Source organism: Varroa destructor, unplaced genomic scaffold (assembly GCF_002443255.2).
Source record: "Varroa destructor unplaced genomic scaffold, Vdes_3.0 BEIS01000005.1, whole genome shotgun sequence".
Classification (NCBI taxonomy): domain Eukaryota; kingdom Metazoa; phylum Arthropoda; class Arachnida; order Mesostigmata; family Varroidae; genus Varroa; species Varroa destructor.
This window is the reverse complement of record NW_019211458.1, coordinates 8,307,913-8,452,091: the sequence shown is the minus strand read 5'-3', so window position 1 is coordinate 8,452,091 and position 144,179 is coordinate 8,307,913. Positions and strand designations below refer to the sequence as shown.

The 144,179-nt window shown below is 40.4% G+C and overlaps 7 protein-coding genes and 3 long non-coding RNA genes across 41 annotated transcripts in view; 5 read left to right on the top strand and 5 right to left on the bottom strand.

Annotated features, from left to right (window-relative positions):
• nompC (no mechanoreceptor potential C) overlaps positions 1-34,068 on the bottom strand; it is a 104,808-nt gene extending 70,740 nt beyond the window's left edge. For 2 of the 12 annotated variants that reach the window (XM_022809677.2, XM_086990213.1), the window contains exons 1-4: positions 33,771-34,068; positions 19,461-24,147; positions 512-629; positions 114-281 (exon numbers count right to left, since the gene is read on the bottom strand). In XM_022809677.2, coding sequence (XP_022665412.1) covers positions 114-281; positions 512-629; positions 19,461-20,672 — 1,498 coding nt within the window. In that variant the 5' untranslated portion in view covers positions 20,673-24,147; positions 33,771-34,068. The other 10 variants (XM_086990212.1, XM_022809675.2, XM_086990220.1 and 7 more) reach the window with 10 other exon arrangements.
• A 6,242-nt stretch (positions 34,069-40,310) lies between these two features.
• Positions 40,311-47,337, top strand: LOC111250620 (phytanoyl-CoA dioxygenase, peroxisomal-like). 4 transcript variants are annotated; one of them, XM_022806042.2, is made up of 9 exons: positions 40,311-40,461; positions 40,958-41,083; positions 41,845-41,980; positions 42,190-42,298; positions 45,290-45,419; positions 45,612-45,827; positions 46,285-46,466; positions 46,757-46,876; positions 47,156-47,337. In XM_022806042.2, the coding sequence occupies exons 2-8, from the start codon at positions 40,969-40,971 to the stop codon at positions 46,874-46,876; spliced, it is 1,008 nt and encodes a 335-aa protein (XP_022661777.1). In that variant the 5' UTR covers positions 40,311-40,461; positions 40,958-40,968; the 3' UTR covers positions 47,156-47,337. The 4 variants fall into 4 exon arrangements, with proteins under 4 accessions (XP_022661777.1, XP_022661778.1, XP_022661776.1 ...); XM_022806043.2 differs by having other exon boundaries at positions 40,316-40,461; positions 40,969-41,083; XM_022806041.2 differs by having other exon boundaries at positions 40,329-40,631; positions 40,969-41,083.
• Positions 47,338-51,194: 3,857 nt separating this feature from the next.
• Tsp26A (Tetraspanin 26A) lies at positions 51,195-67,196 on the bottom strand. Of its 3 annotated transcripts, XM_022806047.2 has the most exons (9): positions 66,856-67,196; positions 63,498-63,618; positions 60,399-60,472; positions 56,106-56,180; positions 55,789-55,909; positions 55,494-55,651; positions 54,260-54,376; positions 54,055-54,174; positions 51,195-53,530 (listed from the first exon to the last, which is right to left on the bottom strand). In XM_022806047.2, the coding sequence occupies exons 1-9, from the start codon at positions 66,982-66,984 to the stop codon at positions 53,462-53,464; spliced, it is 984 nt and encodes a 327-aa protein (XP_022661782.1). In that variant the 5' UTR covers positions 66,985-67,196; the 3' UTR covers positions 51,195-53,461. The 3 variants fall into 3 exon arrangements, with proteins under 3 accessions (XP_022661782.1, XP_022661781.1, XP_022661779.1); XM_022806046.2 differs by lacking the exon at positions 54,055-54,174; XM_022806044.2 differs by lacking the exon at positions 54,260-54,376.
• Positions 67,197-68,403: 1,207 nt separating this feature from the next.
• LOC111250624 (uncharacterized) lies at positions 68,404-78,772 on the top strand. 3 transcript variants are annotated; one of them, XR_015328432.1, is made up of 4 exons: positions 68,404-68,722; positions 74,510-74,720; positions 75,413-75,870; positions 78,658-78,772. XR_015328432.1 is itself a non-coding variant. In XM_086990231.1 (3 exons), exons 1-3 carry the CDS (start codon positions 68,404-68,406, stop codon positions 75,633-75,635), a joined length of 753 nt encoding a protein of 250 aa, XP_086846357.1. In that variant the 3' UTR covers positions 75,636-78,772. The 3 variants fall into 3 exon arrangements, 1 of the variants encoding a protein (XP_086846357.1); XR_015328431.1 differs by having other exon boundaries at positions 77,028-78,772; XM_086990231.1 differs by having other exon boundaries at positions 75,413-78,772.
• LOC147755242 (uncharacterized) lies at positions 74,241-75,531 on the bottom strand. Its single transcript, XR_015328436.1, has 2 exons — positions 75,391-75,531; positions 74,241-74,656 (listed from the first exon to the last, which is right to left on the bottom strand). It is a non-coding gene; the product is annotated as an uncharacterized LOC147755242 (long non-coding RNA).
• Positions 78,575-80,279, bottom strand: LOC147755241 (uncharacterized). Its single transcript, XR_015328433.1, has 3 exons — positions 80,076-80,279; positions 79,290-79,435; positions 78,575-78,710 (listed from the first exon to the last, which is right to left on the bottom strand). It is a non-coding gene; the product is annotated as an uncharacterized LOC147755241 (long non-coding RNA).
• Positions 80,280-80,335: 56 nt separating this feature from the next.
• Positions 80,336-95,183, top strand: LOC111250622 (uncharacterized). 5 transcript variants are annotated; one of them, XM_022806048.2, is made up of 4 exons: positions 80,336-80,483; positions 90,235-90,875; positions 93,230-93,499; positions 93,640-95,183. In XM_022806048.2, the coding sequence occupies exons 2-4, from the start codon at positions 90,671-90,673 to the stop codon at positions 93,738-93,740; spliced, it is 576 nt and encodes a 191-aa protein (XP_022661783.1). In that variant the 5' UTR covers positions 80,336-80,483; positions 90,235-90,670; the 3' UTR covers positions 93,741-95,183. The 5 variants fall into 5 exon arrangements, with proteins under 5 accessions (XP_022661783.1, XP_086846358.1, XP_022661784.1 ...); XM_086990232.1 differs by lacking the exon at positions 80,336-80,483 and adding an exon at positions 83,935-84,061; XM_022806049.2 differs by lacking the exon at positions 80,336-80,483 and adding an exon at positions 87,192-87,210.
• Positions 95,184-95,339: 156 nt separating this feature from the next.
• Msh6 (DNA mismatch repair protein Msh6) lies at positions 95,340-107,723 on the top strand. Of its 3 annotated transcripts, none has more exons than XM_022806034.2 (22): positions 95,340-98,211; positions 98,849-99,087; positions 99,518-99,748; positions 99,927-100,017; positions 100,239-100,378; positions 100,581-100,715; positions 100,943-101,078; positions 101,238-101,839; positions 102,117-102,228; positions 102,501-102,688; positions 102,961-103,086; positions 103,386-103,484; positions 103,837-103,992; positions 104,204-104,297; positions 104,749-104,903; positions 105,284-105,397; positions 105,583-105,684; positions 105,808-105,882; positions 106,104-106,221; positions 106,336-106,560; positions 106,862-106,983; positions 107,178-107,723. In XM_022806034.2, the coding sequence occupies exons 1-22, from the start codon at positions 98,148-98,150 to the stop codon at positions 107,274-107,276; spliced, it is 3,423 nt and encodes a 1,140-aa protein (XP_022661769.1). In that variant the 5' UTR covers positions 95,340-98,147; the 3' UTR covers positions 107,277-107,723. The 3 variants fall into 3 exon arrangements, with proteins under 3 accessions (XP_022661769.1, XP_022661768.1, XP_022661767.1); XM_022806033.2 differs by having other exon boundaries at positions 98,846-99,087; XM_022806032.2 differs by having other exon boundaries at positions 98,819-99,087.
• A 397-nt stretch (positions 107,724-108,120) lies between these two features.
• On the bottom strand, positions 108,121-132,118 carry LOC111250619 (WD repeat-containing protein 26-like). 7 transcript variants are annotated; one of them, XM_086990226.1, is made up of 13 exons: positions 130,181-132,118; positions 128,602-130,013; positions 121,225-121,315; positions 119,334-119,536; positions 118,749-118,899; positions 118,375-118,551; positions 117,317-117,568; positions 116,759-116,893; positions 116,433-116,563; positions 113,150-113,358; positions 112,615-112,908; positions 109,347-109,434; positions 108,212-108,374 (listed from the first exon to the last, which is right to left on the bottom strand). In XM_086990226.1, exons 2-12 carry the CDS (start codon positions 128,886-128,888, stop codon positions 109,385-109,387), a joined length of 1,980 nt encoding a protein of 659 aa, XP_086846352.1. In that variant the 5' UTR covers positions 128,889-130,013; positions 130,181-132,118; the 3' UTR covers positions 108,212-108,374; positions 109,347-109,384. The 7 variants fall into 7 exon arrangements, with proteins under 7 accessions (XP_022661772.1, XP_086846352.1, XP_086846351.1 ...); XM_086990225.1 differs by lacking the exons at positions 108,212-108,374; positions 109,347-109,434 and adding an exon at positions 109,546-111,103 and having other exon boundaries at positions 130,181-130,445; positions 130,663-132,117; XM_022806037.2 differs by lacking the exon at positions 109,347-109,434 and having other exon boundaries at positions 108,121-108,374; positions 130,181-132,116.
• Positions 130,975-142,791, top strand: LOC147755240 (uncharacterized). 2 transcript variants are annotated; one of them, XR_015328434.1, is made up of 4 exons: positions 130,975-131,114; positions 133,305-139,497; positions 139,844-140,028; positions 140,193-142,791. It is a non-coding gene; the product is annotated as an uncharacterized LOC147755240 (long non-coding RNA). The 2 variants fall into 2 exon arrangements; XR_015328435.1 differs by having other exon boundaries at positions 130,977-131,114; positions 133,311-139,497.
• The last annotated feature ends 1,388 nt before the right edge of the window (positions 142,792-144,179 follow it).

Below are 144,179 nucleotides of genomic sequence, written 5' to 3'. Positions count from 1 at the left end.
AGGAACGAACAGAGTGGTAACTCTTCGTATGTTGTTATCTCTATTCTCAAAGTGACGTACTAGAATCTACATAAACGACACCTTGCAAAGCTGCCGATAAAAAAGACACCGACCTTTCTGCGACATTTTGGCCAGTTCTTTTTCCTTCTTTTCGCGTTCTTCAGGGGACAAGTTGGCGAATGGATCCTCCTCAGGTTCGTCTTCGTTTTCATCTTTCTTCTTTCGTTTCTTACGACGTTTCTTAACCGGGCCATCTGGTCCGGGTTCACTCTCTTCGCCTTCTGCAAGGTCAAAAAATAGGCCAGCATCGCTAAACAAATATCCGCTGACCATATATTGTCATTTTTACACTGAATTTTCGTATCAACGTCATTTTTTCTATTTTTGCTTTTGTGCCTGCTTTCATCCGTTCGAAATATAAAGCGGACGTTGCCGTAACTGTCATATTACTGGTTGTTAAAGACAAGAAGGTCTTGTGCTACCTTTCTATGCTATGGATTCTGTCTCTTACCGTCGTCTTCGTCGTCAGTTTCGTCGTCATCGGATGATTCTGTTTCCTCCTCGTCCTTCTTATCTATTTCAGCTCGTGCCATTTGGTATTCGTGATTCTCCACTATCTCGCTAACAATCTGCAACAAACCCAATGGAAAGAGTCGTAATATCTCATTTAACTTTCTCAGCTGATATCCATCTCGCTTCCATTGACGCATCAATTACTATTTAGTAATAACCATAGCTTCGTGAACTATATTAACTAGCTCACACTGCCATGGTTTAAGTGATAAACATTTTGCAAAAACATGTGACACAGGTATGGTTTTAAATAAGTCAGTGGGCCAATATTGGCAGTATACGGAGGCAGGAAGGCAGGTAGAAATGCTCAGGCAGAATCGAATTGAAACATCGGTTGTCTGCGATGGCTCCGGGTGAGAGATGCAGGTGGGCTTTGTTTTATTTCCGATGTACCATAGGGAAGCTGCGAAGTCAAACCCTCTAAAATGTATTGTTTTAAGACACCCGATTTCTGAGCTGTTTTATAGCAACTTTGTCGCTTATGGCAGAGATACCGATCGATCTTTGTAACCAACCGCTGTTATAAGTACAATTTATTTTATAAGTGCAAGTTAAAGAACGCAAGTGCCATATCTTACCCAAAGTGTGTTTATTGGCGTTTATACAAACCATCCCAGAACCGACCCAAATCAACAAAGGTCGAAGCTCGATTCTGGTACCTGAGTGTTGCTGATGCTTGTTTTTCGGGCCAGAACGTACGTCCGAAGTTAGTTAGATTTATAAACTCAACATGCGATATGTAATCAAAAACGGCTCCAGACATTAAACGCACTTCAGAAGACATTCTTTGGCTAAACAGAGGACACGTAAATAATCGGCTTCAGATGGCAGTGTTCTCCCAGCGAGCGTCTATATTTGTGTCGGTGCTTATTGGTGCGCCAATACTTAAATAAATATTTCATAAGTTATGTTCGGTACTGCTGCTAAGCATTGCTTCATCGAATGGATTCCACGACGAGACTAAGTGTATTCATGCCATACTTCAAGCCTAAATCACTTCACCCATCCCTAACAAACACCATACATTGATGTCCACATGTATTCCATCCAACACTTTCCCCAATCCTTTCGGCTTAATAGTAAACATTCTCTTAGTTTTTATCGTAGTCGAGTATGCTGTATTTTTTGTTTCTTTTATTGCGCAATACATGTACAGAGGCAAGTCATAAAGGTCTCACGAGCTATTGAGGCTACAGCAAGTCTGTTCTCTTCCTTTGGCCTATGATTATGCTATGTAGTCATAGCACGGTACTGCCTGCTACATCGAGCCTGAATTTCTTTGTGCCCGTTTTTTTTCTCAGACGAACTGTAGCCCCAACTATTAGATTGCTTTATATTTCTCCTCCAGAGTCCTAGGAGATTCGCGCTTCAAAATTTGACCCATCACGCGCCCGTTATGAAAAAGTTGTATAGATGATTCTACAGAACAGTCTATTTGGTAAATAAGATACCGTTCAATTGCCTAATACTGAATCATTTGTATATTCGGGGAATTTTTTTCTAAGTAGCTTGTTTTATATCGAGTCTTATTATGTGGGTGTGGACAGTATGATTGCGGCTGTCGGTTCAACATGACTGATGGGATATAATATACAAGAAGGTTTTTTTATCGTTTTTAAATCAAAATTAACGCAAGTGACAATGACTCTGCACTGACGGTGAATACTGAGGACTTACTCACTTTTTTAATGCACGAAAAAGGAAGCGCCAAAATTAAACCAATTATTTAATAATCAGCGGTCATTTTAACCCACCTTACTTATGAAGTCAATCTTCATTTCTTGGCGATCCATCGCTATGGTTCCACTAATAGCTGTAAATGTGTTTGGCTGAAGACTGAGGCTTTAAACCACTAAATATCGTTGATAGCTCGGTTGCGTTCTTCTCTTTCGTTCACGGAAGCGGTCTTGGAACAGTGCTTATAAGATGAACTTCGAACAACTAACTGAACATTCAATTTTCGCGGCTTAAACCCACAAATAATCGGGGCAGGTGACCTATTCATAAACTTCGTAGCCGATGTGCTCGAGCGAAGATTTGTTCGTTGGCTATCTGCTTTCAACGTAACTCTTAACGTCGAAGTGTCTCAAGGTAAAACAGTGCTAGCAGGAAAAGCAGACAACTCACGAGATGGACGCTTGGTTTTAGCCGAGAACGCCGACTGTGTAGTAGACGCCGTTGGTTACTAAAGCTGCATTTGCTAGATGAGACCGCACGCATGGCTAGCCACAGGTTCAGCGCTCGCCATTGGAGCTCAGCCACCGTGAAGCCATCGCTTGGAGCGCGCAGGCTACCCGACGTGTTCTTGTTAATAGGTGATCCAACACGAAGAAGCACCGTGTAACAACGTTTATTTTTTTTTTTTTTGAATGCACCCATCTAAACCTAGGTTTAGCGACTGCACAATACAACACAGCGACAAACAGGAGAGGAAAACGGACTCACCCTTGAAACGTTCGTCGATCATGTTTGCTGTTGGTAGGTACAGTAGAGTCTACGAATTCGCCGATAATGGAATCGCCTACGCCTAATTATTTGCAGGAAGCGCAGCAGTTGGCAGAAATTTTGTGGTACCTTAAAGGGATTCACGATCCCGGTTACCTACGATGATGATGATGACGACGACAGTCACCACAAAAATAATGCGCGGCCAAGGGAACAACTGTCATTATAGTGGGTACGATTATATTGGACTCAAACACAGACCGTAACAAACACGCTTATAAAACCTATACAGTCGCTGCCAGGTTCTTTGGTCGAGGTATCAAAATTACGACAGCCCTAGTATTGCGGTCCTCCCTATCCGGTAGCCTTCGATAGATAAAAAAAAACAACTGCGTTGCAATTGCTTTGTGTCCCGTCTGATGTGCCCACTACTCAGTAGCCTTTTGAGCGTCGTTTCGGGATATGACGTGTGCTAAGACTGACTGGTCTTTCGAAAGTAGACGTGACCACCGAGGATGAATCATCCTTGCTTTAGCCAGTTTCGCGCAAAAATGACCTATTAAAGGACCGAATATATCGAAGTAGCTCTGAATATGAAAATTTGTCTGTGCTAAAATAAGCAAAACATCGAATTACATTAGAGGAAATAATTCCTAAAAACTAATTGGCTCGTAGCTCGTTCACAGGAAGCAATTATAAAGCCATAACTTGTAACCGATTAGGTTCCCCAGTTCTCTACATCAGCCCTTACGCACTTTAACCCCCTTAGAAATTTTGCAGCGCTACTACTGTTAGAAATGAAGAATTGTATAAGTAATTTCTTTTAAATAAACTTTTAAGCGTTCATTTCAATAACAGACGACGTGAACAGCTAAATATAATCCATGATGGTGAACGCAAACGATTAGACAAATTGTCAATCACTCGTTGCCGATAATTGACGAATAATAAATGAAAAAAAGGACTCAATTCGACCTTCAGTAGCCAATACAGGTTACTACTAAATTTCGGTAGCGCTTGTATGCTTTTGAATACCATGCGTACTAACGTAGAAATTACCTGATTGAGTGAGATTGGTAAGAGCTTTACCTAATTTGAGCACCATTGTTATTTACGCTTACGATGGCCTGCCTCTGTTTCGGTAATAGTAAACAGACTATAACCTAAACCATTTTGTAGCGTTTTCAAGTGACCTGCGATCATAACGGTATGGCGGTTTCGCTGGCTCTAGGAAGGTAGGCGATAGTTCTGAGGTAATTTCGAGCACTTGAATATTACATGTGTGATTGGTTTCCTGATCTGTATCAGATGTCTGATAAAATAGTTGTGAGTTTTCTAGCTTGTTCGAGGTCGAACAAGGGTATGAGTTTTAGTTGTAAGAGGTTGGCATAGTTCGAACCTACCATTTTTCATGTCTGTGCGTGGGGATGCTGTTATGGCTTCGATTACTCATTCCACACTAGCGTAGGTGCTTGAAAGTTATCTGCGTTACTATTCGCGACTACTACCTGCATTCTAACGTAGCGGCACGCGTCCCGGTTGCAGCTAGGAACACCGCAGTGAACACGGTCTCTTGCTTGCCCGCTTAGCTTCTAGTACAAACTCATTAACACTCATATATTTGTTGGTGTCGAAGCGGCCGTAAATCGTTGCCTAGACAACATTCAGTACTTTTATGATTTATTCAACAGATCTATGAGCCCGTCGGACCCGTATTTGATTGGTCGGCCTAGTACTACTCATATTGAGTTAAGGTTAAGGTTAAGCTAACCAAGCAATCACCTTAGTCCACCACGGGATCAGACGATGGAGCTTCCATACAACTCAATACACCTGTACGGAGCCGATTAGGTACTCCGAGAAATAATCGAATTCGGCTACGAAATATATTTATTTCAGATGAAAATCATATCGACACTCGATACGAGCCGTCCAACGGGGATGCTATGGACTATAGAGTTTGGTCTAGTCAATTTCACAACTGGATATATCCTTCATGGCCTGTCGTGACAGATTCGGAGAAGTCATTCGAGAACCTGCCTACAGGCCTAACGCGGTTGTTCAGCGTTAACAATTTTACCTGCTGTGGTGGACTTGATCTCCTTCACAAAAACTAGGGCCGTACCTGTTTGGAAGGGCGACGCACATCGACGAAGGTCACGTGAACACTAACGGTGCACTTCACATCAGTGTCCTGAGGACTTTAGGACAACTGGTGAATTACCTGCAGTCTTCGATGTTTCCATGCATTGATAGTCCCGAATAAGCGTCCACAAACGAGCCTGCTATCTCGTTGAGTGCTTTTAGCACCATCATTCCCGAAGTTAAGGGAAATCTGGGTTGCGCTAGATACATCACAGGCACACATCCTAGCGGCAATCAAGTTAGTGGCCGTCCAGCAACCGATCTCAATGGTGAGGCCTTTACACAGCGCATCAAACGAATGCTCACCTTGTTTGTGTCAGTGGGCAGATATGCGAGCTTCTTATGTAAAAGACGCATATGCTACTGGCATAATACATAGATGGTCAAAAAAAAAAATGCCAGGCAGTATTCATTTCCGCCAAGTTCATTGCGTTTTTATTAGAAGCCTCAACGTTGGTCGCTGCAGTCACCATTACCCTTCGACAGCTAACTAGGCTAATCATTTTTTTCATCTAAGTGGGATAGGACTTGAAAAACGTACAACAACATATGCCGCTACACGCGTGCCAGACCCACACAAGTCACGAGTTCCACACAGCGATGCATATCCGCGAGCTAACCTAACCTAACCCAGTCTACTATTGCTCAGCTTCGCAAACGATAGCACCCAGTCCCATTGGTTCACTGCCCGAATGTAGGTTCATAGCAGTCGCGGTCAATATGGAGCCAATGGTGATAAGCGTATTTTGGTACGAGTGCTCTTGGATATGCCCTGTATCGGACGTCTCAGTGTTGCTTATTGGAATCGATCAGTGCCATGAGAACGTATCCGGCTGACTGATATGTGGTGAAAGTCATCGATTTCCGTTTGTGTGGCACTTCGGCATGGTCTTAAACTTGCGCGCTACGTCTACGATGGCAAGTTGTCCAATATAGTCACTACAAAACACCCGTCAAGCTCCGCTCTATCAAGAAACATGCATCTAACTTCGGTCGACTTAGCACGAAACTAGTCGCATCTGAATGTCAGATCACAGTCGCGCCCATCGTAAACGCGTTTCCTGTCTGTGCTATAGAACGTTTCGAAAAAACCGTATCGTAAACAATGGCTTCAACCTCATGCGACCAATTGAACTGAACAGCGCTAAACTTTGGTTAGCTGCCAACAAAAAACTGAACGGCAGGATGCAGCGGCAACTCCATGTGGACGAAATGAGAATTGGAAGTCGACAGCATAAGTCGTCTCTAGCCTGCTTTATACTTTCTGTCGATGACAGTAACGAAGAGTTACGTGCGTGCGTGCGTGCGTGCGTGAGGCTGGGGCCTTATTTAAGCTATGGCGCGAAAAGTCTCTTCGTTCGTTCTGGTGACCCATGTCTAGCCAAGCGACGGTAAGTGTCGTTCCAATTGGCGCCCTTAGCCGCGATCGGAGCACCCGAGGCAAGCAACTCATCACGGCAATACTTCATCGCTGAGTTCGACCCGCTGTTAACACACACACACATACACACCAGTGAAATTTGTCTAAGGCCGCCCAACAGGACAAGCGTTCACTTTACTGACACCGCTGAATACGCTGAAGCGTACTACTAACAACTTATCTGTTGTGTCACCATTGTAGACACTGTCCTAAGCTAACCAGCTAATATGTTTCAGGACATCGTTTGTCAGATAACGCTTTAAATACTCGCTGCAGACACGATCAACCAGTATGAACGCGAATAGAAAGCTGCGGCCTATTACTGCTGAAGACGTCTATTTATCAAGTTAAATACGACAATTCGCCTTATATTCTCTCCCTGCAATCTAACGCACGTATGTCACTGAAGTATGCGCGTTATTTTTACGAGCGGTGATGCATCACAAAAGCCCGTTCAACTGTTGCACCTTTGAAGGCCGCACAACTCAATTTCGTAAGTTTGGACCAGTTAAGGCCGGCGTGATATGCTTCTTGTGTACCCTATATTACAATGGTTTTACAATCTTACAATGGTTTTACATCTACAAAATGATTGCGCGACGTAGCGAGATTATATAATACGACTCTATTTATAATCTTACTCATATTCTAACCAGATCAACGCAGTCGCTAATCACCTTAGCGTCTGATAATGCCACTGACTTGTCACTAAAATAAGATAAAGGTACTAAACAGTTGTTACGCATCATCCGCGCTAAACGGAGATAGTTTTGTTTAAATAAGGATAACCGCCAGTTAGGCTAGAGCAGCTTTCGATTCTGCTATTTTTCAATGTCCGCCTATAGCTGGTGGTGGATTCAGGGTGTGCCTATGACCTCTGGATTCGTTCGCGGTCTGAAGATCATAAACACATCCCACAAAGGCTTATGATGGAAAAAATAACTCCAATAGGTTTTTGGTTGGTTTCTATTTAACGTTTACTCAGTGCAGTAAGGGTAGACAGAGCGCTGCCCATAAATAGTTTAAACACCCCCGTTCCAATTCATACCTACAAAGTCATGCACTATGCCCCTGAACAATTTTCAATGGAGACATAACATGTACACATTTATTGTAGTTATGTGGCTTTTAGCATATTCATAATGACATATTCAGTCTTAGCCATAAAATCGTAGCAGTATACCTATGTCACCGTTTATAATAAATTTATTGACCCTACGAACCGACTACGTCTCGTGCATTGGCCGTTAGCGAAGCAACTTACCAAAACTATCCCGAGAACGCTTCACAAAGCCGCCATTATCATACGAGTTATCTCCTTGCCGTATCTTCGTCTAGCAACATTATGCTACTGCAGTGGCGGAGTTATTACTAAAAAGTGTCGTACAAATTCGTGTTTGCTTTGATTCTGTTTAAAAGGGAAATCCTGCAATAGCCATTAGCGTTAGGGCATTAGGCCTAATGTGATACGCGCCTAGTACTAACAAAAAAAAGAACAGCTCAGACTAGCATCAGTTTGATTTTCCTACGAACGTTACCCTGTCTTCGCTCCCCAAGTGCCTTCAAGGCCATTTACGATAGCCATATGAACCTTTCTTCTGTCCGACCGAGCTTGTGCGTTACGTTTCGTCTCGTTTGATTCACAGTTGCACAATGACGTTTAGCTCCTAATCTCATGTTTGTAGGCCCTCACTCGGCCTCAGCTTTCCCACGTCCCTAAGATTCTTATCACCACGCTTTAATGAAATGGGGCCATCAGCCTTTGCCACCATTCGCTACTTTCCCGCCACGCGACTAGGTCGTCATCAGCCGTCTTTTAAGTGGGAAGCGATGGCGGGTACTTACACGAGAGAACGGGGGTAGCGGCAATACCCAGTCGTTTTTAGCTGCTTCAAATTTCCCATACCGAGGTTAAGAGATTAATACAGTCACCTGTGCCTTTTTCACTCGCTTCTTTGCCCTTTGCCGACTGCCACTAGACAAGGTTCAAAGTAACAGGAGAGGATAAGCTGACAAGGAATAGAATTTGTTTTTAATCTTTAGTACCATCATTGACAGCGTTCTACTGTGTGACAGTTGTTGAGTATGTACGTTAATCACATAAAATAAACCTAATCCACTAGCGTTAGGCGGAGCTGTTTTCTTGGGATGACTGAAGCTACTCTGCGCAAATATGTTACAATAGACGTACTTCCTGTGTCGTGATGTACGTAAGTTTGTATATGTTCATAAGAGAGAGCGCAATAACATATTTAGAGAGGGGCTGTATGGGTCAAAATTTGCTCAACGCTATCACTAAAAATCAACGGTGACACGGGAGAGGGAGCATATTCGTCGAGGACTCTCCTATGATGTAGCTTAAATGGGTCATTTCCAGATAGGCTTCGTTGCACTTCATCCATCTTTAAAAAAAGTATCCATTGAAAATGCCCTTGCCGTTGGCTCACATAGCCCCAGGGCATAAGGTCATAACGTACATTAGCGATTTCGTACGAAAGAGTCAATCATCCAGCAAAGCAAAAAAGAAAAAAAAACCTACGATTATGGCTAAAAGAGACGACTGTAATCGCGTGGCGCCAAATTAGGTAGGTTAAAGGTCGTCTACTATGGGCTCAAATGCAGTTCTGCAGCCTAGTGTGAACCCTGTATAAGCCTGTATCATTTTTATGTATGATTCTGGAATAAACAGTTAAGAATGGATCTATGATATTGATTTTACTCAACGTGATCTATATTTCGACAGCTTTGACAGGATCGATGCGTTGTGCTAACAAAATCATCGAAATTTCTTTTAAAAACAACGTCATTTGGCAACACGTGGGCAGATGCAATGTCTTAATTTAGTTCACCATATACACACGTTCCCACTAAGCTAGGTTGCCCTCTGAGGCTGCTAAGTTCTTTACATTTCTCTGTAAACAACATCGGGTTCCGTATAAGCTCGATATCCAGTTGTCCATATAACCCGACTTGACCCTGACTCGTCTAGCCCACAAAACGGTAATGTAATAGCACGCCCTAAAGCGGTAATGCAATGACCTTTGAATAACATAATTTGCTTTCAGTTTGCCATTGAAGATATACCTTGCGATAAACGAAAACTCGGTAAAAGAAAATGCGCTGGTTATCGTGTTTTTCGATGGATCAATACGATGCAAAAGTCGACATAACAATTTACACAATGAAAAAATAGCGTGACACGAACCGTTCTAATTGACCCGCGCGGTTTTCGAAAATTTTGAAATTCTGATAGCATTAAAAGCTAAATTCAACGTTTTCCTTGCTTAGGGCCGGGGTGGCTCGTATAGCCTTCGCGTAAACTTTCGGTAAACGTTTCCTTTCAAACGACGATACCCGAAAATAACACACAGCTATTCGAAATATAATAATGTTCCATTTATAAGTCGATGATGATATCAAAATTTCTACTGATCTCACCACTGAATGATTACTGGGATTGAAAGCTTGAATTCTTGAAGAATTGAAGAATTTTAGCTGTAAGTTTAATGAAACAGAGTGACGCTGGTAAAAATCGGCTTATAAGCCTATAACTGGATAAAAATGTCTCATAAATACATCATAGCATTATTAATGACAAAATTGCTATTTAATATCGCGTTATATGCGAATATTACACAGAATGAGCTTTAGTGATATACAATTTCTCTATGAAGTAATTTTTAAACTGATTTTGCATGAAAGTAAAAAAAAAAACTGAATTAAGCAGAACATTTAAATTCATTATTTTGAAAAAAAAACGGCATCAAAAAAACAGTCGTAACGATAGCTTAATAAACATATTATTAATAAAATTTATTTGACTTACCAAAACTGGTCATTATAGTGTATATTTATTTTAATTAGGAATGTTGGGACATGGTTGTCGATCAACCTGCCATCTTTGAAACGGTTCTTCCAGTGAAGCTAAAGCAGGAACGTATATTGCGCTACAATTAAGTGCCTATTATACTATGTAAATTAGAGTCCACGTACGACGACGCCGATTGATACAGGATCTTCTTATACGCGAACACATGTGTTTCTTCCAATGCACTTTGTTAAAATCACTCTTAAAATACATTTCCGATTGTGGTCTTAGGAAAAAGCTACTGAATCAGATACCGACAGCTTTATACAGCTTATACAACAGATTATATTGATTTACGAAACATTTAATAGCAAATGTACAAATTATAGACTTCTCGTATATACGTGTACGTATATATACGTTGCTACGCCTGTACTGACTACGCTAGGCGCTTCTGTAGCTACACACAGATGAAGTGTTGCTTGAATAAATAGCATTTGTGCCATACTAATGCCCAGCTATTACCAGAAAGTATATAAATATCAGAGAAATCATGTAATTTTTAGCCTTAACCGACATTGACGTTGCTAGAATTTTCTCATCCATATGAACCTAACGATGAGTAGTAAATGGACATCCTTTGCTTTCTGGACAAATATTTGCGAGTGATTCGTCGACGTAGACGATCACTAGTAGTCGGGTATTACCACCCACCGTTTTGTTGAGGGAAATCAGGCGCTACATGATAAAATCCGGCGTTATCTAATCTACGTTTGCCGGCCTTTGAGGTGTTTGTTTTTCAGCCTTCCCTAATTGTGGGAAGGGATGCGCTCGGGTATATTCTGCTAACTCGTAAATACAAATGTATAAGACCGAGTAAACATTGTTGACCATTCCAGTTACGACTGGCTTGAACTAATTAAAACAGCGGATGTTTTAATTTTTTACCAATATAGTTTGATCATATTTGTGCTTATAAAGTAGAGCGGTTTTCGATTAAGGGTTCGGATGTGTTTGTTTGTACCCAACAGCGGAACTGCTACCTTCAAAATACCTTTCTAAGCATGCCCGCTCAAAAGCTGCGAGCGACTACAATATAAAAAATCAAATATTCGATACTGAGCAAAATAGTTATAAACTGCAAAAGCTACTGTCTTATTATGATTCCTGAAGAACAACTGACCCTCCCTATCTACTTATTACTAGTGATTTTCTGATAAAAAAAAAATGATTTACGAGTAGTAAATGTGTAAACTCCCCAAGTGGAAAGTTTGAAAACAGCTAGTAACAACGCAAAGCTCGTGTATCGGTTAAATTTGTATCGCGTACTTTTCCGTCGTATGTATCGCGTACAGATTTGTTAGCTTCCTATGTATTTGCGGCAAACAAATGCACACACAACCCAGGTGCCAAATCATAGGAACACGTAGACTTTGTCTCTGCAGAAGGAACCCATCGGTTCTATTCGGTGTGACAATACCCTGTAATAAAATCACGTTCGAGGATCGCTGGCGTTTTCAGTCGTAATGCCACGTAGTCAAAGCAAACATGTCTGGCTGGGCTAAAAGGGTCGCGGGGTCACGTGGACTTAGTAATACCGCCTTTCTTAGTTGTCGTCTTAATTGTAACTGCTGTAAAAGTAAACTGTCGCCTATAAATGATCAATTGAATGTCACTCATTCATTTTTGCTGGTAGCAGTCAAACGTATCATACGTAAGGATTACCTATGAATGATTACAAAATGTGCCACAAAGCTATCTAACGATACCATCTTCACAAGCGGGATATCATGTAGTCCAACTATATTTGCCGCTACACGGTACGCAGCTGGAGATGGGCTCAAATGAGCTTTTGGTCAATAGTATGTAGTCTAACAATCGTTCTCACATTAGAACTTCGCTTGTTTGTTTTAGCACGATAGATGCGTGTAGCAGCATATATTCGCCCTGTAGGACGTTTGATCTGTTCGATATCGTTTCAGATACAAGATCAAATTGAAAAGAACGTTCCCATTATTTTTAGTCAGTTTAAGTCATTGTAGCTTTGTGCTTTCTACGATCTGCTCATATCTGTTTCGCAGGTGACGCGTTCTGCCAACCAAATTTCGGCCGTGGAAACGATTCATTCGTCAACCCACTTGTGGATTTCAGCTTCTGTTCTCATGTTCTGACGCTACTCTGGCTATGTGGCATTAACTGAAAGAAGCGATAATCAGATGGGGCGATGCCCGGACTGTATGTTGGTTTGGGCAAAGTTTCCTAGGGAAGACCCGTTAGCGCTCTGTAGGGTGTAGAAGCATTTCGCCGTGTAGCGCTGCTGTCGAGCGATATCACCTTCTATCGCCCTTTTCCTATCCGAGGCCCTTCTCCGTCAATTTCGTGGCCTAGATAGAAGATTAAATTGATTTTCGCAATGGTCTCTTCCCTGGAGTTTAAGTAGTCCATAGTATAATACTCCCTTCTCATCCTGCCATATACAGAAGTCTAGCTTCGACCATGAATATTTGTTTGTGGAGTCAAACTTAAGGATTTCGTGGCAGTTCGGTCTGCGCTTAAGAATTTAGCAATTGCGCTTAAAAATTGCGCAAAGGATTTATATTTTGATCCAGCATACACCAGCCCCCACGATCCAGCAGAGAAACGATTTCCTTTACTGTCACGCAAGTAATAGAAAGCATATTCTTAGACGATTAGCAATGTTCTTTCTGCTGAGTTCACTTTTCATAAAAGTTCGCCCACTTTTTTTTCCGTTTCAGTATTTCCTACCGTACGCAAACGATCGACGATAGCTATCTAGGCCGCTCCTACGTGTTTAGAAAGCTGTTGCTTCGACTAGATTTTGTCATTGTTCGCTTCCTTCAAGCAAGTCCTGTTCGCAAGTTGAAGCCTTGAGCTCTGAAATCCAGATCCGGCAACTTACTGTACGTTCGTCTGCAGCTTTATAAACAAGCATCTTTGCTCCGACAACATCACCCCGAGCACAAAAATTATAAACAAAATAGTGTTCAATTTGCATATTTTCGAAGTCCATGACTGAATGGACCGAATCAGCGCTTCTAACTACAATAGCTCCATAAATCTGTTGAGAACACATCCGACAGCCAAAACGATTATTCCGAAAAGTTTCAGCGAGGTACGATCGATTTATCCGACGTTGGCACCATCTCGACGGGAACTTTCCTTTCTAGGTCTAACAGTCGCACCCCAATTGATGCGCCGTCCATTTATAGAATAAAAACAAACATTGTTTGTTGTAATCAAGCGTATATAATAGACGGAATTCCAAATACGAATAGATTCAACAGCTTTACATAGTGACGACTGACGGACACGGCTTTCTTTTACTAACCGGTCATACGTACGTGTTATTAGAATTATCTAAGCGCGAGGGACGATCTGTCATGAAGGTAGAGCGTCCGAAGTCATTGCTGGCGTATTATCACGGCTCGCATAGTTTCAGGTGGGCTTCTTTTGGCAATAGTTAAAAATTGCACACAAGTATATTTGTCTGTTTAATAGAGCTATCTACTGGCAGCTTTGGTATTGAATTTAGTAATATTTTAAATTCGTTCTTAGCTTTTTTAAGTGTAAAAAACAAACCTTTTTAGCGCCAGTACACGAAATACGGTGGCAACCAATATCGAATATGTCACGATAACGTTCACCCTCTATTGAACATAACTGAATTGAAAGAGCAGTAAGTCTTAATCCAAGACCTAATAGTGACGTTATATCAGACCTAACCGGGGCACTATTTATTTTATCAGTTAGGCAGGTAAATGCATATCTTCATCACCGACACAAGCGACAGTTCAACATTGCTACGTCATCCGTCCATTCTGGGAAACAAAATATTAGTTATGACGGAATATAAAATTACCAACCCATAATTAGTAGGTGACCACACACATGGATAGTATCCACAGCTACACCATGGTAACATTCTGTCGAGCCTAAATGTAGCAGCGCACATGCATAAGCATAGGATGAATTGAATCGTCATGGTCGTATTGAAAAGTCTTTCGAAACAGACTATAGCATTATTTCGAATAATGTTTGCCGTAAGCCATGTTTGTTCTACTTTTTGATAGATGTGTTCAGATAGTTTGCATTCGAAATTATGCCTGTCGTACGGCAGTATCAATTCCGAAGGAATAATATCCTCCAGTGTCCATGGTTGAATACCTTGGTGATTAAATCTACTTCCATTTGAGCTAGATATTGTTCCGCTTATTACAGAGAGAGAGAGAGAGAGAGAGAGAGAGAGAGAGAGAGAGAGATCTAAAAATATGTTCGATTCTCCAACCATCTCTATGATGAGCCATATCGTATTGGCCGTCAGGTTATTGTTGGTCCACGCATAATTTGCCTATAGAAAAGCTAGATCCACCGTAGCTGGACTTGAGTGATTCAAACCTGTCGTCGTAACGTCGTATCTGAACTACAGTCAAAAAATAGCCGTATATTATATATATATTACCGATATAGACTTGTAAACTATTTAGAAAGGTAACGTCGCGTAATTTTTTGATGACAAGAGCTGATTGGCCTGAAGGTGATTCCTTCGATAAATTCAAGAGGAAACATTTGAAAGAAAAAGCTTTTGGTATTACCATTGGATCGCATACTCAAGTAATCGTACCCATTGAATAATCCAATATTTTGCATGCATTTAGCTTGGTTAAAGGTTTTACTACTGGACACAAGCGTAAGGGTGTGTTAAAATCACGTACTGCTAAGGGCTCGCAATGAAAATTAGCATGGTCTGGCCTGACATGGATTGCGTACTCTATCTTCGGAATGTTATGGTATAGGTAGCTTTACAAAGTTGTGAATTAGACCATTTTGGTCTTTAAGCTTCGATCCATTGCTGCCGACCTGTGGTGCGAGTTCCAATTACGATTTCATGTAACTGAAACACCCAAAAGGGCATAAGAGCGGTCATTCTAAGGGGGATCTCTTTGGTATTTGGGTTTTTCAGTGCGCGAGATAATTTTTTCAGATTAAACGTTTTACCATTATTAGATCGGTCCCTTCGGGTTCCCAATCGGATGTAGAGCACAAGTAGTTCGTCGCAGTTTGTGTCATCGTCAAGGATTTCAATCGAACCTATATTCTTATTTTCGCTCTGATATGCTATATCTTCTAACATGTGCTAAACTGTACTGAAAGCTCAGTAACTCCAGTTACCGTTCACTTCTTATTAAGAAGTTTTCGCTTATTGAGCGGCCCTTAAAATGCAGTTTAAATGATAGCCACGATAAATGATAACGATGTTCAGACACTGTCGGTAGCGTTGGATATCGACACTAAAGGAACTGTGATCTAGGGTACCGTCAAATCTGTTTCGACTTTTACATATATTTCGATTTTCTCATCATCCTGTAAGGGGGATGCGATCTTTTTTATTGTTGATACCAGCGCCATTATACACAGACGCACTGCGATGTTCCATACAAAGTTCAAGACAAGGGCATCGGAATGGGTGTTGATTAGCCATGCAAGCATGAAGGCGTATCCAAAGCGCTCCACTCGTCTTCGAGCAGACAAAGTAGATTAAACCACCTATTTAGGGTACTATCACACAGATATCACTCGGCCGTTGTTCATAGTACTGCCGTGAAGTCCGACAGCAGTATATATCGTTATCTTCAACAAGATTTTTGGATTGTATCTCATTTTCTAGATGAGATTTAATCATTTGATTGAGGTGCCCCTAAAACGTTTACCGGGTCAGCGTGGACAACAACAAAACAATCGAATAATAAGTTGTCCTTTTTATTTATAGTAGCTTTGGTACGCTAGATTAATAGAGCTGGGTAGAATTAGAACAGCGTTGAAACACCGAAAGATCCCTAAAAGGTGCAGCTCTGTATGTAAATGTAAAATCAATGCGCTCAGCAAAATGTCTGCGTCGATGATTCTGGTAGAAGTTCCGAAAATTGTTGCTTCAATTAAGAAGAATCGACATTTTCAGAGGCAACCGAACTATTACACAAACGATACTATACAAAGCATGACTTAACTTTTAAAAAATTGTCTATTGAAAAAAAAAGCAATATAAAGCACTGTACACTATTTTAATGTTGGATTTATGGAAATGAATGGGATGGAAATGCCGAGAAGGTTTCGCTCGACAGCTAACGTCGTTCATCGCAAGTGATTGTGGCCTAGTTAGGACCAATCAGTTAGTCAAGGGGCAAACAAGCTCTAGAAGCTTAAACACATGTGACAGAACAACCGTTGGCGATTTTATAGAGCTGCTTGGAGTATATACATTTGTAATGTTTCATTTTAACAATATTTCACTGGTCGAGACGAATTGTTTAGCAAGGGAATTTTTATTGGTCTTTTGGACCTTGCCTCATCCGCTCGTTCCATCTTACACGAAATAAAAGACGTAGGTGTCATTAATGGAGACGGTAAACGCGCAATTTAACGTTAATATCTGTTATGCCTAAGCACGATAGAGTGCGTCCTTTTCTCATGGAATGCATCAATGTGGGTAAACTGTTTGCTCGCTCACCCTTTGCTTTATGATACTACTGCTACTAAAGAAAATCTGCCGAATTTTGACCAACTTCAAAAACGTTTCGACTCAATTTGGCTAACTAACTGATCGTCATCATTTACTCTGATCTAAGCTATATTTGAATAGCGTTTTTCTACAAAGCACGAAAATCCCTGCTATGGCCCTTCAATTGTTAACTTGCCACAACTTTCAAAGTTTACTTTGGCTCAAACAAAAGCTGATACGGAACCTTGCGCCTGGAGCCTTACCTACCAGCGCATATGCGAGACGATAGCGCTACAAAACTATGTTTGTATATTGCAAAAGCAACGACATATATAGGGTGGAAGAGATTTACCTCGTGCGTGCCGTGCCTAATGAAAGTTGATTCACAATCGACTGCCAACTGAAGTTATCAAAAAATTAACTTAATCACAATTTGTGCTTGGTCCAAATTTTCAATTGCTTACTTCATTGATTAGATCGATAATAGGGAGAATATTATTAATAGAAGTCGAAATATCCTGGGAGTTCTGAACTTTTGCTAGAATCCGATCTTAGTGAAAGAAGAACGTCGTAAATTTTGGATTGCCCACAAGTGATCCTATAAATTTATTAAAGGTACCAATGGCCAGAAACGTAATCAGTGCTCTGTCGGAATTCTGTCATGATGGGTAAATCTACTATATTCGAGACGCAAAATTCCCTGAGTGTTGTTCGGACAGGCATCATTAAGGCAAGCAATCAGACTCTGACGAACTTCCCGTAAGCGGCAATTCCAGTTAACGGCAACCACTTAACTGTATTAATTAATTGTATTATTAATTAATTTATTATTTATTGTATTGGAATTATTAATTGTATTAGCAGAATACAATTAAAGGCACTCGCTAAAAGAGATAGACATGCTTAAACATACGCGGAATTGTGAAGGCATCTTCGCATATAAAAAATGTCTATATCTAACGATCTACTCTAGGCTCAATCTATAATATAATCCTTAGATAGGAAATAGATCAAGTGGTACTTTGCCGTCGAGGTGGAGACGAGTTCTGGTTAATGTAATTTCTAAGGGAAAAAATAATCGGTGTCTAAGCTCGGCGTAGCATGCCACTGCGTGAAAAAGAAAAATCGATTTATAAGTCGCTCGCCAACATACTCATGTACCCCCTTGAGATCTTTCCGTGTTACTAATCTTCTGTGAGAGGAGTGGCACGACTTTCGTAAGGAAGGGTCAACGGTGATTGCCTGTACAATTCTGTTGAACAGTATCTATAGTCTTGTGCGTTACAAAACGACTTTCCTTTGTATGTAGCGCTTATTGATTCCAAACCGCATCACGTAAATTAAGACAGAAAAAACAGCTCTAAGCGTCCACTCAATAGGGGGTTATCCATCTTGGAAAAACGCTTGTAAGTCTTAAGGGAACGCGAACTGATACTTTAGGCGAGAGGCATAGTCTAGCTCAGGGAGGCATTATCACCCCCCTCCCCCATCCCCCCCATTTGACAGTCATTAAGCGCTTCGCAGACTTACGAACATGGTAAGACCTAGTGGTCGATGTCGTAAAAACGAAAGCAATGAAATTTTCAATAACGACATCCTCGTTGCCGGAGGGCTGACATCGAAGTCGTACCTTATTTTTGTTATCTGGCTGTGGGGCTACTCATAATTAACGTTCGCCCCCACAATCTCAGAAGGTCTCCATAAAGACAACGATAATCTGTGAAGCCTAAAAATGCGCCCCGCAGAGTTACACAAAGTCGAGGCATTGCTCATCTCAGTTGAGCTTGATCGTCCTTATGTGTCATTCCTTTAAAGTTCAGTGGGACTCTGCCGAACTCCTCAACAGTGCTTGACGTACCTTCTGTCGAGACTATCGTTTACTACTATAATGAATTTATAAAAAAACGTATATGGAATATGTGGCGAATAAACGCTTATTTGCAGTGCCTACTTTGACTCTTTCTAATTGCGAATCTCCATATGCATATAGGGTGCGGCGGAAATCTCTTGATAGTTTAAGAATCTGTCATTTACATAGATATTTTTCGATGCAATACGACGTATTATTTATACGCTATATCTCTAAGCCGCCTTGGCTTGTTGCATGATCAGGTAATATACAGCCGGTTTTGGTTAAAAAACATCTTGATACTGTTTTGCCTATTGTGCTATACGTTATTTTTTATAGTCAAAAATACGAAAGAATATCAATCAGCCTTTCTGTTTGAAATCACTGATCCTCTGTTAAAAGTGTATGAATAAGTCCCATGCCGACGAATTTTTGTCCTCATGGGGGTTCTCTAAGTAGTGGTTTCGTCGTAGCTGAATGAATGACGCGATACACATCCGATTTCTCAGTGAAGTTATGTACGTAAGTTAAAAGCACATTCTTTAGTTTAACCTTAGTGTTTCTAAATTTGGAAATACGTTGAGATGTCGGCACCATTGCTTCTCATCATCCACGTGAACCCATTATTAACATATTGTTCATCGAAAAACAACAGATGTTTACTTTTGCTGAAATCTTATGTGTTTCAGTTATAGAGACTTACCTGTAAAACAGGATTATCTGCTGGATAGTTTGAGGAGCCGGGTTGGGGCGGCATCAGGCCGGGGCCCGTGGAGGCCCTGGAAGAACCCGTGCCGCCCATTGTGCCACTGGTGGACAGCGCCGAGTTGCCACTAGAACTATTATTGCTACCACTAGCGTCGAGTTGTTTGGCGCTGGCGCTGATGACGGTCTGCTGGAGGCTAGAAGGACCCACCTTTTTCATAGCCGCATCCTTAACCCGGGAAAACACCGATAGTCCCCCGCTTTTTGTCGCGTTTCCATTGCCACTAGTGCCAGTATTGGCGCTCGTGTGGCCAGGCCCGGCAGGATAGCTAGACACTGATTCCCCCCTATCGCGTGGCTCAATCACAATCTCCGTGGGGCCATCGTGGACGCCGGGCGGTGTTGACTCGCGCTCATCTTCGGGAACAGGCGACATCAGCTCCGCGGTATCGCCGAGGCTGTTCTTTCGTTTACCGCCCGCCCCACTTCCATTTTTCTTTTTTCCACCTGAGGACTTATGGCCACCGGCAGTAACATTGGCTGTTTTGCCGCTGGCCTTAACCTGTTTGTCCTTCTTACCGTTGGACCCCGCACGTTTCACTGTTCCGTTAGCCTCTTTAGAGCCTTTTTTTGAGGTTGTGCCTGTTTTGATGAGTGGTGAACGATCATCTGTAGGGGACATACTGTTAGTACTACTGGCCTCACTGGGGGATTCGCTGTTCACGATGTACGCTTGCCTGCTACTTGAGGAGACTCCGCCGTTGACAACCGAGTCGGTCGAACCGGCATCGTGGTTTCGATGCTGTCCTTCGTGATACTGTTGGCCACGTACACGATGGTGTTGCCCTCCGCCGTGCTGGTGACCCTTGGTCGAGTTACTGCTTCCGCTGTTCGTCGAAAGTGAATGCGATGCGCCCACCGCTCCGCCACTAGCGGCTATCGGATGGCGCTGTCGTACAATAACGTCATCGTCAAAGGAGACAATGACGTCTCGCTCCCCGCTCCGATGATACCTGTGACGAGGATGCTGCTGCTGTGAATGGTGATCGTGGTGCTGTTTCGCCACTTGGATCTCAAGCTGCTGCAGCAGCCGGATTGGATCAGTGATGGCGTCCTCGTCGGCTAAAGGCCACGGCTCGCTGTGACCTGCCGGGCCGCTGCTGCCCGACGAAGAGCGGCCTTCTTCGGAGCGCCCAAACAGATCGTCCATGACCACCACCGTAACAGGCCCCAACCGATCTCACAAATCTATAGATACAAACCGAACGCGAGACCCCGTCCCTAGTTGCCTAGGCTAACTTCCCCTCGTCTCGCGTTGGACCAAGGTGGGGACGAAACGACTAAATATTTCACCAGCAGCAGTGGCTGAAGCAAGAACTGCCTGTGCGCGCACGCCTTTTAGTGGTACTCACGGCAGCGTCGAATGTCGTTCGTTCCCCTCAAAATCCCCGATCTCCTGATATATTATGTATGCCGCTCGATATACGCAGCAGGATGCCCTCTGCTGTCTCCGATAAAGACTATGAACTGCGTTCACTCCATACGGCAACGCCTTCGTGCTCACAACGGTAAGTGACGGCCGTATTGTCGCCCGCGGCGACCGACCTCACCACTGTGATATTTCTGTTCCGTCATTTGTAGTACTGTCCGGCGTATCTAAGGGATTGTGTGGAGCTCCAATATGCTAAAGAAAGATCACCGACAGCTTTTTCTATCAGGCGTCTAACGCCCTCAGTTGGTACTTAGGCGATACGAACATAGGCGATCCTCAGAGCTTTAGATACAATCAAGGCCAAGTGTTTTGCAACTCATAAAGGGGCAGGTGACTTTGGGGAGCTTGGTTGCAAGTTTTTAAAAATGCAACGCAGCAACTACAGAACGGCTGACAAAGATCGTCGACATGCCTGAGGTAACGCGTGCGATGAAACCAGGGAATCCACGGTTCAGTTATAAATATTCAGCTCACTGTAAAATCACATTTCGCAAAGTACTCGACCCCTGTATACGCGTCACTGCATTGCCATTAGACCTTGGAATAGACAAGCGATTCACAGGCGCTTGAACATGCTTTCAGTGATTGCATTCACTGTACACGTATTTTGATGCTTTGTTGTACCTTGAATTGGGCTAGCAGCTCCCAGAGGGGTCCCAAGAGTTATTCGTTCGATAAAACGCGTACATCCTTCGTTCTTCACAGCGAATTCTGGCGAGTTGGCCTTACGGAAAATTGACTTTTCTGTAATAATAAATTAGAAGGTGGCGACAACTTGTTGCCGGAAGAGTGTTCTATCGCTGACATTTCAAAAGCTCTTTCTGTTATTCTCACTGAAGGAATAGGGTCGACTCTAAGTTGTCCTGCAGGGTTCAATTGTTTTCCTGGTAAGCGTCCGCTGTGATAGATGGGTACTAGCCTCTCATAGTAGCCGTCAAATATTGGGGTAAGATGTTTTCTGGGAAAAATGTTGGGAATGAGATTTGCCGTTAGATGCGGAGTACTTGGAAGGAGCACTAGTTCGTGCTGTGGTCGGATCCTCGCGGTTCGTTACGATCGTCTTTCTTGTTGCTTCACAGTTATTTTACCCAACAACGACGAGATCATAATAATATGGGGTCCAGGTGACGACAATGAGGTGTTACCCTTTTTGCAAGCATAACAATCATGGCATCGTTGAATTCTAAGACTTCGAACCGTGGATATTAAGTTGCTATTGATGCAGGGTGTGATGAAGGCCCTATATTAGAGAAGCGCTATGCACGCTCAACACGATTTACAGAGTTACTGCTACTAGTACCCTTTCTCATTCTTATCGAGCGCTTTATTACTGTGCTACGCTGATAGGAGCTGATCCACTTACTAGTTCCAACCAGCTACCACAAACTTTGCTAACGAGTAGCACCTCAGAACACGTCGAATAGCCAATTGTGATAACGGTAGGAGTAACATTGACACTTCACCAAATTTCGTGAGGCGCGTATTATTTTCTATGAATTTACGAACAGTCGACGAGAAGTTAGGTCGGGATGGTATAGACCTAAAAATTGAAATTGAGGGAGCGAGTCTGACGGATGAGCTCGGTGACCCCTAGGTTCTCTGCCTAGATTTTTGATACGCTACATAGAACTTCAGCATTTTGGGCTTGAAAAGGGGTCTTATAGTTGTTCCACTATTCTGATCACGTCGTAAGTTCCTAATCACCGAACAACTCATTCGTTGGTGATAACGTTTGTCTTGTACCACAGTCGCATTCAGAGAGCCGTTGGTCCTTTCGGCTTAAAGTGCCCTCATGTCTGGCTATGATTCTAGCCTATTGTCATACATATGGACTTTATATATATATGAGATTATTCAATCGTGTGTTACTTTTTGCACGCGGGTCAGTGCAGGACAATGCTAATTTTGATGATATTGAGTGTTGTCCATTTTGTTCCATTGCTTTTAGAAGGGTTACGAGGTCTTAGTTCCAGTATATTTTGATGACTGGGCCTTGTGGGTACGATCCCTGCGTAAGTCTTGGATGCTTAGCAGTGCCATGGATAAAGTCAAGATTTTCGGTTATTGAATTCGGGGTGTAATTTTTCAGAGGATATTGTTGATGTGTTGATAAAGATCTGGGAATTGATTAGGACTGGATAGGTATTCTATCGGCCATTGGCCGCGGGTGGGTTCCGCGTTGGCGTTTTCCTGCTTCGGTCTGATTAAACACGCGTGGTTAGTATGCCATGTCTTGCTTGCGTCAGCATAGGTCTGTAAGTGTCTCTCAATACCTACGATTTCTCTCGTTGTTCGTGAGGAGTGACGATTAGTTAACTGTCGGCAATCCACATACTCAAACTTCTTTGGTAAAGAATCGATAAATTAGTTAGTGTTGGTGGGTGCACACACGTACGTTACTGATTTTGGGCAGGTCACACCCTGCATGTACGAGCTTTATGTTAGATTTTACTACGAAACTTGGACGAGGCAGGAAGTTCTTCAGCTGTCTAATTGCATCCGATACATGTAGTGGTCCGTTAGCGATTCCGCTTGTCTGTAGGAGCGCACAATCCTGTCCAAAGGAGGCGAATGAAGCACTCTCAAAAGTTATAGTTCACTTTCGTAGGATTATAATACAACCCGTTTCTTCTTCAGTACTCGTACCACACAGCACTAAGCTTCACCTCTCTAGTTCGTCGAAACATTTACTTTCAACCGCAAACATATAATCACCTTGTAGGCGTTCACTGACCCCTATAATAGACGTTGCAAATAGTGCTCTCGACAAATTGTAGGAATAGGAAGCCTGACCGACCGAGCAGAGCGCAAGAGGATTTTTTCCTCAATAACCGAGAGCGAATGAGAAATAGAATAGTCGTTGCCTCGTCAATAGTCGATCTATTTGATTATGAATAATTTTTTTTTGGCATGATGGAATAGTTTGTTTTTTTTTTTTTATAAGGTGTGGTAAATGTAGAGGTGACGTGTGTTAGTCGGGATTTTTAGTAAGCTCCTTTTTCCCGTATCGTTGATTAATGAAGTTATTTGTCGCTCTTACATCGTAATATTGGAAGATAAGCAAGAATATTGATGGGACGTTCGAATAGTTAACTTATATTTTACGCGTCGGCCAAATAATATTGTTATTTTGCCTTTTAGTCAGCTTTGCTTCTCTACAAGCTAACCGATGTTGACAGCGGGCTGAAGGTGCCTGAAATTGCATAACGACAGCAAAAACGAGATATCGAAAACGTACTTTAGTTAATGGAACAAACAGCCTAAATATTGCTATTCTGATAACTACTTGCTATGGTTCTTTATCCTGAGTTAATTGCTATCTACGTATGGTATTTGCTTGTTATCATCGAAGAGTACAGAGCGAGAATCTATAGTCCTTCTCTTGAAAACATGTTGACCGGCTCTTCAGACTGGAGTTGACGATGGCTCAGCGCACGAATTTACTCAACGAGTTTCTTTTTCCCCTTTGCGATATCCACAGTCCCAAGCCGTACTGTATATAAAGGGTGAGAATCTACATCCGTGTCGACGGTCTGGCATTGTTGCGCTTGCCAAGGGGTGTCCGAACGATAACAACGCGTTTCCAACCACCCCCAGAGTAGACTCACACATTAATCACAGTTAGTCCTAAAAACCCTGTTAGTCGTCGGTGTTGTGCCTTTCGCCTTGCTCCCTCGCCTACACGTATCCGCAGTCGACGCTGCTACGGTCGCGTTACGACCTGCGCGAGAACCTTTCAACCTAAATTGGAAACGGAGACGCTAGATAGAATTGCGCTATGACTCTACCTCTTATCGCTGGGCAAATCCGTCGTACAGCTCAACTACCATTGATCAAAAGTAGCCATCCATCGCATGGTCGGGGCGTGCGTTGGCAGAGTGACACATTATTTTCATTTTCAAAAGCCAGCCTTTCCCGCACATTAGTGATAGGCACGATTATGCACTGTTTTTTTTACCTAGCAACGTTAACACTTACTTAAGCTTTGAGCCGAGGACGATAATTTTGGGTGATTTTTTCACACATTTGCCACTGACAATTACGTTTGTGCGTTATATCTATTTTTTGTTCTCAAACACTGCTTCTATCGAAACCAATCGAATTATGCGATAGGAATCAATTCAAGCCGCTAAAAATCTCTGAAGCACACGACGGGGCAAAAAAAATTAACTACAGCCACGAACGAATTGTACATAAAGGAAAACGGCAATTGTGCTGAGTGTCAATCCATAACAAAGTTCTAAGGTATATGTGTAAACTACAGGCTTTATTTATATAGATATATCAATGTTGTTTATTATCGCGTTATAGCTTCAATTGTTAAGATTTAATTCTGAATCGCGACTAGTGAGCTAAGCCAGAATTGGCCTGTTTATGCCATCCATAACGAGTTTTTTGTGTTTGTTTGACACACGAATTAAGTACGAATTCTACAAGACGTTTGACAAAAAGACCAAAACACATGAAACTTAAACGATTCAGCCCTCCGTACAACTATAGCGTCATGAGATATACGTCTTTCAGTAAAAAAAAAAAACAGAGTTGGGACCCAATTCTATAAATTACAGTTGGTGTTGTTGCCATTAGAGTTGAAGTTTGACAAACGGGAGAGCTATCCTCTTACGACACTATAGTGGTAACGTATTTTTAAATCAAAGTGAGGGACACATGAGGTAGTCTAGGCTCGAGTCTGGGTGTGTCGCTCATACTTCGTTCCATCTCACCGGCGAATCCCAGCAGGATTCTTGCGCTTCTGTACATAATAATAATAATAATAATAAAAACCGAGAAGCAACGCAGAAAACGTTGTACATAATATTGCATCAGCTGCGTGCAATGCCTGCAGTTTCAGTATCGCGTTTTACAGTTTTGATGCGTGCATACAGCAGCATGCATGCTTATACCATGTTTCTATAAGCAGATCGTTCTGATTGCATATGGTCCCTAGAGAGATAACGGCCACGTTGTTATCAACTGCCCAACTCTATTTACTATGTGTAATAGTATGTGAGATAATTATTAGAGGGAGTTGGAAACAGGGGGTAGATTGTCGAAAGTTGTTTTTCAGCAACCGAGCCATCGAGAAAGAGAGATACAGACATAACTAAAAGACGAAGCAAACGATTATGCAGAGATTGAACTTAGACTTATAATAATCATAATTGATGGCTGTTCTATCGACAAAAAAAAGCACAGAAGGCGAGATGAGGTAAAGCCGTGTGTGTGTTGCCTATCTATTTAAGCGTGCGGAAAAACCTCTTTATGATTAACGCATAAAGAAGCAAACACGATTTCACATGTTTCTAGCAGGCAAAGTGAAAACCTTAGAAAATGTTGTCAAATCTCGAAGGGTTAATTGTTCTTCTGCGGTCTCGATGCCGTTTCCTTCGTCCCTCCTCCTTTCCAATTGCGCTGGTTTGAGCCTAATTCTGGGTTCATATTAATACAACTACACGGGATACAGGATAGCAGATTTACCAATTACTTCTCATCGTTTTCTCTAACATCCGCACAAGCTGCTAATACAACCCGAGGCTAAAATAGCAGGGGCGTTCAAATAAAGCTTCAATAAATTCATTCATTGATTCCCGATCAACAGCGAAAATTTGAACGAGTCAAGGATTGATTGTTTATGATGCTTTTGCTTTCCTGGCATCTATGTTGTTGGAGCCCTTTTTACGTTTCGTTTTTTCTACCTGTTCACCGCTCTTTAACTTTTTGCCCTCGGTTTGTCCTCGTTAAGACCGACAAACAGGGGACGACCAAACTGACCCATTTGTTTCCCGCCGGATTAACGCAAATACACAGACACAAATAAGTGTGATTTAGGTAAACCTTACAAAATGTAAGCTAAACATCAGTATTTTTATTGCTTGCAACTGGACGTAGCGAGGACCTGGTTCTATTACCCTTCTCTCTCTATTACCCAGACTATGAATCGTTCACTTACTAACGTTACCTGTCACCGCAAACTACCAAAGAAGTTTTCAGCCTATTGACTCATTAGCGACTCTGTCAGCGAAGACGACCAAAGTATATATAGGTTCTGTTTTTGGTAAGAGATGACACGAAGTATGCATCACAACAGCGCATATTTTTTCTTAAATAAAGCATTTAGTTTTCTAGGAAAGAGCTATATAACTTTGAAAATCCTATTAGTTAACTTAGTTCGAAATTAGGTTACTGGGGTGTTACCAGGATATACCACATCCTGTCTACGCTTCTTGTACAAGACACTGTGCGTTCATTGAGGCGTGTCCGTTTTTGAGGAGAGGGGCGGACTGGACGCTCCTCCTATATGAGGGAGGGACGGTAGCTATACTGGGATAAAATTTTTATTTTCCTGATTACATGACGTTCACGTGCTATCGCATTGTCATGTTCGTCGATGGTTTATCCTCAAGAGCTGGTACACATACAAAAATCATCTAAAACGATAAGTTAGCATGAAATATAATTACGATAATTACTTGTACATGTGTACGCATATAATAACGTAAATGAATTTGTTCCATTAAGCGATGTCGCCTGTGGACATTGCAAAGCCCTTTGGGTAAGTAAGAACGATTTATCTGTAACTGAAACAATTGATTTGACGTATTTATTTATCGAGTACCGTAAAACCATTTAATTGAAGCCGTTACGTGTCGGATGTAGAATAAATAATAATAATAATAAACTGTTCGTTAGCTCGAAGTTTGTCGTCTTCATTGTTGTTATTATTATTATTAACGCTAGAGATATTCAGATCTCGACGTTCACTATTTGCAGAAACCATCTTCGTTCAAATTTCCGTATTGTTTCCTATCGAACTTGGTGTGTAGTTCTCGTCGTGCGTTGTATACGTTCTAACTTGAAGTAGTCTACGTTCTAAGTTGAGGAAGTTTAGAAGAAAAGACACTTCTACTCTATTTCAAATTGCAATTCGTTGCTTCTAATGAAGCTCACTCTGATGCTACTGATTAAACCCTCACGGGCCTCAATCCTGAAGGAGTGTTCAAGGACCTTGACAATCTATATCGAAAGTTGAGCCCTTCTGACGGCCTGTCACTATTCGTCTTTAAGGAAATGGCTGGCGCACTTGCTGAACCATTAACCAAGTTTTTCAAGATACGTATCGTAGCCTCAGACCTTCGTGTAAATATTATAAGTACTGTAGACCACATATTCGCTTATCTATGCCCATGTGGAGGCAAGTCCGCATGGGTCGGCGAGAGGCATTCAACTATTGGAGGTTGTCTAACTTAGGACGCGCTGAAAATTATCTCAATGTGCTCCGTAGTGTTCATTTTGATTCTTCCCGTAAATTGGGCAGACTGGATCACGATGTGCTCATTTTAAGAGTGTCTGCTTTCGGAATGGGTCTAGGGACCACAGACTGGCGTAACGACTATTTTACGGACTGCTCATTCGGGACGAAATATTTGGATACATCTTGTTAGCCCTTGCAAAGACTTTTAAACTCTTTTCCGCACATCATACCTTGATAAGATTTTGAACTTCTGTTTCAAGGTGCTCCTATCAAATATAAACTATACACTAATATGTGTATTTGAGGTCGAAGAGGCGATAAATTCAATTGTATCCATATTTTTACGCTGATTGTATTGTATATATGCGAAAAGCAAATGACCTGCGCATACTTCACAAATTACATAAAGGTATTTCCTTTAGAACTCTTTTAAAAAAAAACTGCGTACCAGTGTGTACTTGGGCATCCCAGAAGTAGCCACTCTTCACACTGTGAACAATTTGTGTTTCTGCCGGGTGGAAATATTGGCTTATAAAAAGCTTCTGGTGTACCATGATATTGTAATCATGTTGTAAACCCTATGAGTAACTGAGACTTTATACTGAATTGTAATTTAAAAAATTGTAAAAATCCCTTTGCAAATCCAATATGCCGCGATCACACAAAAACAAAAATAGATCGATGCCTCTCTAGAAAAGGTTCTCTTCCTTTATTCCTCTCTAAGGGAGCCTGCGCTCCGGTTGGCAAAATGTACTATTATTAGAGGTGTTATGTTATTTTGCACAGTCGGTCAAATAAGTTCAGCTTCAACTTGAATAGGACATTTCGATTCACTGCTCCGTCACTATTATTACGTTTTTCTTTCGAACTTATTCTTCTTATTCGTTAATCTCTCAGTTAGGTAAGCTTCCCTTCATCTACAGATTGTGTGACAAAGATACTCAAGATGATATCAGCTATTGCTCTCTCGGTCGAGGAGCCATAGGGGATATAATGCGTTTTTAAATTCTCATAACAGTTCGGGCGCCTAAAGCGCAAATAAACGGTTCCGTTCGGTCGACATTCGCTTGTCTTGTCTAGCTCTACTGATCTATGGAATTTCGTTGTGAATCAGAGACATGAAATCTTGACTCTCAAACCTGATTTGGTCGACTAACAAGTACGATCTGAAAGCTGCTCGTGACGAGGTCATTCCGCCCAGATCAGCCACACGTCCTACTAGACGTTCGAGTTCAGCAGTTCAAGTAAAACGTATAGTGTCAGCTGGCCACCCTCGTTTTTTGGCTTCGAATGTTGCTAGCACTAGTTATCCACGACGTAGACGATATTCCTTTTTCCACCTAGGGCTGAAGAAAGCTGCTAGCCATCACGAGCTTCAGGAAACAAGCCATATTGTAGCAGGCGTATCCCATCCTACTTAATTTGTTGAATTGCACTTAACGAATTCTACCTTTGATCTCCGCAAACTTACTGAGGTAAACTGAAGGCTTTCTTTGTCGTTTGCTATATGGGACCGCAGTATAACCTATACTTGCCATTCTGCCTCGTTATAAAAGAGAGTATGCCCTTTGAGAACGTATCACCCTGAAGCCCAACGAAACTGTCCGGGTCGACAATTTCGTCAGTCGATTCCTTTCAGTTATATGATGGCTACCCGAAATGCCTCGGCGTCAAAAGACAACAACATGACGCAATGAATTGTTTGTGCATAAAGGCCCACAACCAGTTCCAGCGAGTCAGACTCTATTGGCCAGGATGGTTTGCTGAATGATATGAAACTGCCGTACTTTGTGAAACCGGGTTCAGTAAATTTATGGACACGACGTGTAATTTGACCAAAGAAAATGCCCAATAGGTATATGTAATTCGGGCTTATGGCGTCCTATTTCCTTACTGGGTTCATTCCGGTGACCCGTTTGTCGATGCATTCTATAAGCTAACGCATATCATCGAGCTAGATAAAGATCACGACAGACAGATATTGGTTAGCGTAGGAGGACAAACGGAGAAAATGCTTGTCGCTCGAGAATGACCCCCCCCCCCCCCCAGATGACTCACTCAAAGTGCGCTCCAACATTTAAATTACTTTCATAGTTCCAGCAGTGAGTTCAGGACGACACGGTAGAAGAATCCTGGGACATACTGACCAATAAAGAGCCATAAAAATATAGATAAGCGGAGTTCACATCGTAGCGAGGTTAACGAGCAGTTTTCATAAAAAGTTTTGACTGTACGGATACCCATCTATAAACGCAAATGTAGTGGATATCGTAATCTTTGATTTTCATTTAGTCTGCCTATTCGCAGTCTTCTGTATTTTCATATTGTATCTTATATGGAGAAAGTTGACAAGCCATTCTGTATATTGCGCCACTGCGATAATTTTATTTATTTTTTAAGTTAACATTATTTTAATGCGCGATAAGTAAAAGCGGGTCCCGACTGGCGCTAAAGAACTGCTTGCCCATTTGGCGATAATTTCGCTTTCAGTGACATCCTCTAGTGGTTATGAATATACGTATAGGTTTGTATTAGAATGATGTCAAAGAGTCTATGAGCAACGAGCCTAGACAAAAGAGATTTGTTAAGCTATTGATGAATCAGATGCGTCAGTAGTAAAAAAGCGTTTGTTCAAGGTGAACAAGAATCGTGTAAATCAGTGGAAACATTAGTCTTATTAAGTAAAAGCACATCTACAAGGTAATCAAGGCCGTAATTGTCAGATGTTGAAATATTTCGGAAGCGAGGTCTTCGCTGAAAATATGCTGCCAGCGCACAGCCAGAGGGACCGATTCACCGATTAAGGGTATAACGATACTTGTATACCTTCTTGACACACATGCGCGGTAGTGATTGATCTCTTTATCTGAAATGATATAATATCTTAAGAAATTCTGAGGACTAACGCATTAGATCCTTGGTAAAAAAAAAATTGTTACAAGACGCCATTTTGTAAGAAAGTAAAGGAATTAGTCTAAATGACTTTTCACATCTGGGTCACAAATTCTCTCTCTCTCTCTCTCTCTCTCCCCTCTCTCCCTCTATAGCCATAGGGAACTCCCACAAGTTACGGCCTAGCTTAGCGATCTCAACGGTTTTCGAAACGTTGCATCGCCGCTTAACGATACACTGTTTCCCATTTTAACTAGTCTAACATTATTCGGCATAGCGAAACTGAAAACGCTACATTACTAAGCAAATTTATTTCGAATTATTGAATTAGTACACCCCTGCGGTACACGCTTGCTCCCCTTGACGCTAAACTAACTCTTAACGGTACAGGATCGCGATTGGGCAAATTACTGCGGTCAGCTTTGCTGTGCATAAAGAAAGATTTGCGTGAAAATTGCGTCGTAAATTTGGCGCGTATATTGATCTCGAGAAAGGCTTTCGGATAGCCGACGCTTCTACGACTCGTTCCTGTTGGAACGATAGTTGGGCTTGACTTAACACTTATGCACACCGTTAGCATAACCCATTGCTGATGGCCACCGCTTAGTTTTAGCGCGTCGTCTCAGACTACTAGGATTGAAGAACGCACCGGCCTGGAGAAGAGATGCTGTGATGCCAGACTAACCAATTGTTTCAGTAAAGAGCTTAGGTTATCTATACCTCTGTGTTTCGAGTCCTACGTCCAGTATTGCCGTTAGGCAGATGGAGGTCATCTATGCATAGCAAAAGCAACCATCGCAAATGGCATCATTTGTCCTACGAATCTAGTTGACGTAAAAGGCTGTATGACCTATTCTACATCACACAGAGGACTTTTTACTTTTTGGCCTTTAGGTAGCTTACTTTATGTCTACAGGCTTCGTTCTCTTATTCGCGTCTTCTGATATGCTGTGCGTAAAAACCAGCATCGCATTTTTATGGAAAATAGAAAGATTGCCAAACTGCAATGGCTATGATAGTTGACTTCCATGAACTAATGCTCTGACAACATGACCTCTACGGCGCTTAATGCAAACAGTCACAGTTTTCCTATTGACCACTGTCATTATTCAGTTCAGAAACGGGAAAAGTCGCTATGTAAGGTGTGTGTGATCTGTTTAGCCGACCCGAATTGTATATACGAGAACTTTCACACTCGACCCAATATCAACAGCTGAGAAGGTAGCTGTAGATTAGCCTCGATGCATTACCCCCTAGTTCTGCATTACTGGCCTTCAAAGCACTTTCTCCCCCTTCCTAAAAAAGCCATCTAGCGTTTTCTAAACTTACTTGCACATTTCTCGTATTTTTTGCATAATATACATACGTCAGCATATCCCATTAAGTTTATAGCGCTAAATTCTGCGTACACAGTAAATACAATCTAAGCAGCTTAAAAATAGGACCGTAAGTAGAAAGCTAAGCTATTCATTTGCTTCTCGCATTAGGCGCTTTAGAGGTTAGAACATCTTATTATGCCGTTGCTAAAAGCTATACGGCAATGTATACGGCTATATCCAATTGGCTTTTTTTTTCACTGCCTAAAATTAAATTGACTGTGTTCTATATACATACAAGGCCGCTGAAACGTATCAGGTTAGTCCGACGTATTTGCTTTCAGTCAGCTGGCCTTGTAAAGCAGTCGCGCCTCTTGCTGGATACGAACTTTAGTATATATACATATAACCCTATATATGGAATATATATATATATATATCGGGAAAAGTTAATTGTACGTTTCATGCTTGACGGCAATTTGTAGATTTCGTCATTCATCTATTTATCTCGAGAGGATTCGTATGCTCATTATCTTTCGTGTCAATACGTAAAAATCCTGGCTGCCTCCGAACGGTTGACCAATGGGCCATGACCATAGCCCATCGCCGTATCGACGGCGACCTGAACAGAACCGACGGATTCGTGTAGGGTATTCATTGCTTATTCATTTATGACAGAAGTGCATAAGGAACGTGGAGGAACATTTACCCATAAACATATGCTGACGTGCCTTTCGACGCTCATTTATTCGTTTCGCCTGATGAACACTTATTGTTCTATATACAAATAACTACATACCATCATATTATGCAATCTGAACATAACGTCGATATCCTGAGAAGTTGGAACGCCACTGCCTGTTCACACATCGTTGTCACGGTACATACACTTCGCTCAATTCGACTGCAGCTCACTTCACTCACATTGTGGAGCAAACAGCATCATCATCATCATCATCATCATCATCATCGAAAGCATCGTCATTATGAGGAAACAATCATCACCATTGTGATAATCATCACCATCATTGTCGTTGTCATTAGGCGAGAAACGTCGGCGAAGCGATGGATGAATGAGGGTTATTAAATGTGGGCGACATAAGGCTATCAGGATGATTTGGTTGCTTCATGTGTACCAAATGTAAAATTTTACATTTTATACATGATGGGATTCTGCAGCCAAAAGGGTTATACCAGACAGCGACGTCGTGGAATCGTCATCGATGCCAGCAGAGACGGAATTGTTTAGGCTTGCGGCAGCATTTCCTGTCATTTCATAGCATTACAGAACAGAATAGAAAAATAGCATTTGTGATTATATCGGTATGTATGGATAGTACGCACGCTCTCACTTACGTTGTTGGTAGCATATCCGTGGCCAGCTTGGGGTATGCTTCGTTGGCCTCAACTATTCCAGTGCTTCACTGTTCGTAGACTACCCGCCAGTCACCGGCGACAGCAGCTGCTTTGACAACGGCGTGGGGGGTCAATGAGGCCATCATTGTGTGTGTTGTAGTCAACTCGCAAACTCCACAATGACTTGAGCCTTCACCCTACCGGGGGCCAGCCGTGAAAGCGGGGTCGACGCCAACATCCATCCCCTCCCCTCTCCGCTACCAGGACCTTATGAAGGTGGGAACGAGGCCGAAACACCGGGAGGTAACTGATGTGTGCGGCGCGCTCTTTAAAACTGTCGGGGACGAAGTACACTCTCTCAATTTTGGCAGGGATGAAGCAGTATTCACTACGAAACAACATAGTACACACACATACACACACTGCACTAATGTGCTCTCTAGTATGTACCTTGTGAGCGAAATGGGTTACATTGCATCTATCTGAGCTGGTTGGTGTTGTCGATTGGAGTTACTCGACAAAGCTGGTACCCAAATAAGCATGCATTGCAGCAGGTCTCACGGGACCAGTGGGCACTCCGCCCTTTCTGGACGTGCCCCATCACCGAACACCGACATCGTAGGAGCACCGGATGGCTCTCGGTTGGGTTAGGTTAGGTTGGGTGTACGCCATGGCAACACGGCAAGTTTAGTGATCGGAGCTGGCCTATGTTGTTCGTCCTGCTACGGCGGTTCGTTACGGAGATGCAGACGTCAACACAACTGACCAGTGCTGCATTCAGTCGGTTCTGCAACGGCTCTGAGTTTCGTTTTGAATTGTGCAAGTCCTATGATGTGTATGCTAAACACGAGACTTATCTAAGCAAGACGAGACAAGCGACAAGACTTTTATATCCGATTGTTCTTCTACCCCCTGTAATACACTATATATGGCCAGACAAGAATGCGACGTTGCCAGTTGCTATAATCGACGCCTACAACGCTGTTGAGCGAACTCTCGACGATAAAAATAAGATTAAGCAGTATTAATGTAAAGGAGGCAGCGACACGCGTTCAACAACTCGATAGGCATCCATAATAGGTTCCACTTATTTTTCCATCTATTTAATTCCATTAATATACACTTTCCTATACTAATCTGCGTGTTAACTATCGACTAGCTGGTATTAAATATTAGTACGTAGAATACGTTACGACAGTGATCGGATATAAGTTCTATCCGGATACATGAATAGTTAGAAGCGACTGGCCCGTAAAAAATTAAAGCAAGTTCGTGAAGGATATTTGCTTCGTGACTTATATTAACGATTCAACACGACGGGCACCTTTAGCGAGCTTAATCGTGGCCCGATCTGCATGTATAAATGCCAGATCTTGACTTTGGTCTCCTGCTAATGAACCTTTTGGTACACTTTTCCCTATGCACTTAGATTGGATCAGTGTGAACGCAGCCAAGTTCCGTTCCTATAATAAATTTACCTTACTGAAGTGAGGCTTACACACTAGAATTTTACGTTTTTCTAAGGCGTAAGTTTACGGCGTAAGCAGCGAAACTGGCCATCACCTCCCAGTGGAAGCTTTAGAACTGGCAATAATGAAAGGTAGCGCAAATTGTTGCCTATTTTTGGTATGTTTACGGTCCCACCTTATGTAATATAGCCAAAATATGAATACGTGCTACGTGCCTTTGAGGCCAAGTATCTTGACCATAAACCTCATTCTTAAAATAGCAGTTAATCATATTAGCAGTAACTTGTTGATGCTCGCTTTCACAACTCAGTCAGACAAAGCGAGCACTGAGCCCATGCCATTGTGTGGCGTTTTGTACTAATCCTTGCGATTTGGGCCTGACCCTATTCGCTACCAATTGTGCAATTCTCTATGCAAAATAGGAAATTGAGTAGCATTTAGTACTGAGTGCTGTTACCAGCGAAACAAAGGATAGGCCTCATGTAAGTTGGGAATACGTTGACCGTCGTTAGGTGTTTCCTCATCCTAAATATAAATGTATAACATCGTTTTGATGTATTTTTCCTATTTGCTATAGGAACGATTGTCGTTAACACTATTAAAATCCACTCCACATTAAATCCACAGTTTTAGTTAACCGCGTTAAACTACTGAACAAAGGCTGCCTTTTCGTTTATGTTATTAGTGAATGTTTTGGCCGGAACAAAACATGTCCATACAATTGCACTGGCGCATCTAAAAAAAAGGCAAGTTCACAATTTGCTTGAGTAAAGCCATTGGGCTTGCCCAGCATCGGCTGATAATATCCAATATCGGTACCATTTGAGCGATTGCCAGCCAACATCAGCAAACAGTAAATGAAAATGTTGAATCCAATGGACGGTACCAACGAAGAACCATCTTCACACCGGAGCGTCACTCGTCGATGGCTGTTCGGGTCGGAAGACAAATAATGAGGTACAATTATTATTGTTTCATATGGGCATCGAAGATGCCCCCCCCCCCCCCCGGCTAACATAACAGCGGACCGTTACGTGGAAGATATCGCTCTTCGAAACGTTATGTTCGGAAACGTTATGTAGATTAAATGCATCTGAGTAAATATTAAGCAAAGCGGTTGCTTATTGCACGATAGAGGAGCTCATTGTGATTGACAATATTAGTTAGCGTAAATTAGCTTCTCTTGGTATCCTTCTGGAACAGACGGCATGATCAAGCTCAAAATTGTCAAAACTGTGACAAAGAGCGTCAATAGGCCCATCAAGAAATACAAGAGGTCGAGGCCTTTACAAAACGAAGTGCTACTGAGACAAGAGGTACACTCCTCGTTTCTCTTGTGCATCTGTGCATTTGACCAAATGCGTGTGTACTGCGACCGACAACGTGTGAAACGAGCCGCCATGTTTTTAAGAACATACAAATTCGTATCTGAAATAGAAACTCATTTTCAAAAATGGTAAAATTTACTGAGGTCCAAAAACGTGCAAATAATAAATTACTGGCAAAAAAATACAAAGGCAATCATTTAATTTAAAGGAACACTTAAAGTTATCGCTGAACAGCAGAGAACAGGTGACAACTGGCAAACTTAGCGGCTTGTTATTATCGACGTTAATGAAGAAACTTTAAAAGCTTTGAAAAACGATGGCTCTATTCGCTTCATCCATTTAGAATAGTGCAGATCATCTATTGTCGTGGTGCAACGGTTTTGCCGTTACGGCATATTTAAAGCATCAATAATTGTACCTGAGATTCGCGAACGACTCTATATATTCGAGTATAGCTGAACTCGCAATAGAAAAACTTAAATGCTCAGAAATATATTATAATTTTTCCAGAAAGTGCTATAACGCTGCGTGATGCTGGAGCGAATAATTGTAAAACGTCAATAATTATAAATAGTTAATAAAGTATACATATACATAAAAGCAGTGTGAGCTAAAGGTGCCTATTTCATTTATTGATCTGACGTCAATGAAAGCCTCAAGCGACACCATTCAAACTATAATCATCAGTAAATATCACTGAAACATATTATGTGATACATATGAGTCCAAGGAAAGGCGTGTGTCTTCATGATCACGTAATCGTATTGTGGAAACACTTATAGTGCGTTACTTATTCCCAGGACGTTTGGCGAAATAAGCATGACAGGCTTCAGGCTGACCTTTCTCCCAGCGACATCCAGTCTAGACTGCAAGTGGATCCCGCTTCAGAGGCTTTTCAACAGTTTCGATCGGATCTTTGGCCAGTCAGCTTTAATTAGAACTACAGCCAATTCTAAAACCGTAGCAGGTCGGTGATTAACCAGACTATCAACTACAACCGACTTACCCGTTACACCCTCTTCAACTAGGCCAAATTAACTTGTATTCGATTGGAACACAAGCACTTCTAGTTGGTCCTTCATGTTCAATTTCCCTTTCACCTTTGCACTGTTTGCTTTTTTCTATATACCGTTTAAAGGCGCTGTTTGCCATCGGGACTTCAATGTGCGGTAGAGGAAGTTTCACGTTGAGTTCAGTCTCTACAGAAAATGGTTCTGGGTGTGACAAGAATGCATTTCTGACACCTACTTTAGGCGGCCTATTGTCAAAAACCTAACGAAGCAATACAGCATATTTGTGATGAGAAGACTACTCGAACGTGGTTGGTAAAATTCAATAATGGTATTTTGAAAGATTACAGATGCTTCCAGTCTCGCGATCATGTGGGATCCTTATCGACTTGTAGTTAACTGGCCCAAAAAGTAAGCTGTGACCGCCATCAGATTAAGGCTATCCGTTTTGAACGCATACCAGAACCTGGGAGTCTAAGTGGGTCTGCAACTAGAAAAAGTTCCCTCGAAAATACGGCCTCGCATTTCCTCCAAGATCTTACCTGGTACGGAACGATGTGTTTCCACAATGACGAGTTTCTACACAAAATTACTATAGGTAACGGGGTATACCTTCATATTGATATGAAGGTGTCAAGGAGGGTGACTATCGGAGATAACTAGGCCCCGAATTAAGCCGAACCTTGTGAAATATTATGATCTGCGTTTGATGAGGCTGAAAACATGAAAAGCTTCAGACCCGCTAGACCTGGACGATGGCGGCCGATAAATAATCTATCTAACAGAAGGGACCCGTTAGGCGAAGCGGAAGTCATCATCTGGCAAGATGATATTAAACCGCACATAGTAAAAAGTAGCTGGGCACATAGTAAAAAACTGTGAAACTGTTAAGATTTTGCGTGAAAGGTTTTTTTTTTACATGCATCGTGTTCTCCCGTATCCCTTTTGGTACGCCATGTGTTTCCGACTGTTAATAATTTAAATTAGCAAACGTACATGCTTTTAGAAGATTCTTCATGAGAAGATTGTTTAGGTCTTAAGATGGTGATGAAATTGCCTTTAGGTACTCCATTGGCTCTTGTATCCCAAGCTTTAACAGTACATAAATTACTAACTAACTGGTAACACATAAAGATCACATATAGATACATTGAAAATATCGCTACTGTGTTAGTCAAGAAAAGATATTATTTCGCTTCTCGATAGTATTTTCAATACTTCCTAAATGTTTATTCAAAAAGTGATTACGGTGTTTTCGCACATTTCTCGCAAAGCTTTGGGGACGATACTTAGTCCTTCTCAGGCTTGCATGAAGTCCTTAAGCAAGATGTAGATTCAGTCTGAGAGTATAGTGCTAGTGTTTTGTATTAATACAACAGTCAATGCAACTTATTGTGTTATAATTTGCATCTTCGTTGTTGTCCTTTCTTTAAAAATTTACAAATGGAACAGTGACGAAAGTTGCGATCACTTTGGTCAGTGCAAAAATGCTTCGTACTTATAATTAAATACATCTAAAGGAAGGATTGTTTCCCCTATTTCATATATTTCATTATCAATATTTTTGTAATTAAAAAAAATGTAATAATTTAAATATTTGTTTGCTTTGTTGGGCTCATTAAGAACACCCGTAGCCTTCGCTCACTATCGTTCATCCATTTGCCATTCGGCACTTCTTCTAACGATCGTTCATAACCAATAAAAGAAGTAAGTTTGAAATAATATTTATAGTAAAATCCAAAGTATCGGATGGATAATCATGGAAAAAAATACGTTTTTCAGCTGTTGCGGTCACCAATTACTTCAGTCGTATTCGTTTGTTGTTTTTAGCAGCCTTTCGACGTAGTATTTATTTATTTACGAAAATAATGTTTATTTCGTAAGTTTTTAATCTAATCGGAATCGAATTCTCTGACTGTAAGCTCTGTAACTGTGGAGTTCGACTAACGTGTTCCAATTAAACGGATTTTAGAGTTTGTGTAACATTGTGCACCTCATAGAAAATAAGTTCTCCAGCTGGGCTTTTCGATCTCTTATGGCCGGTTCAAGAGTTTGTCGAGCAATAAAAATGAATGTGTCTCAGGAACACATTTTCGTCACATAAACAATATGATAATGTGTTGCGTACCCTCGAATTAAAACTGATGAAATTAAAGAGAGCGTCATTATCAGAATTTAGTTTTCCTTTACGAAGTCCTCGATACATATATAATAACAAACGCACATATGTTCCAGCTTAAAATCTAACCGAGATCTTGAAAGAAGTAACATCAAAAAGAAAATTGCGTTCAAGCTTGACTACCTATAGTTGTAACCACTTGACACTAACTAGTTCAACCAACCTGAATTCTATAATTACCAATCGTGCAAATTATATCTAGTTACTGTGGCTCAACACAAGTACTCGATTTAGGTAATCCAAATTTCTCATTCATCATAAGACAGGCAATACTGAAAAGAGTGTTCGATGTCGACCTGAAAGGTGGATTCAGGATTCAGATGCCAGGTTCCTCAGGCTGGCAGATTGAAAGACATTTGTCTCCCCAGTTTTCTTTGCTATCAACGTCGCCCTGCTGCTGCTGCCGCCACCGCCGCCGCTGCTGCTGCCGCCACCGCCGCCGCTGCTGCTGCCGTCACCGCCGCCGCTGCTGCTGCCGCCACCGCCGCCGCCGCTGCTGCTGCCGCCGCCGCCGCCGTCTAACGCCCAATCGCCCGACTACTCTCGTCAACTTTCAGGCATACTGAGAACTGCAATTACTGGAAACATGTTCACTACTGCGTTCTTCCGTCAAAGGGCTAAGACAACTCGAGCTAGTGGAGTCGCCTGTCGAGAGTGAAATAAAATCAGTGCAGGAGGAATGAGTGCGTCACTACGTAATTGTCTGTGAGTGAAAACATTGTTTGTACTTATTGCTATGCTTTTCGCAACTTGTGTGTCAAGCTGGCCCTCCGCTTTGTCAAAGACAAGCTCTGCTTGAGAGCGCCCACTTAACGTCAGGCACGCTGCGTTCTTGACCCTGTGAAGTGTATCCTCGGTATTTACGAGCAACTTACGTTAGTAGCTTTTCCGTATTTATCTATCTTATTTATTTAGACAGCTGTCAAATGAAAAAGACCGAATCATATTTTTCATTATTACTTGTTATCGGATTATCGCCTTTAGTATTAGATTACTCAAATAGTATACGATATTTTTGTTAGCAAAGATTGTATTTAAAAATGCTTGAAATTATAAATGGGTGAATATCATAAGCGCCATACTTTGCACGTTACGTCATATTAGCATACGAATCCTCTGTAAATATTCTACATATTACCACAATATCTATAAAAAAAAAAAAAAAAAAACATTATTTTCCTTTTTTTATGTACCCATATAGTTTTATTACAGATGTCAGCAAATCGACTCGGTATCATCGTTGGTCACCTAAAAGGTACCAGCACGCTTCAGGTGTTCGAGGATGAAGGCGTCCTCGATGTCGCTGGTTCGGGCGAAACAGCGCCTGGTATGTACATATAAACAATTTTATTTGTGATTTAAGCAACGACATTTGATGTTCTGAGTCTCGGAACAATGACTGGATTGCTATCATAGAGTAAGCGTGGGGATCGACATGTCACGATTCACATCTTAGTAATCCCGTGGCATAGTATACAAATTTCGAATTCGGAAATACGACCAGATTAAAAGCACAATAATAATAGTGATGCAATAGTTTTTTTTATTTCGTCGTTCGGCACACAACAATATGCAGGAGTAGCTGCCATAGGCGAAACAAGGGGCTTTCACAGAAGGCAGAACTTTTAAATGTTATATTATATATAATAATAAATAGTTGCGTATAGATATTTTTTTCTTGCGTGATACAAGCGGATCAACAAGCTGGTCGCCGTACGCGTTTTTTCCGTAATCTAAGTTTACAACGTCATAAGGTGATTAGCTGAACTAAATGTAGAATTTGTTATGTTGATAGACATGTTGTCGATTGTTTTTCCGAGCGGATATGGAGAAAACGGGACATCGTGACTCTATTAGATAGTCTCTAATCGGTCTGGTTTTTATCGACCTAAATTGAATTGGCGGCGTGGACGGTGTGTACTAGCAGGAAAAGGTGTAATGTATTACTCAAATTTATAAATAGAGCCAATGTGTGGTTTTGAGTATCTGACTTGATTCCGTCTCCAATCAGATAATGTCTATAGAGTTAATTGCATAGTAAAAAAACAACAAAAAAAAACTGTGCGGCCTTTAATACAATATCTGTAGAGACCAAGTATCGCTTTACGCTCGACAAAAACAACGGTCTCTTATCAAGAGCGCAGAGAACACAGTATGAGGCAAATGGTTTCATCATTGTTAAAGGAATAATTTCGAATGAAGAGTTGGACCATTACGCGAAAAGGTGAGTTGGATTACTTGTATAAACTTTTTTTTATTTTAATTAACGAAACGTAAACCGTGCCGGTATAAGTCTTATGAGAAGATACAATTATGTCCACGAGATCTTGGATAATGTCGATGCCACACTTGTCGAATAGGGAATTAGGCTTTCTGTGACGTTTTACTATCATATGCAGTGTCTCCGAATAACAATGATTATAATTATTTCAGATTTGACGATATCGTCCGTCAACGAGTTCATGTACCCGGCCTCGCCAAAGTGAAAGATGTGTCTGTTAAAGATCAAGAGTCGAGCACGTTTGTCGTCAATAAGCTTCAGGCACGTTACCGCACACCTCTATATAATTTTTTTTTTGCTTGTAAGTTTTAGGTTCCATGAGCTTATCTCGAAAATGGGCTTTCGACACTTTTTTTGTTTCAACATAGATGCCTCGCTGCGGATAATCCGACCTGTGTTATATGGTGCAAGTGTTACTACTCTACTCATTTTGATATGACAAGTCTCTTAAAAGAAAAGAAAGCCACGTCAAGTTTCCCTTGACCCAGTATGCTAATAGCTCTCCTGAGAAAGAGAAACATTAATGGCACAAGGTTTTAGGCACATGACAAATTGATACTTTACAAAATAGGCTGGCATACGTGTCGCTCCTGCAAGGAGACAAATCTATAACAACTAGCTTATTTGATCGTGGTTGAGTGTGGGGATGTAAACGTAAACACGCGCACTGCCCGTTATATATAGTTGGCGGAAGAATCAGCTCCAGGCGAGCTGAGAGGGCGACATAGGAATCTTCCCATGAAAAGACAAAGATGAGCGATACCAGTAAACTCTCATCATCGTTCGGCCGTTACGTAGCGAGAAAATAGTTGCTTCACGGAGGTCAAATTGATAACAAGTGAGTTAATTCGGAGGTGGCTCCACCGTTGTGCTGATTCATGGCTGACAATATCCACGAATCGCTTCGGCAATGTAAAACAACACGAGATTTAATAAAATAGACGTCCTGTTGGACAACAGAACAGCACCAGTATAAATCTTCCCAATGAAAAATAAGTATAAACTGGGTAATTTAGGTAGCTTAGTCGTGGATTCATGCATGGTTAATTTGATACGTTCTATGATGTGATGATGTGTTTTACTAAAACTGAGGAATAATCAGATGTTAAAGTGTTAAAAGGAACTAAGACCTGGCGTCACAGGGCACGGAGGAGAAGTTTTCAACTTATTCTAGGATGATAATGCAGCAGTTAGAGAACGCTAGTTAAAGCCACACACGCTACGGTGGCAGAGAACCATGCCTCGTACCGTGAGTGTTCGTAAACAGGATTCACATGATGACCATTTTAAAAAAAAATGATGCTACTTGCCATTTGTGTTTAAACGCTGAAATAATTCGAAAATTATTGCGCGCGAAACACGCGCTTGAATTTGGCGGCATCTTTGTCCTAAACCTGATACCAGTAAGAATATCATGGAACATTTTTTTCAAATAATAGCAAACATTTTCCATATGGCGAACAGTAGTGAAATTATGGAGCAACGTAATTTCAAGCGCCGATTGCGGTTGAAATCGAAATTGTAGATCCGACTTCAGTCTAAAATGCCTGATGTACCTCTGTATAGTTATCAGTAAACTTCACCTGTTAAAGGTGCTGCTGCTGCTGCTGCTGCCCTGCTAGTATTAAATACACCGCAATTTTTGTGCTTTATATCTCTTTGTCCTATCTCACAAATCAGGTTTACTATCATCATAATATAATACGGTTGTAATAGAAGCGATGCGCTTCGATCGTTCGCTCAAATTCATGGACAGGCAACTTGAGATGTGAAAATTTAATCTCTATTGGTCCGGCCGACGGTTAGATAGTATATTTGTATAATTTGAACTTCCTTATCCGTGTCTTATTTATAGTAATAGGTAATCCTAATGAGTTCTCGTTGCGTGTTTCTGCCGCCGCTCGACACATAGTGACTAGAAGAACTCGAAATTTTTTGATGGTGAGCATGAAAAACGCCGATACAAAACGTTGCAATTTCTGTGTCTCGTCACGTTGCACACAGAGAATACTAAACATCGGACAAATCCTGACTCGATAATCGGATTTCTCTGTTTAGTTAAAGTGGTTAATTAAAGCAGGGCTATAATTGTGTCGGTGATAAATGGAAGCGCTCGGCTGTTTGAAAGTTGCGGTAGACTTTACAGCTCGGAATAGAATTTACCTCTGTAGTCGAATATTGATCTTGATTTGAAACTGATTACGAGATTAAAATAGGTTTCACTTGTGTTGAAATAACGCTTTTTTTTTTTCTTTTTTTTTTCCTCTTCCATTTTCAATTTCCTCTATAGTTTTGGATTCACTGCTAACTAGTGGACAAGCAAGAAAGCCTATAATAAATCGCAATGACTTACTGAGTTATAATATACCGTTAAATGCAGGGAATGAAAAGAATCCCTGTAACCCTCTGGGTGACGATAGCATTGTTCAAAATAGGTGAACGAGCACATGTTAGAGGGACAACATGGTCTAGGTCACCTGATGCGCGTTTTTTTCAACGCGCCGCCATGGTAACCATAACTAGCAATGATGGTTCCAATTTGACTGTTCGTAAAAGTTAGTGCCAAACATTAATAATAACGAATTCAGCATATTATGATTAACGTTAGTAGCTCCTTACACGGTTACCGTGGTGTGTCATGGGCCTTTTGGGGAAACCACGAGAAAGCCCAGCAGGAGGCATTGCAGTTAGACCGCCCATGGGAGCAAGCCCCTGGCAACAGATTTACCGATAGGCGATTCCGAAGACGAAAAAACGTCAATAGCAATACAGAGCTACAGATACATGAGAAAAACTATAATAAACCTTAAACTATAAAAAACCAAACATAGCCTTCAAATAGTAGTCCATATGTGTATAGATAGATAATGTTGTTTGTTCCTCAGTTATAGAGCGCGAAACCATGTTCGCGACGTTTCAAATGGCTTCCTTAGTCCAACACCGCTAGAAATGCCTGTAGAACTCAGGAAAAGCCAATAATACGTAACGATAGAACAATACGTAGTCCTGTCTATACAAAAGTTACGTACAATTTTATTGTGAATGAATTGCCTTTTTTCGCCCTTGATTTTCATAACATAACATAACTTTCTCATAATATAGCACCCAAAGAATTCATGTTAGCGATATTAACTTAGCCGTGGGTGTTTATTTTTATAGCCATGTTAAGGAATATTTCAACTTTAATTTTATTCGTGTCTAAGAAACCCATCCTATACGTACGACAAAATCATTAGTAAATTATGCTTTCAGGACATTTTTATGGACGATGAGCTTTTTGCATATTGCCGCCATCCTAAACTTCTAGACTATGTCGAGAACTTCACGGGACCAAATATAATGGCTGTTAACTCGATGCTTATCAACAAACCTCCGGATTCCGGTGAGGCTGAAAAAAAATGGCATCAGATTGCAATAACTTTGATGAGTATTTGTATCCGAAAGCATAGATAATAGCTTACCTATTATGCGTAGCGTTTTGGACCTTTGGTACTATTTTCAAATCATCTCGTAATATAGTAGTGCAGTAAACTGGAGACGTTAGCCGTCATCTTGGCCTATGCTTATGCCGCAGGGAGTTTGACATCCCGCCATCCGCTTCACCAGGACCTACATTACTTCCCGTTCCGTCCGGCGGACCGCGTCGTTTGCGCCTGGACAGCGATGGAAAGCATGAATCGTGACAATGGTTGCCTTGTCGTTATTCCTGGTTCGCACAAGGGAGCGTTGCTTGAACATGATTATCCCGATTGGGAAGGTGGAGTCAACATAGCCTATTACGGTGTCAAAGGTTCGTTTCTACGCATCTGTCACGAAATACGACGGCTATTAACTAGTTAAAAGAACTCTTTATGTTTTAGTTGATGACCCTAGCTTCAGTTAAGTACGGAAAGATGAAGTTACTTTAACGCGATTCGCGGTAGGTTTGAATTATCAACAACTGGAAGCTTCTCGTTAAGATCAGAGGTGGTGATGATGGACTGAATTGCAGACATAGATACGATAGTTTACGGACGTGTTACTTGAATCAAGTAACCTACACGAATGGAGACTACGACGTTAATAACTATGAGCTTTTTAAAGCACACTTACGTTTCACTGCTTCAGCATATTTATGTGTCTCCGATTAATAGTGAAGTAGGGGACTGAGCAGCAAGCAAAAATTGCGTGCATTGATAAGTTGAAAGCGGTCCAACAAGATTATTTATGCAACTTGTCATGATTATGCGTTTTTTTAATCTATTCAGGCGCTTGTGATGTCACGAGCCGTCGAGTCTTCCTGCAAATGGACAAAGGCGATACCGTGTTTTTCCATCCGATCCTGATCCATGGTTCAGGAGCTAATCGTTCTCGCGGTTTTCGTAAAGCGATCTCATGCCACTACGCCGCTTCCGAGTGCGACTACATCGATGTCACCGGCACTACTCAGGTACCAATGCCTGCCAGTTACTACAAACAGATTAGAGGTCGATATCAGTGACATTTCTTGTGTGACTGTTGTTCCTAGACTAACAGCTCAAAATGTACATGCCTGGTGTTAAAGAAAAACCTTTGACAATTAAATATTCAAGTCATGATATATTTATTTAACGTATAGGGGAAGGAGTCGCACCCTTTACAATTTACAGTCAACGCTTCAAAGAGAAAGACATGGTACGATTTGTTTTCCGTATGGTAACTCAGCACTTTTGTTGTACGCTTCTCCTGCCTGTTTCGCAGGTCAACATTGCCAAGGAAACCATGAAAATGGCAAGAATACGCGGGTTCCTGCTTGAGAACTTCGAGGATGCCTACCGATTCCGCTCACAACTCGTACGCGGGAAGCGACTCACTCTCTAAGTAATCATTTCATATTATTGAAGCCATAAAGCGATGTGTCCATATTATCGTTGCTCTTAGCTACTCAGTAGTCAAACAGTCTTAATAAGAATAGTGCAAACGTGGCCTTCGGCAACATGCGATTACGAATTTCACTATGTGTATTTTATATTGGCTTTTGTTATTTCGTCATTAACGACTGAAACAAGTGATGCGCTTGAGAGACGTAAACCGTGGAACGAACAGATCTATCTAAAGCGTTTGCACTGTTATGCTAATGGCATCTGTGATTCTCTGTAGGACGTCCATCAATACGGCCGTCAACCGTTCCGGTAGAGGGATGCGTGTACGCAGGTAGTTGAGTCGCCACGAGGTTCACGGCTTCTGCAGTTGAGGCCACCGAAACTTCACCGTCCGACGTCAGGCAAGGGCCAATGGATGTACTGTACAATAACGTAATAAAACACTGTGGTTAATGCTTACCTGTATCCTCTTTTCTAAAATTGAGCTTTGGCAATTGAGAAGAGTCGATATATGTAGCGAGTACATACTACATATATCGACTCTTCTCGATCATGGAATGAATTCGCATGGAACGCGAACGCATGTGCCCAACGCCGCACTATTAACGATAGCTTTTACATCTAAAAGCCTTAAGGCCTATCCTGCAAAACATAAATAGGATTTTTGAATATCCGAACCTTACAAACATGGCTTCGAAACACATTCGAAAGTCAATGTCGTTAACAGTTTTTATTTGTTCTGGTTCAACATAATATTTAAATGTGGCTTTCCTTGAGTTAGAGTCTGTACTATAAATCTTGCAATCATATTTGTTTAAAATAGTTTCCATATAAAGAGTTTTATAATATATCCATCCCACCCTTTACGGTCGAAAACGAGAACGCTAGGAAAAATTTTGATTGCTCAGTCAATGAGAAATGTAGCCATCTGTCATCCATAGCTACCTATACTCAATGCATAAACTATAGAACGCTAGATATTTCATCTTAGCGAGTTATAACTGTCGAAATAATAACAGCATACTTATCGGGTATACTGTACAATAGCACCCCATAGCTAATATATGTACAAACTATCCCGAGTACATAGTCGTAAGGCGCCTCGCGATCTAGATTACTAGCATATTTATTCTCATATTTAATAATGTATACGCATACTCTAGCCTTTTTTTTCGACCATATCTATTCCGTTTATGTCTTTGGCAATGCCAGACAGCATCAAAGATTTAAGTTCATTGGCTTAAGCTCAATTAGGATTTTAGTTACTCGGTATAGCCAAATCACACTCGGGGGATGGAACACGTTACACTAAGCGAGATTATTCCAGCTGAATTTCACTTGTCCTAACGGAAGATGGAATCTGTAAGAAGGAACATCCTGTGCAGAAGGGACTACAAGGCGCCGAAGCAGCACTTCGTATTTTAAGCACATCGATTCGCCTAAAATTCATCGCGCGCACACCTGCCAAGGTCTGAGCCCGTCGCTTGACAGACGAAGATCATAATGGCCCTTGAAGGCTTCTTCTTCAGCATTCCCCGTTGTAGCCTTTTGACAAAGTTGAAGATTCGCCTCTGTGTTGTTTACAGTCGTTTGTTTGATAAAATATGTGGAACATAGATTAGATTCGACTGAGCGAATACCCTCGTCCTTTTTATCTGTAGCTTTAGACGTTAGAAGCCTTCCTTATTTAATCGTACATGTAGGCAGGGCCTGAACCAGAAATCCCCAGTTCCTCCGGCCAGCTATGGCAAATTAGCATGCTGCTCCATTAATGTTACAAGACTGTCTTTATTATGGCTGCTGAACACTTACCTATATAACGTACACATATTAATCCGGATAGTAAAACAAAAATAGTATAATATCTTTTTATATTATGATATTAAGCTTTATATTTTTTTTCTGTTTTGTATAAAACAACTGGAGTCATGCTTAAGCGATGTGCAGCTTATTCGGTCCCAGAAAGCATCGACATGGAGTATTGTGTGAATACTTTTTTTTGTTCAAGATTCATAATAGACCCTTGAACTTATAGACAAACTACGCTGAATTTGCCGGGTCTGACATATACTTGGATAACTTTAGATTCATTTAACTTAATCCGATAATGTTACGACCATTATCAAATAAAGTCGAAGCAAAATACGCTGAAAGTATGATTTTGCATCGTATCTAAAATCACGCTTTGTTATGTACCTGACTAATTAAACTGGTAAGCCAAATGTAGGTCGTGTAACCTGTACGAAAGGTGTGGATCCATTGTATTATCTAAATGCCTTTAACGCTAAGACGCAACTCTCTTCGTATGAACTAATCATATATCGTTGCGAACCGTAAAGAAGCGCGCTCGTGTGACATCATCTGCGGCAAGGAACATACAATCAGTGCCTGCAATCACGCCTAAAATAATAAATATATAAGATAAAGCCGCTGTCCAGCGGACACAGCTGACGGGCTTTGTAGGACGCCATAGTAGAAATTTCAACAGGATTTATAAACAAATGCTACTTGCGCTATGACCTAACGTACCGGTTCTAACAGATTTAGCAGTAGCAAACTCTGGCAACACAGTAGTCAGCCGCGAGGAACCTTGTCGAACAGAAACATTTTAGCTGACGGCTGCGGTAACTGATCGGTGTGGTGTGTGCCTTAAGCATATATTATACCGATGATTGACACGAGGAATGATTCTGGCCAACAATGTTTCTCATATGACAGTTTAATAAAGATGCACGAAATTACCGCTGCTAGGGCTTTTTTTTGTATTTAAAGAAAAAAACAATTGTAAGCCAACAAATATACATTAACCGTTCCACTGCGCTTGTTGCAGCAAGAAAGGTGCAAAAAGAAATGCGTATAATAATAAAGTGAGAACTTCTCTGAGCCGAACTTCATTACAGGCCGATTGGGTGATATTCCGGCCCTAATTAAACTTCGATAGCCGTTCAACTAACTTCTCACGACCCATTTGAAACTATAATGTCTCGCCTACGAACGATTAGGCAGCTCATATTGTAATAGTGGAGTGGAACGACAGGCCGGCGATGAAGCTCAAACGATCTCTGCGGGCATGTACACATGAAAGCATTTCATGTGTACATGCCCCCATGTGCAAAGCATACGGCCTGTTATTCTAAGCTGGTATCTGATGTACAATTTGCGATAGCAGATGCCAGTAAGCACTAGCCATTTTTGTTTATAACCTTTTCCTTCGCGTTCGCTGACAGTCAGCGTCGTCTGCGGCTGAATAACGAATTGTACTTACCAACTTTGTTACTTTACAAACGACTACCTGAGCTGTCTGCGAAGTAAATTGAAGAAAAAAAAAACTTAATTACTCTGTATCACCGTAGCTCTACGAAATACTCACTCCACACATAGGTCTTACGCTAGTGCATCCATAGAAAAGCCGTAGTAAATTAATGAGACGATAGTTTATTTGTGGTTTTTCCAATAAATTTATTTGCCGATCGTAAATATATTACATTACATGATTTAGTTGTCGGCGCGGTCCGATATTTCATGGAAAATTAAAAATTTACGTTTTTCCAACGATTTGGTTCCTTTGATTTTAAACACACAGTTTAGCGTACCAACGCCTCACTCACATCTCATTCACACGACTTCTTCATGCTAATGTTAACGCAAAAAGAGCTAGCATAGAGAAAGAATTGTACACATGAACAGCCATATAATAGTAGAACACAATTCAGTTATTGTGATTAATTAATCACGAATAACACAACGAACCTGTTAACTAAGTATTATAATGACCCCAGTACAATGTCTGCTTCAAATGAGAGCCTGCTATGCTTCGGCTAACCTTCGATATTATCACGGAAAATTTCCCGCACATCCCATTCGAATACGGGAACTTATCACTGACACTAAAATCATGCCCCGACTCCAATTGCGGATAGGCGGCTGAAAAATTTTAACTTTGACACCAACAGATGTCGATCAGATCCTGCCTGCTTGTCATGCCCCATTTAACTGGCTCATTGTGACGGCCTATATAATCGAATATCCATGACCCACTTAACAATCTCTCATCCTTTCGAGAACTACTGCTGATTATACGTTCGTTCATCCTCCCAGCTGTATAGCCTTTTATTTAACGTACGTCCACAACCACTTACCACTTAACAGGTCTCTTATTTTCTTGCATTCAAAAATGGCTTGTCAGCTTAATTTGCTCTTTTATATTCGTGCTTCTTCGCCCTCTTGACATTGACGGCTGTTACCACCGTGTTGATCGATACTTTTTAGTGCAGCCTTGTAACAACCCAGTAGCTTCAAAAAACAAAACGAGAAAATACTGACCGCGATAAAAAGGCCTGTCTAGATTTTATTTCAAGTTAAACCGGAATGTCGGCTTTCGGTAAAGTTCGATTAACGGTTAACTTTTCTGAGCTTCGGACGCGTCCAAAAAGATTCCGCTAATCTGAATTTATGCCGATTACTTACTTGATCAACACTAACACCAGGAATAAGTTCTATCGATTACTGCACATGATACATCTGAATACAATTTTATGTATGCGTATATATATATATATATACCTATATTTGCATGCTATGTATATACACGAAGTATGTTACAGTTTCATCGTCGTTCGTTCCGTACGCCAAATAACGTCATCTGTCATACAGCTACGGAGCTAAATGTAAGCTTCCATCGGCGTGACGGCATGGCTCCTTACAGTTAATTTGTGACCTTGTTTATGCCTCAAATACCTTAAGATTAATTTCTGTTTTCTTCAAACTTAGTCTATCTTCAACAAATCATTCAGTTCACACATTCACTCACGATTAAAGTTTATCCTCGTCCAGTTCGTCCTCGTCATGAAGCATTTCAAATACCTCAGTTAACCTGTGTGCATGTGTGCTCGGTACAACATCACAAAACACGTTACCCAGTCGTCATGGACAGTGTCACTAATTCTTCATCTTAATCCATTAACACAAATTCTCTCCTGATCTCTACCTTTTCTCGGTTCCAGTATCCCTCGCACACAAACTTCAAAATTCATCGTGCTTCATCTGAACGCTTACATCCATGCAACCAATGTACACGCGCAGACTCATACAATTTACGTTTGCCTATCACTCAACGAATAGGCTACAGATGTTTCGTTACTCTTCTTTTTGCCATAGCCAACCACGAAGTCAAGCTTCCTGCCAGGTGAGAGTATAGCGACAAAGATCACAATATTTTCCCGCCAATATTTGCGGACATTAAAGGGTTCCTTAAGTCTGGCCTAGCCGTGCATTCAGTCTCACTATTTGGTACGTTCTTATAATCAATTCACCGACAAGATATAAGCAGAAGACTGAAACTGAAACAAAGATGATCGTTTCGAAGAACTTCTTCGGCTTTCTTGTTTTCGTCGAAGACGCTGTTGCATCTTCGATGAAACCAAGACTCGATGAAGCCCCACGTTGTGTGTTACTTGAACACGATTTATATATGTTTCTTTCGAAGAATTTACGAAGCGAAAATAATAATTATTGTTAAGAATAATAAATACACATCTACATTATATAACAGTAGCGGTCGCACGGAAACTGTGTCAACGCTGTACAGCTTTTGTTTTTGTTGTTTAGTATCGGAAGGTTGTTGTACAAAGATATATGGCTTTGGCTCGTATAGTTTTCAGCATTCTTCCATTTTTAATGCTCTTCACTTCATCAACCATTCGGCTTCGATCTTATATTTTTGCATTTTAAAGCAATAAACATAAACTGAGAAGATAAATGAATAATCATAGAGCAGTAAATAGCAATGATAATGGTTGTGTAATTAATCTGCACCGCCCAAGCGGGGCTGGGTTGCTATTCCAGTGCAATGGAATAGCTCGTTCCAAGTTTATCCGGTTTCACTCTCAAAATTTATCTCGACGCTAGCATCTTCCGTCTAAAAAATTAGAATCACCATTATTAACTTCACAAATAATAAAATCAAGTAGCTTAGTTAAGCTTTCTTTCCTAACTTGGCGGTGCCCCGGAATGTCATTTAGAAATGTGGCGTTTACACAGCTCCTAGAGGTTGGCTGTACAGCAAATATCAATAGACAATGGATAGAAGGCCTGCCAGAAACACACCAACACATTTGCTTTGCTTTGCTTTGCTTTCGGCGAGAAGAATGAACTTCGCAAGTTTGGGCTACGATCTAAAATGTGACCACTTGAGCATGTATCCGTTAGTCCTCATTTTCTATCAAGTATCTATCTCAGTATCGGTATCACTGCGTATATCGACGCTCATAACCGTCATAACGGTTCGTGGCCTTTTTCGGTTGACAACGGTAATAACAGTACAGTCCCACTCAATAACACTGCTTGTTGGTATGTGATACCTCTACGTATAAATCCAACTACTGTTTTGTTGAGATTTGATTTATCTTCTTGCTGAATAAGGGATCGGTGCACGGGATCCCTGATGATGTATGGGCAATAGAGGCTGAGTGACCCCTATATGGCTAGTACGAAGAGCCGGGTCGTTAGGATATGGCCCCAATGGCTGTGCGCGTGAAGACAATAATGCATGATGCCCGTTAGCCCCACTCGGGTCCGCGTCATGTCAGTGCCACTTGGCCTTCTGGGCGAATATATCTGCGCGAAGGTTTTGCGCAAAACAGATTCCCAGTATCTGTAAGAAAGTAATTTTGGCACAACAGACAACATGAACATGATAAACGTTAGTACGGATTTTCTCTTAGAATAGCTTTTTTCCTTTTTTTTTTTTTATTATATTGGCAGCGACGATAGGCAGCTTTATACGTATGTTGACTCGAAGGACGACACCAGAAAGTGGTTCCGTTTTCTTTAACTGTGTATAGGCAGTACCAAGATAAGTACCCAGTTGTGAGATTTCACTAAATGAGACAGACAGTTAGTTAACCTCTTAGCCTCTGCTTAATTACTTTCCAAAATTATCACATGTTAATGCCATAAGTTAGTACACTGTTCATTATTGTCTTTTATAGTTTAAAATTCCCTATTTCGTTTTTGCCACTCGTCATTGCCCTGGCCTGTGATATTTACAGACACTCTGTGGTTCGGCCAACGAAATTGGTGTGCTTCTTTCGATTCTATTATTGCGGGCGTTCAACTGTAGTAGGTTCAACTGTAGACCACTCATAGGATCCCTCTTGTTTCGTGTCCCCTTTCTACCTGTATAAATGCAACGATAAGCATGGCTCCTGATAGCGGAACAAGATTCAGTTCCACCCATTCTTCAAGAAGGTGTAGGCATCCTCTTTCGTAGATCAGCTTCGCGCGAATATGTTTGTCCTATAATGCCACCCCGGATGAACACGGCAAACGCAAAAGAAAAAACAAACAACAAGAGTTGGTTTACATTCTATGATTGGCATACCTGTAATACAGCTAGGCCGACAGCCACGCCGGCAACGGGAACGAGATTTGCCTCGATCCATTCTTCGCCCGCTCGGAGACAACCTTTTTCATAGATCACATGGCTTTTGTCTCGTTGCTGCATACAAAGTCCCGTGCGTGTATCGACAATCAACAACGACCGCATTCACCCCCGATCGCCAACATCGCGTGTAGTTGGAGTCGACACCACGGGTCGTTGTAGCAGTAGTAGGATTTCCCATAGTAGTCAGAGCGGCAGTTGAAATTGTAAGTACATAGTAACAGACACCAAGCATCAATAGCAAGAGTACAGAAATACAACAGAGTAACAAAGCCAACACCAGTTAAAGTATTCATTATTAGATATTTAATAAGCTGTTAGCAGTAGTGAGATGCATTAGCAATTAGCTCTTGTATCGTAGCTCATTGAGAGATACTCAAACGAACAGAAACATATTAGGAAACTTCATAGAATATTTACAACACCCGAGAGATTGCCTATCCAAAATCACTATTATGACCGTGCAATTCGACGGAATGGCGCGGGTGGGCCTGATTTTTCCGAACATCAACGAATGATAACGAAACGTTCAGATCGAATCAATAGATCAGATTGACTAGTGTTGATTACGTCCTATTCGTTCCTCGCTGTTAGTAGTGGCGGTGACCCCATTACAGCCCTATTTTATATATGGCCGGTCCCTATATAATTAGAATATACACATTCTAGCTCTGACACCAACCGCTAGAGACTGTCTCATTGCTAACTGGCGACCCCATATTGGTTTACAAATAGGCAATCTTGAAAAGATGATGCTTTTTTTTGTTTGCATGGCAAAGCGAGCACAAGATTTCAGCACGATCTTTCGAAGAATACATATTATAACGCATTAGTACTTTGAGGATTGATCGATTTCGCTTTCAACTAAATCAATCGTTCTAGGTGCATCTGAAATTCTCTGTGCAGATACGAAAACAAACAAGCAATCATAGTATACAATTTCTTGTGATGTAGTGACACGTATTTGACAGAGTGGTCCTGGAGGCAAGACGGCCAATTTATCGTTTGCCCCTCAATATGTGTGTGTGTGTGTGATTACTTAATACTAGCTAAATTCTAATAAGCGCATAACAGATAACGTGGTACAATGGATTTATGCACAATGCTGCGCAGTGAAAGACGCTCCCCAGTCGACGTGCTGATGACACTGTGTTAAGTTCAAATGTTTACTTACGTAATCGGGCTTCCTGACATCATAACCGCATTGTTTGTTCTTAATGAGCTCGTTGGGTTGACGTTTACAACATGAAAAAGGAACGCCACACGCCTCGCGACTTCCCACTTCTACTGACGAACAATTGAAGTATATGTTCATATCCCAATCCTTTGGGCCTGGTGAGAAAATTGGGTTGTTAAATATAAGTTAATATATATGGTTAGGGCAAAATCCCTTTCGTTTTCATTATCGTATCGTAATGACTGCATGCGTACGTAGCGCATATTCCTGCCGTTCGTTGCATTGCACTTACCCTCAATACCGCAGCATCCAAGCCATTGTTCCTGTATCCAATCGATCAGATTTTGCCGATCAGGATCATCTCGATAGAAAACAATGAAAGCCTGGAACCCGTTCGTAGCCTGCGCCTTTATCTGTAATTTTCATTAGAAAGTGACATTTTAGTTGTAGTGAGCACATATCAAGGCGGTTGCGCAATCTTCCTATAATGTAACATTGATGAAGCTTCGCGCGTCTGCCTTCGCCTGATGGACCAGTAGCAATGAACGCATGAACTTTAAACAATGGAGCCAATCTTTGAAAGGTCTGCACAAAGAGAACAAAACTTACCCAGTCCTTAAAGATAAAACCGAGAATTCCTGCAGTCATTTCGAGAAGGAGGAGAATTGCCAAAAAGATCGCATACTGTAATAGGTAACAAAGAGAAATTCAAAATGAATTTTACAAGTGTACCGATGCTCGGTATCTCTGGATCGATGAATATCAGTAAAAATCCGATATGACTATAGCATTTGTCTTGTAAGAACCTCTCGAAACCAACATACAGAATACGGAAACAATGAAATTGTTCAGACGCAGCGGCAGGTAAGTTGATTGATCGCATCACATTGTTGACTCTAAAATACCTGGCACTCACATCGAATGATGTCTTCACTGAAAAAAAACGCTAGTTCTAATCGCGATGATAAAGAATCGATAGGTGCTAGCCTGGATACTATTCACCGTCAAAATCATACTATCATCAAATGTTCAGCTCTGTGATACCCCTGTGATGTTTACCTCTGTGATAACCGTAAATAGAATCAGTTGGTCTTCACAATAGTAGCTTTAGAATTGTGCGCGTTCTATAATCATCTCCTAATTGCCGCTTAATCACTAGATGTCCTGTCGAGAGTTTCTATCAGGCCATACATCAAGCTTTCACCAACTCACTGAGACGTATATCGCTAAATAATACGTTAGGAAAAACACTACCGTTATAACGTGCTAGTTTTAGTTATTTACCGCCTATCTCGCGCCGCTCGACATCACAAAGGTGAAGTTGTTTTTCGAGTACACAAGAAGACAGATACGCACTTTGGCCTATATTAGGTTGATTAAGATACCGGGCAGTAGCCATTGGTGTCGGACGCTAACAGCATAGCGCCAGGTCTCGAGAGAATGAGAACGGGAGCGTTAGGAGTTCAGCTCGATAAATACCTAATGTTATTCAGTGGCTGGTTTAAAATTGCTCAGAACTAACAGAAGGGAGGGCAGTTTTTCTCTTCTGTGTAAGACTTCCGAAAAGTGGACATACGAAAAATGTTTATACTTCTTTTGAGCAATCTAGAGGGAATAGTTACCGCTTGAACAGAGTCTCGCTAGACGGACTGCAACAAGAGCACCGTCTTGCTGTCACTATAAAATGTTTATATATCCTAGTAAATGTTACAGTATAATTCAAACGAGCATTGATCGTCCACTCCAAGTGTAGAGCAATCGAGCTGGAATAACTATGGTACGATTGAGTTGATTGCAATGAACGAAGGATAATGTATTTCTAATAATCGTTTGTAGTATTTGTTAGAACAAATCCTACTGTAAATACAGTTAATCCAGCATCCCTGGGTGCTGGGTTATTAATTCATTGATTGCATCACTCGACACAACAGATAAAGCTTTCCTCGTACTTCACGATCTGGCTACAATTCATTGTTCAGTTCTTCCATTTGCTTCGTGAGTAACATGCAGAAGGTCACCTGGGCGCCAATAAAATCTAGCAAACGTTGAACGTTTGTGCGTTTGGTATCTTTTGAAGATTCTTACGGGTGGCTTTTTTGTCGAATTCCTCTCGAAGGGCGTGCCACTTCAGTAACGCGTCCAACCAATCCTTTTTCCCCTACGTTTCTTTTTCTTTGCGCAATTCGGACATGCGGTCTCAAGGCCTTCGCGCTCCCGCAAGAGGTCTTTCATATCGGTATTACAGTAATGCTGAAGCGGTTCCGCAAATCGATTTCTGCCTCTCGGCACAAAATCTATATGTGCAGCGCCCAACTCTTTCGGAGTCTCGCCAACGCTCTGGAGTGCGCCTTCATACTTAGCGGTTGGCCTGAACCCTGCGCTGACAGTGAGCGTTTCCGTTCCGAGATCCTCCATAACGACGATTTTTGTTTATTGTCGGTCGTACGATTTTTACTTAATGAACCATTGACCAACTCTTACAGTTGGATTGGCCGCGAAGGTTGCCTCGATTTTAGCGACAAAGTTTTCAGTCAAACACTTCATGTCGTCGGCTTGTTTTTCAACATCAGGAAAAACCTCGTCCAACTAACTCTGTTCTCTCAGCCGTACCGAACTGCTATTCAGTTTTTTGCGCGACCAACGGCCGCGTTTGCGGTTAACGTAAATCCTTTCATAACGCCTTCTATACGTCGTCTACCACGTTTTCGAGGTTTTTATTCAACGTCTATAAGCTGCCGTCTACCGCGTTTTATTATCAAATAATCTTTCGCTCTAGGGATTGTGGTCCAGCTTGTTACGAGAGAATTACTTGAACGAAAGGCTTAGCATTGACAGTTCTGTCAATACTGGACAATCCCGCTGGCAAAAAATTAGCTCGAATGGGAGAACCGAGAAAAATTAAGGTCGAAGATAGCTTTGGTGTACCATTTTTCTTAATGGCCGATTGAAAACAGACCGGCATCTTCGAATTCTAATCCGAAGATACCGATGAATAACTATGTACCGTCTCATAGCTCTGTGCTCGAGCTAGACTATCGTTCGGGATATGAATCTAGGACAGTTGTTTCGCCTCGTCGATCGCCAGCCGTTCTCACTTCGTCAAACAATAAATATTCTCTACTTGAAAACCTATGACGAACATTCGGTACTTCTCTACCTTCTTCGTTTGAAAACATTTGCCAAGATCTGCTTAGAGTTCGAATGATACGTAAGCGGCACAACGGTGTCTAACAACAAGCTCCGTGAAATAATTCAAGCATAAATAAACAGACACAATTTTGACGGATACTGTGCACGCATCCGGCACAGTACATGTAAAACATTGCGTTTTGAGTTACCCCAGGAGGTCGTGGTCATAGCTCATAGCAGCTCATTCCACTCGCCTGCTTAACCGCGCCATGAGCAGTGCCCCTCTTAATGTTATATTTATGTAACTTCGTCATAATTGAAAAATGGTAAAAGTTAATTATAAAAGGTGAGGGTCGTATATTTTTTGAAACTGTACAGTCCCCTATCAGAAACAAATCTACATGCAAAAATGCTTAATCCATCTGTCAGTTAGCAAAACCTAAAAGAAAACAATATTAATAACTTGAAGTGTGTGATTCAATTTAGCAGTTTATACATTGGTAAATTAAGTCAGACTAGATCATTAAGCTGCTGTCTTCAAAGCGTTGCTTCGTGCCGTTACGGTGATAATTGACACATAATTTCTAAGCATGAGCCTTACTACCAACTCATGCTCTCTATGCAATATAGATCCACAGCTAACTTTGTCTCCGACCTTACTTAAAATGTCTAACATAAGACATTTCGTTACTATTACAGCGGAACAAATATTTGGTAAAATCGGTGATGAGCTTCACAACGCAAAACTTACCTGGAGCACATCACTCGACTTTAATGAACAATGCATTGATGAAGAATCTGGTGGTTATAGGCGTGTGTGTCGAAGTTCCGTGGAGTTTTATAAAGCGATACGAAAAGAAGCCCGGCACCCAATGTATGAGAATATGTGTTGAGTATTGCACAATAAAAAAAACAGCCCGTTTTCGTTGACATGTGCAGGCGCTATCTGGAAAGAGACAGAGTTGTCTATCCTATCTAAATACGTTTCCCTGAATCTAAGTAGCTTCGGATGCTTGTTACCCAAATCTAATTCGAAATCGGGCTTCGTCTCGCAACAGACAATATTTCCCGTTAAAACTGATGGAGGCTTTGCCGTATCACAGAGACTGCAGTTCGTTAACACGCTTTGCAGTTATCCTTCTTTTCCTAGTAACATCTACAGTTGCATCTAACCAATCGCCTTCAGTAGTGCTGCGCCATTCTATAACTTAGAGAAAAGCAAATACTGCGTAGGTTAGCCCCACGGCACAGCACAGCCTCAATGGTGCAGAAGTCTTCCGACAGTCAGTGGGTCTTTATTTGCATCTGTCAAGTACCTTTTTCAAATCGACATGCCCTGTCATACATATACTGAATACAACATTTATGCGCAACATTATTTGCTAAGTAGACCGGGATGATTTTAACCCACAAATGCAACGTCTTAGGTAAAGTAACTTCCCATTACAAATACAAAACAACATTGTGGAGTGTCCTAATAAGAGGTCCTAATGATAGCAGTAGTGCTCTAGTACAGATTACAAGCATGCATAAGAACCTAGCCTTGGTCTGAATCGAGACGTACGAATAAGTTACAAAAACGAGAGCATACTGGTGACAGGTTCTAGTGACTGCCATCGGTCGAGTAGATTTACTATATTGCTGTTGTTTGCAACAACAAACGTTCAAGTTTCACCGGCTCGTTATGCGCAATTGACGGTAAGATTGGTCGGTGTCAATGTTTGTATATTAAAAAAACAACAAATATTATTTAGATATAGTGAAGTTGTTTACCGCGGCAAGCAGACAAGTGTTCTCGCGCAACGCGCCTACGCAACCGGTGAACCCGATGATGAATGTGATACCACCTAAAAGACAGAGATCAGACAAGCAATACCTCATTATAAACAACTCAGAAATTTCATATGGGCGCAACGTCGCAATGCTCACCTTGTCATAGCTTTTTACGGCTTTCCGCGTTTCGACAGGCGGGTCCATAAAGATAACTTGACAACTGCGACGCAATTGCCCTATAGGTACGAAAACTTAGTTTTACCCCTACTATCTTGCTACACATGACCAGTTTATAGATCATTTTAAACTTCATAGACTTCCAAAAAATGATACTGATTGCTACCTTCTGTAGAACGTTATAAGTGAAATATCGAATTGACTCTCGCGCAAAAAATTTTGACCTCTTCTTTAGTAACGAACCCTGTTGATATTCATCTATATTATAACAAAAATTAACACCAATCAGAAACGAGAAGGTGGGAAATTTGACAAAATTCGAATTTTAATCAGCATACAATGGATAACGAAACGTACAATTGTACCCATTAACACAATCTGGAGACATTTTCTTACGAAAGAACCGAAATGTTTGTTACGAGCTATGACGGCAGTATACGTTAAAACATTGGACGTAAAATGTAGGACTTACATTTGCACAGCAGGTATGCCAAGTAAGATATCAATGTACATTTATGTTTCACTTATCAACTAACTCTGTTGAATCTGTACAATCGAGCTGATCTCCGAACGCATAAAACCTAACGAAATTTGTTTACCTAAACGTAACCTGTACGGCAAGGTAGCGTAAGAAGTAAGATTATTGTATTTTAGAAATATTTCATCGTCCTGAGAAACGTCTACCCTTATTATGTATCGCATTGAAAGTAAATTAAATTCAAAGTACCAAAAGTAAACCATGTACCGAACAAGTGCGTAAGCCACACTTAGCATGCTGACTTTAACAGCAGAGTTCTCTATTTTAAGCCTAAACAACGACACTGCGCTGAAACCCTGGCATCAAAAATGACCCAGTAGAACTTCTGTGTCCTACATTTTGTCTCAACTGCCCTTTTATTACTATCGTATTTTTGTTCGAAAACATAGAGCACTTAAGGGAAGCAATCATTTGCTTCACCGATAACTACTGGAAAAAGCTCACCCACCAATCGAGTGCGGTAAGCAGACTGCCCCGTAATGAACTCTCAAAGGCAGAGATTTCGTTCTTTTTTCGCCTACGCTACCTTTGCTACCCCACGAACCTAAAGTCTGACGTGAAAAAAATCTACGCCAAAACGAAAGGTAAAAGGTAAAGCTAAACAACTTCGAAAAGCCCAATCTAACTCTTTCCAAGCGATTAAAGAGAACTCTGTACATTCGCAATGATGGCGTTGTGAAGTCTTGCCTGCATCTCCCTGGAGCAGTACGTGGCCTACGGGAGTTTATTCACTTTAGAGCAATTCGCTCTTATTATAATGACTAGTTCCATGTGGTTCTCATCGGTAAAAGAGTGGATAGGTCCTCCATACTAGACATATCTTTCTGAACCGCTATGTCTATCGCCTGCTACTGCCGCTCCGAGTCCTCGTCTGTCAGATGAAAACACTCTCCGAAATATTCAAGGTTGCTAACGTTGTGACCTGTAATACTAGGGTCTGGTGAAGATACGAATTTCCATGCGGTTCAACTAGAAACGCTATTGAAAACATGGAAATACCATAACAAATACTTCCGCATATTATTAGGACAAATATTAGAATCGATACATCGAGTCGTACAAAGTGTACTCTTCAAAATAACCCTGAATCACGCGACGGCTAAAATGTACGGCATCGAGCAGACGAAGTAAATGAAATGATCAGAAACTGTAAAATTAGCATCTGCTGTGATAAGTCGTGAACATTAATTTCGAAAAGCAGCATAGTCGTTTGTTATTATGATTCTATAATGGTAAGTTCCTGGTGATTGGTAAGAAACGAGCCCTCTAATAGCCTTCGATTGTTGAACTGTGCTAAATGATCGTTTTTGAAGATAGAAATTCACCTATTTTTTAATCGCTCCTATAGCCACCACGAGGCGAGATGATTTAATATATATGTATAAACCTATCGCGTGATCTCTCTGTGCGGCGGCAACCCTCAATACTTCCGTAGTTTGAGTGCTGCAGCTCATGTACCACGATATGCGTAGACGAACGAGCACCACGATCACAAAATACCGCTTATTTAGTAAATAACACTCAGATTAGAAGCATAGTTCCCTTCAGCGTACACAATGAACCGATGGGATTCTTGTTTCAATTTCTATGTGTTGTGAACGACTGGATGACTCTAGAACACTTTGATGTAATGAGATAGACGACCGCCGTGTGGGAAAATGATTTGCCGCAGCGTATAGATGTACTGAACATATGTAACAATGGCGTTTCTTTGCTACTGTCGATGTTTGCCTGGTACAATGATAGGAACCGGATAACCCGAAGCAAGCAGGATCAGATTCAACTCAACGCGCAGGGCTAAGAAGCCGAACTTCTGCTTTACCAACAGATCGGATATGATAATGACCGTCAGTGTCAATGACAGCACATTAGTACACAAAATAGGACATTATTGCATTGTTTGAGCCGTAGCTAGTATTATGTGAGCGTTATCAAAATGACATACATACATACATATATGCGTATGGATCAATAAATAAACTAAAAATTAAAAAAGGATCGTGATTTGCCCCTCCGCACAAAACCTAGTCGTTTTTGTATTTTATTGAATAAAATATGTAGCTGCAGCTAACAGTACTAATAATCCCTAACGTTCAATATTAGTGTATGAAATGTGTTTAGAACGAACCTCACATCCTATTCGTCCGTAGAATTTAACTATCTGCGATCTATTATTAAGCTGGCTATTGCATATCGTAACAAAAAACGTCTTAGCAGAAAAAAAAAGAATAACTATTTAGTCGCCCTAATATTTGGGGTCATATACATCCAACACAAGCAATTGTGAGACAAACAAAGTGAGAGTTGGCTACCTTGAAAGACTTGCAACAATAACATCAGCGTGTTTTTTTGAATACACAATTCACGAGACGTATTTTTCTTACCTATGACGATTAGGACAAATGCTGGATCGAGAGCGATGTTCGTGAGTTTGGAGAGATTGTTGAAGATGTCTTTTTCTGTCCATGCCCACACCCCAATGATCATTATCGACAGGCCGAGCAGCTGAAACAATAATAGCAACAATTATCAAAGAACTACGTCAATAGACGAGTAACTTACACGATCTACAAGAACGCTGCCTAATATAGCAATCAACGGTACCTCGGAGAATTCTGAAAATCTGATTGACAATCTATGGTTCGTGTGTTATATATATTCTACCGATTTAATAGCATATAATTACGGGATTTTATATGTCCCAATAGAACAACTAGTGGGCAAACGAATTTCACTATCGTTTAATTTAGATAGAGAAACAACATGTAGGGACGCAATGGCTACCCGGAGGTTACCAGAGCGCTAGGATAGCGTGTGAACTATAAAGAAGAGTAATAAAAGGAGGAACCTGTATTAAAACAATCACCATTCTGGCAAAAGTTACGCAATTCTAAAGCCCGCCATATTCGACTATATTGTTTCAGCTAGTCATAGATGGTTGGAAGGAGGCAATTTTCACTTCAAATTATTTTTGGCAGTTGTTCTTTTAGTTTAGTCGTTATTATCATGATAAACGCTCACGGTTTTACTGAGGTGGCGATAAATGTTCAGTTTCAAAAGCACAAAAACTATCGACTATTTTTAAGATGTTTAAACAGCCCCCGCCCCCTTAGAGTCTGATCTTCTCGAATTTTTCAATAGATCATATGAAAATAATTACAACATATTTATCGGGCATACGATCTATAACCCACGAGTACGTTGATTTGGGATTTTTCATCTAATAACGATCTTACAGTATGTATGACAAGTAGCCATTTTGATATACTTTTTTTTAAGCATCGGAAATGCTATCGAGTGTGATCATAGCAAAGGTTGTGGGGTGTACTTCAAGATAGCTATGGCCATCAGTGGCCAACAAGGAGTCTTATAATGTAGCAGTAACGTCTTTGTGGGAAAATGTTTGGGAGCAATGGTTTTAAGAGCTGCAGCGGCCGGGCTGCATTCCGAATCGCCTTTCCATTGAACACATAAAGAAGCGGTACCAATCGAGGCGATTTTTTTCCATTCCATCTTCCGTAGCCTCGTCCTTTCTTGCAAAAAAACGCCAAGTCCCGGCTAACCGAGTAATAATTAGCACCCATAAAAGAAGCAAAAGAAAATATTGTTCAGTCATTTACAGCAAAACAAACGTTTTATTCTTTGTTTTGATGTAAATAATTACTGGTGACCAGTCGCTGTAGTACGCAGGCCCTTTGGAGGTGCCACAATTAGGATTAGATTCAATAAATAATACTAACTGCAAGGACTATTTTATATAATATTTTTTATCGGTGTCAATCTTTCACGACGATAATGAATTGGCGCGGCATTATTGAAATCTTTACAATTTGAGAAAAATATGTAATGGTCAACACGACACAACGTCTCTCAGCCAGTGTAAGCTGGTAACATCCACTAACATCCTGAAACTTGCTAGCAAATACGTTCCCTAGATACAAATGTGTAAATTTGTTAGTTATTACCCAGCTACCAATTCCTGTGTCTGGGGTATGATGCATGCTTTAATCGAAAAATTATTCCGAAAAAAAAAACACTGCCAGACTACTGCTTCAGCCCCTGACATAGTTCAATAGGCTAGATAACGTTCTCCCATGGTCTACAATTGCTTATGTGTCTATTGTTGATAACTGGCATCATTCATAGATCTAACTGGAACAAATACATTGAAAGTTGGAGACCCAAAACGGGAATGGCCAATGATTCCAGCCAGTATGTGTCGGCTGGCCACTACAAGCAGCAGTGGCTGAGACGCGGCACCACTTTCATCATGTGTGATCCCCGATAAGTCACGAACAGTCTGAGAGCAGACTGGCGCGTCCCGAACGCTTCACCAGAGCAACGCTATACGAAACAGTAATAAATTGAAAAGATGCAATGATTAAACGGCGTTGTTACTCTATTTTGTCAATTCGTACGCACGTGCTGTTCATTCAACTAAGTTGTTTCAGCATTTAAATACAATTCTCTGACATTATCTTTTAAAACTTAACGATCTTAGGGCACGAGTGTTCAACTTATCAGGGTGTTGCTCATATATAAACTTTACATAATTTCATTTGTTGTTATATAAAGTGTATATTGTATCGGAGACTTTCCAACATACGCTGTACATATCTAAGGGCAAAAAAAAACAAGAACGAATTGTCAGGATCTATAGACAACTGCCTCTGATTATTATGAAAACAGATGACTCCTATATAGCCACGGCAAAGAAGTAATCATTGCTAAAAGTAAATCAAAACTGCGAATATCCGTACTATTTGGCAATATATGTGAATCATCAACAGCAACTCTGAGGGCTTTAACGGGCTCTGCACGAGCCTTTTTCGCGCGCACGCTCCAGAATTCATTGGGTTTAAGGTAATAGCTCGGTTGTCCCTAACGAACCTAATAAACCCACAAAAACTATTTAGTATGTAAGCCACACAACATATATGATAGTGTTAACATAAGGGTGGCTAAGAGCGGCAAAAACGCGATCGTCGGGCTTGTCTGCCTGTTGTTGCCCAGATAATGGCAACGATGAATGTATATATATATGTGTGTGGCAGCATTAGGAGTCGATGGTCGCTCGTCAAAGGGCGAACCCCACCGGCATCGCTGGATTGATGCGTTTTTTGCGAGCATCAAGCTGATGCCTCCTTAACACCTACACCGAACCCATTTGAAGTATTTTGCAATTATAAGGGCCTATATCTAATGTAGATAAGATCAAACAGAAACTATTTATATCTGAATTACAAGTTTAGGTGTAACTGTATCTTGCAAGCTATGCGTAAGTTAGCCATATTCTTCAGAGCTGCCTGATCCAGTTGCTGAGTTAATAACTACTGAGAATTACTAACTATTGAGTGGAGCAACTACAGTATCATGAAACTTTATAACTTTGGCAATTTTATAACCAATGACGTAAGCATAGCGCCGACTTATATTATTGTTACCATTGTATCTAAAGGTATACACAGCGCGCTATATACATACTAAAATATAGTAGGAAGCAAACGTGAACAGAATTACCTTGTTCGCTAACATTATTGTCTTATAACAGAAATATCTGTAGCTTATACGTCTCATTTTTTCGGATAGTCATATATATTGCTATTGTATATTTGTGTGTCTGCGCGTATGTGGACGGCTCTTCTAAAGCAAAATATTATGAACCAAACCCAATTTAGCCTACACTTTTCGTTAATTACATAAAGAACTTTAACAATCGCATCATATGCATTTTATACGCACCCAGAAAATAACGTTAAACCCAAAGATGAGGTACTTGAGACAGCAGCTGATCTCACTCTTATCCCGGCGATGTTTGCGAGACGATATACGATTGCCATAACGCTGAACATCATCACCGTACGGTGCCATTGTTTTATTAGCACTTCGTTCGTGTTGCCACGGCCAACCTCCACAGCGTGAAGTGGGGTTTACTGTGGAAACTCAGAACGATACGACCACGACGAATCCCGTCGTTCTCGAAGTAAGCGAAATTGTCACAAAGTTGTAGTGAAGAGTTTATAGGTGAACAGGTTCTTAATTAGCCGCAGCTGTACGGTAATTGTTTAACAAAAGGCGCGTGTACAATTTCGATACAAATCCTAATCTTGACAGGAAGTTACTGCTGCTGCAAGCGCCCTTATTAGTTAGAGTTAAACAAACCGTTTACAACCGCACTTTGATTTGCCTTAGGCAGCAGACGTCTGTTCGTATGAACAGTCAGTAGGCCAAGCAGGCGAAAGATATGTCCTTTAGGGCCATAGAGCTGTGTTACACAATGATGATCATCTGGTTCTGGTGTAAGCGTGCCCCCCAAAGTTGACACGATAACAAAAGAGTCACGCACAATCACCAACCAGTGACCAGAGATCAGCGATCAAGGCCCAGCCGATGTACTCGATAAGAAACGCTTCATCAGCTCCTCGTCCGCTATGCATACGAAATCGACGACGATTTCAGTGGTCGTGAGATTCGACGAAAATCGAAGCAACGACGATGGCATTCAATGTACCACAAAATTTACTATGCAAAAACGTGAAATGCGGATGGTCATCTGTGGCAGATGATACAGCTGGTGTTGCTAACAGCCCCAACCGCACAGACTCTTTCTCTGCTCGTTTATCTATCGGTGAAATGCATAGCAGACACAGGGCTGTACGACTGCGGGGTCAGTGATCAACTGAGTCTCTAAATAAAACAGCTGCATTTTTTTCGAATAATTCCGGTAAATGAAATAAATTAGCGAGCGCGATCTAGAGAACTTCCAGCATCTTACTCATTGTTCTGTCCAAGAAAAACGGCAACGCCGACCGCGTTGGCGTAACCAATCCGAGAAAACCCTGCCTATGTACGAGCAGAGTCCGAGGCGTAGCAGAACGGACGCGAGAACAGTTCAGAAGCAGCGGCAGCAGCAGCATATGAACAATAAATGGGCACAAAATTACAGGAAAAGGTGGAGGCTAGGTTAGAAAAAAGAACGTCGGGCAAAAATGCCGTTCCTACAGCGCGAGATCAAGCGTTTTATGTATCTGCTTATTGCACCTCCTTCAAATCACCGAAATGAGCAGTCAGAACCGGAAGCACCACCATAAAGCAGACTCACTTTGCTCAAGTGTAACGCATACTCATGCAAATGCCACTGCCGCTGCTAATATCATCGTAACATAGCAATCGGCTAGATACAGGGAGCAGTCGGAAGGCCCACCACCCACAGGTACATTTTGTTTCATACACACACAGACTGCACACAATGTTCGGCACGATCAGCACAGCACCACACTTCACACAGTGATGGCCTGCCTGCAGCTCCTTGTTAGCCCGTCTGCAACATCCAACGCGAGCAAACGAGAGGCAGCAAAAGCAGGCGAACATCAGATAATGGACATGGCTACTACCATAGCAGCCATAACGTGCGATGAACAACAAACTGCCTTCTCCACCTCCTCTTCTCCCAGCACAGTGCGGGCTTGGACAATAATAACAACGACGACGACAATAACAACAGGGACTGCTCTCACCCAAACGGGTCCGGTTGGCCTGCCTCCTTCCGCGTTTAACCCTCGCCTGTCATCTCTTGTTGAACATCGTCTGCAAGCTGCACGTACTCACGGTATTGCACCATTTATTGCTTCGACAGGCGGGCTAGTTATCGTCGGACGAAAGTAAACATTTCGCGTATTACGTCCGGCGCTGCCGTTAAGCGTTGTTTCAGACGGCTGACTGTTAGCACGAAACGGAACATGTCTACGCCTGGTTCGAACCTAGACCACCTTACGGTAACTTCGACTTTAGTGTAACCACTTTACCATGGCGAAGACCGTCGTAGTCAGATTGTTCTTATTTTTACCGCTGTTGCTATGGTAACCTTCTGCTGTACGTATATTAAACTTTCTCTGCACATGAAATAGCGAGATAGTAAGCTGCATTATGGTGACAGAGCTGAAAATGTATTAGACTCTGTCAGTCGAGAAAGTGATATGACAGAAAATAGCCAGTTGAAGTAAAATAGTACTGTAAATGATATGCTTTTATTTTCTCTCAGCTATACTCGTCCTGCAACATGTACAAAAGGGCAGATACACATCTGTAATTTGATTTTTTGAGGCATATAAGCCTTAATCAACAAAGACAGATAATGACCTTGTTAATCCAACAACGCTGATATCTTAAACACAGTAACCGTGTTCTAGGTAGATCTGTAGTCACGTACGACAATGGTGAAACCATGTTTTTTGTTCAAATCCTTAAAATGTTTGACTGTCATTCATGCTACGCAGGCAGCCTCTTTTTTGTTGCCAGAGTTACTTGACCAAGAACATTGCTCGAGAACAGCAGCATTATAAGCGTAGCCGTGCGCTTTGCTGGACTTATGCTTTTTCAACAAACCACCGCAGTTCGGAGGTTCTGGCTCGGCTTTGCTTCGCCCGGGGGTTGAGAACCCCCGAGATCAGCAGGCAAGATCATCGCCGTCCGCCATAGTCTCCAATATTCTCATTACGACCCACGTCCGTAGCACTGCTACAGTGAGGGTATCGTCTGGGCCCTTCATAAGTTCACCCACAGGCGCAGTGAGATAGAAATACTCCTATAGCCTGTGGACTTCCTTGATAGGTGTAGGGTGAATAATCAATCGGCGAAACAACTGTGGGTGTGCGTGTGGTTAGAGTTTCTTTCTACTGGAGCAGTTGCTAGCAGTACCCTTGTTCTACTCGTCCGCTTTAGCTACTCATTGTGTGCCGTATGCTTCCGCCACGGTACTGCCAATAAACGTCGCTTTAACGCAGGAAGATTTGTTTTTAGCACCACCCTCCGTTTTATCAGAGGTTGGCAAGAAATAGGCGTTCAGTTCAACTGTGGTTGTGTCCTGAACAGTGATCACTGACCGACCTATTCGGTCAACGTTAAGAGCTGGTACTATTGTGTATATTAGTGTGCCGACAGTGCATGTATTGAGTATATGAGGACGCAGTCCTGTAATCCACGGCCGAGGAGACCTGAAAGCCAAGGAATTATACACGCACACATACATATCTCTAATAAATCTAGAAGATGGCAGCCACACTTCTAATGAATATGAACAAGGTTCCTACAGGAGCTATGCCCACGGAGAAGGACATGGACCCGAACGATAGCATCCCCTGGTACCTTAAATACGGCGCCAGGGTCGTGGGTATAATTGCGTCATTATGTAAGTGCAGTATGGTTGTGCCTGTATCGACCTAGTTGTAAGGGTATCGAATGCTGAAGGCGATGAGCGAACGAGATAAATAACATTTAATAAGGCATGATAGATACTGCGTTTAGGAGAATATGATCAATTTTTTTTACTTGCTTGGCTGACAGCATTCCTATAGAGCTTCTGTAATATGCTAGTGTTGTATGGAAGCTCGAAATATGTACGCGGGCTTATTTAAATAACGAAAGTGAACATGACACTTGCCCAACGGTGCATTTGTTGTTATCGACAGCGGATCAGTACATATCGTCTGCTGTATGTCCCGCACGTTTCTGAATGCATTTGGTGTATTTAATGCTGTTGTCAACAGAAAAAATGTTGTCAATAAGTATATTTAAGATTCATTTTAATATTGATTCAATATTTATTTCTTATAGAATGCAATCGTTATCGATGGATACTAGTATTGCAAAACTAATATCCTACAACAATGTATATATATATATATGTACGTGCTTATGTGGTTGCATGCATTATTGAAATTATACTGAAGTAGTACGCAATCGATATTTACCCATTCTAAAAACTAAGCAATTTTAAGAACGCCCATCTGCGAACTTACAGCAAGTTATAATAAAATGTCTTGCCTTGAAAAAGAAAAAGTACGATTGTCCACGCTAAACATCATGTGGGAATCGTAAAGCCGTAACCATTTTGTTCATAATAAAAAGCGTGAGGTTCGGCAATGCGTTCATTCGCACTTGTACGCTTATCTGAACTATTATGGCCGATCTTGCTTCCAGCTTGCCATTTATTGGCATTATTATTAAAGCGGCGGTAGTAATTCAAAGCTGACCAGATACTGTATGATTTAACGATACAAGCTCGTTTTTACTAGTTTTTCACTAGCACATTTGCACTCTTAGGACTCCAATTTTATTCGTGAAAAAAAACCCGTTACTCAGATCCAAAAATCAATGGATAAAAGGGTTTAACTAGTACGTTTTTAAAATCCCATCATTTACTCCAATCTATTCGATGAATCTCTTCTCAAAGTATCAATTAAGGTACATTATTGCGGCTTGTGTAGGGTCAATATTGGATGTTCTGTCTTTATGTTGATATATATGATGAAAATATAATTGGTAATGTCTTTTATACAGGATAAGCAATACCTATTAAAGGATGTTAGGCATTCATCGCAATTGATAACCCTATAGACCTATAAAAAATAAGCTCAATTAAAACACTAGTGTTAAATAAGAATGTACTCCATGACTGTGAGGATGCTATGGCTGCAAGTTCAAATCTAAGTATTAAAGTAAGCTGTAGACGACAACTAGGGTCCATCCCGCGCACGCGTTGCCCATTTAACTACTCGACCTTTGGGATAACGACAACGAATAGATAGCAGGAAGAAATAAACTTTGAAAAAATATTCAATCATTACGCTCCACAAACCCCTCTGCCAGCCCAAAAGGAAACAATTCGAAACAACACAGACTATTTTAGGGCAACAACAACTTAGATATATTTTCACTAATAAAGATACGTAGATAGAGATTGCAAAATCAAGTTGGTTTTCAATTGCATGATATGTATTGCTTTGAAACCCTATAAATGCACCAGCTTGGCGTACGTTCAATGTTTGCTATAAGTTGCAACGCATTTACTTTTGCTGCCGTTTTCTCCAATGCCGTATAAATAATAGATGGCTTCTTTCTGCACCTCTGGGTGAATTAAAACCCAGGAAATTAGTATTTAGCAAGCATAGACAAGATTAAAAGATGAATTCATTTTACGGAACTGGCACTTTGATATATGGAACAAAGGACTGCATAGAAATATGCCTACTACTTATTAAAATGTTTCGTTTGCATAGATGTGTTGCATATATTGTAACGACGGGCAAAGGCATATTGAATAGACGCAACCTTCTCCTCCACTCCGCCCGATGATAGCTAGTGGGTACTGCCTGTTAATCTTAGGGACTCATTCTGGTCTAGATTCGAACCCCAGCATAGACAGACCTTATTTCATGCTGGGAGCTAGTCAGCCGTCTGTCTGATGGAACGCCTAACGACGATACCGAACCTAAAGCTTGACACATAGAGAATATATATCAGTATGTTTTAGTTGAATTAAAAATGAACAAAAATCAAGTTATTATGTTATATCTATAACACAGTAATTTTTTTTTTATATAACACTAATTATGGCGATAGCAAGGCGCGTCCATCGTGATCGTTGGGAAAGAAGGGATAACTTTTCCTTGAAACATACTCTATGAGTTATTCATTAACTAGCTCTATGAAAAGAACAGACAAAGGGAACCATAGTTTTAGTCAGTGATAGAAAAACGATGACTATTATAAGATACAATTATAGAATTGTTAACATCCGTGGAAGTTCTGGAATCAACAGTTTGTCCAGGCTTCACATCGACTGAGTAACCCCAACTACGCCACACTGCACTATTTTAAAACTAGGGTCCCATATGGTTTTGCGGGTACTGCCTATTGAGATCAGTGTAACGAGCTGTTTGTTCTTCTCTGCTCGACGTACGGTTTTCGTAGATACACTTGCTAATGAAATCAGTGCAAAGTTTGTATCGATTTGTTTTTACTGCACAAAGAAACGTCGTGCGCCGTGGCAAACCGACGACCGACAACGATGAATCTACTATTCTATAACTAACGCTATTCTTTTCATATGCACAAGCGCGAAAAATGTTTGCACATATCGGCAATTCCGCCGGCCACCACTACTTCTTGAGTATTTTTGTAATGTTACAGCAAAAAAAAAAAAAAAAAACAGCTGGGCACCAATTTTATCACTTGGATTAGTGGCCCAATATAGCTCAATGCGACCAACTCTATCCCCCGGCGAACCATATGATAAAAATGGTACGTTCCTTGGGCATTTTGCTAGCTTGCGTTTATATATATATACATAGGCTCAATGTTGGGGCGACAGGAAAGATACACTTTTCTCAACCAGAAACATTAGTTGGCGAGCTTTGTATTGGAAAACAGCATACAAGGGGCTTCTAGGTGAACAAACTCGTCCAATCCTAGCAATCCCAGAATTCTGCTTGGTTAATTTAATTTAATTTTATTTATTTATTTTTTTACATAAGTTTTTAAAATTGAATAGGATGTGAAAACTATACAAATAAGACAATGGTTTCTTTTCGATTCTTCTAGTGTATATATGGCCTTAAATCTGGTACATCGCATGGCTATAGGCTCCATTTTGTAAATCGAAATTCTCGCAGTGCACGTAGAACGTCGTTGTCAAAAGTTAATCAACTTGATGACAGACAAAATTGTTTAGCAATTGCATCAAGTTAGAATGAACAGAAGATGATATCTAGAGATAGATGGGAGCCTACAAAAACTAACAAACCGTGCATGATCACGAATCGTCGGCAAAATGAAATCCAAAAGCGTCGAAATCGTACTGTCTGGCGACTCGGGCAAAGAAAAAAAGTCGCGGGGCGTACACTTATCGTTACATATTAAACATCTTGTCAAAAAGTGCGTTACACTGTTTGTTGTTTTCATTGTCCGGGCTAAGGATGGTTGCCCCTGTTGTTTATAATTAATAGTATTGTCTACATTCAAGTTAAATATTATAAAGACGTCCAGTGATGCATTGCGTAGTACTCTCACTGTACTACAACTACTACTACTATTACTTTTACTATTACCCAAACGTTTAGATATACTACTTCACGCTGCTTTTTCTAGCGTAAAGATTTCACTCGAACCTATGCTTCACTACGAATCCTAAAAAGAAATCTGCCAAGTTCACATCAAAACGATAGAAAAATTGGTAATATGGGGAACATTGATAATAATAAAGTGTACACAATTAGCCAGAAGCTTACTACGATAAACGCATTCGTGTTATAAGAATTTCTGTAGTCCATCAATGAAATCTGCGCGTATTAATCCATCCATCCATCCATTCATTTATTCACATGGAATTCAAGTAATGATTTATCCACTCGAACTATCTCAAACAACACTTTCTAGTAGTACCCAATGTAAAAGTTGACACATTTGGATTGATATATTGCTGCCTTGGGTTAAAGCTGTCATTTCTTGAACTGTCTAAAGACTGAGTTCGGCATCTTGCATAGAACTATTTCGCCTTTTTCCACTTCATAAATCTACATATAGGGCTCACATGTACGCCCGATCTTTTGAATTTCAGTCGCGATCGGTATGGGTATCCAGCTGGCGTTTCTTTCAGCTTTGACGATCTCATTTTGGTGTCTTCTAGCAGCTATTCTTCAATGCGCCGCGGGCCTACTAGTTGCCCTGCTGGAGGCGCCGTATCTCTGCGCCGCCCTGGAGTTCGCTAAGAAACCAGGCCAGATGATAGATGGAAAGCCCCTTATGCTGAAAGCCGGCATCTACTGTGTGTATGTATTACTAGATTTGCATTTTAATAGCTAACATAAACATATAGGTAATTATTTGGATTATAGCATTACGATAAGGTACTGCAGGACCACATCAGTGCGAAGGTAATTCATAATGAATACTAACACATGAAATCAACTATTTATTGAAAAATAAACCGTGTACAAACAACGCAGTTATACACGCGTAGAACAGTTGGACAAGAGGAACAAATCAAATGTTTATATAGAATCGACACAAACGAAGCCCCAATAAAATATAACATTAGTAAAAACTAAAATTAAAGCTTTTATCTGTCTTTGTTTTAACGAACGAGATGCTAGAAGACCGTGAGTCCTAACATGGAAATGGTGGATACCTTATTGCCATCCAGTAAAAATAAAACATGAATTAAGCAAAAGCAATTATCAGTAAATGCAGTAGTACGCGTCGTTCATACAAGCACCAAAATATGACCATGAGAGGTCCTGATAGCATGGAAGCTCGCAAACAATTGGGTCTACCATATTCTAGTTATAAATGCATCGTCTTCATTATAATATTATCAAACCTCCTTTAGCAACTGTATGGAAAGTACTTTCCACCGAGCAGTAAATAGGTGCATCATATCTCCATAAACTAAAAACTCCAACTTAATACGACCTGTTCCTGATTAATACCATTCATTACCTTGTCGCGATTGCATTTGCAGTGCTGGCATCGTTCCTGCTCTGATGTGCATGGGAATCACCACAATGCTCGGCTCGGGTCTGATCTTCTGCTGTGGTCTCATGTACGGCATGATTGCCATGGGTCGAAAAGCACCTCAAGCTGATATGGCGGCCGCTGCTACAGCTAACGGAGCCACCCCAATGTCGCCTTCGATGATGGAAGCTGGGGTCCCGTTACCGCCCAAACAGCAGTACGTCAACTAATTCAAACAATTATTATATTATAATAATTGGTCTGAAAAAGCAACGGCATTGAAGAGTACTAAGGAACAAACGCGTAGCGTGCGGGAAAAATAAGACCAAATAACCGAAAACAGATCGGCTGCCATCGACTGGGCCGGAACCAGTTCAGCGGATGCATCACTCAACTGTCGCTATATACTGTGCGACGACGTACACCTTCTAAGTTGAACCACTGATGAATTCTGGTCAAAAAAAGGTGAATAGACAGTGCGCTTACAGAACATGCTAGTCCTATTGCTGTCCTGAAAACACCAATAACGATAAGTGAGCATATCGGCTCTAATTTGTTTGATAGCGAAAAAGAAAAACAAAAATTATAGCCACGCCAAAATGGCCGATATAGATACTAATTCGTTTCGTTGTTATCTATATTTCATTAAAATTGCTGCTGCTGTTACTACTTATATTTTATTTATTCTCTACTTAATATACCTACATTTCGAACATGCGTGTTGGGCATTGGACCCTAGTATCAAAACCCCATTCGTGATAAAATTATCATCTTAAAGATACATATAATGAGCTTGAGCATTTTTTGCGCGGTTTCTTGTGAAAAAAGCACGATAATGCACCGTATTTGGAGATTATGGGACAAAACCACATAACAAGCGCCATATTGATAGAGGAGCCCTTTGGCAACTCACATTGCAAATCTTGCAACTTAACAACGAAAAGACTCTACACCACTTATACTAACTGAAATTTGTATAAAGAGGAAGAAAAACTTCCTGAAAGACGCTACCACCTTCATTGTCATACCCGACATTTAGCCATATCTTTTATATATATATATATATATATATATATATATATATATATAATGACATTCTTTATTTGTCAACAAAGGGGTACAAAATATATCAGAAGTTAGTGGCGAGCGTTGCGACTATATACCTGTAGTTTGAATAAAACGCCAACTTAGACTTACCAGACGATAAGCTAAGTATTATCAAACAAAAAAATTCTCGCACTAAAAGGGATCGAAGATACACAACGTCTTACATACCTATATCTAGGTTAGTGTTTTTTACTTAAAAATATGTTCCTAACCTTTTGTGGCGTTTACTATTTCTGGAGAAATCGCTGCAATTATTTTGCCATAAAAAACTTGAAACGGTTGAAATTAGTAATATCATATTGAAATAGAAGTAAATAACAATGGAAATACTACCAACAAATATATAATGACCAAACATAATATATATATGCACAATCGTAGAGATATGTAACGAATGTGGAAAAAGAAGGTAAGGTTTTATTCTTAGCTCACAGTAAACAATGGCCAATACAAGAATAGGAAATAGCATACACTAAACTGTTGGTATATTATTATGATTGTCGCCACCTTGTTAGGTTGTACTCAGGCGATGTAGAAGACTGGCGATGCAGTGTTTTGAACGTAGAATCAGTTCAGTGGGTGATGGAAGCACAAAATGAAAACAACACCTTATTGTGTAAATAAAAGAAAAATTTACTCTGTACATATAGCCTCGTTATCGCAGTGCAGCCATAAATTACCAAGGCGATCATGTACAATCGATGGGTCAGGCGCAAAAATACGAAACACTCCTTATAATGTGTTATATTCTGAACAGGCGACATTGGCTAGTGTTTTAGGCGGTATGAACTAGTTTCGTGCAGCGAATTAGCGATATTGGGAATGCAGATGACATAATGGCCATCGTTTTATGTTAAAATGTAGATCTTTTTTCTTCTTTAGTCTTTAGTTGAAACAGTAAATTCATGTTTATGGTGTTTAGTGAAACCACACAAAATGCCAAACGTTATCTATAGTACAGGTACTGATGTCCGAAGGTTAAACACTCTTCAATTAGGCGACCCCATTTCTTTGCGGAGACGCACCTTCTTAGACTAGAATACGGCATAACGTATAGGTAGACATACACGATCTATAAAACAATTAATTAATTCAATCAACAAGAAAAAGGAAATTTAATGAAAAAGAAAATCTATATAGAGTTGAAAAATAACAAGCCTAATAATGTGTATGTAATGTATAACTTAGTAAAAATATACTTTAGCGTCATAGGAGCATGTGTTGTTGTTACGTTACAGGAACTTCACTTAAATTTATTAGCCCCTCAGCGAACCCTATCAGCTAACCGAAAAAAGAGGGTGGATAACAATAATTTGCACGAAAATCAAGTGCATTTTTATTGTTTCTCTAGCATATGTTGTCGGAATGTTTCATTAGAAATTAATTCTCGCCAAATCAGCATCTCACTTGATGAACATGTTTAGGATGTGCTTATAAACGATACTTCCCAGGCAAAAAAAAATTGTTCAGGTAATCAAGGGAAATGGTCAGATGCAATGTTGGCTCGTGCGCTACAAAGTTTATTTGAGGCAACTATGGAAGAATATTTCTAACATTATTCTGTTTTGGTATAGTTACGTATGAAAAAAAGCCTATGAATATACTTATTTGAACGCCTCTTTACATCTATTTGATAAAAGTTTTCATGATAAAATACATCATTTCAAGCTGTGCCGTTTATGTAAATACTCGTCAAGTTAATAGATATAATTTGCATCAATGGCATTGTGAAGTTTAATCAGAAATCGCATGAACGGAAAATGTTTGAATTAATTATATTCCGTGCGCAAGCGGAACTATAACGTTCCATGTGTGCATTACACAGAAGGGTTAATGGTAATCCAATACTTTTGCAAGCAGAAGTGAAAAAGGTACATTATTAGATAATTAGATGCATAAATACGTAAATCGAAACTATCGGGGTGTATTCATTAATACAAGCAGCAGCAGCAGCATTCGTTGTCGAATTAATGGTCTTAAATAACCTGCAGATGATGCAACGTTCCTTACGCGTTGGCTTCCTGACATGATTCCCTCATGTGTTTTTCATTTAATCGAATTCTGGCATAAACACCATTTCTCCATTATAATCTAAAAACTAAAGTTGATCTTGAGACTAATGTTCTGATGTTTGTGTTGAATCAGGTTGATTTGTGCTTACAAAGATCACGCGTTTTCTTCGTCGGTCCTTGAGCTCCCTGTCATAACACAACTGTAGATAGTTACTCTTAATAAAAAGTTGGTTCATTATTACATCTCACTTTTACGAGTTGCTTATATATAGAGGTACTGTACACCTTAGAATTAATTGAAACCTTTTGGTAGTTTAAGTGGTTGCTGAAGACTCGGAACGCAGAACAATTTCGAACGAATTAGCTTGTTGATTTCGGAATACCTTTGCCGTGCAGGCAAGCAATTTTCAAGATGTAGAACAATTTAGAGGAACAAGATTTATTTTTACATGAGATGTGAGAGAAATGTAATTGAACAAACGACCAACGCAACAATATGTTCCAAAGTTTTTCGCACAGATTACGAAAATGTACAAAAAATCTCTTCCTTCAAAATAGAAGCTTACCTTTACCTTCCCACGCCACCTGCACTGTACTATATGACAATTATCTGCGACGCTGGGTCGGCATTGAATATGTTTTACTTTACCAATCAGGACAGGACACGTGTTTTTATTAGTTTGTTCATTTATTATTACATTTCGGCTCCGACGCAAAATAGAGTTTCGGTAAATACAAGTTTGCGAAAGAGAGGGAGTGAGTTACCTGTCGAGTTCAAATCTTCACTTCCCATAAAACTACGATTCAAGCCAGTGTTGTCGGATCTAGAAGTCGCCCAATGCCATTTTTGCGTTGCATGCCAAAAGACGAGGCACTATACAGTTGGTTAGGGTAGCCTCTATGAGATGTGTCTACGTACAATTTCCAGAATCAAAAAATGTGATAATCTGAATCGGAAACGTCTTAATTCAATCATAAGCTTTTTCTATATAAATCAACAGATAAGTTATTCAGTATAAGAAAACGTAATATATAAGACAAAAAATAAATGTAATAAAGTGTAAGCATAATATAGAAGCATTTAAATGAAGTTGCACACATCATAGGCTGCGAAGAAGCGAGTGCTTGTGTAGGCTGTAGTAGCAGGCCATTCGTTCATTTTACATCGAACCAAACGTGCACGTTATAAGAAATATGAAAGTTACATGATGTTGAATGAACAAATACCCGATTGGTCATTCTACTTATATTACAAATCGTCTCTATACTGTATAGACTGAATAGGGAATTGATAAGCCCGTGGAGCATAATTAAAAACGATGAATTCTTAGCTTTCAATCCTTCTGATACGTAATGTTTTAGTGCATGGGCAGTTTAGTTTATTGCTATCTCTTTATTTTATTAGGTTTGTTTGTTTAACTTTTAACCAGTTCAGCCAATACTATGCATTGCTTGTGGCTAATTATCGGAAAATTGAAGAGATTACTTTGCATCACTATTATGACTGTCATATATTAACCTCTGCTTAAATTACTCTGCAATTTCACTTACTCGCAATTATTTCTGGTTCAGTTTTCTTCTTGTTACTCTTGCCTCGTTCCATACTATTTCGTTTCACCGAAGTCGGTTGCTGAAAAAATCAGGGTTTTTTTCGCTTCTACCGGTTTATATATGGAAGTTGACGCACGCATGTAGCACTTGTTTTCCTTTTTAAAGACAATTTCAATTTGCCGCCAAATTTTTACTGTAGGAAAGCCGCCGGCGTTAAAGGCCACCCGGCGACGGAAGCCCAGCCAACTTGCTTAGGACGAAGAAAAGCTGTCTATCGCAGTGTTTCGGCAGTTGTGAGCCGGATTACATCTCTTGTTTGCGAACGACTTCCTGTAGGATAAATGAACTCGAACGCCGTCAAGTTGCGCTGGAAGTGCTTTTCCAGATCTAGAAGGTCCAGTAAAACTAGTAAGTACGTCAGTTCTATCTATTTATGAGCCCCCTACACTTTCCGGCTGTCGAACGTTAACCCTCGTACATGCGATTAGCAAGTCTTTTTACTTTAATCTACAGGAATCAAATTAAATTGAAAACCAACCGTTGGTGCCGCTCAGTTGCCTGTATGGCCTTATATAGTCTTGTGAACAAATCTTAAAAACGTCATAGCTAAGTCACATATGACTGACTATTACTCTTTAATCTGCAAAAGGAGTCTCCGAGCTGAATGTCAGATCCCGTGTGGCAGATGTTGATAGCGTATAAGCTATTTCGTGGTCATTTTTATGCTCAATCGAATGTTTCGCCTCCATTGAAATCGTCGTCACTGCTTGTAGCAAGTGAACCCCATATCGCTATTTCGAGCATATGGCACGCTGTAGCGTTCACTTAATCTTGAGTAATAGGATATATAGCGTGCTTTCGGACACGTAGGGCTTGGCAAGGTAGTGAATAGCAACTAGCTCAGCCATAAATATGGGTTAAGCAATAAGAGTTTTTTCTACGCTCAAAGAATCGACCGCAAAATGCTACCGCTACGCAAAACTTTAGCATTGACATTGTTTAGAACAGGACAAATCGTATCAATGGCAGGCACCGCGTGTGGTGACGTCACCTGGCCATCAGTCAAGACTGGGGGCCCGATTGGTTAAATCTGGATCCAGACGGTGCAGCAGCCTCAAAGGCGAGTGGCGTTACGTTTACCGCAGACAACACCTGAAGGCAATGAAGCGGTTAGCTTTATATCGCGGAGAAGTGTCTTACCAAGTCAAAATAAAGAAGACGACATGTTCACACTCTGTCTCTCTGATCACAAACTTGTTCTGAAGACTAAGGAAAGGTGTCAGTTTCTGTAAATATAAAATGAAACAGAGTACACTTTTGCAGGTGACGAAACAAACTGTGGCAACATGGAACTACTGTAACGTATATGGATAGATATCGTCATCATATCAATTAATAGTTGGTTGTGCTTCAAAGCTTGTGAATGTTAAAGACTCCCATACCAACTCAGTGACACTACCCGAAGGATAAGTTTGCCTTCATAGATCGTTTCGTTTGTAACATTCGTTTAGATTTTTCCCTACGTTTAGTTTGCGTCTTTATGTCCTTAACAATTCTAACACATTTAAATAGTAGAAGCGTTACCCAACTCACTCTGAGTGATGTAGCTTTCAGCGGGTTTTGTGCCTCAAAGAGTTGATCAACCGTCGTCATTTTTGCATAAATGCTTATTGCCATCTTGTGGTCAAAATAAGACCGATGTGGGTTAATCGGTGAAGGCAACGTGCATCGAATGAAGTGGCATCGGTGACTTATTCAGATTGATTTATTACGTCGCGTAAGAAGTAGAGTAGTGGCACGGATTTCAAGTAGACCTTCAAGGAAAATCAAGTAGACTTTCTTGTGAACTATGGCTATTAATTCAAGTTAATTTTACCAATTTAAACTATTGAGATAGCTGTTCTGTTAAATATAGCTGTGAATAGTTCTGTTAAAGTAGCTGTTTAAGAAATCTATATACAGTGGTGAAACAGATGATGCAACGGCATAAATATGAAGTGCAAGGATTGAGTATAGTGACTGGGCCTTGGTTCGGGCGCAATCTGGGCAGCCTCGTTTGCGTGGCAAACAATGTCACTTAGTCAAATCTAGGTACATGTTAAATTATTTTCCGTGCACTTATAAGGCAGTGATTTGGAATTTGACACTGAACACTCTTGTGTTTTCCTGGAATATCTTGTATCTGTAACATGTTCGATTTCGGTTTTAATCTCTAATCATATGTGACGACTAGCGGCGGACTTCGTAGGCGATGCAGTTGGCAGACCACTGACTCTTTTGAAAAACTCTCTACATGGGGCATACTAGAATGAAGCATGAAAGATGAAAGCCTGAAATTTGAATAAGAAAAGAGTAAACTACTATAATTTGCGCTAGATTTGCGAAGTATCGCTGATAGGAGCCTAAAGATCGTCACCTCGTTTACATACTTCGGCTTCATGGTTATAACGGAAAGGTTTTTTCACTGATCATATGAGAAGTGAAAAAACTAATCAAAGGAAGCTATTCAATTTTAGACTACATACGAATTTTCAAAGTTTTGGCACAAGCTTATATCAGGGATTTTTTTCGGAAAGTTGGATGTGAAGCCCGCGTTCTTGAAACTAGTATTGGCTTCTCATCTCGAAAAGACCTAGCTGCCGTGTAGGTGTTGACCAGCATTCCGACGTTCATCAAAGATAACCTGAAAAGCGTTTAGTCTCCTAGAAAACGAGGCATATAGAAAATTCATGCAAACGCAAAGGTCAAAAATGGAGGAAGTAGACCTTTCATCTCAGTCATATTCAGTTGTTCAGCAGAGAACGTAGCATAGCGAATTCTCAATCTTCCGAACTGTTTTCACAGCTTTAGCTCTTTTATTGTCAATAAAGTAAGAGTTGCTTTTATTTCTGTCTACTTAACCTTATATTCAAGCACTTATCTATACTGGTTACTCAATGCGATCTTTTTTTATTGAATTATTGACGTCATTATCGTCGCAATCGATGAATTAGAGCCCAAAACACAACCATGAGCTTTTGTAGCTGTATATTTATTTTAAGGTGAGACCTGCCGCTTCGGTTGCATTCGCCTACCGATGTAATCTTCTGCTACTATCACAATTTTTTATTAGCTAATGATTCCAGTGTGTTTTACAGGTCGTTGAATTTCGATATGTGGATGTATTTAAGGAAACAGTTAATCAGGCAGACAGACAAACTCAAATACCAGGGAGAGGAGGGGATATTGAGGCCAATAATAGCAATACCTCGGTGTCCTTACTAGCCCTTGCTCACAGTTTTTGGGTAGACTTCTGTGGGCTCTTCGTATGTTGTCCTTATTTGAAGCTACAATGCTTTGGTAAATACATTAACCTTTCGCATCGCCGTCCTCACTACGATTTGTTATCATCACGGTCATCATTATCGGATTTGTTGTTTTTGCTGTCTTTTATTTTGTCCAGCACCCTGGTTTGCGTTGTGCACTTGCGTTATGCTAGCAAAAAATTATGTATTAGGTGTTTGTCCATTCGAAGCCTATTTCACTTAGTTTAGGTTTAGTTATATAACAGCTATCGTTTTAGCTGGATCGTTGACATGGTTGCTAATGCTTTCGTGACAGCTACGGTACTCAATAACGATGGCGTAGCGGCGGTGGCGACGATGGCGGCACTGTTCTTTGCTGATTGTCGTTGTTATGGTGACGATAGTCGTTAAGGATCGAAACGCCAGTGGCGTCCTGTCGTACGGAACGAACGCGATGTTTCTGGTATATAAGCGTGGCTGAAAGTGGCGGACCGTATGCGGTGACAAGGCAACTGCGTAGTGACCACAGTGACAGGAGCAAAAGTAAATTGGCATTGTAGTACCATAGTTGATCTAGCAGACAACGCACGAAACAGCTCGTGCACAGAGTTGCGGGAACGGTGGACATAAAGATGATAATACGGGTGACTGACGTTGTTGACATCGATTACCTATTGACGTTATGCCACTTTCTATTGCTGTGTATGTAGATGTATGTGCATTACAGACGATTCATAAGGTTCTCTTTGGATACTCTCTGCATGATATTTTGGTAAAACAATCTAAACTTAAATGTAAATTTTCCCAGGTTGATGAGTATGATGAAGTTGATGAGGATGTACACTGGAAGTGTTTGCAGGCGTGCAAGTATATTATTGGCGTGCATGTGCACTGTCGGCGTGCAAGTACGCTGTTGGCATGCAAGTACACTATTGGCGTGCAAGTACACTATTGGCGTGCAAGTACACTATTGGCGTGCAAGTACACTATTGGCGTGCAAGTACACTGTTGGCGTGCAAGTACACTATTGGCGTGCAAGTATACTATTGGCATGCGAGCACACTATTGGCATACTTGTACATTATTGGCGTGCAAGTACATTATTGGCGCGCATGTACATTATTGGCGCGCATGTACATTATTGGCGCGCATGTACATTATTGGCGCGCATATACATTAGTGGCGCGCAAATACGTTATTGGTGCGCATGCGTGACAAATTGCGAGGAAACAGGTTGGAAACAGGACGGGCGGACTAGGAAGAGCATTTTATGTGAGCTTGAAGCTAAGAAATCATGCGATCTCTTTGAATGCAGCACACCTTAGCTGTGGATAAACGTGTGCTTGCGTTATCAGTACGGCTAGGCAAAAATTAAGAATGTTCAGTTAGTGGTTTCCGTCTAGCTCTGGCAAGGCCGTTTACTAGACACTCAGTCTCTAGATCGAACAACCAACAAGCAGTTTGGAAATGGTGCTATTTAGTAAAACATGCTTGATAGGGTATGCTACATATATGATTACAACTGTGACAAAAATAATTGACCTCGTGCTATTCTACCTAAGTGGTACGCGCGCAAGTGAATTAGAATAATAAAAACTAATAACGCAACTTTCCGTTACGTTATGTATAATTGTCCCTAATTAAAGGTTGCTGGACATTCTTTATGTAACATAGTAGACTTGACCTAAATAAAACATCTGTAGACGTGCTTACGAGTTACATATTCCTAGAAATGCTAGAAATTTTCTATGCGATACGAAGTCATTTTTATTAGATTAAAGGCGTAGATATGTTCGAGCGATCATAATTGATCCATTGCATAAACCACCAACACGTGCTTTCTTGAAATCTTCACAGCTCAACAGCAAGACTAGCCAATCTAGAAGCTCTTTGGCGTTTCAGCGCTTTTTACGTCATAGAATCTCCATGACTTTAAATTGCAAAGGACGTGAATGCTTGGTTCGCTGCTCCAGGTCAAGCTGTTAATCGGAATGGCGCTAGAAATTGTGTGGTCACCGTGTCATGTCCCTTGTCCTTGTTCTTCCATTTCATTGCATTGAGTGGGATTTCTTCCATAATGGCAAAAACGTCTACTGTATTTTTGTTTCTCTCCGTTTGCTCCCTCTGTCCACTGTTAAGGGTTTACTATATTAGATTGCAGCTAAGCTGTTACTTGGGCCTGCCGAGGTACTTTCAAGCTCATACTGATGCCGTAGTATTCTAGTACTTATTATTAATTGCTGTTGTTGTTAAGGGCCTGGTTACAGAGTAAATTTTGTCCCATCAGATTCAATGATTCGTCCCGGTTTGCTGAGAGCTCCGAGGAAATCCCGTATCAGTAGGCACAGGTGATCAATTGAACTAGGTACATACTAATCGATACGTTGGATACGTTGTAGACTGATTTGACGATAAATATTAATAATAGGGAGTAACGAAACTGGGACTCTTTTTTCATGAACCTAACGTCACGCTCTTCTAGAATTTTCTTCTGGAAAGAGGAACCTTGTTTGAAATGGATTAAACGTCGTAACTATCAGCTGCCTTCAATAAGCACATGGCTAATACAAAGAAGTGTTTAAGATTATGCGAAGAATGAATCTCAAAATTATAATTGAGAATCTCATCACAGCGGATTTTAGTGCGTCTTGTCTGGCATGATTGCGTGAATAAAATATGTAGTTCTTACGCCAAAACATGAGTATTATTATATTATATAATGACAAATCATTAACCAAGCAGCTAGGTTGCTATACTTCAAAGTGATAAGTACATTCAAGACGCAGGTGTTTTTCAGGTTGACTTGATGAACACGACCTGTTCTAATGACAGCACCTGTCAGCATGGAAACTGTTCTTATGCAACTTTACCCATTGAAATTTACTAGACAATCTAGAAAAAACCATATTCTCCTGCACAATATACTAAGCAGTATTTCACGTGTGCACATGTACATTATCATTTTTGAAAAAGTTAGTGACAGCTTTCTTTCAGTGACAAAATTTCGAATACTGTGGGGCAAAGTTTAATTCTGCTGTTAGACAGTAACTGTCATTGCTGCAATCGTGACGAATCCTTAGAACTAATGACGTGAACGTCAACGCAATTGAGAGTGTATTATTATGAAAAAAGCTCTACAGGTTAACGTGGGTTAACGAAGTCATATCTACAAATCATATCATGTCATCAAGAAACCGATTATCTCTTGCATCACCGTTTTGCATATGGACACGTAGACCTTGTCCTGAGTTTTGCTCGTTCTGGTTGACATGTATCTTTTGTATATCAGGATATTTTTTCGAGTATAGGAAAACGTAGCTACTGAGAGTGTAGGGCATCTAATCAGCATAGCATTATATCTTCCTAATAAACTGTAAGAATGATTCTCCAATTAATGACTAAATTTAAGGTGCTGTAAGTAGGCGAGTCATATTTCGCGTTGTTGTTATGACAACAGTGCGTAGAGTTATGAAATTATCAGAGCATATCAATACATTGTATAGTCCGAATGATATCAGGGTCGCCATTTGGCAGGTAAGCAGGTGTCTGAGTCGATATTTTGCCTAGTAGATCATCAACAATTTCATTGTATTGTTATATAGAAAACAAATTGTTGATTCTTTTATCACTCCTATGACAATAAGGCTAATAATTTTGACATAAATAGCACCAAGACTTGTTAATTCAATAAGACTTCGCTGACACCACATTTTTTAAAACGCGCAGTAGCTAAATAGGCTAATTTCGTACCGGACAGAAACGGGCCTCTGTGCTTTAATTCGTCAGGAAAACAAAGTGAAGCAGGCTTATTCTGCAAAGTCAAGGACAAGTCATATAGCGGGTATACAATGGTAAATAGATTCAAAACTATTTGTGTGTCCATATTTTCGATTTATATGAAAGTTGCCTTTTTCGAGTGATTGAACGATTGTGATTGTATTTAGTTACATTACAAAATGCAGACGTGAAGTAATGTCCGTGATCACACAGGCTACTGCCATAATTCGCGTAGCAGATAAATTATTTGCTTTGTGAAGCTTCCATATATGAGGCAGAAGATCCCACTACATACATCTCGTACAAATGTATAAAAAATTAACGTAAAAAAGGCTTTATGGCGAACAGCTGGACCTTTGTTCAACGCATTTCACTTTCGACGCATTTTGACAAGTCAAATATCGGTCAGTTACGTAAAGAATTTCTTGGTGTTTAACGGATTTGGAAGTATTTTTCATATGACCTTTGCAGTGTTTCGCACGTTTAAAGTTAGACTGTTTCAATATTAAGTTACCAACGAATCAGGACGCCAATAATGTGCTTGTTTTGTGCGTGAATATTCAACTCCCAAAGTGACGTTTATATACGGCTTGTTGAAGTTGGTCGTCTAACATGTTAGACAATCACTTGTAAATGTCCCTGCTTTTGTTTAAACCAATTTTGTTCCAGCATTGGTTTGTATTAGCTAAAAGGCCCTCGAAGATGGGGCAGTGAGGTTACGAGCACGAGTATTCTGCTTGCTTAGGTGCACAGGCTGTGTATACCCTGTTGTTGTTACGGTATCTTCGCGATGCTTGGAAATGCCAGAGCTATACAACCAAACGAATAGCCGGACGCCGAATGCACGCCTGGTTCCTGGCTGGCCTCAAATGCAGAGGGAGGGTGAATGAGCTCTGCGAGATACATACAACTGAGTGGAATGTTAACGGGAGTGGGGCTAATGAGGCAGGACGTTCGTTGTACAGTGAGTCATGTTAGTGGTAGACGTTATCACCAGGGGTTGCTTCTTATTGCTTGACGACCAATGTTCGAGCCGGCGGTGATTGTGATCATCATATTTATATAAGGGACTTGTGCCATGGTAGACGGTGTCTATAATAGCTCAGTTCGTAAATAATTTCCTGCTAACCTTAGGGACATGTTGTAATCTAGATTCGATTACGGGCATAGAATCACCGATCCTCGCATAGAAACACTAGTTGTCTGATGGAGCACTTAACGACGATGCCGAACTCAAAACAGACTGTAATCGGTAGGCGACGCGTGAACTATTCGCGAAATATATTGCTGTCTGTATTTGGTTGTTAGTATATTAGCAGTCGTAGATTGTCATTATGTAAAAAGCAGAATAGTGATTGTTACAAAGCTTTATTTGCATTTGGTTGCAACCCGTGATTATTTAAGGTGCACGGCTATATGAAATGACTGTGAAGATTATTCAATGAGGTGATTGTAGCAGTTAACTATCTGCTTAAGTAGTGACTCGACGTGAAGAGCGGACGTGCACTTTTTGACTCCCCATGTTTTACTAGTTGATAAATAAGGGTACCTGATTTTGTACTTAAGACGTACAAGTACTCCCATGTTTTACTATTTGAGAAATGAGGGTAACTGATATCTTGTACTTAAAACAGTTGGACAGAAATTTGGATACAATATCAAAAAGTGCCACGCAAATCAGAATTACATTGGGTAGGCCAATGGGTGGCAGCAGCAACATTGGCCTATAAAAATTGCCCAGGTTCGTGCACCACACTCTACTGCTGTCACGGTTCACAAGTGAGCGCGCATTATCAAAAAGCACCGAATATCTGCGATAAAGGTTCACCATAAGGTTGTTGCATTGAAGCGCCAGTCCGTTTGTCAGCGTAGTACCTACTAACTACCTCTACACTAGAAGTGCATGAAAAGCAGTGGGCGAGTTGCCCAATGTGCATCGAACGAAGGACGCCTATTGAACAACAGCGACTTGGGCTACCGGTATCCGTTTCGTCTGAATCGACAGTGGCCGCGCGATACCCGCAGCCTTTCTCCTTCCCATTCGATCGGCCCGCCGTTCCTATAATATAATGACTACCATTGCCTTCATCGACCGTCGTCTGTCTTTCCCACTGCTCTGTCATGATATCATATACAACAGTGTAGTTAAGCGTGTCTTTCGCTAGCTTTTAACGTACACATCGTAACTTAGCCAGTACGCTATTTAGTTTGGTCCGGAGATCCTGTACGCAGTAGCCTCATGGCAAACAGCGATTCCGGCCATAGCAATTTAGTGGGCGTGGTGTGGCCGTTTAGAGTGAAATCACGTTTGCTTCGCCATTTTGTGCTGAGTGCCACTGACTCTCTGTAGTTTCCTTTTGCTTGACGCAAGCGAGAGTCCACTAGCATGTTTCAAACCAGTTCTCTGCTCATGAGCAGTGGCTAGTGATTCCAGTATGTGTTAGATGAGCGGCTGAATGAAGAAACCACTAAGTTACGATGGAATGACGGTACCTAAAGAATATTAACTCACATTGATGTTCTTTGGCAATACTTAAAATCTGCTTGTATATGTATATTACCGTTCTATCTATAACAGTGCCAACTTTTGACTGAAACTTGTTACTGGGATGATTAGTTCGGATAAGCCAGATGAACTGCCTCTGACGTAACTGCGTACGAACAAAAAGCGGAGGTGTTGGCATGGCTTTCCACTCAGGATATTTACATGCAATCTTGTATGTCGGCAAAGTAGAAGAAGAAAAACTGTTTCCAGTTTTTATCGTATTTATGACAGAATGAAGGAATCATAAAAAAATTATAAGTTATTCACCTGTTTACCAATCATCTATATAACTTAATATTATTAGGATTACTGTAATAAGCTGCCGTCAAAACGCCTACAGATATTTTGTTAAACCGTTTCGGTATTTTTTTTTTGGCGCCTTCAGTGCGGAGCTACCGGAACAGGTATTACATTATAATACTATAGTATAGTAAAATGTGATACCTATCACAGCTGCTGTTAGTGGGTTTCTCGATCACGCTTACCTGTAGGATGGAGAACCCTTAGCTAATTTGCGCTTGTTTATAATTCCATCTACTTGTATCGCTTTCAGGTATTTAACGCTTCATTGGCGTTAAATTAATTATTGGAATCATTCGCCGCAACCTTCGAAAAGAGGTAGAAGTTGCAGCGCTTAATCATCCTGCCGCTTGCCGACGATCTTTATTTCATCGTACGCGGCCCAGCCATATTTCATTAATCATTACAATTCACCGACATTTTGGTCGTGTGTAACAATTGTTGAAAGGATTCTTTATCGGCCCTCCCCGAAGAAATTCGAATCAGTTGACTTCAATGCGCTTTTAACCAAACCGTATCTCTAGGAGTAGTTTCTTGACTCCATATATTTCGCGTGATTATCCCAGGCTACCCCGCGACTCCTATGAGCGCACCCATCTCTCGAAGTGTCTGTCAGATTTGAAGTGGTTTTCGCTCTTCACGATTTACGTCGTATAGCCTCTCTCGTAAAAGACAAATAAAAGGGGAAAATGGCTCACGACAGCACATCTCCTACTGCTACGCCGGCCGGACCGACCCTCGGTGGCCGGTCATCTTTCCTTCCACAATGGATGCGTCAAAGCCTCGAGCACCTCAGCATGAAGACCAACATGGAGGAATATGGCACGTCACCCCCGGAGAACGAGAGCCTATTCCTGCACGAGGGAAAACTGCCGACCTACTCGATGGCTACCCGTAAGTGTATTATTGTTTGCAATCCGTGTTTTCCTTTATGTATGTCTATGGTAGAATGACTGCGATTTCTGATTAACGACTGGGTATGACCGTTGTAGAACGGCCACGAAGTTTCGGCTGTCATATAGCAGATGAAATCAATTAGGAATGCCACTGCATGTATTCCTTTCTATGCGCCAATGACCCCCCCATGTTTTTCCGGCCCTTTGTGTCATTGCGAATATGAACAGAAAATAAACACTAGCGTTCACTGAATATTTGTCCTGCCTTTTCCAGACCTACCTTAGGTCTGAAATTTGAATCTGAATTTTGATACCTTGAAGATCAAGGTAAAGACCACTTGAGAATTATCATTGCTTCTGAAGTCTTTCCTAGCCGTACTGGCAATTTCTACGAAATTTGATTGTAAAGGAAAGATATTCTATCTAAACAATAGCACAATGCTTAGATGGGTAAGTCTAATTAATAGGCAACAATTCGCGACATATAATTCTCGCTCATCGCTTAGCCGATGTCGAGTTTACGATAATATTAGACGACATGACAGTCGCACAGTACCTCCGCCAGTTGTTATTAATGACTAACACAAACGACAACGAGGTGTTGACGTTCTTCGCATTTACTATTATCAGTTCATAAAATAACTTCGGCGCGTGCCTTGACGTACTTTCGAAAGACCATGTCGCGTGATCATTCCGAAAGTACTCCGTGCAGATTTTTAAGTGAAGTAGCTTCTTATGGGCGACGGGCAACATCATACTGAATTTCTCAGTCTTCGAATTTTTCTGCAGAACATCTAAAAACTGCTGTCACTCTTTGCCCTGCTTTTATTCCCTCGCTAGTAGCAATAGATGGCACTTTATAATAGGTGCCAGCGGAAATCGCGAGTACTGATAAAGCCGTTGTCAAATATCGAAGTGTTTGGCTGCGTTATTTATCCTTTTTCTAATAACGAGGCTGCCTGTCCGGCAGCTGCATATATCAATTTCTTGAGTAGACTTTGAGCGCGTTTTTTTATTTCACTGACCCGTACTACAGACGTAGCTACTGCTGCCGTAGCCAATACCCCCCCCCCCCCGCGTGCGCGTTCATATCGTTTGTTGGCTGTCCGTTGGCTTGGTTCCAGCCCGGCCCAAACAACGAGTTTTGTTAGACTCTGCATGTATTCTTGATGAAAGATTGCATGGTGATTAATCGCAATTTGACGAGATACTGCCTCCATACAACTGTTTGCACTCGTTAGTGATTCTTCAGTGATAGTTTCGGTTGACGTCGTAAACCATTTTCTTTCTTTGTCCGGAAGCTCTCACTACTTATTAGCCTATTCTGCCAAAGTGGCTTCTTGGCTTACTATTACGTGCTCTCAAAGGAACGTATTTCTAACAAGCTTACTTAAATGTTCTGTATTCTGCGTTTGGCGTATGTGTTCAATAGCACAATGTTTTCCCACTACTCGATATATTGTAGGTACATGTTTCTTCATACCCTATCACGGCTATCCACCTATGTTAGGTCCCGGTTTGCTCGTATTAGCGGATGACGCGTTTCGGCGTAGGAAAACTTACCAGCTGTGGATAACAGGTTGTTACGACAGAGACAGACATTTCGTCATCCGTTGGCATCGATGTCTGGAAATGTTTATGCGGCTCTATCGGTCTAGTCATATGTCCAGACGGTTCAGGGTAGTTTGATATAGATGAGACACGGACTGATTGCGGAGATTGTGGCAACTGATATAAATGAAAATACTCTCGCTGATCAACAGAGTACAGCAAGAGATTAGTGCAACTGATGCAAAAACAATGTTAACTGGTGAACACGTTTGTCGGACTTAGTCGTAATTGAGTTATCATTGTGTAAGAAGACTATTACGTTTGGCGCGAAGAACAAGAAAACAACTGGATAAAGTGCCATGCCTACGAAACGTGCCTTTCTGCCGATGTTACTCGCAAAACATAAGAATATTAAAAAAAAACTTCCGGTACCATTTTGGTTGTATACCCCAACCAATACTACAGCTGTTAAGTCTCAAAAAGGAGCACAACGTGCATTGAACAGCAATTACGTTCTTGTATCTAAAATATGTAAAAACACTCAGCGGATAATAAAAGACTCAGCGGATGTATCCCTATTCGCAAGCACAACAATGAGCAGCTAACACTGGTCATATCGGACGCTGCCAATCATGGGAAATTTATGAGACATGCGATGTTCTGCTAAAACAAGTTATTACAATACTGTATATTCGCTAAATGCTCTGTTAAATGCAATCGTCTGCAGCTATTTGGTAAGTGATTGTCTTGGACGGTATTGTTTGATACTAAATGGTTACTTCATCTGTTTTCACTATCCAGTGGCTGACGGGAACAAAAAACCTGACGGCTTAATGTTTCGCGCGAGGGATCTGATTGTGCCTCGAGCTCCACGCTCGCTTTCCGTGGCTCCCGCGGTGCCGTCAACGGTCGGTATAGCCACTACCGGAACCAGTGCAGATCAGGTGTGCCCTTCTGCCTCTGCTCCACAATCGGCGGCCACCACCCCCACTGTAACACCCCAGCAGTCTCCCACCTTCTTCAGAAAGATACTCGCTAACTCTGATCTCGGCTACTCACAGTGCAAAGGAGGTAGGTATTTAAACAACGAGTCTTACAGCCTGTATGTTCTACGCATTACGCTCAGGAGATATCGGTATTCTGAGCCTAATGCGTGTGCTTTCCTGCAATTAATCTTATTTTTTTTCCGTTCGTTCGCTGCCTACTAATAGGTGCCGCGCCCGAAGCTGGAACTTCCTACATGGCTCGGTTGGTTCCCGTCAGTTGCGTCACCAACTTCGATCTGAACGCCGTTTCTCCAACTTCATGGTAGAAGGTGGAATGGGGAGCGAACTTAATGTCTGCAAGGCAGAGCAACTAGAACCTGAAAATTGATCGATCCTGCGGTAGTGACTGCTCGTATGGCCGCATAGCTGGACGTAAAAATGTATTCATCCGATCCGAAGCTCTGGCAGACGCAAATATAAACAGATAGGGCAACGCCCCAGTCGAATAAGCTGGAGTGGGCTCTGACCCTTACGACGAGCATCCCTTTACACACCCTACTCCATATTAAAGATATATGATCAATCACATCTAACTCAATAATTACTCAGAAATTGCTACTAAATCAATCCTGATAGACGCGCAGGAGGCGGAGGGCTCAACGAGAACAACAGTTTGATAGACAAAATTTTATCATCATCATCAATGAGAGCTGTTCAAAGCGAAAAGTAACCCAATTACTTAATACTAGAAATAATGCAAATTCGACAATGTGTAATAAATAATAGGGCGAGCTATATGTTAAAGCAAACAGCTAATGATGGAAAATTTATGGAGATTTATTCTTATACACATAGCCCAGATGCTATGAGATATGATGATTGTGTATTGCATACGACAACCACCATGAACATTGACGTAATTTCTGCCAAAATTGGTATGTCGAGTCATTCGATTGTTCGCATTCGGGCGAAGAAATAAACACACTACCTCGTGATGTTTCTGTTTCTGTTTAGATAACGGGAATGTGAATAATGTTTGAAAAATGGGACTATTAGAAAGTGTATCGAATATGGTGATATTTTGATGGTGATGATGATGCCGCCACAACAGTTGCCATTCTCTTTTTGAAGAGGAGGACTCAAACCTGAAACAGTAGAAGTGAATAGAACGATGTTTAAACCAATAAACCAAATACGTTCTCAGAATCTGCGGTAATTTGTAAAACAACAACTAACGATATGCGGTTGTGTTTAAATAATACAGTGCAGAATCTTTTATTAATATCTTCGATTAGCGGGAAATTTATCATTGTGAATCATTTGTTCATATCAGGCTGGGTCAGCATCTGGCGACGTTTGCAACGTTTAAATACATAAAATTGATGCTTTCATTTTTTCATTGATGTTTCATATTTACTAGAACACCGTTAACGCTAACATAAGTATTCGGCAAAATTGATTTGATTTAGTATTATAATGTGCATGAGTAGTGCATACTTTTTTGCATTGGCTGCGACATCATCATGTGTCCTGATGTGACTTAAAAGAAAGTGATGAATTTTTGCAATAAATTATATCTCATATGGACTCTGTAGAATGGACTCAATATGGAACATACAGTGACTATAATTTGATGAAAATTATCACGTATCTAGTAATGAGGAGGTAAAAGTGGAAACATCCATTCGGCTGTATTTTCAGTATTTACGAACGAATATCCTTCTAGCTTTGAATTGTCCGGGTAATAAAATTTAAGCAATGAAACACAACGAACCACTCAAATTCTTGCACGTGTAGCTATTTTCAATGGAGTCACAAGCTTGACGGTGTAAAAAAGTACTAGGGCACAGCTTTGGAGAACGAGTGCCTATTGATCTTCCACACGTTAAGTAAAACTGGAACTTGCGAAGTAAGACAAAATTCAAACTTTTTCGAAAACATTATTACTATAGGTACGTACCTAATACATAGTAACCGCATATCAACGGAAGGTTTTTCTAAGTAGTATAATGGACTACAAAGAACAATCTGAAAGAGGGTAACGTTTTCAACGGCGCTTGTATACCAGTGCAGTGAGTACGTATCTATTTTAGCCAATTTGAATTAAGCTGGCACTCTCAAAATGTTAAAATACGGCGGGTTAATTATTATTCATGTTCGCTCTTGTAGTTCATTGGAACTATTTTTTATCATGTCATATTTTGAATCTAGCGTTATTTAAGAATGTGCTTTCTTGTAGAGTCTTTATTTGACGTTTATTAGGCTAAAATGTTCTCTGTAAAAAATTATTATATTGTATTTCGGGCTCCTGTTCCTATTGGCGTATCAAATAGAAGCGGAACATTCAACTTAAACTGACTTGGTCTGCGAAGGCTTCTATCAAATGTCTTAAATCGAGTATGAGTTCTCTTTCATGTCAGAGCGTATCGCACTGCGAGCCACTTGTTGGATGGGATACCTAATGGTAGTGCCGGGCGTAAAACTCGCAGCTTCATTTGGTTAAGGCATATTGGCCAATCCGACGGTATAGTCGCTATAGGTATAACAAAATAACGTAAAAATAAGGGTTAATCTGTAGCTAAATTGACGAAAATTACGAAATTCACATCGAAGTATATGCTCTTGGCGAGACATTATCATCCGACGAACCATTGAGTAGAAGGTAACCGGAAACATGATCAAACGATGACTACTACTCTGACGTATTTAAACTAGTAAAAAAAACAGACTGTTTGATCCGAAGACATAATTTTGTCGAGCGGTTATATATTTACTAGTTTTACGTTCATATACGTAAATTTGCTGTCTGCTAAGAAGTAGACAAATCGACGTTTGCAGATGTTGTTTTTGAGTTATTTAATGTGAAAGAACAACCAGATTTTCGTCTGGGTTTATCTTTGAAGAACATTGTGCTATTCTGGCACTTGGCCCAGGCCGGTTCATTGGCGTCTTGCTGGGTCACTATAATAGGCGCTGTCGGTTGGTATGCCAGTCACCCATAAATTACTTCAGGAAATTCAGTATTCAAGCAAATTTCATTAATATCTAAATTAAACAGATTGATTCATGTGCAAACCTTCTGTTATTATTTTAGAGCGGAGCCTCTGTTGCATACAAGACTAAGTGCCCGTTTCACCAGTTTAAAACCAGCATTTGACTAGCTGCTTTTCAGAAGACACCAGGACAGGAATGTGGCAAACGATTTTTTGCTGAATATAATCTAAATGATGCGATTAAAAGATGCAATTTTGCAGAGATGCAATCACATTTATGAAAATGTCTTTGTACTAACTATAATCCGCGCTTGAAGGAATATTAAGGTTTAATAAATACATGAGGAATTCAACTTAAGAAACAAAACAGCTTCTTTCTACCTTATATTTGTTCGGATGTTGAACGGTCTGGAGTAAAGTAACCTTACCGGACGTCTTTCGATATCGAAATGCTCCTACTTAAATCACTGACGTCAATTACAGGGTACGTGAGTAGAAAATTTGAAAATTGCCGGCAAACGTTAATCGACTTTCCTTTTGTTTGATGGAAGTAAAGCAAACAGTCTGCATAATCCATGTTTGCCAAATATTTTACCATAGTAGTGTATTTCTAAAATTATGGCAGTTTCATAAGAATTTCAATAGCTTGAATGGAACAGCTCAATATAAATCTTTCGCCCTATAGAATGGTTCCTATGCTACAGTTCTGCTATGATACAGTTGTTAACGTTCTTTTTTGTATGCACCGGCGTGAAAATGAGCAGTGAAAGTAGTGGAGGGCATCACACCTTCGTCATAACGGCGACATCGAATAATGTCAAAGCCACGTGGCGCACTTATAGAAAAATCCCACGGCAAGAACCGAATACGTGCCAAGGCTAAACCTTGTGAAAAGATTAAGCTCATATTACTTCACTTTTGTTAGAGACACTACGTTCGCCCATACGTTCGCCTTTGTTTGCTATATCTCTGCATTTCTATTGGACGAAAAGTACACAAAAAGATCCAGGTCGAATTTCGAATATAAAAACATTTGCAAAATGTTTTTATATTGGGCCTATGTACCCAAAGCTATCGATGCAACGAGAATATAATACAAGCATGTCTTAAGTACCTTTGGATATACAAAATACTATCGTGGCATTAATAAACAATTGAAGACGTGCATTCAGATTTCGTGTTCTTGAAATCGATTTCGTAAACAGCTGAACTATGGGTTTGTTTCTGATATCCGGATAAATCCCATGGAAAACATGTTGTGATTTTTCAAATTTATTTTTTCTTAAATTAAAAGAAATCCCCTATATATTTATCCTCATGATACGAATCACCTTCAAATGTAAACTCTGCGAAATGCTTGTTCTTTGATACTTTTTAATATATTTTATATAATTTAATATAATAATAATAATGATTGGCAAGAAATAAACAGCTCTAGATAAGTCTAGTCGTTTTGATTCTGATTGTTCCTTTGGGCAATATTTAATACATGGCAAATATTTAATAATAATAGTTAACATTATAACTGGGCCATTTAATTTTTTTTATTTTATGATTTAACGAGTTTGCGTTCCTTCGCATATTAGCCGCATCGATAATGTTTTCGACATCAGAATTTGCGCGCCGCAGCTGAAATAGTTTAGGGTGAATTAAGTTCTTCCATGCTGTGTGAATGTAGTGCGATAAAAAGGCGTTTTACGAAGTAATAAAAAAAATACTAGCTGAAGAGATAACTACAACATGAGCCAAAACACATTGTTTGCCTTCTTCAAAAAAGTAGATACGCCATCCAAGCGCAAAAAAGGTAAATGTTTATCCTATTTTAAAGTAGAAGGCTAATCCAGCAATTATACTCCAAATTATTGGGTTATAGTTTTTAGATTCATCATTGTGTTGCATAAAATCTGATTCTGACCCTGATTGTGTTTTTTTTTTATGAAAAGCGTATTGTACACTAAGAAATATTTCAGCCGTTCTATACTTTGGGTGTTTTATTTCCAGTTATGCACTTTTTGAGATATAACATTTTAACAACATATAGTGTCTTATTATCCCTTTTTTGTATAAGTAATCGATTTTTTTTTACAAAAACGATGTCGCATATGTCAGAAAGGCTGGCTTTCAACAAGCCTACCATTATACTACGGAACATTGTAATATCTATAATTATTGGCGGGGATTATTCTCGACCTTTGTCATCTAAATAAAATAAATATATATAAAAATTGGCATAATCAGTTCGCATCGTTCGTGTCACTTTCCCCACGTAGCATATGTATTTGTTGATATAATTCAAAAGCACATGTTGCTGAATGCACATCTCTTAGGATCATACGTATGCATTGTTATGTAAGACGTGTCGATTCCCATTCGGGCGGGTGTTTAAAATTACTTAAGCCTAAAATTGTTAGAATTGCATTGCCTGAACAATCGTGCAGTAGAAAATGAAAATACGCCTGTGGAAGCAAATAGTATACCACCAAAAACGCCAACGGTTGGTACGCCGCAAACACGCACTTCACGGGCAATGGCAAAAAGTGACTCACCAAACTCGACCCCTAAGTCATCAGCTAAAACTTCCAAGTCCGATACTCCTTTCGCGAGGAAGCAAAACTCGTTCAATAAAGAAGATGGGAAAAAAAGAAAGCCACTAAAGCCTGCCAATGGGGAAAAACCTAAGGTAAACACATATTGAGCTATTTAACGTTAGTAGTGCAAAGTATCCAAGAAACTCTGACACTTAATGATGCTGACAATTGTTCTTTATTTGATATTCTCGAAGTTATAGGAGAAGGTCCCCTTAGTTTAAAAGTGTGTTAACTGCTGCATTGTATCAGAATATTACTTTTCCGATAATAATAGTATAGGTAACTATATTGTACGAAAGACGCTGTTCTTAAAACGAAATTCATGGACCAAATATGTACATGTTTGTCAATTTCAAGCCCACAGTACTTTTATTCTTAGTTACATAAGCCGACTACACTTTGCTAAACTGAAATAACTTTGGTAGCTTTCGGTGTCTATCTGAAAAAGGTTACAAATTTAAACTGAACTGAGAAACGGAGATGATATAAAGCAATTCACCAGTAAAATTCTGTTCAAAACAGAAGCGAGCTCGCCTGGAGGAACACGATACCGATGACTGGGCTGAAGAGCTGCCGAGCTCCGAGGAGGAAGATGTCGATTCTGGAGATGATTACATTCCGCCGGGTGACGGATCGGAAAAGGGACACGACTCGTCTGATAGTGAACCAGAGGGTGACGTAGAGATGGAGCCTGAACCGCCTACGGAAAACGATGATGATGACGAAGATATTGCTGAATCGCCGGTTAAAAAGGTAGTTGATCTGAGTCGTTTAGTTATTATATCACAAAATTCACTTGTCAGTATGCCTGTAAAAGCTGTGTTTTGAAATTGAAGCACGCGTCTCTTAGAAAGACGTAAATTTAACACGCGTACGGTGCTAGATATATTTAAAGCGTTCCATTTGTTGATCTAACAAATTATCGATTTAGTCCCGCCGAGCACCTCGACACTCTCGTAGCGCAATCTTGAAAACACCTACAACTCAAGAGGAATCTGGCTCTTCGCAATCTACTGAAGTCGGTAGGTCGTACACAGCTCACTTATGCTTTTTTCTTTTTCTCTCACCGTTCATTTCAAGAGAAAGTTTGGGCGCAATTCTCTGAAAAACAGTGTGCGCAGTTTCAGCAGTATAAACGATTATTAACTAAAATCTGGATAACGAAAAAAGGATACACCTTTCTAAATTGACCACGGTGCACTGATCTTACTGGACTATGACTGCAATTTCCTTTTTGGTGTAGGCATCCCTCCCCAATGGTTGCATCTTACGCTGAACTTCGTAACAGAGCCGCGCGACTCCGAACGGAGGCCAAGGAGTCATCCCGACTATGACTACACAACGCTCTACGTACCCCCTGACTACTTAAACAAAGCCACACCGGTACGCAAAAGTGATGAACCGAAATGCATCATCTAATGAAGTCTAGTTATTGAAATTCGTTGTCAGTATCGGCTGCCATAGCCTTATAATCTGTACCTTTGGTTTTACAATTACGTTCAGGTGAAAAAGATGTATTTCAAACCAAAATACGCCTGAAATATACGTTCCAGGAGTGGTACTAATTACGTGTTACCTATTTCAGGGTATGCGTCAGTGGTGGGTGATAAAGTCTCGCCACTTTGATACTGTTCTCTTTTTCAAAGTGGGAAAATTTTACGAATTGTACCACATGGATGCCGTTATTGGTGTAGAACAGCTCGGACTAACATTCATGAAGGTAAAGTTATTTATGCTAAGGCTGGCTTGTACGATAGAGCATTGCTATGCTATATTAAGTGCCTGTACACGTTCGTTTATATGAATACGTATAACGTGCGTTTCAATTGCCTATTTTTGCGAACTTTATTATAATCTATTCAGTCTTAAGCAGGAGAATTTCCTTTTAACACTTCAGTCTTTAGTTTAGAGCTGAACTGATGGGCAATTTGTGCTGATATTCTGCAGGGTGAATGGGCTCATTCAGGTTTCCCTGAAATTGCCCTGCAGAGAAATATGGAAGCGCTTGTACAAAAAGGTTATCGATGCGCTCGTGTTGAACAGACCGAAACTCCTACTATGATGGAGGAGCGATGCAAAAAGAGTAAGTAGTGCCTTTCCACATTACAATGCCTGTTAGTACAGTACCTCTAACGCAAGTTAGTAACGACGCCACCCTTGTGTTCACGTTGTTTATTTTCACCAATTTGGTTTTTCATCGTACGGTCAGAGAAATAACAGAAACTAGTGCTGTTTTCTGTAGGTGGAAAGACGTCGAAATATGACAAGGTTGTCCGGAGAGAGGTATGCCAGATCTCCAGTAAGGGCTTGCAGCTATGTGGTTCAATGGAAGCTTCGGGTACCTCATATCTTCTTGCCGTAAGGCAGAAAGGAAAACGATTTGGTGTATGTTTGGTGGATACAAGCGTAGCCCGTCTGCATGTGGGCGAGTTCGAAGAAGATCACCAGCTGTCTTGTCTGCGCACTCTAGTAAGCCAGTTTACGCCAGTTGAGGCGCTCCTCGAACGAACATGCCATAATGACGTAAAGCTTATTGTGGAGGCTATCGGTGCAAAAATAATTGTTGACCGGAACCGTATGACGCCCGAGCAATGCCTCACGATGATCCGTGAGGGTAACTACTTCAAGGAAAAGGAGTACCCGATAGGGCTGAAGACATTGCTTAGTGAAGATGATCCTTTAATGTCCACCCCACGGAAAGGCTGCGAATTAGCGGTTCAGTCCTTAGCTGCGATTCTAGATAGCCTTAAGGAGGCACTCCTTCTCGAAGACGTTCTTACCATGGGCGACGTCGAGCCCATTCAGTTCAAATATGAAAGTGGCTCCAGCCAGTACTTGCCGAAGGTAATGACATTTGAAGTAATTAAGCATGCCCATTACGTGTACTATGATTAAGGAAAATCCCAAAACAGAAAATAGTAAAAGTAACGGCTAAAACATTGGATACATGAAAAATAATGCACGATATCAGAAAAATCAATTTAACAAAACCTGTTGTAAAAGAAGGTATCTAATCTTGAGCTTTGTCACAATAATTAGGTTTAACTTTTCCTTTAATAAAAGGGCACTAAACATTTATATCGGTTTCCTGTTTTTTTTTTTATCTTTAACGGCATTCTAGGTGATGATTCTGGATTCTGTTGCCCTAACTAACCTTGAAATCTTTCAAAACAGTTGTGGATCATCTGAGGGGTCACTGCTATCTACAATAAACTTCTGTTCTACTCCATTCGGTATGATAATGAGCAAATTAATACCCTAAAGAAAGAAACATGTGTTTACTTCTGTGTTTATCAAGCCTTATTCGAAACAAGTTGACATACGCAACGCTGAGTTAAGCAGGTGGTACGGGTTTAAAGATGGCATGAAAGTGACCAGTTCGAACGTAAATATATAAAAAGTGGCTGATTTAAAAATAATATCATACACTTTTGAGATTTAAAAAATCTCAAAAGTATATGATATCACTCTTTTATTAGTAGTTCTGTTCTTCGTTTGTTGACAGGATTACGTGAACTGAAGAAATGGTTACTGGCCCCATCATGTATTGCCGATGTGATTGAGTCACGTTGGGATGCTGTTGGTGATCTGATGTCAAATAATTCAGTGGCCAAAAAGGTTCAAGAACGACTTCGAAAGATTCCAGATATGGATAAGATGCTCGCCAGAATTCACTCGCTCAGTCTCAAAAAGGTAGTACTACACGACTGATACTCCAGCGCATTGAAGTCTGTCACAGTGAAAGTAATATAGAACCGTTACGGGATCCGCGTAGAGTGGACTTTAAAAGACTCAGCATACCATGATAAAAATCAATAGTTGTAAAATATTAACGTGAAAATTGACTACTAATCTCCATTGGAATATTAAGGGCTCTAAAAATTATGAGTTACAATGACATTTCCTTTTGAAAGATCTTGGTCTAACGAAGTAAATACTTTAACCAACGTTTCTTTTTTCAAAAGGGTAATCATCCAGATTCGAGAGCTATCATATACAACAGTGAATTGTTCGCTAAGAAGAAAATTGAGGAGTTTATTGAGGTGCTGCAGGGATTCCAGGATTCTCTTTTAATCTGTGACGTTTTCAAGGTAATAAACTAGTAACGTTTTACCAACATTACATTTTTCGATCGTACTCAGGCCTATTCAAACATTTCTCATTCAATGTTGAAGGCGAGTGAACTTCTGGATAAATTTTTGATAAAAATTTCGGATAAAGCATCACAGAGATTTTTCTAATACGGCGTGGTTAAACCAACTTTTTGTCAGCCATACACAGGGTTTGCCATTGTATGCATACTGTGGATGAGAAGATATAGCCTGGTATTTCGTGTATGTTGTTGAGGGCTAATACGTAATATGCACATGTACCCATTATATTCTTTCAGGAAGTGAATCTGAAGTCGTCTTTACTCAAAAGTGTAGTCACGAAACAAGAAAACGGTGGCCAATTCCCCGACTTGCAGGATGCTCTCGATTTTTTTGAGGTTTACCCGCTTTTTACATAAATGTATCGATTCGATGCTTTGTGATAGTAGATATTCATTAAGGTATACCTAAAAAAAAACTAAATATTCATCTTCTGTATCCAATTGAAACAGCCGCAGATATCCTTGATTCACGGCAAACCTGCTTGTTTGAAGGAATCGTTACTCAAATATTTGGCTGTTCTGTATTTAGGATGAATTGCCGTTTTAAAATAAAAATATTAGCTTTCCGAAAATGTATTTTTTGCATTTTCTCAATTCGAAAAATTCTTCTCTAGTGGTTGGATTCATAAAACTTATCGTATAGATGAACTGTCGAGAATAATCAGTGCACGGGTGACTTGTGTTCCAGCGGGCATTTGATCAGAAAAAGGCTCTGAAAGAGGGCAAAATCACTCCGGTTGCTGGAGTGGATGCAGAATTCGATGATGCGACGGAACAGGTCAACAAAATAAAGGACGAACTTGATGAACATTTGAAACTGCAAATCAAGCACTTTGGGACCAAGGTCTGTAGTGGGCAATTTATGCCAAACAGCACACGCAAAATGGGTAGAATATGCAAATAATGTTTTCAGATTTTGTCCTCACATAATCTCAATGCCACCTGAAAGCGGGCTGAAATAATTTAACTTTTATTATTATTATGAAATTTTTAGTCCAGCGATGTTGTTAGACAGTAATATTATATACAGATACGTATGATCCTTGAATCAACAGGTGACGTATACAGGCACTGGACGAACAGCGTATCAACTTGAGGTTCCGGAAACAGCGGCTTCAAAGGCGGATCCCTCGAAGCACATATTCAAAGGTGAGAAAATGATGGTGACTAGTTTTAATTATCGTAAATATATATACATACAGTCATCTCTGTACTTAAATATGTCATAATGAGTATTTTCGGCATATATCGATGAGCAAGGGGCTCATAATCGAAATAGGTTTATTATTAGTATATCATTATCTAATCACTTCCAATTCCAAAACAAGTATCTGTGTGGCCCAGTCATTATTTCGTTGGCACGTAAAAGCTCATGAATTGCCCCAAACCTGCACATAGGCTTGGTGGACGTACCTTGTCTAGTTTATATTGGACCGCTTTGTTTGCTATTATGAACGTTGATATGGGAAAAAAATCAAAGCCGTCCAATTGATTCTTACGTTTGGTTTTGTAAGGCAACTGCTTCGTAGGCTAACCGCGAAGCAGTCTTGTGTACTCTTGCATTGCATCTGTATTATGTATATAATTATTATTGTTGCAGGTCAACGAAAAGGCTTTCGACGCTACTCGACAGCGGAAAGTGAGCGATTTTGTGCAAAATTGTTAGAAGCTCAGGACGCTCGTGAAGCGGCAGGAAAGGATATGATGAGGAGAATATTTGTAGCTTTTGATGAGAGGAGGCCCCTATGGAAAAAGGTAAGCACTCTCAGAAATAATAACGAGGCTTGACCAATGATTTTAGACATCATCGGCTTAGTAAACATCTTTGTACATATACCAGTAACAAAAAATTTAATTGCAACCAATTAGTAATTTTTTGTGTTTTTTTTATATCCAGAAACTATACTTCAGTAAAGCGTGTTAGCTTTTGTGGCAACGTCCTAAGAATATTATTAAGGTAGGTCAGCCATATTAAGCAGATTTTAAAAAAAAAGCTATCGTTGAGCTATCTTCTCAGGGTATGCAAGGCCCCGATATTGTCTTTTAGTTAATCTGAAGTGGGCCCACATGGAAACCACGTTATTACTGGCTTTTTTAGACGATTTAAAATTTGTTTTTTTCTTTTTTATTCTTAGGCCATCGAATGTCTTTGCGTCCTGGACTGTCTTCTGTCTCTAGCTCTGTACGGATTAAACGCAGGCGGATCAGTTTGCAGACCGAAAATTGTTTCTGCCGCTAACGATACCAAGGTACGCAGATGACGGATCTTCAAACGGTCGTTTTCAATAGCCTGGTTATAGTTCTTCTTTCCAGGTAGTCAGCAGCCTTGAGTTAAAGCTTAAGTAGACATATAATGCTTTACCATTACTATGGGAGTTGTTGTTTATCACGACTCGTAATTGTTTGTAATGATATATTGATTATTTCTGTTTAGCCCATGATGCGCATCAAAAACGGTTCTCATCCGTGCCTGCTAAAGGTCCTCGGAGCGAACAAGCTTATCGCTAATGATTTTGCCCTCGGCATCCAGGAAAAGGTTTGCTTTATAACGTTACGTAATGCAGAGATATTTGTATTACACATTTAGACCTTCTTATGTAACTAACAGAAGAAATCAGTTACGGAATCAAATAACATAGGTGCATTCCCTGTGTTATAGGGCCGTTGCAACGGCAGCTCTGTGGCTCTATTAACCGGACCCAATATGGGCGGAAAGTCTACGCTCATGCGTCAGGTTAGTTGCGTAAAGCCGCAGAAAGCACTTGTTCATTTACTATAATTTATTATTTAGTTTTTGCCGACATGGAGTACTAAGCTAGTAAAATTAAACAAGGCGTAATTAGTTGATGTGTATTAGCACATTGCAGTATATGGCAAACAGAACTGAAGTTGCATTAATGTCTGTTAGATTGGTCGAAGCTATTTGTCTGTCCCTTGTATAACCGTGCATTTCAGGTCGGTCTATTGGCTGTGCTTGCTCAGCTTGGCGCATGGGTCCCGGCCGACGAAATGGAATTTTCCCTTGTCGATCGTGTGTTTACCCGACTTGGAGCTTCTGATCATATCACCCTTGGTACGCTATTGTGTATATTTCAAAAAGTGTTTATAGTATTATTGTTGATTTGTTTTTACTGGCTGACATACATTGAATTACTGTTACAAATTTCTTTATCTTAAACACTACTAGGTGAGTCGACGTTCCTGGTGGAGCTCCTGGAGACATCGGCTGCATTCAAACACGGCTCTCGACATTCGTTGCTTCTCTTGGATGAACTGGGTCGAGGAACTGCCACACACGATGGAGCTTCTATTGCTTATGCAGTTCTAAATCGCTTGGTGGGGCATGAAATGCGCACTCTTTTCTCTACACATTATCACGAGCTTGCTTCGGACGTTCGAGACGTTTTCCTTGGTAAGAAATTGTTGGTAGATAGTCCATATGTGCCTAAGTATGCACTTTCTATTTTCCAAAATTTCTTCTCATTCCTTCTTTTGATTTGTATCACTGAAGACTGTATATTGCTTCATCGGCGGCCTCATTAAACACCTGATTTCCCTTACTCACTTTTCGTTTGATTTTAGTTAAGCTATTTAACATCGTCTACTAATAGCAATTGCCCTGCTCTCCCTAGTACAGCTATAGCTATTTCCTAAAATTTTCATAAAACTAGACCAGCGTTTGTCTAATATTGTTGAGTTTTCCGTTCGACAAGGTCATATGGCTTACGTCGTTGAACGCGAAGACGAGGTAGTCTTTCTATATAAATTTGTCGAGGGAAATTGCGAAAAGAGTTTTGGATTCAACGCGGCTCGTTTGGCAGGTGTTTCACCCAAGGTAAATTGTTGCAAAATCTTTTTGTCAGCAAACTAGTATAAACATGGGCACAGATTAATTCAACAACCCATGCCAAGAAAATTTCTTAAAATCTATGAGTCTTTGTAAATTCTGCGGTATCATATGTATAGTTGTCAAATACATATCGGTGTTCTCTATCATGTCGATCTATGCGGTTGCTTGTGATTTTACAGCTAATCGAGCAAAGCTTGGAAAAAGCCCAGGAATTCGAAAACCAATCGAAGCTTTTACAGAAATTTGCGAGGTACATGACCCTCGACAGTGAGCGTTAGTCGTGGTTGTTCTGGCGTTTTTGTTCTATTCGACCGTTGCTTTACTTAGTAGTAATAAACCGAACGGTCAACCTTCCGTTCAGTTTCACCAACCTCGTATGCTCGTCGCTATGGTAGTTAAAGGGGTTAAGTTGATTATCGAGCGAATTACTTTCACAAATAACGTGGAGTAGCAACAAACAATTGCTATCACTTCTTTGCATAGGAGGGCAGACCTGAGTGTACCTGATATGTTTTTACCTCTCGTTGTGTTTTTTTTAAATGCGCACAAAAAGGAATTATTAACAGAATAGCCGTCAACCTAATTAACCTAAGGAGTTAATCGCGCATAGAAATTGGTGCTCGATCGGATTTAATTATCTGTAAATGAAATAAAAATATGTAATGCAACCGATGCTCTCAAGTCAATAACAAATAATTATAATAAAAGATCTGTTTAATAATTAATGAGGTCTTTTTTTTAGTTCGTTAGCATCTTCGATATCCTTTCAAAGTATAATTCAGATACCATTGTCATAATCGTTTTATGAATGTATTTAAGAATTGCATCTCAATAATACAACAAAGGACAACTTCCAGTTCATTTTGGTGGTGAATAACTTTCAACAGAGCAGATGGGTCGAGATCCATGGATGCGGGATTCAAGCAGGGGTCAGAGATCTCGAACACAAAGATAAAAACAAAGTGTGTAGTTTGCAAGCAGATTTACTTCATTTCGAAGTACCTTCTTTTACCAAGTTGCGCACGCACTGTCAACAACTAACAATAGGACGAATTACATCTGCATATAAAGCATAATATTTTCTAATTACTAATTGACATTTTCAATGAGAACACACAAGCACCCAATTGCGATGTAAGGTACGCTTACGTATAATGATCAGAACTGTATTTTTATACATCTATATATATGGATTTCCTTGGTGTCTTCAGTCATATAACTTCATCCTTATTCTCTCAAGCCATACCGTACATCGTCGTACGACGACAATGTCCCGCATAATCATTAGTTTGATTTTCTTTATTATTATTATTATAACTATTAAGTATTGTGTTGCTATTTTTTTCATGGACGACGATTTCCGTTGAAGTTTTCCTCTGAAAAACACGAACAAAGAAACATGACAGCTATTAGTTAGAATGATCAATGGACAGGATCATCGTAATCACTTGATATTCTACTGAATTGCTTTGGGTAAATTGTTAGGGTAGTTCTTATCGGTTGCTTATTGCTTTCTTGCTCAATCTTTACTCAGCCAACAAATCGGTGCCGCCAGCAATTGAAATGTTATTATAATTTTCTTCAATGGATTGTATTATTTAATTTGCAAAACACTTGAATGATGAGCTCAATATTTTTCGATGCAACAACATAAAAAGACTTGCATATGGTTAGGTTAGGTTAGGTCAGGTTAAGATGCAGTAGACGTTCCTGTCTTACCAGTATTTTTTCACAAGATATATTATCTTAGATAGATGTAATAATGCTGTATGTAAATCTATGGGCTATGTAAATAAATCGTAAATGTTTTTGTTTAAACCCGATAAGTACACATAGAACAGGCCATGTGTCGATATTCACCGCAACAGAATATCCACATTTGTTAGCACGCTTTCAATTCCCCGCTCTTTAGCGTCATACGAGCAAGGTACTGGCATTCCGAATACAAAAGAACGCAGCCTGAATAAATAAGTGGCCGCCAACGAGTGGCTCCATGTGGTCGTAGGCAGTTAGCTGGACCGCTTCGGACTCGGCTCATTTTTGTGAAAAATCTTCGACTAAAAGAGTGGTATATTGACAACCTCTACGGCGTAATTCAGTAGTCCAGAAAGACTTGAAGATAATCTCTAGGTGTTAAGGGTTTTAGCGAACGGTTTGGAGGCGTTCCTTTTACAGACAGTTAGCTAACGTCATGCGCGGTTACTGAATGATGTCAAAGACAGGTAAGCATCTAGGATTATTATATATGATCAGGTAGATTCACCTGATCTCTATGCCTGGCGCTCGAAAATAGTAAACAAAGCTTGCCTTAGGATTACACTCGGTGTAATACACGTCTGATACGAAACCTGAAACCGGTGAAAATTTTCATGGAAGCCAGCTCGCATTAACGATTACTTGTTATGAGGCTCGTGTAGAAGACCTTTTTCTCGGTACCTGAAAGTATCTCCATAATTACCCCTGATATATAATGTTGGAATGGTGCCCAAAAAAAATCCTGTTAGAAGCGGGATACCCTCTTCATATGACTAGGTCAATCAGGAAACGTTGTACACTCTAATTTGAGTTTATTTATATATGTTGCTTATTTGTTTACTGCATATATATATATATATATATATATATATATATATATTGTAATAATTGGTACAGATGCTAGACCTATTTAAGCAACCCTCTTGACATTGGGCCCGCCTATAATTAAATAAGCATATCTTATTTGTTGTGATTAATATTTGTCTGTTGTTGCTATCAATATCTGAGCGGTCATAATCATATACTTAAGGAACTATTAATTCATTGTTGTGGTATTTCCTGTATGGCATATAATAAATTGTTGTATTTCTTTCCTTCGAGTCGAGTTCTTCCTTGCTTCTTGGTATATTCCTGCCTATAGTCGTAGATTTAACAAGATTGGCCGACGTGTTACAAGGTATCTACTTCTGCCGGGTGAACAAGACGTATAGTCTAAGCCAATTACATGCTTTAGCACTACCAATTTGCCTTGTAACTAACACACAATGCTTTATGTCTATTTGCTTTCTAACGTTTACCTCAGTAACGCTCCCATCGTACGTCTGCAAGATACTCGTCTTTCTAAAGCCCTCAATAATACACTCACCCGCGTATGTACTTGTCATTACATGTAGCTACTGTAAGGTATCACATAATTTAATATGCCATTAGTAGTAAAAACGGATGCGTTTTTGCCCGTTCTAAGCTGTCAATGGGTGTTTGTCTAGAATACCTAATAACTATTATAGCTTGGCAGCGTCGTCTCACGACAGGTACCAAACACCGAAAATCTCACCTTGTCTGCTTGATTGAGTCGGCTATCTAATCTAATTATGATCATAATTACTGTTTGAATATTCGGTTAAATTTTACAGGCAATTTTAACTAGGCTCAAGCATGCACACCATATATCGCGTCATCACACAATTTTAACGGGATACACCACTTTACCGCTCATCATACAGCCAGACCGATATTTTATATATATATATATAAACACACGAAAAATACACTCGTACATTTAACTGTCCAACTATAAGCCAACTCGCAAATGGAGAAGATTTCTGACTTCAACCAGCCTCGTACTGATTGCCAATATTTCCATCGCAGCAGTGTCGTCATTACTGTATCAACGTTACTGACGTAATGATCTGATTGCTCTTGCAACATATCCTTCCAATGTTATTTTCCATTGGAGGGCTCCTGACAAACACGTTGCCTATTATTCAATCCGGCTAACCAATATATATACTAACAGGGTGGTCAAAAGTCCCCTGACGTTTCCCGCTCTCGCTGTCAAGTGAACTTTGTTTCACCCTGGAGATATATATACATAACTGTCCATTTAAATGAAGGAGCTACTTGACATGAAGGTAACAATGTCAATTAAACAACCGTTTGATCACTCGATGTAAATCACACAATGATTGCACTCGTCGTCACACAAGTATGTTAATGCCATTATTATCTATCACTGATGATGATGATGATGATGATGATGATGATGATGACGACGATGATGGTGGTGGTGGTGGTGGTGGTGGTGGTGATGATGATGATGATGGTGGTGGTGGTGATGATGGTGGTGATGCTGATAAACAAGGGGTAAATATGATTTGCTTAGGTACGATTCTTAAGACTGCTTCAGTACTACTATTATTTATTCCCAAAAGAATAGTGTCGCCTCTGAATTCCCTGAAACAGTTCGTTCAAGATATTACTATCGTACCGTGTATTTTGCAATCATAAAAATAGTAACCTATCTATCTACGGACGTAATTTCATTGCTTTGATCAGCTTATCACATACCACCCGTATAGATATTCACCCCGCATTAGTTTGTATCTTGAAGACATTATCATGAAGTTGAAGTGGTTTTGTTTGGCTCTGTTATTGAACTTGTTTTCACGCTTAGCATAGAACCTTCGTTGCGCAGACAGATATACTCGGAAGGAGGGAGTAAAGGGACTCGAACCAGAACGCCTTGAGTTGCTTCTACCAAAGCAACTAAACGACGCCCTCGTACTTCGCTGTACGCCCGCAAACTGGAAAGGGGATACGGAACTTCACATTGATTCCATCCACCCGATCCTTCGAAATCGATGTATCAGGACTGGGTAAACAAAAACAAACGGAAGTATTGCTCATTCGAACACAGCGCACACTGTCTCTCGTGGAAGATTAAAAGCTGTCAAATCGTAAATTCAACCGTGATAAATCGAACCGATTTCAGGTTGATCTTTAGCTTTCGATCAATTCGACCGAAGTTTATGACCAGCGTTAGATTAAAAACAAGTTCTATCGTCGATGGCAGATAGCTCAGTTATCGATTCGTATACATATTGAAGAAACTGTTGAAACCTCCAGAGCTCTAATGCTGACACCTGCTCATTGACTTCTGCCAATCTGTTTTACTTCGACTCGACGCATACAAGCACTTAACAAACCGACAGAAACAACAACAACAACAACAACAACACGATTCAATGTTATTGGATTTAAAAACGAGCGAAATTGTGGAGCCGAACCTATAGACAAATAATTGGTTATTTCTAAAGTTACCGCGGCGTGAAAATCAGCAGACTGCGAGATCTAAATTTTGTGCGAGTATACTTTTTGCCACACTTGCACGTTGTCTGTTTCATTACTCGCTCAGGATAGCTAAGAGATTTTCGTATCAGGTATGACAATACCCAATACATCTATTTCCGTGTACCGTTTCTGATAGAGGATATTATGGCATCGTTGTTATGAACATACATACACATGCACAGAAACAGACATTGGGCTTAAGCCCAAAGAACAAAGCATATATAATGGGATCGATTATCTTCAGACGGTTATTCGCTCAAAGGTCAGTCAGGTCAATGCAAAGAATGATCTGATATCATCGCGAGGCAGGCGGGGGTGCAGTCTGTCTGCTGTGCCTGTGTTTGTGCTTCCTGGTTCATTGCACGTAGCTCTTTTCTGCATTTTCAGCGGCATTCCCACGCTTCCTCTCTGTTTATCTCCCTTCCTTTGGATTTCACATACACTCATCATCAGTGAGTACACGGAAGTTCGTAAGTCAGACGAAAGCGATAATCTCGTGCGTTCGGTCACCTTGTCCGGCTGGGCCACCGGCGTGCGAAGAGTCCCTGTCAGGCCGAGGGGAACTGTCTCGCGTTCCGGAAATGCCATCGTGAACAGGGCCGTGTGGCACTTGCGTTGATGGCGCCGGGGGCTGCCTGGACGGGTCAAGAGGCCCCCAGATACGTACAGTGGCGTCGTCCGATACAGATGCAAGGATATCGGTAAATTGAGGGTTCCATGCAACACAATTCACGGTGCATGTGTGACCTTCAAGGGTGGCAATCGGTGTTTCCTTGCAACGATTGAAGATGTACACGTTACTGTCTGTATCGGAGAAGTACATTCAGAATAGAAAGAAAGGCGAGAATCAGATATACTGATGATATTATGTTCATTTGAAGTGTGATGTGATAATACAAATCAGGTAAGAACCTATGGTACAACCATTATATGGCTATCACTGATGAGTTACTAATCTTGGCTAGCTGGCTTGTTCTGCAACAAGAATAAAAATACAGAACATAACGACCGACAAAGAATGTAATAGAAAAGTGATACTGTTCACCTTCACTGCCGGATGCGATGAATTTCTCATCAACACCACCGAAGCACGAATTAATGGTGAAATACCCCTGACTCATGCCGCGGAATTTCATGAGTAGAGTCTTGTCACGAATGTCCCATAGATGTATGCCTTGGTGCGAAAGATTTATCAAGGCAAATCGATCAGTTTTGTCCACCGAGAACGACATAATCGAGTGATCTTCTACCACTCTGAAAGAACGACAGTAAAAACAAACCCGTACGTCAACTTCGAGGATTACAAACAACCAATATAGGCATACATTTCTTGATTGCACAAGAGAACTAGGAATGAACATATCGGAAATAACATACATACATTGCTCGCGAGTACTATACATTAATGATACGCTTCAAATCTTATACATAAAACCTTTCGTTAATATTTTATCGATTCTATTTTTTTTTTGTTTACCAAATAATTACATACTAAACATGCATAATGACCAAATGTTGTATATAAAGGGCGAAATATTGGAATAAGAGGATTAAAGTAACACTTTTGCGTAAGTGCACCACCAGAATAAAGCCCTTTTCAGAAGGGCTTAGTGTGGGATTCAGCCCCGACGGCTGAATCTATTTCTGCCGAGACCACCTCCCATTAGTTCTCAATTCCTTTTTTGAGCATCGCTCTGAACCGGCTCGGTTCTTTATTTAACAGTACGACGGGTTGCTACGGGTTGCCGACATACCCAGTAGGCTCCTGGTGACTCGAAGGAGCCTATTGGGTATGTCGGCCATTTGTTTCGCAGGTTCGTTCACCCCTCGACGCGCTTGTTCCTACACGACAGTTTATCTTTTCTGTTTCTCACGATAGTTTTTTTTTTCTGTGTTTCCCGAAGTTCTTCACTTCGGCGCGCCCAATTTACCTGCTGAAAGGTTCTTTGGCCAGGGTAACTCCCTTTTTTATAATTAGTAAATCTGTGTACGAATCCTTGGAACCACATTTCACCGCACACCGCAGGTTTAGCTTCGCTGCCCTAGTCTTCATCGATTTGAATGTTTCACATTTGACGAGCGTCTAAAAGGTATCATCTTCGTTTCCCATAACGTGATGAATGCAGCTTGCGAAAAATGTTTTACTTATTTTGTGACGGAAGGCCTGAAATTCGCCATACCCGGTGAGAAATTGTGTTATACAATAAATCGAGTCTTCGCGCGGACTAGTCATCCAGTCACTAATATTTGATGTAACGTTGCTCGCTTTGCACCGAGACGTCTATTTGGAATTGCCTTCTATTTATCTCGCCATGTTCACCACCCAGTGATGCTTAACGTACAAATGGTCTTTAAAAAGTTTCCTTTTTCCACATATCTTAAGTTTTCAGGAAAATGTACTTAGGCAGAACTATGACGCCTAAGGTAATCGCAGCTAGTTTTGTTAGTCTGTACCACCCTTAACACGGCGATATGTTGTATTTTACGCAGCTAGGCTTTCTGGATTTTGGTCGATTAAGTAAAAGAAGACCAACGCTCCGAGACGCGTAATCTGTTCCATTACAGACATCAGCAATCGTCTTACCACTTAATTCTGTCTATATTAGGCAAAAGTTTAATTAGATTGGTCGTGGTTTCAGTTGCTTCTTCTGACGCCGCCTTTACATGGAGGATTCCGCGCTTGGTACGACCCAAGTAGGCCAAATAGCGACCTGTCTTGACGGTCCTTATCTCTTCTCTTGCCAGAGAACTGGATATTTGGGCACCTTTTTGATTCGATCAGTAGAATTGGCTAGCTTTTGACTACTAACTAAAGGAAGGAACTAAGGAACTAAAGGAAGACCACTGTTACTCATTCACATCAAAACCTTGGCGAACGTTAGCTCGCGCCTATAACTCCTGGAGGCATTGTGCGCCAACTGTTAACATCAAGTTGTCAGCCCACGTTATTAGGTCTACATCCAGCAGGTTTTCCAAGCGAAGTACCCCAGGCAATGTTTTGTAGGCAATGTTCTACAATAGTGGCCCGATCGTCAAACGCTAGCCGTCATAGAAAATATTGATACGTTGCAGTCGATTTCCCTGACACTTGGAGGTCATGGCTGCAAGGTGTGACGTCTAATTTTTTTAGCTTGTTTAGGACTAACCTCTAAAATAGACTGTTGAAGGTGTTTTTCACGTACAACAAGATTCTTAGAAAGTCTTAATATTCTGATGTTATTGCTTCTTTTGATATAATCCTGTAAAATCGTATTTGAGACCAAATTTTTTCCTAAAGCCATATTGCACGTTCAATCAGAGAAGTCAATAGTCCCCGGCAATGCCTCGCAATCATACCTCTAGGGTAACCTGGGAACTCTTGACCAAAATTTTCAGGAGACAGACTGACCGAAAAATACAGTCTAGGTTGAATGAGCATCAGTTCTTTTTTTCCGCTGCTCTGGGAGGTCGCTCTATGGCATCATCTAGGAAATAAACCTCTGCAAGAAGTTTTGGATACTCCTTGAGTTTAGTGGCAGCTGGTGATATACCGTCCATTTCAGGAACATATTCGCAGCTTTATACGCTTATTATTAGTACGCTAACCTATGATTTCCTCGAAAGTAACCTCTACCATTTCCTTCTCTTTACCTACACGTCTCTCGTGTCTAGTTCTGTTGAACTTCATGTTGCTGAGGAACTGCTGCAGGACTTTTCTGATTTCTTTGTTCTTTATCTCTATTTTTAGTTTTACCTTTTGTCTTTTCTCTTAAAATTCTGTCCAGCCTTCCCCAACGCTGTTTAATCCACGTTATAAAATTTTATTTCGAACTCGAATTTTGAAGTAGATGTACTTTCAAAATACGACAGCCTTTAAATTTAATAAAATAAAGACCATGTTAAAAGTAAAAAGAGTTCAAAGTAAAAACAAGTATACATAGATTAGAATATAAAGGGACAACGAAGGGCTAAATACTGTTTTGCAAAAAATTGCAGAATTCAATATATTAAACAAAAACAATCGTAAAAAAGATTATAGTTTAAATCTCTCATATTTATATTTGAATTACCATTAGTATCTTATCTTTTACTCATTACCTGCTAGTTTTATAGTAAATATTTTGTTTTTCTAGTGTCTTTCACTAATCCTTTCAAACTGGAATGTTAGTCAATTTTTTAGTTATTCGCTTTATCATTTAACAAGTGTCGATAATTCATGATAATGAAGTTGGAATGAAAGTTGGAAGAACTTATTATCATAAGTTCTTCCAACTTTCTGCAACACCATCACTGTTATTGGTGCAACAATAGGTAGAGGATCTAGGAATAAATATTAGTCGTGTTCTTACATGTGCTCATCTTGCATGTAGTCAAAATTATAGCCCTTAATACGGTTATGGCTATCAGCGCCAAGAACGGTTCGTCCATCGCTGAGACACTGAAGACCTTGGAGTCGCACCCCCTCCCAGTGATCAAGCACCTGTAATGTTGGCGCCGCATATCAACGGAATTAAAAAAAAAATTAAAAACAGGTCGAGAACATTAATCAGAATCACTAACAGAACTGATGAATCGTCAAGAAGCTTTTTAATCATTCATTTGGCGACTTCATATATAAATATATGCATTTAATTATTAGAAATTACAATGGGTAAATTGAAATCAACAACATTACTTGTCCCGAAATATCACATTGATAAAACTGTCCTTTGGTGCCCCCACAAACAAATTTGGTTCCGCCAGCTTGCCACGCGCATGTGGTCAGACTGTCTTCAGCTGAATGACTCATCTTGCAACGAAGTTCTCCCGACTGAAAGTGAAGTCACAGTACCATACGCATGCGTTTCATGTTTGTAAAAAAGTCTTTCGAATTTGTACATGAGTATAGACCTAAAATGAGTACGTACAAGGTAATGATGAAACGATAGTAGAACTAATGAAGCGGTTAAACGTATGATACAGCGATTACAAAGATAGACCAATGTACTTGCTAGCTAAAAAATTATCATTGGGGCATCAAACTCGCAAAATAAAACGCAACTTTAAGCCCCTCAGTCTGAAGCTAGAAAGAAGATTCAAGATAATACAATGTTCGATTCTGCTTTCAGCTAACGACATATATTTGTGTAAATACTAAATGAATTTCTTTATCACCGTTATAACATAGCATGACACTAGCAATTCAACGCTGCGACGTGCTCGTAGGCCGTATACTAAATAGTACGTTACTCACAATTGTATTCCAAATCCACAAATCCGCGGAGCCTTGAAAACCACAAACAAGCAACATGGAATCATCAGGGCTCCAAGCGATGCAGCTGACTCCGAATGTATGACCGTCCAGGCTCATCTGCCGACTTAGTTCGCGCGTTTGGGGGTTCATTTGCCATATTATCACGTAGGAGTCCTTTGAACCTGTGGCCAACCGAAGACCGTCGTGACTCCACACACACACCCAAATTTCGTCGGAGTGATCAGTGAGAATCTGAGTAATGAAAAAAAAACACACATCGTTAGCGGGCGCCCGCAAGTGCTCACAACAAACGAGACTGAGTACAAGAGTTTTCGGTCAATCAGGAAATGCGTCTGTTTCAATTAAATTGAAAGCTTGCTTTATTGATGACGTTGGTAGCAATTGCAAGGAATCAACGAAGTAATATATGACAAAACAGAGTTAACAAAAATAAATATTAGCAATGATGATGGGAAAATAAGACTAATAGATGGAAAGCAGGACGTTTTTGTTTAATTCAGTTTATTTAAGTAAACTGTTTAAGATTAAGGGGCAGTTTATATATATTTGGTTTCGTTGACTCTACTTTTTCATATATTACCTTGTTGATCCCTCGCAATTTCGCTAGTTACCAACGTCATTAATTAAGCGAATTGAATTATATATAAAAATAAAAATTGAGAGTGAGAGAGAGAGAGAGAGAGAGAGAGAAATCATCTGGAGGATGTTTAACGAGAATCTGGGAGAGAGTTCCATTCTATAGAAAGTTAAATCTTGATAAAGCTGTTGGTAACGGAATTCAGGGCTGAGGAGAATAAACAATGTCTTAGAATGTAGCAACCACACCATTAAGACCGATGCAGCAGAGGGCTCAGGTGTACTAGTAACTTAATGACGTAGTTTCTCGGATTGAAAGATATTGGGAAGGATACGAAATTAACGGTAAGTAAAATCAAAGGAAGCAGAGCTACGTAAATCTAACATTCCGATTTGCCAGAATACGATTTGCAGGTTCCTAGTCAGCAGGACAGACACCTAATTGAAGTCAATGTGATTACCTGCTGAGTGTGACAAGGGAAATCGTCTTTAACGCAGGTATGATCGCTAAGAAGGGAAATTCCTTCAAGCATTTGTAGATCTCGAACTCCGTCGTCGTTCGTAAGCGGAGCCATACCACGGATAGGTTGATCGACCTTATTGTGCAGTTCGCATCGTTCCACCTGATACGCTTGGGCCTGAATAAATGGTCAGTGAATACGACGAGCAAGATTAGGTTTTTTCCTTTATACCAAATTCACTGTAGTTGTGTTATACAAATACGGATACTATTAAGCAGCTTCAGCGGTAAGTGACTCTAAAAAAATGAAATATCGATCAAAAGTACAAAGCACCATTTATAATTACGGCACAGGACGTATATCAATTTACGCACTTTGGCAAGTAGAGAACGTAATCGTCTCGGTGGCAGCATAATGCTGGCAGGAAGAAATCGTTGCAATCGTTCCATAAGAAGGTCCCGAGCCTCCGTCACATTTGAACGATGGAGGAGAAGTTCGGGATTATCCGGAGACATCATTAGATAACTGCAAACGTTTATAAAAGCCACTATTTAGTGAGAGCATTCTCGTTGAAAGAACCTTATATACTTGCTATGATTAGAAGACTACAGTTGACTATTATGCTGGCCTCAATCATAGACGTTTCTTTTACATAAATAAACCTAACAATGGAACACAACTATAAATTACTGGTACTTCTCACACGAGGTTATATCTTCAACAGTTGAAGTCTTATTCGAAAGGTGATACTACCATGATATTTTGGATTACACTTCAGCATATGTGACAAAAATTTAGCTCCGTGTGGATAAAATTATATCAGTTAATAAACCATGTTACATAATCAATTTAGGTTGTTTCACCTTATCCTAGTTTGTGAATAGCACTAATGTAAAATATATTTTTTATACGTTATCTATTTGGAATTGAATGAGAAAACACATTTGACTGCTGCTTACCTAGATAGTTGATGAACCCTTTCTATGTTGTGCTTCAGAGGACTCAGCTCGGTGCGAAGACACGCTAGAGCGTCCATGGTTTTGTTTTGTACGAGAAATTCTAGAAATTTCTCCTCAAGTAGAAGGAAGCGCATTTTCTTACTTGCATTCGACCCGACAAGTAAATGTTCCAGGTCGGATAGATCGTCAATAGCTTGATCCAACTAAGCGGACAGAAGTCGATAATAACAATAACATTTATTTGTTATTTGTTTCTTTAAGTACTGAAAACTATTTTTACAGAAGATCAATAAGAAAGTTTCCTCCTCCCTTCTGTAGGTACTTTTCGATAGAGCGAAATGATTTTCTAAGAGGTTTTAGCTACGTCCTAGAGTTTGTCAACGGAGACAATCCGCTGAAAAACACACAAAAAAAGCACACCCTGGAAAAACATATCCCTGGAAAGGTTTTGTCGAAATTTACAGTGGTTTTCGGATAAGATACGCATTTTTAGGCAATTGTTTTTGTGGACTCCCACCAGCCAATGCTGTTTCGTTTTACTGAGATCAATCAGTTTCAGCAGATCACCTTCTCATCTTGCGACAAAATGTCTAACCGCAAAAGCCTTCCAACATCAACACGGTTCAGTAGATAGGTCCAGAAATGGCTATTAGAAATACGACAGCATTTGACATTAAGATCAATAGTAGGCCACATTCCTGTCAGTGTTTTCGGGAAAAATTGGTACGGACTAACAACACACTGTGTTTTTATGTTTTTTGAATTTAAATTAACACATGAATTGATCACATAGCAAATAGAGTGAAATAGCTTGCTGAGACAAATGGCAGCATTTCAGCTGCAATGGCAGTCAAGCCTGCTTACGTCACGAAATTAACAGGGTGCCTAATTGATGCGGCAGCCTAACTGGCCCATTTTATTTATTATAGAAGAGTTTATTAAAGTCGACTGCTATTGCGGCAGTGTCAATCTATTGATATTATGTTTTGGCCTCTTTTCACCTCTAACAAAAAAAAAAAAACACGTAGACACATTTTATTCGAATTCGGTGAAAAAGTTAATTTATTATGTGTATGCCATTTTTGTCCATGAACTTTTTATCTCCCATCCAATGAATGTATTTCTTGTCGATAGGAATTCTAAAGTCTGGTGTCGGGACACTCCTCAAACTAAATTTTGAAACCTTCACTACTATAATTTACGACTATTCATGAAGGAACAGATGGCCATCCATAGTTGCAAGGTCTATCGATTACTGTGAACATAAGCGAGCCTTATCTTCAATGCTGCTATGTACGGTCTGGCATTGTCTTGGAAAAAGGTAACTTTGCCCTGTCTGTTAGATTTTCATGGGACAACCTTGTTCAATCAGTACAATTGAGCCATATATATATATATATATATATCCTTATATATATATATATATCCTTATATATATATATATCCTTATATATATATATATCCTTATAATATATGGCTCAGTTGTACAATTATATATATTAATCGTCTTGCTTTTTTCAAGAATTTTGCAGCTAGTAAGATCTTCCGGTCCCAACAATCATAAATCATATCTTTTTGGGATAGAGATTTCGTTGAACTCCGGAGTTTGGAGTATAGACATAAGGATACTTCTCGTTAGCGGTGACAATGTCACGTAGAAAACTGTCACTGCGGCTATGTGTTGCTCAATGCCAGGCTAAATGTTGCAAGTGATAAAAAGCCGTATTTAGTTGTACTTTTTGCTGAATTTATGGGACATACAGGCTCCTAACTTTTAAATAATTCCAGTATATTAAATATGTCTATCCTTCGTATATAATGAATATATTGGTATAATTATGAACTATGTCTTTCTTATATGTCACAAACATCCCACAGGGTTTTTACTGACCTTTCCATCCATTACGTGACGCTGAAGTTTAACAGCGAGATGGTGATCATACGAGCAGCCAGATTCTTCCTGCAAGGTCGATACTGTACGGCTGAAATTTGAAATGACCGCCAAATAACACGGTTATTTCTTCCACATCGCAGTTATGACATTTAGTTTACCCTACTGGTAAAGAGGGCACTGTTACGCTAATGAAACGCACATATTACGGCTATGTATCATTGGATGCCATCAATATCAAATCATTGTGAACCATCGAAACACCTGCCTAAATGCTACTGTAATACACGTCACCTGCTCGTGTGTCCTATAACGCTAGTGAAAGCTAAAAACAAAATAAATTGTGTAAAATCACGACACTGGTGCCATGATATGCTTCGATATAAGCTCGTCTCCTAGAGCCTAATCCTCGGACTGCTCACGAACTTACATTACATACACGGTCTTCTCTATGTGCGTTATATTTGCCTATAGATATCACTGTTCGAAAATACCTTGCCAATTATGGTAGACAATAAATTTCATTACAGACAGTTTGGGTAAGTCTAAGTATCGCTATACGAACTTATATGCAGATTCATTGACTGTCCCTTGAGAATCAGCTTGTAAATGTAGACTCTGATCGTTACAAAGTTGATGGGTTAACCTTTGGAACAATGTGTTTCAACTATCAGCCTGTGAACCAGATAGATAGTGTTTAAGCACAGAGAAGCAGCTGTGCATGAAATATTATCTTAAATGGCACTTAACTTAAGCCGTTGTTGGAGGGATAGCTTAACGCTTCCAGGAGGCGCCCGAGCAGTTCATGATATTATTAAGTTAGTACATGGGCTTAAGAAGTTCTACTTGGTGCGCTACGATTTTGTAGCATGCAGCCATATCAACATTCCAACAACACAATGATATACGATGATTGCAACTATTTTTATAAAACGGACTACTATCGCTAATAGTCTTGGTACGAGGCAATAGGAAAAACAACCCATGTTATCCCCCTGTTTTAAAACTTTATATTCCTTCCAATGGAAGAGTTGAAGGACTAACTGAGGAAAATTAATCTTGTATCTTCGAATATTCGGAAAAATTGATACATCTTCAACGCTATACAAAGCTGGGCGACGGACTGATTTGATGTTCGAAAGTATTTTACCAAAAATTTCTTTATACTTCCCTGGTAGCAGACGAGTGGTAAGCTATTATAACATCTTTTTATAACACTTTTTTATGATCACATATAGCGAGGTTCATGACTCTGACCAACGTTTCCCAGTTTCGTTGCCAGACCCTGCCTTTTTCGAGCCACAGAAACTATAATTTCTATAGCAAACAAAAAAAAAGCCTGTTAACTACAAAACAACTAGGTGTATTGGCAAAAGTTGACAGCTACCACCTAAATTATGCATTCAATAAATATTAGGATATAGTTTCTCGAATATTGCACTTATAATATTGGATAAAGCTGGATTGATATTTGCAACACCGGATCACATTGCTTAATGTAGACCTTAAATTAACAACGGACAAGGTAAAATAATTTTTTCTTGCTTTCAACACATAACAAAATTAAATTTCATACTTCATGGAGATCGTTGTCCGAATGAATTTATTTGCCGATGATCTATTCGGGTTACCGCTGTCCTACTCACCAAAACAGTAAGTCACAACTAGTACTCGTATTATTACTACCATACTATTTATAATTAAATCTTCCCTGCATAATATCTTCTACGGATTATACGAAATTGATTAGCTTCCGACTTGTTTTGAAACCGTTGCAGGCTTTGCTATTTTTGTCATGGTTATTACCATACGCTACACATTTGCCCCTGAAACCATCTGCGTTTCTACAGTTACCGTTAACCTAAATTAGGCTTCTCTCATAGCCATACGGGAACACACGAGAGGCCACGTCATGACCAGTAATGATCACCAGTTGACAGTAAGTTAACTTCAACTCTTCTCATAGACACCAAATAGCATTATTTCCCATAGCTTTTCGATAGATAATGTTTGCTATCATAATAACACGCTGTTTCAGCGTATATATAGTCCGGCTAATCTTTTTCAAACTAATAAGATTTTTTTTTGTTATAAAAAAACGTACACTGTTACTAAATAAGTATTTCTGGTCCTTACTATAAAGTCGACTTTTAATGTCCGATATTTTATCCGTCATACTCAGTTTCCCATAACAGATCCTCGGCTTTTCCCTATTTTCGCTGGCAGTGTTTTGGTTACCGATAGTAAATCGACTCAAAGCCGACATAGAATAATACAACACGGAAGCGAGCTGATGATTTAATCATAATGGATCGGTGTGATTCAGCGCAAAAACTGTGCCAAATAAACATTGCCATTATTACTTTAATAAGAAATCAAAAATCACTCGAATACCGTATTGAGCACAAGACAATGAGATCTTCTCTAGAACGCACTTCTTCCTTTGCGATAGAACCTTTAGTTGGTGAGATTTTTTCATGATGGAGCAGAGTCCAATCGTGTTCGGATCCATAACGAATGTGGTCAAGCTGTAGCGCCACATATTGAAGCCAAAAAATGGTGACGGTATACACTTAGTGGAATTGGAGTTTCCGCCTGGCAAAACGGATTGACTTAGCCTTCTCTAGCGAATTAATGAATACAAAAAGCGCCCTCTCCATCCATGACAGTGCCAAACGACACGGATTTTAAGTTGCTCGGAAAAAAATGAGAGAGTTTAAATGAAAAATTTTGACGCATCCACCGTATAATACGGACCTTGAACCATCGGATTATCATTTGGTTCGATTTTTGTAGAACCCCTTAATCGTGCTGCTTTACTTTTAATGTAAAGATGCAAAAATCATTTCTACTATAATAAGACGCCATGACGGTAATCCCTCATAACTTGATTGTTGAAAACTATAACTCACATCCGCTTTTTTCGACTTACGTCTATCCAAATTTGATCGAACTTATCTGAAGGAAAGGCTTATCACAGCGAAAATGATCTTTTAGGTTCATTGTTCCAATAATGGCAGGAGTCGTGTATGGCAGGAGTCGTGTATGTCTCTATAGCTTATAAACAGAGGAACATAACGGCTGATACCCATAAAGCTTGTACACTTGCAAAAGTCTTAGAATTAAAATTGGTACGCTTATTGTTGCTTCGAGCAAAGCATTGTATTTTTAAGCTCCCACTTTTTTTATTCGGTTCAAGCAAACTGTGCACAAAAACAATTAAAACCAACCTAAGTCATTTCCAGAATTCGCACATCTTGTTACTCAAAAAGCATTGGTTGATAGGTCTATCTACGTGGCAGTTTCCGAAATACCATTACTTTAATATATAGTCGTATGGAGCCAGAGATATAGAGCGCTTGAGACATACGTTAGAGGCAGCATGGACATTAAACAAAACCCTATGAACTATTTCAGATATAGTTTCTTAAGCTACATCCACCAACCAAACTATAAACATTTTAATCTGCCTACTCAATGTTTACGTATTAGGTTTTTGTCTTGTCCGGGGTTCACCTTAAGCCTACCAGAATCTTTATTGGATTTCCAAGCAATTTTCGACTTGTCATCATTACCTGGTCTCTAAATATTTCTTCAAGTTTGTTTGGTACAAGTTATCGCCCTCTTCTCCTCTTGCTACGCTGTCACAAAGATAATATATGTGCGTAGTAATAACATATGCATCTATAAGATGCGAATAAAATCACAACGAGTAACGACGAAACAGGGGAAATTGCTCACCGTTGCCCAGCGAGGTTTGGAAGGCAATAATAATAAGTGTTCGGACTGATGGGAAATAAGAAGTGTTTCTTTTCCAGCTAACGTAACTTTGAATTCGCTAGCTGGAGTTTACCAAAGTAATAAAATCGAAATTAAAGCGTCCGCTCTCTATGCGAGGGTTTGAAGTATGATTCGCACTCGTTCCACTTCGTGTTTGTTTGTTTGTACCAAAAATGCCAAAGAAAATTCGCTAATTCTAATTCCCCGTGTTTTCTCAAAATGAGTAAAGTCTAGCTCACCGTCAGCTGCCAAGCCAAGAGAAATCGACTATCAGCTCCGTGTACCTGACAAACTCCATTTTTGGTGCGTATAAAATCTGCTTGGACTACATTGTAGATTATTTTCCGTTGTCATGACAACCTAGTCAACATGTGTCGTTGGAAACTTGCTAGGCGCCTTTAAATCTCGCGCACGACGCCACGCCGATAATCATAGCACTAAATATAATGTGTATTCAATCAATGAAGCATGGCACGTATCTACTAACACTTTTATTGCATTGATGAAAGTATGCATGGAGGATTTGGAAATAAGTTCGATGAAAAACGTATGCAACCGAATACGAACGGGTAGTAGTGCGTTCCGTAACGTTTTCTCGCGGGTAAAAAACCGTACACCCGCCATGCGTTTTCCCGTAAAAACTAATCTCTCGTAAGCTGACAGAGCGCTATTATCACTGTAACAGCCTGGGGTGCTCGATACATACGCCAAAGAATGTTATTAGTTATTAGATAGAATTGTCAAGCACTATTAGATAGCAGGCTTGTTATAATTATCCTCTAATAACGTTACATTGCATATTTACCAAAAATGACAAACAGTATTAAAGCCCGGCAAATCCTTCTTTTTTTGCGGGTACAAGGTACCTTACGCTTTTTGATTATCACTATGTGACCAACGCTGGCGACTTTTTTACTTTCGTGCAGACAACGTGCAAAATGTTATGTTGCTATTATCAGTGTTAATTCACTATCAGTGGTTTTAAAAAAGATTAGCTAATTTACGATTTTTTTTTCTTTTTTTCCCTGTTAACGCAAAAAACAAACTACTATATCAGCAAGCGCTCGTTCAATTCGAATCTGATCCACCCGATGCCTCTTGATCAACAAACGACCTACTGTTATTAATTGATTTTGACGCAGTTAAATCTGTTTGTCTAGTCAGAGCGTGATCGTAATTATGTTTTTCTCATTTGATTGCGGATCTACATCCACTAGTTAAGAAACCCAACTATAAAATAATAGATTTGGTCGGCATCGTAATTTATAATTGCTAAAGAATGAAAGACATGTACATGCAATTTAAAATCCCGGCTTAAACGGGTGTATGACTCCAACCCGACTGCTCCGACAGAAGTTTAAAAGAAAAAATTGACAAAGCCGTACTTTAGCCTAAAACAAGAAAATCAAAATGCAACTATACATTTGTACATACATAACCTGTTTTCTACAAAGATTTTTTATCGTATTTTTATTCGCTTCGATTATTTGAGTGACTATATTGTTAAAGCAATATTCCGGAACTATTGTATATATTCCGGAACTATATAATGAATGACTACATAACAGTGATACACAAAGGAACAAGGGTCGTGTACCAAAAACTATTGTCCTGTTTCTCTAATATCGAAAGATTTTGAAAAGCTTTGATCAAAAATAGTCCTCTCGATGTGGTACAGTGCCATGTCAAAATGGCCTACCCCCCGTTCGTCCCGTTACACAGATACCTTATACGAGTGAAACTGAATGATGTTTTTCATAAAAACTTCGGCCTTTCCTTATATATACGTTTAGAGTATAAGGTCGATCATGGATCGTATTCGTCTGGACGGTCTTATATTATAGAAATAGAGACCCGGTTCCTCCCTGCCCCTACCGGAATCACCTAAAGGTGGTGCATATGCACTCGTTTGGTGCAATACTTGTTCCAGATGTGATGTCTCGATGACCTAAGTGTTCTGTGACTTTCCTACCTCGCTACACTCGAAGCGCTGTTGATGGTGCGCGGCTCAGTTCTATGCACCCGTCAACGTACGTACGTACGGCTGAACCGCGGCATTAAGCCTCAGCCTTAATAATTTGCCCAGGCATCCTCTGGATAGGAATATTTCCATACTTCGTGTTATATATAAATCCTGGTTAAAAAAAAAATACTATTTTTGCATCACTGCTTTGTAACAGAATACTCAAGTCAAACGGGATGGTTTTCTGCTCACAGTTTTTCCTAAAAAGAAAAAACCACAACAGTGGCAGCAATGCCTTGTCGAAAGAAATGATTTGCTTACACCGAATTAACCAATAGTACCTTTGTTTTGCCCTAGGCTAGACTAGTTTATAATAATGATATCTCTGAGTCAGTATTTTCCATTGTATTTAATAAACTGACAATATACGTTTAGTATAACGTTGTTTTTAATTACAAACATTTTTTCCTCTCTTCTTTGGAAGTTCAATAATAGCGCTCGCAACTCTGTGCTCTAAATGTTCCTAAAGTATTCGCTGCTCCTATCGAACTTGTATGCCACAAGTCGGACAGCAAGCAAAAACATCAAAAATTACCCAGAAACTCCAAGTGACTATCGCAAGCATATTGTGAAAACTGAATAGAATTAAATAAATAATAACAACTTATATAACAACTATACAAGTTGTTTAACAGACCTGGACAGCTTAACCATCCTAAAACCCAAAAGTGAATAGGTAGTCCGTATTGATTCATCAAGCGAAAATAGGCTTTTAGCTGTTTTATGTGTCATAAAATTTAGCGAAACTTATTTACCATCGATGACACTTTTTTAATACAGTGTAGTTCCCACGGCTTTTCGCATAGGCCCAATCGCATTGCCCAGCCCAATTGCGTGCTGGGTTTCATCCCAGATGATGAACGTAATCGGTCGACGTATCTCGTTTAGAGTTAATGATCCACTTCGTTTTATGCGCTTTGCAAAAATCGATCTTCAGCTCGTGCATCCGTCTAACATATTTCATGGCAATTGCTTTACTGTGTTCGATTAGATTAACCTTACAATGATCTGCGAGTAAACTGTGATGAATGATGAAGTATCTATGGAAAAGTCTGTACCTTTTCTCCAATTCATTTTTAACACACACACACCTCTACTGGGCAAATAAAGCTGTCTAATAATAATAAATAAACGTACTTACATCCATTTCAAATAGGGCAAATCACAAGAATCAAGATGGTTCATATAAACTACGTGGTCTATGTCCATTCCTCTCAACACATTTGATATGTCTGATCAAGATGAATTCGGAGTACAGGCCAAAAAATTATAACTGGACCACAGGCGAACTTTGTTCAAACGCTAGCGTTTGCATTCTGAAAAACATTTTGAACTTTTATATTTGCTCCACTCGAAGTCTATATAAAAGGCATTTCTGCCTATAATTCTATTTCTACTTTGATAAGTTTACCGAGTATTGTCAACAGACGACTCGCCTATTTCAAGCGATGTTTAAGTTACCAAGCTGCATGTTTATCCATGCTGCATGTGCATATTTATCACATACTTAGTAGCGGATGTTTATGTGCGTTCTTTGACAATTTGTTACTGTTGATTGAGCTGTCGCTACTTACTGTAAGCCGAGGCTGCGTAGATGCTGACCAATCAGCTTGATTATGTCTCGTTCGATGGCACTCCGAGGGTTGCGTGGGTCGAGGGGACTGAGCGGCGCGGACGGGGGTTCAAATTCTGCCAAGGCCACATTGCCATTCGACGATGGTCCTTGACCATTCATGGTGGTAACGACGACATTTCCGTTAGTCGCCGGCACTAAACCCGAATTGACGTGCCCGTTCGTATTGGGCGTGAGTGCAGCGGGGCGCTGATGCGCGGGGCCTGAGTTGTTGCCGTTATGCTGCATAGCCGCGCTACTTGTTGACCCGCCAGCACTATTACTATTATGGATATTCGTTGTTAATATTCTTGTTTCCACTGCTACCACGGAAGCTGTTATATCTTGCGTTAAGGTCAAAGAGGAGTTGAGCTGGCTACCTGCTGCTGCTCGAGTGGTTACCGATCTACTCGGCTGTTCGTTATCACCTCCGTTGTCTGCGGCTATCGCGTTCTGCCTTGGTGTTCGACGAGAGCCCTGTCTAGAAAGTAGGAAGCCCGCGTTTTGCTGCTGTGTGCTTGTACTACTATTGTTGGTCCGATGCCGACGGGCTCGTTTAGGTAGACTCGGGCCGTCGTCGTTTAGCCCTCCGTCGTCCGGAGGCGGATGATTGTTTCTGGCCGCCACCCTCACTTCTGCCCGCGACGCCCTTACTGGCGCGCTCCCATTAACGCCGACACGCCACCACCTTAACTTCGGAACGACGACAAGACGCCCTTCGAGGGCCCTCTGTTGAAGGTTTTTGTCCTATATGCGACTATTCGTTAGTAGACCGACAGATGTCATTCATTCACACACTCATTCACTCACCACGATGAGCTCGTTGGTCTTCCGTTGCACTGACCAACATTAGCGTCCGGCGTTTTCTGCTGTAACATTAAAGAGGCGGCTCAGCTGCTAAGCTCTGCCGAGGGGATGAGGTCTGTAGGACTGCGATGGGATAAACTCCCGTACGTAGTTACTGTACAATATAATCTAACGCACACGACCCTAGTTAGCTAGCTGGTTCATTACGTGGTAGTGTAGCTGATCAAGGCGGCATATGAGTAATTAGTTGCCAACGCCGCATCCGCTGCCCAGACGCCAATGCACGAACGCACGGTCACCACTGTTGACGCACATACGTACTTTACTGGTCGAACTATCGAAAGACTTGACCCATTCTGTTACTCTTGTTTCTATCGTCTCGTCGTCGTCGTCGTCGTCGCCGTCGTCGTCGCCGCCACCGCCGTCGTCGTCGTCGTCGCTGTCATCATCATCGTCGTCGTCGTCGTCGTCGTCGTCGTCGTCGTCGTCGCCGCCGTCGTCATCATCGTCGTCGTCGTCGTCGTCGTCATCGTCGTCGTCGTCGTCTCAAAAGAAACGAGAACGACGCTGTTCGCCGGAAAACAAACACACAAGACAGCATCAACAATCGCAGCGGATGGTGTGTTAAGGTTCCGGTAATAATGTTGCTAAGGCGTTCCGCTTTTGATGACGATGCTGATAATGATCATGATAGTAACAAGAACAGACTTCTTTCTCGAACAATGTTTCCTTACGTTCGACGTTGAATACGTTGCTCGCGTTTATCCGCGCCGCTAGATCTTTGAATCCACCACAGTTTGACTTTGTCTATAACAGTACCAGCGGCACAGAAACAGCTCAATCGAGATCACAATCTACGCAGAGATAACAAACATTTATAACTGCACATCGATGAAACAAACGCAAAATTCTCCCAAATTGACGGCACCCACGGCGCATCGGACCATCATAGAATCACTATCATTGACCACGAACACAGTACGCTTTCTACCCTCGTAACTGCAAAATGATTCAGTCAATGAAACTGTGAACGCACGAATATGGTAGAAGACCGATTATAAAAATACTAAAAAGGCTAACTGTAGTTTGTTTCGTTCATTGTTATCATCAGTGGCCGGCCTTGTTTTCTAGTTGGCGGCCTGATCCTATTAGCGCTGCTACTGCACTGTCATTGTAACAAAACATTAGAAATTTCCGCCGAGCTGAAAATGGTCACCGGTTTTGTCGGGCAATGCCACTCTCACGTCGTCCATTGGATGATGATTGTGATAATGGGTCCCAGCTATTCTGTGTCTCCGTCGGGACGTCTAAGTTGTCGCTGCTGCTGCTGCTGCTGCTGTATCAGAACTAATACTATTTCAGATGATATTCAGACCAGCAAAACGGTAACAGGGTTGTCAGACAGGACACGAAACCACCACTATGGCCATCGCTGGTCCGGAATCGTGATGATACCGATCACCACCACAATGCTAATTCTACTGCTACGAAGAAGATACTACTGATGATGATGCTACCAACGGGAGTAATATGCTCCTGCTAAAGACGGCAACAGTTGTACTCGAAGTAACAGGAATACGAGTCGCAGAGGTATCAGCAACAGCAGTAACGTTCACGTCATCACCATCAGTGCGATCAGCGTCAGCTATGTGACACAGCATAATAAAGGTAGTACAATTAATTCAACAGTATTTTTCTCATGCGGACAACGAAAGCATGCACGAGCCGTACAAACGAGTCGTCGCGTAACAGCAAATGGCCGCTGATAAGATCGTTCGTGAAAAGTCGCTCATTTTTCGAACGAACCTACAAACGAATGGGTCGTCATTTAGGTACAGAAACGAATGGAGTTCCTTCGAGATAGGGCATGGCCAACGTAACATTCTGGTTAGGGTGAATTTGCTAGTGTAAATCGTATCCGGCCGTCAATCGTATACACACTCACATAAAAACATACAGGCACCGTTTGTCCTGAATCGTTTCTGTTACCTGTTTGTATTCGATCAATATCTATGCTACGTTAACTAGTTACAGTAACGATAGTGTTCCTACGACTGCTGCTCGCAGCTGTAGTTGCAGCCGCGACGACAACTGCCCACTACGTTGTTCCTGCCACTGTTGCTACTTCGTACGAATCAGCATTGAACTGAGTAAATAACATATAACATAGTATGTTTGTTTGTTCTGTATTCCGTACGTGCGGCTGTCTGTCTGCTCGTTTGCGTTCTGTACTGCACTTCTACAGGAGATCGAATCACTACATACACAGCAAACACAAACGTACACACACGTATATACACACAAAAGGCAGGCAGGCAGGCAGGCACGCAGCGCGTAATCGCTTTCAGCAATGCAGCGGCTAGCGGCGGCAGGCCCACTCACCCTACGACTGCTGATGCTGCCACTTTACCAGCCTACTACGATGGTCTCGGTAGGACTATTGTTATAGTTGCTGCCACGATGAGTGACTGAGCACTTTCCTAGGCTCTGCCTAGGGGAGTCGACCGTTCCTTTCGATGGTGCATGTGTCTGGCTAGTTCTGCTAGCAGTGCTATGAATCTATCTATATGCTACGGAGACGTCGCGTAGAGAGAGCCAGCGCTGAGCCTGTACCATCCGTTCTCCTTTGGCACCACTAACGACGCAGCCATAGCCAACAGCTGATCAGCGGCAAGCGCTTGTGACGTCATGAGCCAAGCGTTTCGTCTGCTAGCAACAGACAGAACGCCCCCTGATTGGTCGGAAGTAACGTATTAGAATTAATGTTAGGTAAAGAGGGTGGGGTCTGTATATCTGTTTGTGTGCATGTCGGCAGAAAGGATGGCCTCAACAAAAACGACGACGAAGGGAAACTCCGCTCAACCGACAGTGCCCGAACCAACAAAACGAATGCCCATCATCGTGACTGTCTCTCACGTCAGGCGGCGGTTTTTCGAATATACGCTTCGAGTTTTACATTGGATGTAGCTGTTAAGCGTAGGTTCGGCTGGCTGGCTGGCTGGCTGGCTGTCACCACGAAACGAGGACGAGTTTGTTTTGATTTTAACGGTTGCCAAAAAAAAGTTCACGATTTACTGCCAACATTCCCGTCTCTTTTGTTAGTGCTGCATTTGCTTAGAGCGATGCAGGCTGTCTTTATCATAATTATCCTTGTAGATAGAGCAAGACAATAAGAACTCAGTATGAAAACAAACGGCTATAATGCACGAACACAGTTCGTGGCGCACACCAAAAACCCAGTAGCAAAAAAAAACATACACACAAAATAGGTACATTTTAGATACTGGTTGATTATACAGGAAACTTTATATGTGTTGCAGATAGTATGTTAACAAAAAGACTTCATAGTTATGTTACATCACTTTCGACTAAATTTTCGATTTAAAATGCCGTGATTTTCGATTTTTTGCCAAAACAATCGCGCACATTCAATAGTGCCGAGATTCCAGCCGTACATTTGCACGTGCATGCAGACTAGAGCCCTAGCTGACACGTTCATCGCGCGGTTGAACCGTGTTAATGTTGCAACGCATAAATAAAAACTGTCTGATACAAATTACTTAAAGTGAGAGCTAGTTAGATTAGAAAGATAAAGTGATTGCGTCGTAAGTTGACGTTAGCCTAAGTTTCGAGGCTTCTTTTCAGTCGGACTACTTTAAAATTTAATAAGCAACAATTCCACGCTCGTCCACTGCTATCCATGATTCGTAAATATGTCTTGCTCGAATCACGCTAGAGACGTCGACATTTAAATGCGTTCAATGTTTTCAATCAATGAGTAACAGCCTTGGACAGGTACAAGACGAGCATTCAAAGACAATTTCTATATGCAAGTTCTAACAATCGATGTTTGATCAGTTGCAGCCCAGATAGATGCTTCACATGCATTGGATGACTGATGAGTTTCCTCGATAGACTTCGTATATGTAGATCGTATACTGGTCCGGCTAACTACGGGGCATCGGTCACGACTGCAGTGGAGATCTAAATTAAGTATCGAAAAATTATGTATTACATTAAATGTGCGCAGAGAGTAACAAAATATTGTGTGTCTATCTACCTGTAATATTGAATAATGAATTAGTTTAAGAATCCAGCTTTACCAAACTTATTATTATTTTTTCTTTACGAATTACAAAAATAATTATACGCAACATGGCATGTTATATCTATGTATGTAGTGTTGCTCTAAATACGGCATTTATGCCTTTGATATATTGATCTGTTGACGCTCTCGCTCCATCTGGAATTTCCAATCAAAACGAAAAGCGGAGACGCAGAACAGGGTTAGGGCTTTTCTGACGTATACGTAAATGAGCGAGTAGGTCAGAAAGAATTTCAGCTACAGTCCAAAAAAATTCTGAAATATTTTTAATCTGTGTTTAAAATTACCATTTGCTATATATATATATATATAGTTATAATCCGCGACATATTTTTAGCCACGTTAGTAAAAAAAATAATTCCTTCTTGATGACTCCGTATAATAAGTGAATCTATTTCTCATAGACCTTCTTTGTTCCTATGATAATATAGGTTGCATCAAACAAAGATATTGATGAGGCACTCACACTATAAGAATTTGACCTTCAAGTTTGCATGCCACATGCCATACATTTATATCCTCGCCTTATACATGGATCCATTTTGTTTCGTCTGGTGCACCGAAAATTATTTTGGTCGCTTCTAAATGACGATCTGGGTTTCAATTCGTACTCGTCGTTATCAGAGTCACAAAGGCCCCGGCTGGTTCTAAAGCTTAATATCCTCTTCATTATAGGAAGTGTATTATTTTTTAATTATATGCTTTGGGCCTATGCACACGATATGTCTTACCGGCAGCTTGCGTCAACCGTTTTTTTTATCAGAAACAAAAAAAGATTAGTAAGATTCCCTAAAGATTCCCTTTCTGGTGTTTCGTATTCTTTGGAACAAAACTCTGCAGCAATGGTGTGGACTCGAAGAGACTTAACGTGAAGAGGCAGCTGCAGCTTCACTGGCGGTATGCTTAAATAAATCCAGAACATTTTCGTTAGGGGGAAAATTGGATCGGAAAAGGAAACTTGGTACGATCGTAAGCGTAGAGCTAATGCTATGGAGGTAGAATCTGATTTTGTTGTATACATCCTGTTACCTGATAGTGGAACCTTGGAACCTCTTCGTTAGATCAATGACAAGTGAAAAATCTGTTTAGTATGTTCTTCTAACAAATTATTGCAAGATAGGCATGCTTTCAGGGAGGAATCCGTATCTCGAGAGATGATACAGATCGACACGGTTTCGTACCTGCTCATTTTTTAATAAACTATATTATTTAAAGCTTAAAATTGTAGTAGCGAACTATAGCGACATATGTTTTTATAATGATTTCGCTAGTTTACAATAAAATTTCACATGATTTGGCCTTCTACTAATTTATACCCGCATGTTAAAAGATTGTTTCCTGTATACCAAATTATGTTGGCGAAAGACTGTTAACAGCCATTTTTCGAGTTTCTCGTCCGGTATTGCCATTAGGCATTCCATCGAACGGCTGGCTTATAGCAAAAACAAAGTGTGTCTATGCTCGGGTTCGAATCTAGACAAAGTGTCCCCAAAAATTAGCAGGCAAATACGTTTCGCAGGAACCTATCATGGGACCCACCCGCTGACCTTAAAGAAAGCAACACATTCTTATGAAATGTCAAAGTAGCGTTTGTGACTGACCTTAAGCTGGACTGATTTGGTCGAAGTTGGATATTAAAGGGTACTGTGATCCAGTGCAAAAGGCACCTGATCTAACCCACGGAGCAGCAGTTACATGGCAGTAGCGGCGACCTTAAGCATTGTGTAAACAGCATGACTTCTACTCTACAAGGGATGACGAGAAAAAGATTTCTAATTGACCGCCAGCGTGTTCTAGGCTGATACCAATACACATCTTCTATAACATGTCAATATAAAATTCCACAATGTACCAAATTTGAAAATAGTGTGATTTAAACAAATATGGCCGGAGAAAGTGTCGCACTAGAAGAAGCTTAAAATAATCCATACTTACGGTGGAAACGACTTCTGAATAACTACGCCATTTTCTCAATGGGAACGCACTTATATAAATGTGTTCCAAATCTATGCGACGGCCACGTGGTTAACACTTATTCAGTTTAAGAGAATCATTCCCAAAAGGTATCGACGATTCTAACCGTAGTTACAGAACGCCGGTAGGGATAGCGGCCATAGTAGCTGACCTTTAGTGAGTGGTCCAAGCCACCGGATTTCGAGAAGTCACCAAATAGAGTAGTTGTCATCAGGTGCTCCGTATATTCATCAAAGAGTGGAAAGTCATTTGACGCGTTGGATCATATAGAATATTTTGATTTTTCTGGCGGTTAGCTCGCATGGCGAAAAAGACACATTATGATAAAGAAAAGCCAATGTGGCTTCAATACAACATGAAACATGGTTGATTATTATTACAACGGTCATGCACGCAAAGAACATTGTGGAAGCAAGAATCATGTATTTAAGGACTATATGTACTTTCTTAAAGCCGCCAGACCCTTTCCTGCCGTCTTTCGAAGCTGTTATTCCCTTTATAGAAGTTAATTGTTAATCTACCTTAACACTGCCATTCTTACTGCTTCTTTAGTGCCGTCTGTAGTTTCTGTTTATATAGTCATTATTTCGACATTTGAAATTAGCTACAAATTGCTGCTGAACAGTCGATACATTCCGAATGGTCATTGAGTTATCAATTTCAATTTCGCTTGTTCAATTTATAATCCATCTTTAGTGAGATGTCAGTGAAACGGAAACGGTCCTGATGAAACTGCATGTCTTCCTGCTTAAATTAAAAAGGTGACCTAGGTCGGTTGCGTCATATTCCTCAGTTTCTGGTCTAGGTGATTAAGAAAACATGTTTGACGCGTATGCTCTAAAATAGTTCTTGTTGACCATGCTGCCAAGTGTATATATATATGTATATATATAACCAAAAAGATGTAAAACCACCGCTACACTCTTTGAGGCAACCAATGTCTAAATAATGAACTCAGGCGGGCTGGCGGACATGCGGTAGTCACGTCATCAAGGACCATTTTTATATATAAGTATACATAAAAACCGTATACTGTCACATCAGATCTTATAGTTTAATGTATACATGGGTACGATGGCATAAGCGTAGATCGACTTGCTATAACGTGCTTGTTCCTGTCAGCCAATGACAGAACTAAGCCGGTACGCTTCATATTGGTGCCAGCGGGAAGATGGCCGGCAGTATGGACGAATTCACGAAACAGTTACTAGTACTATTGCATAATCGATAATCACCCCCCGATAGCGCTAAACAAGAACAAGACTCAAAAATTTCGAGTAATCAGGGTTTTTTTTGGGCAGCGTTCGAAGAACTGCATAGCACGTTCTGCTCTTTGGGTGATTAGAGCCTATATGCCAAAGGAGCATGGCATTTACTAATAGGAGCAGCTTAAGTAAACCGCACTAGTTCCGCGTTATATGGTTAAAATCCGGCTCAACAAAGGAAATGTGGCTCAGGCCACGAAGCAGCTCGACAACTCGGTCGCCTCGAATCTCTAAATGACTTTAAGGCATACCAATTGTCGAGCTATCAGTGAGCAGAGGCATCGCTGTAGCGCGGGAAGGTTGGCAAATAGGCGAATTCTTATTTAAGCAAGATGTCCTCTATCGCTCTGGCCCAAACAAATTTTTTTGTTTTTTTTTTTAAATTGCGTGCAGTTGTCGCCAGCTGGTGTTTTCTAAATATCATCAGGCTTATAAATATTTTCAGAACACTATTCGATGTCTGACGGCACATTTTTAGCACACGTCTTACATAATTTTTTCCGTACAGAGGAATTTGGGGTACGACATGTACGCGGGTTCATGGAAAAAAGCCGTAGGAATGTATGTTTTTTTTTCGCTCTGATGACCATGAATTTGCGTCTGAACCCTTTTTGAACAGAGGAAACAGTCGAGATCCCCTACGCGAATGCTATCGTGACAAAAGAATACATGAGGACAATAGCATCGATCATGCACGATGACCTTGGTTGCGTCGGAAGCCGGACGCTGTGCGGCCCGTTAGTCGGTTTTCAAGACACTGAAATTCCGTCTGATGCGCGCCGAGATCTGAAAAGCGCAGCGTGAAGTTATACCTATTGTGCGTTAAAAATACCGACCGATCATCTTGCCGTATAACCTTGGCCCAATTGTATTAAATTAAATACTAGAGTTTAAACATTTGAATAAACATACGGCATATAAACGCAGAACGAATGGTTATAAAATGCTCGTTCCTGCCAACTAACAAAAAAGCCAAGCCAGTCCGCTTTATTTTATTGGTCAAGGAGAACTGATGGTGTTCAAGGTAAAATTAAAACAAATATTCCATATTTACGAAACATATTAATAAGCTCGATTTACGCGATTTCGATAAGATGATTTTCTGCCATTTTTTTGGTAACACCACGATCTGTGATTTTTTGGGAGAAAAATTTCGACAAATAATTTTTGCATTCCTCTGTTGCAACTGGATTAAAACTGCTAAGGGGCTTCTGCAAAAACCAAAACAGTTAATAGATTATTGGTACAAAATCGGGGCAATATGGCGGATGTAATCTTCTTTTAACTTCTCTGTCTCAATTTTTGGTGGGTAACTAAGAATGTATGTAGTCTGGCATTGCCATGGCAGAGAACGGCGGTAGTTCACTCTATTTGAACGTATGGTTGTGGGTCTGTATCGATCAGGCGGCGGCCGCTCATAATGCACAATTTCTTTCCAATCCCATCAAACACATAACATAACCTGCTTTGTCGTCAATTCGTGTTTTGCCAGAGATCATGAAGCTTTTCTTCGCCCAATAGAAATGGCTCAATTTCGGTGTGCAATTGTAAATATGACTGTGAAAATTAAATTTGCGTCAAGTCATGTGGCACCCAAATATCGAACCTTTTTTAAGTTATTTGAAAATGTTTGATGGTAGATGTCTAATTTTTTGGCAATCTTATAACTACGTGCGTGTCGGCCTTGCTCAACTTTGCCAATAATTTCATCAACTGTTTTCATAATTAATCTTCCATGGAGAAAAACAACAGGGCTCCCTTTGGGCCATTGAAATTGCATTATTATTAAAAGGGCTGGTTTATGTGGGAGACTTGTTTAACTATATTAAATGAGAAAAGTGAAACATGAGGCCAGCCCGCTACCTGGAGGTCGGGGCGCTGCAATATTGAAAAAAGCAAAGGCAAACCATTTGACCTTTATTGTTGTCAAATGAATCCAACCTTTTAAACCTAGACAGATCCAAAGGGGTAAACACGTTCTCACTTGTAACCCCTGCTCTCATCACCCCTCCACACTCTTCAACAACTCAATTTAATCGAGCGATTTGTAGGTGTTTTTTTTGTACCCCACAGGCCGGTCTCCAGGACCTTCGCGTTCTCTCTTGTCCTCTGTTAGGGGCCCGACCTTTTGTAGCACCATCACATATTCGTCGGCAGATCCCCACGCAAAGCAGTCTCTTATTTTGCATTACTAAAACGAAAAAGCTAATCTCTTTATGTCAACAAGTCCTCGGTATCACCCCTTTTCAATATAACATCAGCAGCTTGCCCCCACTAGAAGCCTAACCCAGCTGGATTCTGTTAACTTATCTGGAATTCCCCCAATAGACCTATGAAACGGTACCTATTAACCTTAATAATAATGTCTTATCTTTCTTGTTTTGTTATTTAAAAATGACTTTTCTGGTAACCGGTAGGGCGCGTATGTGTGTATTTTCACCAACATACGCGCCCTATTGGTACTTCCAAATGTACGGAAAGAGTCGCGAAATAGTAAATACATACTCGATAGCGAACTCATGAAAGTAAATATCCTGAATCTTTACATAAACATGTTTAGTGATCATGCAAGCCCCTTCCGCATAATCTGTTTATTGGCAAAGCCATTTGACCTGCAGCTATTTGCCGAGCCGTCGAAGACGATGTCACAGTTGACTGTTTTGAAATATGGGCCGGTGCCGGCTGCGCCCAACAGCAGCATCAGAAGGTAAGGGGTGTCGACGTTTCTTGCGGAAAATTCTGACTCACTATTGGGGGACCTACTATAGATAAAGCTAATTATTAAACACGTTACCCGTTTCATTTTTTTCTCAGTCAACTTAGGAACACATAATATGATCTTAAGAACTATACTTCGTTTCATGTTGGTGAAAACCAGCAGCCTGAAGCAACACTTAACGGTAGTATTGTATGTAAAACATTTGTAACATACGGTCCTCTTGGCGTTTCTCTCTTATCGATGCAATGTACTTTGGAGATTTTCGAATCCACTGTGGGATTGATTTATTCCTTGTACAATAACCTTTGCGCTATTGTGTTTGCACTCAACATAGCTCGATCTGATGACACCTCTGCTGGATCACGTAGGCCTGGCACGAAGGTGTAAAATGGAATTTCGAATTATGGTTAATAATAAGCTTCATTCACGACATCACCCCGCCTCCGTCTCCCTCTGGTCGCGTCCATTCGATCTACATATGCACACTATGCTATGAGGAATTCGTAACCTGCTTCTACGGTACAATATCTTACAACGAGCTAAGGCGTAAAAATAATAATATTTTTCAATGGTCGTTTAAATATCGTAGGAAAAATATATTAATTGATGTTATTTTTTTGTAAACACCAACACTATCATTCTCACTATTATTATAATCATAATGTTTTTGCATTTGCCCACAGAAAGTCAACTGAGACGTTTTGCGTATGAAGATGACTCTATACCAGAGGATGACTACATTTACGCGCATTCGCTTACGCGGTTTATGTCTCTGTTTAAAGTTATCGGTTGGTAACTTACGATGATTATTAACACCGGCGTATCCGACATACAGTGACGTTCCACGCGATACGTTTTTCTCCTCTGTTTGTGAGTCTATCCGGACAGCCAAATTAAAGGCCAGAATCGCCGCCAGACGTTAAGTTTAACAGCGTCAGCATAGTAAACCTGGTGCAGACGATCGTGTCGTGTGAGGCCAGTGATGCTTGACTTCTATGGTGTATTACAGATAATTCAGTTCTCTTAATTGATTGTTAAAAGAAAAAATGCTTGCAACTAACATAGCAAAATGGATAGAGCTTTTCGAAGCTGAATTGAGAAATGTCCTAAGAAGATAATTTTAAGCAGACTTAGTGTCTAGGCAAAGTACTTGGGTAATTATGTATAGATAGCTATATATATCAAGGGGTGCACAATGTCACAATGGCTATTGCAATAATGCCGAGACAACTTTGTGGGCACTTTTAAGGCTGAGATGCTAAAAAATTTTCCTCGGGTATTTAGCGGATTTTTTTGTATACTCAGTTTACTCTTTCTCTATCCATAAAATTGTGAACGGAATCTCGAAAAAAACTTATGTCATACGCTTGAATTAGGACCCATTATCTCTCGTAGGGACCTTGGGCATTCAGATTCGCAAATATGGGATCGAAACGCTTCGGTCCGTCCGCTATAATCCGCGTAAGGATCCCTGTTAGATCGATATTTAACAATTACATGCCATTCTCTCTCTGGACGTCTTTCTTCAGATCAGGTTAAACGTGTCTATTGTTGTGGTTTCCGGATGTCCGCGATACTCGTAATTAAGCCCATTGTTTGTCATAGAAAGTTGCCTTTGTTTCTATTTTGCAGTTCTTCTTCAAACTTCCGTCCATGTAACTCACAGAAGTTGAGCATTTGGAAAAACGAAAGCACCAACACTGCTCTGTACTGTTTCTGCTCTACTTTGTTTTATTGATCAGTCTGGATTACTTTCAATAAAGCAGTTGTCTGTCTGAAGCTCAATATGCGATGAAAATTTATAGTTAATCGAAGTGTAATGAGCACCATTGTAGCCCGTCTTTGGTTGTAAACGTAGGAAGAAGTTTCGACTTGTTTCCGAGTTGTGGTCTATAATCTGTTCGATGTAAAAGATAATTGTAAGATTTGCTTATTGCAAATACTATAATTAACATTTTTTCTAATTTTCTTGGGACGGTTCTTGGCAGGCTTCGATTCCAGTGTTCGGTAAGGATGGAAGATTGCTTTTTGACCGCCGTCCAGAGAAAAGACAGCTTCGATGCCGTTTGCTATGCTTCTATAACATTGATAAAAGGTGTCGCAAACACAGAATAACATTCGTTATGAGCCCCATTATGGGTTGGTGGTGAATGGTGATAATCTCTATTAGTGACTGGGGTTTTATTTTGAGCGACAACAAAAGTCGATAGTAAAACTCTGGTCAGGTTTGTACAACGGAAAAGCCTAGGATTTCCTAAGCAATTCAGTCTAAGTACTTCTTGCCGCTTTAAGCATTTCATCTAGAAGTACTTGCTTTAGTTATTGTTTGGCATTTCGATGGCTTTACTCTTACTTTCATTGGGATAACTTTAAGGTCTTTATGGTTCATAATTTTGAACCTCCCTAGATACAGTACTTCGGCATAGACAAAGCTCACGGCGGTTTCTCCCAAACCAGCAAATGACCAGAAAAAATAACACATTTCTGTAAAAATGTGTTAGATAAATAAACGTGCTATGAAGTCTTTCAAGTTATATTTGACATTTGTTTATAAATACGGTGAGTTTGAGGAACGGTCAATAAGGCTAATGACGTCCGCAATTACCCGAAACAATGCGGTCTTGGCTAACGGCGGCCCTTTTTGTTTTCCTGCTAAAAAGAGTTTCCATGTGTCCCTACCGGGACAGCACTTCCTTATTCAAGCAAGCCTTAGAATAAGTGGCGTCTATCACCGCTGTGTACTGCCTGTGTCCAGCTTCTGCCAGTGGAAGCTTTGTCGACCAGTAAAAATCTCCCCAAGTTTGAACCAGCTTAACCCTGTTCTGCTTACAACATTTATAAGAGAAAGTGACATCGGAGAAACTGTGCTACGTAATCGGAGAGGAGCACACAAATGGCCACTAGCAACGTACAGAGAAAACTTGCATTCTATGGCAAACGTTTTGTCAACATAAGATAGACAGGTCTTGTACATGATATACAGCAAAGGCATGGAAAAAAAACGTGCACAAATGGGAACCCAGTGATTCGCAACTGAGTATCGACTCTCCCCTAACAGTCCTGAGATCCCTTACGCTCGCAGAGTTCGGTATGGACGATAAAAAATAACGTGAGCAAAAGGGTCAACGACAACAACAGCATTAATAAGAATTCTCAAGCATATAAATCTCTGAAGACATATTTGTCGTCTAGCTAACGAACGTCTGAAGGCGAAAACATTTCGCCTATATTTGCACGCCCGGCCTGGTAAATAGTTATTAAATCAACAAAAAATAAACGATTTTACGGAACATGTGTGCTTTTTAGCGTCGAACGTCGATTAGTTATTACAGTAATAGATCCTTTAGGGAACTTCGAGTACCTGGCAAATTAAAACAAAGATGAAAAAATCAGCTTCTTTATGCTTACATTTTCACTTCTTAAGTGACCATATGTAGTTTAGGCGGTAGCCTTTATAGCTAACATAGCCGTAACATTATGTACGTAATATGTCGTATGTACGCTTTACTTAGTCGTACATGTTATATGGTATCTGTGAAAGGGCGGGATTAGATGTTTTATCTCTATCTGTGCTTATAAGTTCTTTTTACAGGTATTTGCTTACCAGAACTGCTTAGACAATGATGTTATTACTAGATGAAGAAGATATACTGACACCATCGGTATCGCAACTGAGTATTGCTTAGAGCAAATGTTCTTGTCCTAAGTTCTTACCGTGTGCGAGGTATCGTAACTCTCTATATTTGTTGGTTGGCTCTTTCTTTTCTTTGGGCCCATCTTTGAAAGCAAGTTTCTTTCTCTAGAGCAGTTGATCACGTGAGACAATCGTATTGATCTTAGCAGCTGTGGTGAACGCAATAGATCTTACCAATATGGTCTATCCATATACACATCGCTTCGAAATGACGCGATCGTTGTGAGTTGTCGTTCCATGGTTTGGGTCCTTGATGCTCGCAAAAAGGAGTATTTCTATGGCATCCGTATGGGTCGATTTGATGACGTCTGTTTGGTGACAACGTCAAGTGATTGTGCCAGTGGTACGGAGCGATGTATTGTATTGATGTATTGCGCAAGCATTGATGTCTATAATGCAAAATAAACATAGACGCATCGTAATCTCGGCTAGATACTTCGACAGAAAGGTCAGTTTTTGGGTTGTATACATTGCTGCGCCCCATTTTAGCAGGGTATCTTAAACAAGTAAATTATTGCTATCGGTTACCCATGGACAGCTAGATAACAGCTTTGATTACTCTGGCAGTCGGTGACGCTACAATGTAAAAACATTTTGTAACAATGAGATAATTCATCCATTTTAATCTGCAGCACTTTTTTTGGGCTTTGTAGGACCTTTTGTGATCAATTGAATCATTCGAGCTTCACGAATTCGACAGAATTTACCATGTGTTATGCAGGAGTTTCTGCACCATGTATAATAAAAGCCATTATTTGGTGATCAAAAAGCAGAGCTCGTATTTGGCACAAGGTCATGTTCCACAATGACGAAACTTCAGCTTCAACACAGATAAAAATTATCTTTCAGTATCGTCGCGTCGCATTCTGGGATTCCCCCGGTGTCGCTTTATTGTCACCAATCTGAAACCTTAACTACCTGTAAACGTATAATCTTGGCAACATTATAGGGTGGCAGAGCAGGGAAAATCAGTAGA

What these genes read in the sequence shown, in the direction of transcription:
- LOC111250620 (XM_022806042.2), top strand. Translation starts at nt 40,969, where the DNA reads ATGTCAGCAAATCGACTCGGTATCATCGTTGGTCACCTAAAAGGTACC. An exon ending in AGCCTATTACGGTGTCAAAG is followed by an intron (nt 45,828 to 46,284) that starts GTTCGTTTCTAC and finishes TAATCTATTCAG; the next exon opens with GCGCTTGTGATGTCACGAGC. An exon ending in ATGTCACCGGCACTACTCAG is followed by an intron (nt 46,467 to 46,756) that starts GTACCAATGCCT and finishes CCTGTTTCGCAG; the next exon opens with GTCAACATTGCCAAGGAAAC.
- Tsp26A (XM_022806047.2), bottom strand. Translation starts at nt 66,984, where the DNA reads ATGGCACCGTACGGTGATGATGTTCAGCGTTATGGCAATCGTATATCG. An exon ending in ATGTCAGGAAGCCCGATTAC is followed by an intron (nt 54,377 to 55,493) that starts GTAAGTAAACAT and finishes CTTTGTATGCAG; the next exon opens with CAACGAGACAAAAGCCATGT. An exon ending in TTATCGTTGCATTTATACAG is followed by an intron (nt 53,531 to 54,054) that starts GTAGAAAGGGGA and finishes ACTTTCTTACAG; the next exon opens with ATACTGGGAATCTGTTTTGC.
- LOC111250624 (XM_086990231.1), top strand. Translation starts at nt 68,404, where the DNA reads ATGGCCTGCCTGCAGCTCCTTGTTAGCCCGTCTGCAACATCCAACGCG. An exon ending in GCAAGCTGCACGTACTCACG is followed by an intron (nt 68,723 to 74,509) that starts GTATTGCACCAT and finishes TTTGAATTTCAG; the next exon opens with TCGCGATCGGTATGGGTATC. An exon ending in AAAGCCGGCATCTACTGTGT is followed by an intron (nt 74,721 to 75,412) that starts GTATGTATTACT and finishes TTGCATTTGCAG; the next exon opens with TGCTGGCATCGTTCCTGCTC.
- LOC111250622 (XM_022806048.2), top strand. Translation starts at nt 90,671, where the DNA reads ATGGCTCACGACAGCACATCTCCTACTGCTACGCCGGCCGGACCGACC. An exon ending in GACCTACTCGATGGCTACCC is followed by an intron (nt 90,876 to 93,229) that starts GTAAGTGTATTA and finishes TTCACTATCCAG; the next exon opens with TGGCTGACGGGAACAAAAAA. An exon ending in CTACTCACAGTGCAAAGGAG is followed by an intron (nt 93,500 to 93,639) that starts GTAGGTATTTAA and finishes GCCTACTAATAG; the next exon opens with GTGCCGCGCCCGAAGCTGGA.
- Msh6 (XM_022806032.2), top strand. Translation starts at nt 98,148, where the DNA reads ATGAGCCAAAACACATTGTTTGCCTTCTTCAAAAAAGTAGATACGCCA. An exon ending in CTGAATCGCCGGTTAAAAAG is followed by an intron (nt 99,749 to 99,926) that starts GTAGTTGATCTG and finishes TTATCGATTTAG; the next exon opens with TCCCGCCGAGCACCTCGACA. An exon ending in CTTCTGTTCTACTCCATTCG is followed by an intron (nt 102,229 to 102,500) that starts GTATGATAATGA and finishes GTTTGTTGACAG; the next exon opens with GATTACGTGAACTGAAGAAA.
- LOC111250619 (XM_086990224.1), bottom strand. Translation starts at nt 128,888, where the DNA reads ATGCAGCATAACGGCAACAACTCAGGCCCCGCGCATCAGCGCCCCGCT. An exon ending in AGGGTTCATCAACTATCTAG is followed by an intron (nt 118,900 to 119,333) that starts GTAAGCAGCAGT and finishes AAACGTTTGCAG; the next exon opens with TTATCTAATGATGTCTCCGG. An exon ending in TGTGGATTTGGAATACAATT is followed by an intron (nt 116,894 to 117,316) that starts GTGAGTAACGTA and finishes CTTCACTTTCAG; the next exon opens with TCGGGAGAACTTCGTTGCAA.